Source organism: Engystomops pustulosus, chromosome 8 (genome assembly GCF_040894005.1).
Source record: "Engystomops pustulosus chromosome 8, aEngPut4.maternal, whole genome shotgun sequence".
Classification (NCBI taxonomy): domain Eukaryota; kingdom Metazoa; phylum Chordata; class Amphibia; order Anura; family Leptodactylidae; genus Engystomops; species Engystomops pustulosus.
This window is the reverse complement of record NC_092418.1, coordinates 16213417-16357595: the sequence shown is the minus strand read 5'-3', so window position 1 is coordinate 16357595 and position 144179 is coordinate 16213417. Positions and strand designations below refer to the sequence as shown.

Genomic DNA, 144179 nt, shown 5'->3' with positions numbered 1-144179 from the left:
TTATATTATAGCTCAGTGCTCTGTGTATATTATAGCTCAGTGCTCTGTGTATATTATAGCTCAGTGCTCTGTGTATAATATATTATAGCTCAGTGCTCTGTGTATATTATACTATAGCTCAGTGCTCTGTGTATATTATAGCTCAGTGCTCTGTGTATATTATATTATAGCTCAGTGCTCTGTGTATATTATAGCTCAGTGCTCTGTGTATAATATATTATAGCTCAGTGCTCTGTGTATATTATAGCTCAGTGCTCTGTGTATAATATATTATAGCTCAGTGCTCTGTGTATATTATAGCTCAGTGCTCTGTGTATATTATAGCTCAGTGCTCTGTGTATATTATATTATAGCTCAGTGCTCTGTGTATATTATAGCTCAGTGCTCTGTGTATATTATAGCTCAGTGCTCTGTGTATGTTATAGCTCAGTGCTCTTTGTATATTATAGCTCAGTACTCTGTGTATATTATAGCTCAGTGCTCTGTGTATGTTATAGCTCAGTGCTCTGTGTATATTATAGCTCAGTGCTCTGTGTATGTTATATTATAGCTCAGTGCTCTGTGTAAGTTAATTATAGCTCAGTGCTCTGTGTATATTATAGCTCAGTGCTCTGTGTAAGTTAATTATAGCTCAGTGCTCTGTGTATATTATAGCTCAGTGCTCTGTGTATAATATATTATAGCTCAGTGCTCTGTGTATATTATAGCTCAGTGCTCTGTGTATATTATAGCTCAGTGCTCTGTGTATATTATAGCTCAGTGCTCTGTGTATGTTATAGCTCAGTGCTCTGTGTATATTATATTATAGCTCAGTGCTCTGTGTATATTATATTACAGCTCAGTGCTCTTTGTATATTATAGCTCAGTGTTCTGTGTGTATTATAGCTCAGTGCTCTGTGTATATTATAGCTCAGTGTTCTGTGTATATTATAGCTCAGTGCTCTGTGTATATTATATTATAGCTCAGTGTTCTGTGTATATTATAGCTCAGTGCTCTGTGTATATTATATTATAGCTCAGTGCATAATATATTATAGCTCAGTGCTCTGTGTATAATATATTATAGCTCAGTGCTCTGTGTATAATATATTATAGCTCAGTGCTCTGTGTATGTTATATTATAGCTCAGTGCTCTGTGTATATTATAGCTCAGTGCTCTGTGTATATTATATTATAGCTCAGTGCTCTGTGTATATTATAGCTCAGTGCTCTGTGTATATTATAGCTCAGTGTTCTGTGTATGTTATATTATAGCTCAGTGCTCTGTGTATATTATATTATAGCTCAGTGCTCTGTGTATATTATATTATAGCTCAGTGTTCTGTGTATATTATAGCTCAGTGCTCTGTGTATATTATATTATAGCTCAGTGTTCTGTGTATATTATAGCTCAGGGCTCTGTGTATATTATAGCTCAGTGCTCTGTGTATATTATAGCTCAGTGCTCTATGTATATTATATTATAGCTCAGTGTTCTGTGTATATTATAGCTCAGTGCTTTGTGTATAATATAGCTCAGTGCTCTGTGTATGTTATATTATAGCTCAGTGTTCTGTGTATATTATAGCTCAGGGCTCTGTGTATATTATAGCTCAGTGCTCTGTGTATATTATAGCTCAGTGCTCTGTGTATATTATATTATAGCTCAGTGCTCTGTGTATATTATAGCTCAGTGCTCTGTGTATAATATAGCTCAGTGCTCTGTGTATGTTATATTATAGCTCAGTGCTCTGTGTATGTTATATTATAGCTCAGTGCTCTGTGTATATTATAGCTCAGTGCTCTGTGTATAATATATTATAGCTCAGTGCTCTGTGTATATTATAGCTCAGTGCTCTGTGTATATTATAGCTCAGTGCTCTGTGTATATTACATTATACCTCAGTGCTCTGTGTATATTATAGCTCAGTGCTCTGTGTATATTATATTATAGCTCAGTGTTCTGTGTATAATATATTATAGCTCAGTGCTCTGTGTATATTATAGCTCAGTGCTCTGTGTATATTATAGCTCAGTGCTCTGTGTATATTATAGCTCAGTGCTCTCTGTATATTATAGTTCAGTGCTCTCTGTATATTATAGCTCAGTGCTCTGTTTATATTATAGCTCAGTGCTCTGTGTATATTATAGCTCAGTGTTCTGTGTATATTATAGCTCAGGGCTCTCTGTATATTATAGCTCAGTGCTCTGTGTATATTATATTATAGCTCAGTCGTCTGTGTATAATATATTATAGCTCAGTGCTCTGTGTATGTTATATTATAGCTCAGGGCTCTCTGTATATTATAGCTCAGTGCTCTGTGTATATTATATTATAGCTCAGTGCTCTGTGTATATTATAGCTCAGTGCTCTGTGTATATTATAGCTCAGTGCTCTGTGTATATTATATTATAGCTCAGTGCTCTGTGTATATTATAGCTCAGTGCTCTGTGTATATTATATTATAGCTCAGTGCTCTGTGTATAATATATTATAGCTCAGTGCTCTGTATATATTATAGCTCAGTGCTCTGTGTATATTATATCTCAGTGCTCTGTGTATATTATAGCTCAGTTCTCTGTGTATATTATATTATAACTCAGTGCTCTGTGTATATTATAGCTCAGTGCTCTGTGTATATTATAGCTCAGTGCGCTGTGTATAATATATTATAGCTCAGTGCTCTGTTTATATTATAGCTCAGTGCTCTGTGTATAATATATTATAACTCAGTGCTCTGTGTATATTATAGCTCAGTGCTCTGTGTATATTATAGCTCAGTGCTCTGTGTATAATATATTATAGCTCAGTGCTCTGTTTATATTATAGCTCAGTGCTCTGTGTATATTATAGCTCAGTGCTCTGTGTATAATATATTATAACTCAGTGCTCTGTGTATATTATAGCTCAGTGCTCTGTGTATATTATAGCTCAGTGCTCTGTGTATAATATATTATAGCTCAGTGCTCTGTGTATGTTATATTATAGCTCAGTGCTCTGTGTATAATATATTATAGCTCAGTGATCTGTGTATAATATATTATAGCTCAGTGCTCTGTGTATGATATAGCTCAGTGCTCTGTGTATAATATATTATAGCTCAGTGCTCTGTGTATAATATATTATAGCTCAGTGTTCTGTGTATAATATATTATAGCTCAGTGCTCTGTGTATAATATATTATAGCTCACTGCTCTGTGTATATTATAGCTCAGTGCTCTGTGTATAATATATTATAGCTCAGTGCTCTGTGTATATTATAGCTCAGTGCTCTGTGTATAATATATTATAGCTCAGGGCTCTGTGTATAATATATTATAGCTCAGTGCTCTGTGTATATTATAGCTCAGTGCTCTGTGTATAATATAATATAGCTCAGTGCTCTGTGTATATTATAGCTCAGTGCTCTGTGTATATTATAGCTCAGTGCTCTGTGTATATTATAGCTCAGTGCTCTGTGTATAATATATTATAGCTCAGTGCTCTGTGTATAATATATTATAGCTCAGTGTTCTGTGTATAATATATTATAGCTCAGTGCTCTGTGTAAAATATATTATAGCTCAGTGCTCTGTGTAAAATATATTATAGCTCAGTGCTCTGTGTATATTATAGCTCAGTGCTCTGTGTATATTATAGCTCAGTGCTCTGTGTATATTACATTATAGCTCAGTGCTCTGTGTATATTATAGCTCAGTGCTCTGTGTATATTATATTATAGCTCAGTGCTCTGTGTATATTATAGCTCAGTGCTCTGTGTATATTATAGCTCAGTGCTCTGTGTATATTATAGCTCAGTGCTCTGTGTATATTATAGTTCAGTGCTCTCTGTATATTATAGCTCAGTGCTCTGTTTATATTATAGCTCAGTGCTCTGTGTATATTATAGCTCAGTGTTCTGTGTATATTATAGCTCAGGGCTCTGTGTATATTATAGCTCAGTGCTCTGTGTATATTATATTATAGCTCAGTCGTCTGTATATAATATATTATAGCTCAGTGCTCTGTGTATGTTATATTATAGCTCAGTGCTCTGTGTATATTATATTATAGCTCAGTGCTCTGTGTATATTATATTATAGCTCAGTGCTCTGTGTATATTATAGCTCAGTGCTCTGTGTATATTATAGCTCAGTGCTCTGTGTATAATATATTATAGCTCAGTGTTCTGTGTATAATATATTATAGCTCAGTGCTCTGTGTATATTATAGCTCAGTGCTCTCTGTATATTATAGTTCAGTGCTCTCTGTATATTATAGCTCAGTGCTCTGTTTATATTATAGCTCAGTGCTCTGTGTATATTATAGCTCAGTGTTCTGTGTATATTATAGCTCAGGGCTCTCTGTATATTATAGCTCAGTGCTCTGTGTATATTATATTATAGCTCAGTCGTCTGTGTATAATATATTATAGCTCAGTGCTCTGTGTATGTTATATTATAGCTCAGGGCTCTCTGTATATTATAGCTCAGTGCTCTGTGTATATTATATTATAGCTCAGTGCTCTGTGTATATTATAGCTCAGTGCTCTGTGTATATTATAGCTCAGTGCTCTGTGTATATTATATTATAGCTCAGTGCTCTGTGTATATTATAGCTCAGTGCTCTGTGTATATTATATTATAGCTCAGTGCTCTGTGTATAATATATTATAGCTCAGTGCTCTGTATATATTATAGCTCAGTGCTCTGTGTATATTATATCTCAGTGCTCTGTGTATATTATAGCTCAGTTCTCTGTGTATATTATATTATAACTCAGTGCTCTGTGTATATTATAGCTCAGTGCTCTGTGTATATTATAGCTCAGTGCGCTGTGTATAATATATTATAGCTCAGTGCTCTGTTTATATTATAGCTCAGTGCTCTGTGTATAATATATTATAACTCAGTGCTCTGTGTATATTATAGCTCAGTGCTCTGTGTATATTATAGCTCAGTGCTCTGTGTATAATATATTATAGCTCAGTGCTCTGTTTATATTATAGCTCAGTGCTCTGTGTATATTATAGCTCAGTGCTCTGTGTATAATATATTATAACTCAGTGCTCTGTGTATATTATAGCTCAGTGCTCTGTGTATATTATAGCTCAGTGCTCTGTGTATAATATATTATAGCTCAGTGCTCTGTGTATGTTATATTATAGCTCAGTGCTCTGTGTATAATATATTATAGCTCAGTGATCTGTGTATAATATATTATAGCTCAGTGCTCTGTGTATGATATAGCTCAGTGCTCTGTGTATAATATATTATAGCTCAGTGCTCTGTGTATAATATATTATAGCTCAGTGTTCTGTGTATAATATATTATAGCTCAGTGCTCTGTGTATAATATATTATAGCTCACTGCTCTGTGTATATTATAGCTCAGTGCTCTGTGTATAATATATTATAGCTCAGTGCTCTGTGTATATTATAGCTCAGTGCTCTGTGTATAATATATTATAGCTCAGGGCTCTGTGTATAATATATTATAGCTCAGTGCTCTGTGTATATTATAGCTCAGTGCTCTGTGTATAATATAATATAGCTCAGTGCTCTGTGTATATTATAGCTCAGTGCTCTGTGTATATTATAGCTCAGTGCTCTGTGTATATTATAGCTCAGTGCTCTGTGTATAATATATTATAGCTCAGTGCTCTGTGTATAATATATTATAGCTCAGTGTTCTGTGTATAATATATTATAGCTCAGTGCTCTGTGTAAAATATATTATAGCTCAGTGCTCTGTGTAAAATATATTATAGCTCAGTGCTCTGTGTATATTATAGCTCAGTGCTCTGTGTATATTATAGCTCAGTGCTCTGTGTATATTACATTATAGCTCAGTGCTCTGTGTATATTATAGCTCAGTGCTCTGTGTATATTATATTATAGCTCAGTGCTCTGTGTATATTATAGCTCAGTGCTCTGTGTATATTATAGCTCAGTGCTCTGTGTATATTATAGCTCAGTGCTCTGTGTATATTATAGTTCAGTGCTCTCTGTATATTATAGCTCAGTGCTCTGTTTATATTATAGCTCAGTGCTCTGTGTATATTATAGCTCAGTGTTCTGTGTATATTATAGCTCAGGGCTCTGTGTATATTATAGCTCAGTGCTCTGTGTATATTATATTATAGCTCAGTCGTCTGTATATAATATATTATAGCTCAGTGCTCTGTGTATGTTATATTATAGCTCAGTGCTCTGTGTATATTATATTATAGCTCAGTGCTCTGTGTATATTATATTATAGCTCAGTGCTCTGTGTATATTATAGCTCAGTGCTCTGTGTATATTATAGCTCAGTGCTCTGTGTATAATATATTATAGCTCAGTGTTCTGTGTATAATATATTATAGCTCAGTGCTCTGTGAATATTATAGCTCAGTGCTCTGTGTATAATATATTATAGCTCAGTGTTCTGTGTATGATATAGCTCAGTGCTCTGCGTATAATATATTATAGCTCAGTGCTCTGTGTATAATATAGCTCAGTGCTCTGTGTATGTTATATTATAGCTCAGTGCTCTGTGTATGTTATATTATAGCTCAGTGCTCTGTGTATATTATAGCTCAGTGCTCTGTGTATAATATATTATAGCTCAGTGCTCTGTGTATATTATATTATAGCTCAGTGCTCTGTGTATATTATAGCTCAGTGCTCTGTGTATATTATATTATAGCTCAGTGCTCTATGTATATTATAGCTCAGTGCTCTGTGTATATTATATTATAGCTCAGTGCTCTGTGTATATTATAGCTCAGGGCTCTGTGTATATTATAGCTCAGTGTTCTGTGTATATTATAGCTCAGTGCTCTATGTATATTATAGCTCAGTGTTCTGTGTATATTATAGCTCAGTGCTCTGTGTATATTATATTATAGCTCAGTGCTCTGTGTATATTATAGCTCAGTGATCTGTGTATAATATATTATAGCTCAGTGCTCTGTGTATATTATATTATAGCTGAGTGTTCTGTGTATATTATAGCTCAGTGTTCTGTGTATATTATAGCTCAGTGCTCTGTGTATAATATATTATAGCTCAGTGATCTGTGTATAATATATTATAGCTTAGTGCTCTGTGTATATTATAGCTCAGTGTTCTGTGTATATTATAGCTCAGTGCTCTGTGTATAATATATTATAGCTCAGTGCTCTGTGTGTAATATATTATAGCTCAGTGCTCTGTGTATATTATAGCTCAGTGCTCTGTGTATATTATAGCTCAGTGCTCTGTGTATAATATATTATAGCTCAGTGCTCTGTGTATAATATATTATAGCTCAGTGCTCTGTGTATGTTATATTATAGCTCAGTGCTCTGTGTATAATATATTATAGCTCAGTGTTCTGTGTATATTATAGCTCAGTGCTCTGTGTATGGTATATTAAAGCTCAGTGCTCTGTGTATATTATAGCTCAGTGCTCTGTGTATAATATATTATATCTCAGTGCTCTGTGTATATTATAGCTCAGTGCTCTGTGTATATTATAGCTCAGTGCTCTCTGTATATTATAGCTCAGTGCTCTGTGTATATTATAGCTCAGTGCTCTCTGTATATTATAGCTCAGTGCTCTCTGTATATTATAGCTCAGTGCTCTGTGTATAATATATTATAGCTCAGTGCTCTGTGTATATTATAGCTCAGTGCTCTGTGTATATTATATTATATTATAGCTCAGTGCTCTGTGTATAATATATTATAGCTCAGTGCTCTGTGTATAATATATTATAGCTCAGTGTTCTGTGTATAATATATTATAGCTCAGTGCTCTGTGTATAATATAGCTCAGTGTTCTGTGTATGTTATATTATAGCTCAGTGCTCTCTGTATATTATAGCTCAGTGCTCTCTGTATATTATAGCTCAGTGCTCTGTGTATAATATATTATAGCTCAGTGCTCTGTGTATATTATAGCTCAGTGCTCTGTGTATATTATATTATAGCTCAGTGCTCTGTGTATAATATATTATAGCTCAGTGCTCTGTGTATAATATATTATAGCTCAGTGTTCTGTGTATAATATATTATAGCTCAGTGCTCTGTGTATATTATATTATAGCTCAGTGCTCTGTGTATAATATATTATAGCTCTGTGCTCTGTGTATAATATATTATAGCTCAGTGCTCTGTGTATATTATTTTATAGCTCAGTGCTCTGTGTATATTATAGCTCAGTGCTCTGTGTATATTATAGCTCAGTGCTCTGTGTATAATATATTATAGCTCAGTGCTCTGTGTATAATATAGCTCAGTGCTCTGTGTATGTTATATTATAGCTCAGTGCTCTGTGTATAATATATTATAGCTCAGTGCTCTGTGTATATTATAGCTCAGTGCTCTGTGTATATTATATTATAGCTCAGTGCTCTGTGTATATTATAGCTCAGTGCTCTGTGTATATTATATTATAGCTCAGTGCTCTGTGTATAATATATTATAGCTCAGTGTTCTGTGTATAATATATTATAGCTCAGTGCTCTGTGTATAATATATTATAGCTCAGTGCTCTGTGTATAATATATTATAGCTCAGTGCTCTGTGTATATTATTTTATAGCTCAGTGCTCTGTGTATATTATATTATATATAGCTCAGTGCTCTGTGTATTTTATAGCTCAGTGCTCTGTGTATATTATAGCTCAGTGCTCTGTGTATATTATATTATATCTCAGTGCTCTGTGTATATTATAGCTCAGTTCTCTGTGTATGTTATAGCTCAGTGCTCTGTGTATATTATAGCTCAGTGCTCTGTGTATATTATAGCTCAGTGCTCTGTGTATATTATAGCTCAGTGCTCTGTGTATGTTATAGCTCAGTGCTCTGTGTATGTTATAGCTCATTGCTCTGTGTATATTATAGCTCAGTGCTCTGTGTATATTATAGCTCAGTGCTCTGTGTAAGTTAATTATAGCTCAGTGCTCTGTGTATATTATAGCTCAGTGCTCTGTGTATGTTATAGCTCAGTGCTCTGTGTATGTTATATTATAGCTCAGTGCTCTGTGTATATTATAGCTCAGTGCTCTGTGTATATTATATTATAGCTCAGTGCTCTGTGTATAATATAGCTCAGTGCTCTGTGTATAATATATTATAGCTCAGTGCTCTGTGTATAATATATTATAGCTCAGTGTTCTGTGTATAATATAGCTCAGTGCTCTGTGTATATTATAGCTCAGTGTTCTGTGTATATTATATTATAGCTCAGTGCTCTGTGTATATTATATTATAGCTCAGTGCTCTGTATATATTATAGCTCAGTGCTCTGTGTATGTTATATTATAGCTCAGTGTTCTGTGTATAATATATTATAGCTCAGTGCTCTGTGTATATTATATTATAGCTCAGTGCTCTGTGTATGTTATATTATAGCTCAGTGCTCTGTGTATATTATATTATAGCTCAGTGCTCTGTGTATATTATAGCTCAGTGCTCTGTGTATATTATATTATAGCTCAGTGCTCTATGTATATTATAGCTCAGTGCTCTGTGTATATTATAGCTCAGTGCTCTATGTATATTATAGCTCAGTGTTCTGTGTATATTATAGCTCAGTGCTCTGTGTATATTATATTATAGCTCAGTGCTCTGTGTATATTATAGCTCAGTGATCTGTGTATAATATATTATAGCTCAGTGCTCTGTGTATATTATATTATAGCTCAGTGTTCTGTGTATATTATAGCTCAGTGTTCTGTGTATATTATAGCTCAGTGCTCTGTGTATAATATATTATAGCTCAGTGATCTGTGTATATTATATATAGCTCAGTGCTCTGTGTATGTTATAGCTCAGTGCTCTGTGTATATTATAGCTCAGTGCTCTGTGTATATTATATTATATCTCAGTGCTCTGTGTATATTATAGCTCAGTGCTCTGTGTATGTTATAGCTCAGTGCTCTGTGTATATTATAGCTCAGTGCTCTGTGTATGTTATAGCTCAGTGCTCTGTGTATGTTATAGCTCAGTGCTCTGTGTATATTATAGCTCAGTGCTCTGTGTATATTATAGCTCAGTGCTCTGTGTAAGTTAATTATAGCTCAGTGCTCTGTGTATATTATAGCTCAGTGCTCTGTGTATGTTATAGCTCAGTGCTCTGTGTATATTATAGCTCAGTGCTCTGTGTATGTTATATTATAGCTCAGTGCTCTGTGTATATTATAGCTCAGTGCTCTGTGTATATTATATTATAGCTCAGTGCTCTGTGTATAATATAGCTCAGTGCTCTGTGTATAATATATTATAGCTCAGTGCTCTGTGTATATTATATTATAGCTCAGTGCTCTGTGTATAATATATTATAGCTCAGTGCTCTGTGTAAGTTAATTATAGCTCAGTGCTCTGTGTATATTATAGCTCAGTGCTCTGTGTATGTTATAGCTCAGTGCTCTGTGTATATTATAGCTCAGTGCTCTGTGTAAGTTAATTATAGCTCAGTGCTCTGTGTATATTATAGCTCAGTGCTCTGTGTATGTTATAGCTCAGTGCTCTGTGTATATTATAGCTCAGTGCTCTGTGTATGTTATATTATAGCTCAGTGCTCTGTGTATATTATAGCTCAGTGCTTTGTGTATATTATATTATAGCTCAGTGCTCTGTGTATAATATAGCTCAGTGCTCTGTGTATAATATATTATAGCTCAGTGCTCTGTGTATATTATATTATAGCTCAGTGCTCTGTGTATATTATATTATAGCTCAGTGCTCTGTGTATATTATAGCTCAGTGTTCTGTGTATATTATATTATAGCTCAGTGCTCTGTGTATATTATATTATAGCTCAGTGCTCTGTATATATTATAGCTCAGTGTTCTGTGTATGTTATATTATAGCTCAGTGTTCTGTGTATAATATATTATAGCTCAGTGCTCTGTGTATATTATAGCTCAGTGCTCTGTGTATATTATATTATAGCTCAGTGCTCTGTGTATGTTATATTATAGCTCAGTGCTCTGTGTATATTATATTATAGCTCAGTGCTCTGTGTATATTATAGCTCAGTGCTCTGTGTATATTATATTATAGCTCAGTGCTCTATGTATATTATAGCTCAGTGCTCTGTGTATATTATAGCTCAGTGCTCTATGTATATTATAGCTCAGTGTTCTGTGTATATTATAGCTCAGTGCTCTGTGTATATTATATTATAGCTCAGTGTTCTGTGTATATTATAGCTCAGTGCTCTGTGTATAATATATTATAGCTCAGTGATCTGTGTATAATATATTATAGCTCAGTGCTCTGTGTATATTATAGCTCAGTGTTCTGTGTATATTATAGCTCAGTGCTCTGTGTATAATATATTATAGCTCAGTGCTCTGTGTGTAATATATTATAGCTCAGTGCTCTGTGTATATTATAGCTCAGTGCTCTGTGTATATTATAGCTCAGTGCTCTGTGTATAATATATTATAGCTCAGTGCTCTGTGTGTAATATATTATAGCTCAGTGCTCTGTATATATTATAGCTCAGTGCTCTGTGTATATTATAGCTCAGTGCTCTGTGTATAATATATTATAGCTCAGTGCTCTGTGTATAATATATTATAGCTCAGTGCTCTGTGTATGATATAGCTCAGTGCTCTGTGTATGTTATATTATAGCTCAGTGTTCTGTGTATATTATAGCTCAGGGCTCTGTGTATATTATAGCTCAGTGCTCTGTGTATATTATAGCTCAGTGCTCTGTGTATATTATAGCTCAGTGTTCTGTGTATATTATAGCTCAGTGTTCTGTGTATGTTATATTATAGCTCAGTGCTCTGTGTATGGTATATTATAGCTCAGTGCTCTGTGTATAATATATTATAGCTCAGTGTTCTGTGTATAATATATTATAGCTCAGTGCTCTGTGTATGTTATATTAAAGCTCAGTGCTCTGTTTATGTTATATTATAGCTCAGTGCTCTGTGTATATTATAGCTCAGTGTTCTGTGAATATTATATTATAGCTCAGTGCTCTGTGTATATTATAGCTCAGTGCTCTGTGTATAATATATTATAGCTCAGTGCTCTGTGTATGTTATATTATAGCTTAGTGCTCTGTGTATAATATATTATAGCTCAGTGCTCTGTGTATGTTATATTATAGCTCAGTGTTCTGTGTATGTTATATTATAGCTCAGTGCTCTGTGTATATTATAGCTCAGTGCTCTGTGTATATTATAGCTCAGTGCTCTGTGTATAATATATTATAGCTCAGTGCTCTGTGTATAATATAGCTCAGTGCTCTGTGTATGTTATATTATAGCTCAGTGCTCTCTGTATATTATAGCTCAGTGCTCTGTGTATAATATATTATAGCTCAGTGCTCTGTGTATATTATAGCTCAGTGCTCTGTGTATATTATATTATAGCTCAGTGCTCTGTGTATAATATATTATAGCTCAGTGTTCTGTGTATAATATATTATAGCTCAGTGCTCTGTGTATAATATATTATAGCTCAGTGCTCTGTGTATAATATATTATAGCTCAGTGCTCTGTGTATATTATTTTATAGCTCAGTGCTCTGTGTATATTATATTATATATAGCTCAGTGCTCTGTGTATGTTATAGCTCAGTGCTCTGTGTATATTATAGCTCAGTGCTCTGTGTATATTATAGCTCAGTGCTCTGTGTATGTTATAGCTCAGTGCTCTGTGTATAATATAGCTCAGTGCTCTGTGTATATTATAGCTCAGTGCTCTGTGTATATTATAGCTCAGTGCTCTGTGTATGTTATAGCTCAGTGCTCTGTGTATGTTATAGCTCAGTGCTCTGTGTATATTATAGCTCAGTGCTCTGTGTATATTATAGCTCAGTGCTCTGTCTAAGTTAATTATAGCTCAGTGCTCTGTGTATATTATAGCTCAGTGCTCTGTGTATATTATAGCTCAGTGCTCTGTGTATGTTATAGCTCAGTGCTCTGTGTATATTATAGCTCAGTGCTCTGTGTATGTTATATTATAGCTCAGTGCTCTGTGTATAATATAGCTCAGTGCTCTGTGTATAATATAGCTCAGTGCTCTGTGTATAATATATTATAGCTCAGTGCTCTGTGTATAATATATTATAGCTCAGTGTTCTGTGTATAATATAGCTCAGTGCTCTGTGTATATTATAGCTCAGTGTTCTGTGTATATTATATTATAGCTCAGTGCTCTGTGTATATTATATTTTAGCTCAGTGCTCTGTATATATTATAGCTCAGTGCTCTGTGTATGTTATATTATAGCTCAGTGCTCTGTGTATATTATATTTTAGCTCAGTGCTCTGTGTATGTTATATTATAGCTCAGTGCTCTGTGTATATTATAGCTCAGTGCTCTGTGTATAATATAGCTCAGTGCTCTGTGTATATTATAGCTCAGTGCTCTGTGTATATTATAGCTCAGTGCTCTGTGTATGTTTTATTATAGCTCAGTGCTCTGTGTATATTATATTATAGCTCAGTGTTCTGTGTATATTATATTATAACTCAGTGCTCTGTGTATATTATAGCTCAGTGCTCTGTGTATAATATAGCTCAGTGCTCTGTGTATATTATATTATAGCTCAGTGTTCTGTGTATATTATATTATAACTCAGTGCTCTGTGTATATTATAGCTCCGTGCTCTGTGTATATTATAGCTCAGTGCTCTGTGTATATTATATTATAGCTCAGTGCTCTGTGTATATTATAGCTCAGTGCTCTGTGTATATTATAGCTCAGTGCTCTGTGTATGTTATAGCTCAGTGCTCTGTGTATATTATATTATAGCTCAGTGCTCTGTGTATATTATAGCTCAGTGCTCTGTGTATAATATATTATAGCTCAGTGCTCTGTGTATATTATATTATAGCTCAGTGCTCTGTGTATATTATATTATAGCTCAGTGCTCTGTGTATATTATAGCTCAGTGCTCTGTGTATGTTATATTATAGCTCAGTGCTCTGTGTATATTATAGCTCAGTGCTCTGTGTATATTATAGCTCAGTGCTCTGTGTATAATATATTATAGCTCAGTGCTCTGTGTATATTATACTATAGCTCAGTGCTCTGTGTATATTATAGCTCAGTGCTCTGTGTATATTATATTATAGCTCAGTGCTCTGTGTATATTATAGCTCAGTGCTCTGTGTATAATATATTATAGCTCAGTGCTCTGTGTATATTATAGCTCAGTGCTCTGTGTATATTATAGCTCAGTGCTCTGTGTATATTATATTATAGCTCAGTGCTCTGTGTATATTATAGCTCAGTGCTCTGTGTATATTATAGCTCAGTGCTCTGTGTATGTTATAGCTCAGTGCTCTTTGTATATTATAGCTCAGTACTCTGTGTATATTATAGCTCAGTGCTCTGTGTATGTTATAGCTCAGTGCTCTGTGTATATTATAGCTCAGTGCTCTGTGTATGTTATATTATAGCTCAGTGCTCTGTGTAAGTTAATTATAGCTCAGTGCTCTGTGTATATTATAGCTCAGTGCTCTGTGTAAGTTAATTATAGCTCAGTGCTCTGTGTATGTTATATTATAGCTCAGTGCACTGTGTATATTATAGCTCAGTGCTCTGTGTATAATATAGCTCAGTGCTCTGTGTATGTTATAGCTCAGTGCTCTGTGTATATTATAGCTCAGTGCTCTGTGTATAATATATTATAGCTCAGTGCTCTGTGTATATTATAGCTCAGTGCTCTGTGTATATTATAGCTCAGTGCTCTGTGTATATTATAGCTCAGTGCTCTGTGTATGTTATAGCTCAGTGCTCTGTGTATGTTATAGCTCAGTGCTCTGTGTATATTATAGCTCAGTGCTCTGTGTATATTATATTATAGCTCAGTGCTCTGTGTATAATATAGCTCAGTGCTCTGTGTATAATATATTATAGCTCAGTGCTCTGTGTATATTATATTATAGCTCAGTGCTCTGTGTATATTATATTACAGCTCAGTGCTCTGTGTATATTATAGCTCAGTGTTCTGTGTGTATTATAGCTCAGTGCTCTGTGTATATTATAGCTCAGTGTTCTGTGTATATTATAGCTCAGTGCTCTGTGTATATTATATTATAGCTCAGTGTTCTGTGTATATTATAGCTCAGTGCTCTGTGTATATTATATTATAGCTCAGTGCATAATATATTATAGCTCAGTGCTCTGTGTATATTATAGCTCAGTGCTCTGTGTATAATATATTATAGCTCAGTGCTCTGTGTATATTATAGCTCAGTGCTCTGTGTATATTATAGCTCAGTGCTCTGTGTATAATATATTATAGCTCAGGGCTCTGTGTATATTATAGCTCAGTGCTCTGTGTATATTATAGCTCAGTGCTCTGTGTATAATATATTATAGCTCAGTGCTCTGTGTATATTATAGCTCAGTGCTCTGTGTATATTATAGCTCAGTGCTCTGTGTATAATATATTATAGCTCAGTGCTCTGTGTATAATATATTATAGCTCAGTGCTCTGTGTATAATATATTATAGCTCAGTGCTCTGTGTATGTTATATTATAGCTCAGTGCTCTGTGTATATTATAGCTCAGTGCTCTGTGTATATTATATTATAGCTCAGTGCTCTGTGTATATTATAGCTCAGTGCTCTGTGTATATTATAGCTCAGTGTTCTGTGTATGTTATATTATAGCTCAGTGCTCTGTGTATATTATATTATAGCTCAGTGCTCTGTGTATGTTATAGCTCAGTGTTCTGTGTATATTATAGCTCAGTGCTCTGTGTATATTATATTATAGCTCAGTGTTCTGTGTATATTATAGCTCAGGGCTCTGTGTATATTATAGCTCAGTGCTCTGTGTATATTATAGCTCAGTGCTCTATGTATATTATATTATAGCTCAGTGTTCTGTGTATATTATAGCTCAGTGCTCTGTGTATAATATAGCTCAGTGCTCTGTGTATGTTATATTATAGCTCAGTGTTCTGTGTATATTATAGCTCAGGGCTCTGTGTATATTATAGCTCAGTGCTCTGTGTATATTATAGCTCAGTGCTCTGTGTATATTATATTATAGCTCAGTGCTCTGTGTATATTATAGCTCAGTGCTCTGTGTATAATATAGCTCAGTGCTCTCTGTATGTTATATTATAGCTCAGTGCTCTGTGTATGTTATATTATAGCTCATTGCTCTGTGTATATTATAGCTCAGTGCTCTGTGTATAATATATTATAGCTCAGTGCTCTGTGTATATTATAGCTCAGTGCTCTGTGTATATTATAGCTCAGTGCTCTGTGTATATTAGATTATACCTCAGTGCTCTGTGTATATTATAGCTCAGTGCTCTGTGTATATTATATTATAGCTCAGTGTTCTGTGTATAATATATTATAGCTCAGTGCTCTGTGTATATTATAGCTCAGTGCTCTGTGTATATTATAGCTCAGTGCTCTGTGTATATTATAGCTCAGTGCTCTCTGTATATTATAGTTCAGTGCTCTCTGTATATTATAGCTCAGTGCTCTGTTTATATTATAGCTCAGTGCTCTGTGTATATTATAGCTCAGTGTTCTGTGTATATTATAGCTCAGGGCTCTCTGTATATTATAGCTCAGTGCTCTGTGTATATTATATTATAGCTCAGTCGTCTGTGTAAAATATATTATAGCTCAGTGCTCTGTGTATGTTATATTATAGCTCAGGGCTCTCTGTATATTATAGCTCAGTGCTCTGTGTATATTATATTATAGCTCAGTCGTCTGTGTATAATATATTATAGCTCAGTGCTCTGTGTATATTATATTATAGCTCAGTGCTCTGTGTATATTATATTATAGCTCAGTGCTCTGTGCATATTATAGCTCAGTGCTCTGTGAATATTATATTATAGCTCAGTGCTCTGTGTATAATATATTATAGCTCAGTGCTCTGTATATATTATAGCTCAGTGCTCTGTGTATATTATATCTCAGTGCTCTGTGTATATTATAGCTCAGTTCTCTGTGTATATTATATTATAACTCAGTGCTCTGTGTATATTATAGCTCAGTGCTCTGTGTATATTATAGCTCAGTGCTCTGTGTATATTATATTATAGCTCAGTGCTCTGTGTATATTATAGCTCAGTGCTCTGTGTATATTATATTATAGCTCAGTGCTCTGTGTATAATATATTATAGCTCAGTGCTCTGTATATATTATAGCTCAGTGCTCTGTGTATATTATATCTCAGTGCTCTGTGTATATTATAGCTCAGTTCTCTGTGTATATTATATTATAACTCAGTGCTCTGTGTATATTATAGCTCAGTGCTCTGTGTATATTATAGCTCAGTGCTCTGTGTATAATATATTATAGCTCAGTGCTCTGTTTATATTATAGCTCAGTGCTCTGTGTATATTATATTATAACTCAGTGCTCTGTGTATATTATAGCTCAGTGCTCTGTGTATATTATAGCTCAGTGCTCTGTGTATAATATATTATAGCTCAGTGCTCTGTTTATATTATAGCTCAGTGTTCTGTGTATATTATAGCTCAGTGCTCTGTGTATATTATAGCTCAGTGCTCTGTGTATAATATATTATAGCTCAGTGCTCTGTGTATGTTATATTATAGCTCAGTGCTCTGTGTATAATATATTATAGCTCAGTGATCTGTGTATAATATATTATAGCTCAGTGCTCTGTGTATGATATAGCTCAGTGCTCTGTGTATAATATATTATAGCTCAGTGCTCTGTGTTTAATATATTATAGCTCAGTGTTCTGTGTATAATATATTATAGCTCAGTGCTCTGTGTATAATATATTATAGCTCAGTGCTCTGTGTATAATATATTATAGCTCAGTGCTCTGTGTATATTATAGCTCAGTGCTCTGTGTATAATATATTATAGCTCAGTGCTCTGTGTATATTATAGCTCAGTGCTCTGTGTATAATATATTATAGCTCAGGGCTCTGTGTATAATATATTATAGCTCAGTGCTCTGTGTATATTATAGCTCAGTGCTCTGTGTATATTATAGCTCAGTGCTCTGTGTATAATATAATATAGCTCAGTGCTCTGTGTATATTATAGCTCAGTGCTCTGTGTATATTATAGCTCAGTGCTCTGTGTATAATATATTATAGCTCAGTGTTCTGTGTATAATATATTATAGCTCAGTGCTCTGTGTATAATATATTATAGCTCAGTGCTCTGTGTAAAATATATTATAGCTCAGTGCTCTGTGTATATTATAGCTCAGTGCTCTGTGTATATTATAGCTCAGTGCTCTGTGTATATTATAGCTCAGTGCTCTGTGTATATTACATTATATCTCAATGCTCTGTGTATATTATAGCTCAGTGCTCTGTGTATATTATATTATAGCTCAGTGCTCTGTGTATATTATAGCTCAGTGCTCTGTGTATATTATAGCTCAGTGCTCTGTGTATATTATAGCTCAGTGCTCTGTGTATATTATAGTTCAGTGCTCTCTGTATATTATAGCTCAGTGCTCTGTTTATATTATAGCTCAGTGCTCTGTGTATATTATAGCTCAGTGTTCTGTGTATATTATAGCTCAGGGCTGTGTGTATATTATAGCTCAGTGCTCTGTGTATATTATATTATAGCTCAGTCGTCTGTGTATAATATATTATAGCACAGTGCTCTGTGTATGTTATATTATAGCTCAGTGCTCTGTGTATATTATATTATAGCTCAGTGCTCTGTGTATATTATATTATAGCTCAGTGCTCTGTGCATATTATAGCTCAGGGCTCTGTGTATATTATAGCTCAGTGCTCTGTGTATATTATAGCTCAGTGCTCTGTGTATAATATATTATAGCTCAGTGTTCTGTGTATAATATATTATAGCTCAGTGCTCTGTGAATATTATAGCTCAGTGCTCTGTGTATAATATATTATAGCTCAGTGCTCTGTGTATATTATAGCTCAGTGCTCTGTGTATAATATATTATAGCTCAGTGTTCTGTGTATGATATAGCTCAGTGCTCTGTGTATAATATATTATAGCTCAGTGCTCTGTGTATAATATAGCTCAGTGCTCTGTGTATGTTATATTATAGCTCAGTGCTCTGTGTATGTTATATTATAGCTCAGTGCTCTGTGTATATTATAGCTCAGTGCTCTGTGTATAATATATTATAGCTCAGTGCTCTGTGTATATTATATTATAGCTCAGTGCTCTATGTATATTATAGCTCAGTGCTCTGTGTATATTATACTATAGTTCAGTGCTCTGTGTATATTATAGCTCAGGGCTCTGTGTATATTATAGCTCAGTGTTCTGTGTATATTATAGCTCAGTGCTCTATGTATATTATAGCTCAGTGTTCTGTGTATATTATAGCTCAGTGCTCTGTGTATATTATATTATAGCGCAGTGCTCTGTGTATATTATAGCTCAGTGATCTGTGTATAATATATTATAGCTCAGTGCTCTGTGTGTATTATATTATAGCTGAGTGTTCTGTGTATATTATATCTCAGTGTTCTGTGTATATTATAGCTCAGTGCTCTGTGTATATTATAGCTCAGTGATCTGTGTATAATATATTATAGCTCAGTGATCTGTGTATAATATATTATAGCTCAGTGCTCTGTGTATATTATAGCTCAGTGTTCTGTGTATATTATAGCTCAGTGCTCTGTGTATAATATATTATAGCTCAGTGCTCTGTGTGTAATATATTATAGCTCAGTGCTCTGTGTATATTATAGCTCAGTGTTCTGTGTATATTATAGCTCAGTGCTCTGTGTATAATATATTATAGCTCAGTGCTCTGTGTGTAATATATTATAGCTCAGTGCTCTGTGTATATTATAGCTCAGTGCTCTGTGTATATTATAGCTCAGTGCTCTGTGTATAATATATTATAGCTCAGTGCTCTGTGTATAATATATTATAGCTCAGTGCTCTGTGTATGTTATATTATAGCTCAGTGCTCTGTGTATAATATATTATAGCTCAGTGTTCTGTGTATATTATAGCTCAGTGCTCTGTGTATGGTATATTAAAGCTCAGTGCTCTGTGTATAATATATTATAGCTCAGTGTTCTGTGTATAATATATTATAGCTCAGTGCTCTGTGTATGTTATAGCTCAGTGCTCTGTTTATGTTATATTATAGCTCAGTGTTCTGTGTATGTTATATTATAGCTCAGTGCTCTGTGTATATTATAGCTCAGTGTTCTGTGAATATTATATTATAGCTCAGTGCTCTGTGTATATTATAGCTCAGTGCTCTGTGTATAATATATTATAGCTCAGTGCTCTGTGTATGTTATATTATAGCTCAGTGCTCTGTGTATAATATATTATAGCTCAGTGCTCTGTGTATGTTATATTATAGCTCAGTGCTCTGTGTATGTTATATTATAGCTCAGTGCTCTGTGTATATTATAGCTCAGTGCTCTGTGTATATTATTGCTTAGTGCTCTGTGTATATTATAGCTCAGTGCTCTGTGTATAATATATTATAGCTCAGTGCTCTGTGTATAATATATTATAGCTCAGTGCTCTGTGTATAATATATTATAGCTCAGTGCTCTGTGTATGTTATATTATAGCTCAGTGCTCTGTGTATATTATAGCTCAGTGCTCTGTGTATGTTATATTATAGCTCAGTGCTCTGTGTATATTATAGCTCAGTGCTCTCTGTATATTATAGCTCAGTGCTCTGTGTATAATATATTATAGCTCAGTGCTCTGTGTATATTATAGCTCAGTGCTCTGTGTATATTATATTATAGCTCAGTGCTCTGTGTATAATATATTATAGCTCAGTGCTCTGTGTATAATATATTATAGCTCAGTGCTCTGTGTATAATATATTATAGCTCAGTGTTCTGTGTATAATATATTATAGCTCAGTGCTCTGTGTATAATATATTATAGCTCAGTGCTCTGTGTATAATATATTATAGCTCAGTGCTCTGTGTATAATATATTATAGCTCAGTGCTCTGTGTATATTATATTATATATAGCTCAGTGCTCTGTGTATGTTATAGCTCAGTGCTCTGTGTATATTATAGCTCAGTGCTCTGTGTATATTATAGCTCAGTGCTCTGTGTATATTATAGCTCAGTGCTCTGTGTATGTTATAGCTCAGTGCTCTGTGTATGTTATAGCTCAGTGCTCTGTGTATATTATAGCTTAGTGCTCTGTGTATATTATAGCTCAGTGCTCTGTGTAAGTTAATTATAGCTCAGTGCTCTGTGTATATTATAGCTCAGTGCTCTGTGTATGTTATAGCTCAGTGCTCTGTGTATATTATAGCTCAGTGCTCTGTGTATGTTATATTATAGCTCAGTGCTCTGTGTATAATATAGCTCAGTGCTCTGTGTATAATATAGCTCAGTGCTCTGTGTATAATATATTATAGCTCAGTGCTCTGTGTATAATATATTATAGCTCAGTGTTCTGTGTATAATATAGCTCAGTGCTCTGTGTATATTATAGCTCAGTGTTCTGTGTATATTATATTATAGCTCAGTGCTCTGTGTATATTATATTATAGGTCAGTGCTCTGTATATATTATAGCTCAGTGCTCTGTGTATATTATATTATAGCTCAGTGTTCTGTGTATATTATAGCTCAGTGTTCTGTGTATAATATAGCTCAGTGCTCTGTGTATGTTATATTATAGCTCAGTGTTCTGTGTATATTATATTATAGCTCAGTGCTCTGTGTATATTATATTATAGGTCAGTGCTCTGTATATATTATAGCTCAGTGCTCTGTGTATATTATATTATAGCTCAGTGTTCTGTGTATATTATAGCTCAGTGCTCTGTGTATAATATAGCTCAGTGCTCTGTGTATGTTATATTATAGCTCAGTGTTCTGTGTATAATATATTATAGCTCAGTGCTCTGTGTATATTATATTATAGCTCAGTGCTCTGTGTATGTTATATTATAGCTCAGTGCTCTGTGTATATTATATTATAGCTCAGTGCTCTGTGTATATTATAGCTCAGTGCTCTGTGTATATTATATTATAGCTCAGTGCTCTATGTATATTATAGCTCAGTGCTCTGTGTATATTATATTATAGCTCAGTGCTCTGTGTATATTATAGCTCAGTGCTCTGTGTATATTATATTATAGCTCAGTGCTCTATGTATATTATAGCTCAGTGCTCTATGTATATTATAGCTCAGTGCTCTATGTATATTATAGCTCAGTGTTCTGTGTATATTATAGCTCAGTGCTCTGTGTATATTATATTATAGCTCAGTGCTCTGTGTATATTATAGCTCAGTGATCTGTGTATAATATATTATAGCTCAGTGCTCTGTGTGTAATATATTATAGCTCAGTGCTCTGTGTATATTATAGCTCAGTGCTCTGTGTATGTTATATTATAGCTCAGTGTTCTGTGTATATTATAGCTCAGTGCTCTGTGTATGGTATATTATAGCTCAGTGCTCTGTGTATAATATATTATAGCTCAGTGTTCTGTGTATAATATATTATAGCTCAGTGCTCTGTGTATGTTATATTATAGCTCAGTGCTCTGTTTATGTTATATTATAGCTCAGTGCTCTGTGTATGTTATATTATAGCTCAGTGCTCTGTGTATATTATAGCTCAGTGTTCTGTGAATATTATATTATAGCTCAGTGCTCTGTGTATATTATAGCTCAGTGTTCTGTGTATAATATATTATAGCTCAGTGCTCTGTGTATGTTATATTATAGCTCAGTGCTCTGTGTATAATATATTATAGCTCAGTGCTCTGTGTATGTTATATTATAGCTCAGTGTTCTGTGTATGTTATATTATAGCTCAGTGCTCTGTGTATATTATAGCTCAGTGCTCTGTGTATATTATAGCTCAGTGCTCTGTGTATAATATATTATAGCTCAGTGCTCTGTTTATAATATATTATAGCTCAGTGCTCTGTGTATAATATAGCTCAGTGCTCTGTGTATGTTATATTATAGCTCAGTGCTCTCTGTATATTATAGCTCAGTGCTCTGTGTATAATATATTATAGCTCAGTGCTCTGTGTATATTATAGCTCAGTGCTCTGTGTATATTATATTATAGCTCAGTGCTCTGTGTATAATATATTATAGCTCAGTGTTCTGTGTATAATATATTATAGCTCAGTGCTCTGTGTATAATATATTATAGCTCAGTGCTCTGTGTATATTATTTTATAGCTCAGTGCTCTGTGTATATTATATTATATATAGCTCAGTGCTCTGTGTATGTTATAGCTCAGTGCTCTGTGTATATTATAGCTCAGTGCTCTGTGTATATTATAGCTCAGTGCTCTGTGTATATTATAGCTCAGTGCTCTGTGTATGTTATAGCTCAGTGCTCTGTGTATATTATAGCTCAGTGCTCTGTGTATATTATAGCTCAGTGCTCTGTGTATATTATATTATAGCTCAGTGCTCTGTGTATATTATATTATATATAGCTCAGTGCTCTGTGTATGTTATAGCTCAGTGCTCTGTGTATATTATAGCTCAGTGCTCTGTGTATATTATAGCTCAGTGCTCTGTGTATGTTATAGCTCAGTGCTCTGTGTATGTTATAGCTCAGTGCTCTGTGTATATTATAGCTCAGTGCTCTGTGTATATTATAGCTCAGTGCTCTGTGTAAGTTAATTATAGCTCAGTGCTCTGTGTATATTATAGCTCAGTGCTCTGTGTATGTTATAGCGCAGTGCTCTGTGTATTTTATAGCTCAGTGCTCTGTGTATGTTATATTATAGCTCAGTGCTCTGTGTATAATATAGCTCAGTGCTCTGTGTATAATATATTATAGCTCAGTGCTCTGTGTATATTATAGCTCAGTGCTCTGTGTATATTATAGCTCAGTGCTCTGTGTATATTATAGCTCAGTGTTCTGTGTATATTATATTATAGCTCAGTGCTCTGTGTATATTATATTATAGCTCAGTGCTCTGTATATATTATAGCTCAGTACTCTGTGTATGTTATATTATAGCTCAGTGTTCTGTGTATAATATATTATAGCTCAGTGCTCTGTGTATATTATATTATAGCTCAGTGCTCTGTGTATATTATATTATAGCTCAGTGCTCTGTATATATTATAGCTCAGTGCTCTGTGTATGTTATATTATAGCTCAGTGCTCTGTGTATATTATATTTTAGCTCAGTGCTCTGTGTATGTTATATTATAGCTCAGTGCTCTGTGTATATTATAGCTCAGTGCTCTGTGTATAATATAGCTCAGTGCTCTGTGTATATTATAGCTCAGTGCTCTGTGTATATTATAGCTCAGTGCTCTGTGTATGTTTTATTATAGCTCAGTGCTCTGTGTATATTATATTATAGCTCAGTGTTCTGTGTATATTATATTATAACTCAGTGCTCTGTGTATATTATAGCTCAGTGCTCTGTGTATAATATAGCTCAGTGCTCTGTGTATATTATATTATAGCTCAGTGTTCTGTGTATATTATATTATAACTCAGTGCTCTGTGTATATTATAGCTCAGTGCTCTGTGTATATTATAGCTCAGTGCTCTGTGTATGTTATAGCTCAGTGCTCTGTGTATATTATATTATAGCTCAGTGCTTTGTGTATATTATAGCTCAGTGCTCTGTGTATATTATAGCTCAGTGCTCTGTGTATATTATATTATAGCTCAGTGCTCTGTGTATATTATAGCTCAGTGCTCTGTATATATTATAGCTCAGTGCTCTGTGTATGTTATATTATAGCTCAGTGTTCTGTGTATAATATATTATAGCTCAGTGCTCTGTGTATGTTATATTATAGCTCAGTGCTCTGTGTATATTATATTTTAGCTCAGTGCTCTGTGTATGTTATATTATAGCTCAGTGCTCTGTGTATATTATAGCTCAGTGCTCTGTGTATAATATAGCTCAGTGCTCTGTGTATATTATAGCTCAGTGCTCTGTGTATATTATAGCTCAGTGCTCTGTGTATATTATAGCTCAGTGCTCTGTGTATATTATAGCTCAGTGCTCTGTGTATGTTTTATTATAGCTCAGTGCTCTGTGTATATTATATTATAGCTCAGTGTTCTGTGTATATTATATTATAACTCAGTGCTCTGTGTATATTATAGCTCAGTGCTCTGTGTATAATATAGCTCAGTGCGCTGTGTATATTATATTATAGCTCAGTGTTCTGTGTATATTATATTATAACTCAGTGCTCTGTGTATATTATAGCTCAGTGCTCTGTGTATATTATAGCTCAGTGCTCTGTGTATGTTATAGCTCAGTGCTCTGTGTATATTATATTATAGCTCAGTGCTCTGTGTATATTATAGCTCAGTGCTCTGTGTATATTATAGCTCAGTGCTCTGTGTATAATATATTATAGCTCAGTGCTCTGTGTATATTATATTATAGCTCAGTGCTCTGTGTATATTATATTATAGCTCAGTGCTCTGTGTATATTATAGCTCAGTGCTCTGTGTATGTTATATTATAGCTCAGTGCTCTGTGTATATTATAGCTCAGTGCTCTGTGTATATTATAGCTCAGTGCTCTGTGTATAATATATTATAGCTCAGTGCTCTGTGTATATTATACTATAGCTCAGTGCTCTGTGTATATTATAGCTCAGTGCTCTGTGTATATTATATTATAGCTCAGTGCTCTGTGTATATTATAGCTCAGTGCTCTGTGTATAATATATTATAGCTCAGTGCTCTGTGTATATTATACTATAGCTCAGTGCTCTGTGTATATTATAGCTCAGTGCTCTGTGTATATTATATTATAGCTCAGTGCTCTGTGTATATTATAGCTCAGTGCTCTGTGTATATTATAGCTCAGTGCTCTGTGTATGTTATAGCTCAGTGCTCTTTGTATATTATAGCTCAGTGCTCTGTGTATATTATAGCTCAGTGCTCTGTGTATGTTATAGCTCAGTGCTCTGTGTATATTATAGCTCAGTGCTCTGTGTATGTTATATTATAGCTCAGTGCTCTGTGTAAGTTAATTATAGCTCAGTGCTCTGTGTATATTATAGCTCAGTGCTCTGTGTAAGTTAATTATAGCTCAGTGCTCTGTGTATATTATAGCTCAGTGCTCTGTGTATAATATATTATAGCTCAGTGCTCTGTGTATATTATAGCTCAGTGCTCTGTGTATATTATAGCTCAGTGCTCTGTGTATATTATAGCTCAGTGCTCTGTGTATGTTACAGCTCAGTGCTCTGTGTATATTATATTATAGCTCAGTGCTCTGTGTATATTATATTACAGCTCAGTGCTCTGTGTATATTATAGCTCAGTGTTCTGTGTGTATTATAGCTCAGTGCTCTGTGTATATTATAGCTCAGTGTTCTGTGTATATTGTAGCTCAGTGCTCTGTGTATATTATATTATAGCTCAGTGTTCTGTGTATATTATAGCTCAGTGCTCTGTGTATATTATATTATAGCTCAGTGCATAATATATTATAGCTCAGTGCTCTGTGTATATTATAGCTCAGTGCTCTGTGTATAATATATTATAGCTCAGTGCTCTGTGTATATTATAGCTCAGTGCTCTGTGTATATTATAGCTCAGTGCTCTGTGTATCATATAGCTCAGTGCTCTGTGTATAATATATTATAGCTCAGTGCTCTGTGTATAATATATTATAGCTCAGTGCTCTGTGTATATTATAGCTCAGTGCTCTGTGTATATTATAGCTCAGTGCTCTGTGTATAATATATTATAGCTCAGTGCTCTGTGTATATTATAGCTCAGTGCTCTGTGTATATTATAGCTCAGTGCTCTGTGTATAATATATTATAGCTCAGTGCTCTGTGTATATTATATCTCAGTGCTCTGTGTATAATATATTATAGCTCAGTGCTCTGTGTATGTTATATTATAGCTCAGTGCTCTGTGTATATTATAGCTCAGTGCTCTGTGTATATTATATTATAGCTCAGTGATCTGTGTATATTATAGCTCAGTGCTCTGTGTATATTATAGCTCAGTGTTCTGTGTATGTTATATTATAGCTCAGTGCTCTGTGTATATTATATTATAGCTCAGTGCTCTGTGTATATTATATTATAGCTCAGTGTTCTGTGTATATTATAGCTCAGTGCTCTGTGTATATTATATTATAGCTCAGTGTTCTGTGTATATTATAGCTCAGGGCTCTGTGTATATTATAGCTCAGTGCTCTGTGTATATTATAGCTCAGTGCTCTATGTATATTATATTATAGCTCAGTGTTCTGTGTATATTATAGCTCAGTGCTCTGTGTATATTATAGCTCAGTGCTCTGTGTATAATATAGCTCAGTGCTCTGTGTATATTATAGCTCAGTGCTCTGTGTATAATATAGCTCAGTGCTCTGTGTATGTTATATTATAGCTCAGTGTTCTGTGTATATTATAGCTCAGGGCTCTGTGTATATTATAGTTCAGTGCTCTGTGTATATTATAGCTCAGTGCTCTGTGTATATTATATTATAGCTCAGTGCTCTGTGTATATTATAGCTCAGTGCTCTGTGTATAATATAGCTCAGTGCTCTGTGTATGTTATATTATAGCTCAGTGCTCTGTGTATGTTATATTATAGCTCAGTGCTCTGTGTATATTATAGCTCAGTGCTCTGTGTATAATATATTATAGCTCAGTGCTCTGTGTATATTATAGCTCAGTGCTCTGTGTATATTATAGCTCAGTGCTCTGTGTATATTACATTATACCTCAGTGCTCTGTGTATGTTATAGCTCAGTGCTCTGTGTATATTATATTATAGCTCAGTGTTCTGTGTATAATATATTATAGCTCAGTGCTCTGTGTATATTATAGCTCAGTGCTCTGTGTATATTATAGCTCAGTGCTCTGTGTATATTATAGCTCAGTGCTCTGTGTATATTATAGCTCAGTGCTCTCTGTATATTATAGTTCAGTGCTCTCTGTATATTATAGCTCAGTGCTCTGTTTATATTATAGCTCAGTGCTCTGTGTATATTATAGCTCAGTGTTCTGTGTATATTATAGCTCAGGGCTCTCTGTATATTATAGCTCAGTGCTCTGTGTATATTATATTATAGCTCAGTCGTCTGTGTATAATATATTATAGCTCAGTGCTCTGTGTATGTTATATTATAGCTCAGGGCTCTCTGTATATTATAGCTCAGTGCTCTGTGTATATTATATTATAGCTCAGTCGTCTGTGTATAATATATTATAGCTCAGTGCTCTGTGTATATTATATTATAGCTCAGTGCTCTGTGTATATTATATTATAGCTCAGTGCTCTGTGCATATTATAGCTCAGTGCTCTGTGAATATTATATTATAGCTCAGTGCTCTGTGTATAATATATTATAGCTCAGTGCTCTGTATATATTATAGCTCAGTGCTCTGTGTATATTATATCTCAGTGCTCTGTGTATATTATAGCTCAGTTCTCTGTGTATATTATATTATAACTCAGTGCTCTGTGTATATTATAGCTCAGTGCTCTGTGTATATTATAGCTCAGTGCTCTGTGTATATTATATTATAGCTCAGTGCTCTGTGTATATTATAGCTCAGTGCTCTGTGTATATTATATTATAGCTCAGTGCTCTGTGTATAATATATTATAGCTCAGTGCTCTGTATATATTATAGCTCAGTGCTCTGTGTATATTATAGCTCAGTTCTCTGTGTATATTATATTATAACTCAGTGCTCTGTGTATATTATAGCTCAGTGCTCTGTGTATATTATAGCTCAGTGCTCTGTGTATAATATATTATAGCTCAGTGCTCTGTTTATATTATAGCTCAGTGCTCTGTGTATAATATATTATAACTCAGTGCTCTGTGTATATTATAGCTCAGTGCTCTGTGTATATTATAGCTCAGTGCTCTGTGTATAATATATTATAGCTCAGTGCTCTGTTTATATTATAGCTCAGAGTTCTGTGTATATTATAGCTCAGTGCTCTGTGTATATTATAGCTCAGTGCTCTGTGTATAATATATTATAGCTCAGTGCTCTGTGTATGTTATATTATAGCTCAGTGCTCTGTGTATAATATATTATAGCTCAGTGATCTGTGTATAATATATTATAGCTCAGTGCTCTGTGTATGATATAGCTCAGTGCTCTGTGTATAATATATTATAGCTCAGTGCTCTGTGTATAATATATTATAGCTCAGTGTTCTGTGTATAATATATTATAGCTCAGTGCTCTGTGTATAATATATTATAGCTCACTGCTCTGTGTATATTATAGCTCAGTGCTCTGTGTATAATATATTATAGCTCAGTGCTCTGTGTATATTATAGCTCAGTGCTCTGTGTATAATATATTATAGCTCAGGGCTCTGTGTATAATATATTATAGCTCAGTGCTCTGTGTATATTATAGCTCAGTGCTCTGTGTATATTATAGCTCAGTGCTCTGTGTATAATATAATATAGCTCAGTGCTCTGTGTATATTATAGCTCAGTGCTCTGTGTATATTATAGCTCAGTGCTCTGTGTATAATATATTATAGCTCAGTGCTCTGTGTATAATATATTATAGCTCAGTGTTCTGTGTATAATATATTATAGCTCAGTGCTCTGTGTATAATATATTATAGCTCAGTGCTCTGTGTAAAATATATTATAGCTCAGTGCTCTGTGTATATTATAGCTCAGTGCTCTGTGTATATTATAGCTCAGTGCTCTGTGTATATTATAGCTCAGTGCTCTGTGTATATTACATTATAGCTCAGTGCTCTGTGTATATTATAGCTCAGTGCTCTGTGTATATTATATTATAGCTCAGTGCTCTGTGTATATTATAGCTCAGTGCTCTGTGTATATTATAGCTCAGTGCTCTGTGTATATTATAGCTCAGTGCTCTGTGTATATTATAGTTCAGTGCTCTCTGTATATTATAGCTCAGTGCTCTGTTTATATTATAGCTCAGTGCTCTGTGTATATTATAGCTCAGTGTTCTGTGTATATTATAGCTCAGGGCTCTGTGTATATTATAGCTCAGTGCTCTGTGTATATTATATTATAGCTCAGTCGTCTGTGTATAATATATTATAGCTCAGTGCTCTGTGTATGTTATATTATAGCTCAGTGCTCTGTGTATATTATATTATAGCTCAGTGCTCTGTGTATATTATATTATAGCTCAGTGCTCTGTGCATATTATAGCTCAGGGCTCTGTGTATATTATAGCTCAGTGCTCTGTGTATATTATAGCTCAGTGCTCTGTGTATAATATATTATAGCTCAGTGTTCTGTGTATAATATATTATAGCTCAGAGCTCTGTGAATATTATAGCTCAGTGCTCTGTGTATAATATATTATAGCTCAGTGTTCTGTGTATGATATAGCTCAGTGCTCTGTGTATAATATATTATAGCTCAGTGCTCTGTGTATAATATAGCTCAGTGCTCTGTGTATGTTATATTATAGCTCAGTGCTCTGTGTATGTTATATTATAGCTCAGTGCTCTGTGTATATTATAGCTCAGTGCTCTGTGTATAATATATTATAGCTCAGTGCTCTGTGTATATTATATTATAGCTCAGTGCTCTGTGTATATTATAGCTCAGTGCTCTGTGTATATTATATTATAGCTCAGTGCTCTATGTATATTATAGCTCAGTGCTCTGTGTATATTATATTATAGCTCAGTGCTCTGTGTATATTATAGCTCAGGGCTCTGTGTATATTATAGCTCAGTGTTCTGTGTATATTATAGCTCAGTGCTCTATGTATATTATAGCTCAGTGTTCTGTGTATATTATAGCTCAGTGCTCTGTGTATATTATATTATAGCTCAGTGCTCTGTGTATATTATAGCTCAGTGATCTGTGTATAATATATTATAGCTCAGTGCTCTGTGTATATTATATTATAGCTGAGTGTTCTGTGTATATTATAGCTCAGTGTTCTGTGTATATTATAGCTCAGTGCTCTGTGTATAATATATTATAGCTCAGTGATCTGTGTATAATATATTATAGCTTAGTGCTCTGTGTATATTATAGCTCAGTGTTCTGTGTATATTATAGCTCAGTGCTCTGTGTATAATATATTATAGCTCAGTGCTCTGTGTGTAATATATTATAGCTCAGTGCTCTGTGTATATTATAGCTCAGTGCTCTGTGTATATTATAGCTCAGTGCTCTGTGTATAATATATTATAGCTCAGTGCTCTGTGTATAATATATTATAGCTCAGTGCTCTGTGTATGTTATATTATAGCTCAGTGCTCTGTGTATAATATATTATAGCTCAGTGTTCTGTGTATATTATAGCTCAGTGCTCTGTGTATGGTATATTAAAGCTCAGTGCTCTGTGTATATTATAGCTCAGTGCTCTGTGTATAATATATTATATCTCAGTGCTCTGTGTATATTATAGCTCAGTGCTCTGTGTATATTATAGCTCAGTGCTCTCTGTATATTATAGCTCAGTGCTCTGTGTATATTATATTATATCTCAGTGCTCTGTGTATATTATAGCTCAGTGCTCTCTGTATATTATAGCTCAGTGCTCTCTGTATATTATAGCTCAGTGCTCTGTGTATAATATATTATAGCTCAGTGCTCTGTGTATATTATAGCTCAGTGCTCTGTGTATATTATATTATAGCTCAGTGCTCTGTGTATATTATATTATATCTCAGTGCTCTGTGTATATTATAGCTCAGTGCTCTCTGTATATTATAGCTCAGTGCTCTCTGTATATTATAGCTCAGTGCTCTGTGTATAATATATTATAGCTCAGTGCTCTGTGTATATTATAGCTCAGTGCTCTGTGTATATTATATTATAGCTCAGTGCTCTGTGTATAATATATTATAGCTCAGTGCTCTGTGTATGTTATATTATAGCTCAGTGCTCTGTGTATAATATATTATAGCTCAGTGTTCTGTGTATATTATAGCTCAGTGCTCTGTGTATGGTATATTAAAGCTCAGTGCTCTGTGTATATTATAGCTCAGTGCTCTGTGTATAATATATTATATCTCAGTGCTCTGTGTATATTATAGCTCAGTGCTCTGTGTATATTATAGCTCAGTGCTCTCTGTATATTATAGCTCAGTGCTCTGTGTATATTATATTATATCTCAGTGCTCTGTGTATATTATAGCTCAGTGCTCTCTGTATATTATAGCTCAGTGCTCTCTGTATATTATAGCTCAGTGCTCTGTGTATAATATATTATAGCTCAGTGCTCTGTGTATATTATAGCTCAGTGCTCTGTGTATATTATATTATAGCTCAGTGCTCTGTGTATAATATATTATAGCTCAGTGCTCTGTGTATAATATATTATAGCTCAGTGTTCTGTGTATAATATATTATAGCTCAGTGCTCTGTGTATAATATAGCTCAGTGTTCTGTGTATGTTATATTATAGCTCAGTGCTCTCTGTATATTATAGCTCAGTGCTCTCTGTATATTATAGCTCAGTGCTCTGTGTATAATATATTATAGCTCAGTGCTCTGTGTATATTATAGCTCAGTGCTCTGTGTATATTATATTATAGCTCAGTGCTCTGTGTATAATATATTATAGCTCAGTGCTCTGTGTATAATATATTATAGCTCAGTGCTCTGTGTATATTATAGCTCAGTGCTCTGTGTATATTATATTATAGCTCAGTGCTCTGTGTATAATATATTATAGCTCAGTGCTCTGTGTATAATATATTATAGCTCAGTGCTCTGTGTATAATATATTATAGCTCAGTGTTCTGTGTATAATATATTATAGCTCAGTGCTCTGTGTATAATATATTATAGCTCAGTGCTCTGTGTATATTATTTTAATAGCTCAGTGCTCTGTGTATATTATATTATATATAGCTCAGTGCTCTGTGTATGTTATAACTCAGTGCTCTGTGTATATTATAGCTCAGTGCTCTGTGTATATTATAGCTCAGTGCTCTGTGTATGTTATAGCTCAGTGCTCTGTGTATATTATAGCTCAGTGCTCTGTGTATATTATAGCTCAGTGCTATGTGTGTATTATAGCTCAGTGCTCTGTGTATGTTATAGCTCAGTGCTCTGTGTATGTTATAGCTCAGTGCTCTGTGTATATTATAGCTTAGTGCTCTGTGTATATTATAGCTCAGTGCTCTGTGTAAGTTAATTATAGCTCAGTGCTCTGTGTATATTATAGCTCAGTGCTCTGTGTATGTTATAGCTCAGTGCTCTGTGTATATTATAGCTCAGTGCTCTGTGTATGTTATATTATAGCTCAGTGCTCTGTGTATAATATAGCTCAGTGCTCTGTGTATAATATAGCTCAGTGCTCTGTGTATAATATATTATAGCTCAGTGCTCTGTGTATAATATATTATAGCTCAGTGTTCTGTGTATAATATAGCTCAGTGCTCTGTGTATATTATAGCTCAGTGTTCTGTGTATATTATATTATAGCTCAGTGCTCTGTGTATATTATATTATAGCTCAGTGCTCTGTATATATTATAGCTCAGTGCTCTGTGTATGTTATATTATAGCTCAGTGTTCTGTGTATAATATATTATAGCTCAGTGCTCTGTGTATATTATATTATAGCTCAGTGCTCTGTGTATGTTATATTATAGCTCAGTGCTCTGTGTATATTATATTATAGCTCAGTGCTCTGTGTATATTATAGCTCAGTGCTCTGTGTATATTATATTATAGCTCAGTGCTCTATGTATATTATAGCTCAGTGCTCTGTGTATATTATAGCTCAGTGCTCTATGTATATTATAGCTCAGTGTTCTGTGTATATTATAGCTCAGTGCTCTGTGTATATTATATTATAGCTCAGTGCTCTGTGTATATTATAGCTCAGTGATCTGTGTATAATATATTATAGCTCAGTGCTCTGTGTGTAATATATTATAGCTCAGTGCTCTGTGTATATTATAGCTCAGTGCTCTGTGTATATTATAGCTCAGTGCTCTGTGTATGTTATATTATAGCTCAGTGTTCTGTGTATATTATAGCTCAGTGCTCTGTGTATGGTATATTATAGCTCAGTGCTCTGTGTATAATATATTATAGCTCAGTGTTCTGTGTATAATATATTATAGCTCAGTGCTCTGTGTATGTTATATTATAGCTCAGTGCTCTGTTTATGTTATATTATAGCTCAGTGCTCTGTGTATGTTATATTATAGCTCAGTGTTCTGTGAATATTATATTATAGCTCAGTGGTCTGTGTATATTATAGCTCAGTGCTCTGTGTATAATATATTATAGCTCAGTGCTCTGTGTATGTTATATTATAGCTCAGTGCTCTGTGTATAATATATTATAGCTCAGTGCTCTGTGTATGTTATATTATAGCTCAGTGTTCTGTGTATGTTATATTATAGCTCAGTGCTCTGTGTATATTATAGCTCAGTGCTCTGTGTATATTATAGCTCAGTGCTCTGTGTATAATATATTATAGCTCAGTGCTCTGTTTATAATATATTATAGCTCAGTGCTCTGTGTATAATATAGCTCAGTGCTCTGTGTATGTTATATTATAGCTCAGTGCTCTCTGTATATTATAGCTCAGTGCTCTGTGTATATTATATTATAGCTCAGTGCTCTGTGTATAATATATTATAGCTCAGTGCTCTGTGTATATTATATTATAGCTCAGTGCTCTGTGTATAATATATTATAGCTCAGTGCTCTGTGTATGTTATATTATAGCTCAGTGTTCTGTGTATGTTATATTATAGCTCAGTGCTCTGTGTATATTATAGCTCAGTGCTCTGTGTATATTATAGCTCAGTGCTCTGTGTATAATATATTATAGCTCAGTGCTCTGTGTATAATATATTATAGCTCAGTGCTCTGTGTATATTATAGCTCAGTGCTCTGTGTATATTATATTATAGCTCAGTGCTCTGTGTATAATATATTATAGCTCAGTGCTCTGTGTATATTATTTTATAGCTCAGTGCTCTGTGTATATTATATTATATATAGCTCAGTGCTCTGTGTGTGTTATAGCTCAGTGCTCTGTGTATATTATAGCTCAGTGCTCTGTGTATATTATAGCTCAGTGCTCTGTGTATGTTATAGCTCAGTGCTCTGTGTATATTATAGCTCAGTGCTCTGTGTATATTATAGCTCAGTGCTCTGTGTATATTATATTATAGCTCAGTGCTCTGTGTATATTATATTATATATAGCTCAGTGCTCTGTGTATGTTATAGCTCAGTGCTCTGTGTATATTATAGCTCAGTGCTCTGTGTATATTATAGCTCAGTGCTCTGTGTATGTTATAGCTCAGTGCTCTGTGTATATTATAGCTCAGTGCTCTGTGTATATTATAGCTCAGTGCTCTGTGTAAGTTAATTATAGCTCAGTGCTCTGTGTATATTATAGCTCAGTGCTTTGTGTATGTTATAGCTCAGTGCTCTGTGTATATTATAGCTCAGTGCTCTGTGTATGTTATATTATAGCTCAGTGCTCTGTGTATAATATAGCTCAGTGCTCTGTGTATAATATATTATAGCTCAGTGCTCTGTGTATAATATATTATAGCTCAGTGTTCTGTGTATATTATAGCTCAGTGCTCTGTGTATATTATAGCTCAGTGCTCTGTGTATATTATAGCTCAGTGCTCTGTGTATATTATAGCTCAGTGCTCTGTGTATATTATAGCTCAGTGTTCTGTGTATATTATATTATAGCTCAGTGCTCTGTATATATTATAGCTCAGTGCTCTGTGTATGTTATATTATAGCTCAGTGTTCTGTGTATAATATATTATAGCTCAGTGCTCTGTGTATATTATATTATAGCTCAGTGCTCTGTGTATGTTATATTATAGCTCAGTGCTCTGTGTATATTATAGCTCAGTGCTCTGTGAATATTATAGCTCAGTGCTCTGTGTATAATATATTATAGCTCAGTGCTCTGTGTATATTATAGCTCAGTGCTCTGTGTATAATATAGCTCAGTGCTCTGTGTATATTATAGCTCAGTGCTCTGTGTATATTATAGCTCAGTGCTCTGTGTATGTTTTATTATAGCTCAGTGCTCTGTGTATATTATATTATAGCTCAGTGTTCTGTGTATATTATATTATAACTCAGTGCTCTGTGTATATTATAGCTCAGTGCTCTGTGTATAATATAGCTCAGTGCTCTGTGTATATTATAGCTCAGTGCTCTGTGTATAATATAGCTCAGTGCTCTGTGTATATTATATTATAGCTCAGTGTTCTGTGTATATTATATTATAACTCAGTGCTCTGTGTATATTATAGCTCAGTGCTCTGTGTATATTATAGCTCAGTGCTCTGTGTATGTTATAGCTCAGTGCTCTGTGTATATTATATTATAGCCCAGTGCTCTGTGTATAATATATTATAGCTCAGTGCTCTGTGTATATTATATTATAGCCCACTGCTCTGTGTATATTATAGCTCAGTGCTCTGTGTATATTATATTATAGCTCAGTGCTCTGTGTATATTATAGCTCAGTGCTCTGTGTATATTATAGCTCAGTGCTCTGTGTATGTTATAGCTCAGTGCTCTTTGTATATTATAGCTCAGTTCTCTGTGTATATTATAGCTCAGTGCTCTGTGTATGTTATAGCTCAGTGCTCTGTGTATATTATATTATAGCCCAGTGCTCTGTGTATAATATATTATAGCTCAGTGCTCTGTGTATATTATACTATAGCTCAGTGCTCTGTGTATATTATAGCTCAGTGCTCTGTGTATATTATATTATAGCTCAGTGCTCTGTGTATATTATAGCTCAGTGCTCTGTGTATATTATAGCTCAGTGCTCTGTGTATGTTATAGCTCAGTGCTCTTTGTATATTATAGCTCAGTTCTCTGTGTATATTATAGCTCAGCGTTCTGTGTATGTTATAGCTCAGTGCTCTGTGTATATTATAGCTCAGTGCTCTGTGTATGTTATATTATAGCTCAGTGCTCTGTGTAAGTTAATTATAGCTCAGTGCTCTGTGTATATTATAGCTCAGTGCTCTGTGTAAGTTAATTATAGCTCAGTGCTCTGTGTATATTATAGCTCAGTGCTCTGTGTATAATATATTATAGCTCAGTGCTCTGTGTATATTATAGCTCAGTGCTCTGTGTATATTATAGCTCAGTGCTCTGTGTATATTATAGCTCAGTGCTCTGTGTATGTTATAGCTCAGTGCTCTGTGTATATTATATTATAGCTCAGTGCTCTGTGTATATTATATTACAGCTCAGTGCTCTGTGTATATTATAGCTCAGTGTTCTATGTGTATTATAGCTCAGTGCTCTGTGTATATTATAGCTCAGTGTTCTGTGTATATTATAGCTCAGTGTTCTATGTGTATTATAGCTCAGTGCTCTGTGTATATTATAGCTCAGTGTTCTGTGTATAATATATTATAGCTCAGTGCTATGTGTATATTATAGCTCAGTGCTCTGTGTATAATATATTATAGCTCAGTGCTCTGTGTATATTATAGCTCAGTGCTCTGTGTATATTATAGCTCAGTGCTCTGTGTATAATATATTATAGCTCAGTGCTCTGTGTATATTATAGCTCAGTGCTCTGTGTATATTATAGCTCAGTGCTCTGTGTATAATATATTATAGCTCAGTGCTCTGTGTATATTATAGCTCAGTGCTCTGTGTATATTATAGCTCAGTGCTCTGTGTATAATATATTATAGCTCAGTGCTCTGTGTATAATATATTATAGCTCAGTGCTCTGTGTATATTATATCTCAGTGCTCTGTGTATAATATATTATATCTCAGTGCTCTGTGTATATTATAGCTCAGTGCTCTGTGTATATTATAGCTCAGTGCTCTCTGTATATTATAGCTCAGTGCTCTGTGTATATTATAGCTCAGTGCTCTGTGTATAATATATTATAGCTCAGTGCTCTGTGTATATTATAGCTCAGTGCTCTGTGTATATTATATTATAGCTCAGTGCTCTGTGTATAATATATTATAGCTCAGTGCTCTGTGTATAATATATTATAGCTCAGTGTTCTGTGTATAATATATTATAGCTCAGTGCTCTGTGTATAATATAGCTCAGTGTTCTGTGTATGTTATATTATAGCTCAGTGCTCTCTGTATATTATAGCTCAGTGCTCTCTGTATATTATAGCTCAGTGCTCTGTGTATAATATATTATAGCTCAGTGCTCTGTGTATATTATAGCTCAGTGCTCTGTGTATATTATATTATAGCTCAGTGCTCTGTGTATAATATATTATAGCTCAGTGCTCTGTGTATAATATATTATAGCTCAGTGCTCTGTGTATAATATATTATAGCTCAGTGTTCTGTGTATAATATATTATAGCTCAGTGCTCTGTGTATAATATATTATAGCTCAGTGCTCTGTGTATAATATATTATAGCTCAGTGCTCTGTGTATATTATTTTATAGCTCAGTGCTCTGTGTATATTATATTATATATAGCTCAGTGCTCTGTGTATGTTATAGCTCAGTGCTCTGTGTATATTATAGCTCAGTGCTCTGTGTATATTATAGCTCAGTGCTCTGTGTATGTTATAGCTCAGTGCTCTGTGTATATTATAGCTCAGTGCTCTGTGTATATTATAGCTCAGTGCTCTGTGTGTATTATAGCTCAGTGCTCTGTGTATGTTATAGCTCAGTGCTCTGTGTATGTTATAGCTCAGTGCTCTGTGTATATTATAGCTTAGTGCTCTGTGTATATTATAGCTCAGTGCTCTGTGTAAGTTAATTATAGCTCAGTGCTCTGTGTATATTATAGCTCAGTGCTCTGTGTATGTTATAGCTCAGTGCTCTGTGTATATTATAGCTCAGTGCTCTGTGTATGTTATATTATAGCTCAGTGCTCTGTGTATAATATAGCTCAGTGCTCTGTGTATAATATAGCTCAGTGCTCTGTGTATAATATATTATAGCTCAGTGCTCTGTGTATAATATATTATAGCTCAGTGTTCTGTGTATAATATAGCTCAGTGCTCTGTGTATATTATAGCTCAGTGTTCTGTGTATATTATATTATAGCTCAGTGCTCTGTGTATATTATATTATAGCTCAGTGCTCTGTATATATTATAGCTCAGTGCTCTGTGTATGTTATATTATAGCTCAGTGTTCTGTGTATAATATATTATAGCTCAGTGCTCTGTGTATATTATATTATAGCTCAGTGCTCTGTGTATGTTATATTATAGCTCAGTGCTCTGTGTATATTATATTATAGCTCAGTGCTCTGTGTATATTATAGCTCAGTGCTCTGTGTATATTATATTATAGCTCAGTGCTCTATGTATATTATAGCTCAGTGCTCTGTGTATATTATAGCTCAGTGCTCTATGTATATTATAGCTCAGTGTTCTGTGTATATTATAGCTCAGTGCTCTGTGTATATTATATTATAGCTCAGTGCTCTGTGTATATTATAGCTCAGTGATCTGTGTATAATATATTATAGCTCAGTGCTCTGTGTGTAATATATTATAGCTCAGTGCTCTGTGTATATTATAGCTCAGTGCTCTGTGTATATTATAGCTCAGTGCTCTGTGTATGTTATATTATAGCTCAGTGTTCTGTGTATATTATAGCTCAGTGCTCTGTGTATGGTATATTATAGCTCAGTGCTCTGTGTATAATATATTATAGCTCAGTGTTCTGTGTATAATATATTATAGCTCAGTGCTCTGTGTATGTTATATTATAGCTCAGTGCTCTGTTTATGTTATATTATAGCTCAGTGCTCTGTGTATGTTATATTATAGCTCAGTGTTCTGTGAATATTATATTATAGCTCAGTGCTCTGTGTATATTATAGCTCAGTGCTCTGTGTATAATATATTATAGCTCAGTGCTCTGTGTATGTTATATTATAGCTCAGTGCTCTGTGTATAATATATTATAGCTCAGTGCTCTGTGTATGTTATATTATAGCTCAGTGTTCTGTGTATGTTATATTATAGCTCAGTGCTCTGTGTATATTATAGCTCAGTGCTCTGTGTATATTATAGCTCAGTGCTCTGTGTATAATATATTATAGCTCAGTGCTCTGTTTATAATATATTATAGCTCAGGGCTCTGTGTATATTATAGCTCAGTGCTCTGTGTATATTATATTATAGCTCAGTGCTCTGTGTATAATATAGCTCAGTGCTCTGTGTATGTTATATTATAGCTCAGTGCTCTCTGTATATTATAGCTCAGTGCTCTGTGTATAATATATTATAGCTCAGTGCTCTGTGTATATTATAGCTCAGTGCTCTGTGTATATTATATTATAGCTCAGTGCTCTGTGTATAATATATTATAGCTCAGTGCTCTGTGTATATTATTTTATAGCTCAGTGCTCTGTGTATATTATATTATATATAGCTCAGTGCTCTGTGTATGTTATAGCTCAGTGCTCTGTGTATATTATAGCTCAGTGCTCTGTGTATATTATAGCTCAGTGCTCTGTGTATGTTATAGCTCAGTGCTCTGTGTATATTATAGCTCAGTGCTCTGTGTATATTATAGCTCAGTGCTCTGTGTATATTATATTATAGCTCAGTGCTCTGTGTATATTATATTATATATAGCTCAGTGCTCTGTGTATGTTATAGCTCAGTGCTCTGTGTATATTATAGCTCAGTGCTCTGTGTATATTATAGCTCAGTGCTCTGTGTATGTTATAGCTCAGTGCTCTGTGTATATTATAGCTCAGTGCTCTGTGTATATTATAGCTCAGTGCTCTGTGTAAGTTAATTATAGCTCAGTGCTCTGTGTATATTATAGCTCAGTGCTTTGTGTATGTTATAGCTCAGTGCTCTGTGTATATTATAGCTCAGTGCTATGTGTATGTTATATTATAGCTCAGTGCTCTGTGTATAATATAGCTCAGTGCTCTGTGTATAATATAGCTCAGTGCTCTGTGTATAATATATTATAGCTCAGTGCTCTGTGTATAATATATTATAGCTCAGTGTTCTGTGTATAATATAGCTCAGTGTTCTGTGTATGTTATATTATAGCTCAGTGCTCTGTGTATATTATAGCTCAGTGCTCTGTGTATAATATATTATAGCTCAGTGCTCTGTGTATATTATAGCTCAGTGCTCTGTGTATATTATAGCTCAGTGCTCTGTGTATATTATAGCTCAGTGCTCTGTGTATATTATAGCTCAGTGTTCTGTGTATATTATATTATAGCTCAGTGCTCTGTGTATATTATATTATAGCTCAGTGCTCTGTATATATTATAGCTCAGTGCTCTGTGTATGTTATATTATAGCTCAGTGTTCTGTGTATAATATATTATAGCTCAGTGCTCTGTGTATATTATATTATAGCTCAGTGCTCTGTGTATATTATATTATAGCTCAGTGCTCTGTGTATGTTATATTATAGCTCAGTGCTCTGTGTATATTATAGCTCAGTGCTCTGTGAATATTATAGCTCAGTGCTCTGTGTATATTATAGCTCAGTGCTCTGTGTATAATATACCTCAGTGCTCTGTGTATATTATAGCTCAGTGCTCTGTGTATATTATAGCTCAGTGCTCTGTGTATGTTTTATTATAGCTCAGTGCTCTGTGTATATTATATTATAGCTCAGTGTTCTGTGTATATTATATTATAACTCAGTGCTCTGTGTATATTATAGCTCAGTGCTCTGTGTATAATATAGCTCAGTGCTCTGTGTATATTATAGCTCAGTGCTCTGTGTATAATATAGCTCAGTGCACTGTGTATATTATATTATAGCTCAGTGTTCTGTGTATATTATATTATAACTCAGTGCTCTGTGTATATTATAGCTCAGTGCTCTGTGTATATTATAGCTCAGTGCTCTGTGTATGTTATAGCTCAGTGCTCTGTGTATATTATATTATAGCCCAGTGCTCTGTGTATAATATATTATAGCTCAGTGCTCTGTGTATATTATATTATAGCCCAGTGCTCTGTGTATATTATAGCTCAGTGCTCTGTGTATATTATATTATAGCTCAGTGCTCTGTGTATATTATAGCTCAGTGCTCTGTGTATATTATAGCTCAGTGCTCTGTGTATGTTATAGCTCAGTGCTCTGTGTATATTATAGCTCAGTGCTCTGTGTATATTATAGCTCAGTGCTCTGTGTATATTATATTATAGCTCAGTGCTCTGTGTATATTATATTATATATAGCTCAGTGCTCTGTGTATGTTATAGCTCAGTGCTCTGTGTATATTATAGCTCAGTGCTCTGTGTATATTATAGCTCAGTGCTCTGTGTATGTTATAGCTCAGTGCTCTGTGTATATTATAGCTCAGTGCTCTGTGTATAATATAGCTCAGTGCACTGTGTATATTATATTATAGCTCAGTGTTCTGTGTATATTATATTATAACTCAGTGCTCTGTGTATATTATAGCTCAGTGCTCTGTGTATATTATAGCTCAGTGCTCTGTGTATGTTATAGCTCAGTGCTCTGTGTATATTATATTATAGCCCAGTGCTCTGTGTATAATATATTATAGCTCAGTGCTCTGTGTATATTATATTATAGCCCAGTGCTCTGTGTATATTATAGCTCAGTGCTCTGTGTATATTATATTATAGCTCAGTGCTCTGTGTATATTATAGCTCAGTGCTCTGTGTATATTATAGCTCAGTGCTCTGTGTATGTTATAGCTCAGTGCTCTGTGTATATTATAGCTCAGTGCTCTGTGTATATTATAGCTCAGTGCTCTGTGTATATTATATTATAGCTCAGTGCTCTGTGTATATTATATTATATATAGCTCAGTGCTCTGTGTATGTTATAGCTCAGTGCTCTGTGTATATTATAGCTCAGTGCTCTGTGTATATTATAGCTCAGTGCTCTGTGTATGTTATAGCTCAGTGCTCTGTGTATATTATAGCTCAGTGCTCTGTGTATATTATAGCTCAGTGCTCTGTGTAAGTTAATTATAGCTCAGTGCTCTGTGTATATTATAGCTCAGTGCTTTGTGTATGTTATAGCTCAGTGCTCTGTGTATATTATAGCTCAGTGCTCTGTGTATGTTATATTATAGCTCAGTGCTCTTTGTATAATATAGCTCAGTGCTCTGTGTATAATATAGCTCAGTGCTCTGTGTATAATATATTATAGCTCAGTGCTCTGTGTATAATATATTATAGCTCAGTGTTCTGTGTATAATATAGCTCAGTGCTCTGTGTATATTATAGCTCAGTGCTCTGTGTATATTATAGCTCAGTGCTCTGTGTATATTATAGCTCAGTGCTCTGTGTATATTATAGCTCAGTGTTCTGTGTATATTATATTATAGCTCAGTGCTCTGTGTATATTATATTATAGCTCAGTGCTCTGTATATATTATAGCTCAGTGCTCTGTGTATGTTATATTATAGCTCAGTGTTCTGTGTATAATATATTATAGCTCAGTGCTCTGTGTATATTATATTATAGCTCAGTGCTCTGTGTATGTTATATTATAGCTCAGTGCTCTGTGTATATTATAGCTCAGTGCTCTGTGAATATTATAGCTCAGTGCTCTGTGTATATTATAGCTCAGTGCTCTGTGTATAATATAGCTCAGTGCTCTGTGTATATTATAGCTCAGTGCTCTGTGTATATTATAGCTCAGTGCTCTGTGTATGTTTTATTATAGCTCAGTGCTCTGTGTATATTATATTATAGCTCAGTGTTCTGTGTATATTATATTATAACTCAGTGCTCTGTGTATATTATAGCTCAGTGCTCTGTGTATAATATAGCTCAGTGCTCTGTGTATATTATAGCTCAGTGCTCTGTGTATAATATAGCTCAGTGCTCTGTGTATATTATATTATAGCTCAGTGTTCTGTGTATATTATATTATAACTCAGTGCTCTGTGTATATTATAGCTCAGTGCTCTGTGTATATTATAGCTCAGTGCTCTGTGTATGTTATAGCTCAGTGCTCTGTGTATATTATATTATAGCCCAGTGCTCTGTGTATAATATAATATAGCTCAGTGCTCTGTGTATATTATATTATAGCCCAGTGCTCTGTGTATATTATAGCTCAGTGCTCTGTGTATATTATATTATAGCTCAGTGCTCTGTGTATATTATAGCTCAGTGCTCTGTGTATATTATATTATAGCTCAGTGCTCTGTGTATATTATAGCTCAGTGCTCTGTGTATATTATAGCTCAGTGCTCTGTGTATATTATAGCTCAGTGCTCTGTGTATATTATAGCTCAGTGCTCTGTGTATATTATAGCTCAGTGCTCTGTGTATGTTATAGCTCAGTGCTCTGTGTATGTTATAGCTCAGTGCTCTTTGTATATTATAGCTCAGTTCTCTGTGTATATTATAGCTCAGTGCTCTGTGTATGTTATAGCTCAGTGCTCTGTGTATATTATATTATAGCCCAGTGCTCTGTGTATAATATATTATAGCTCAGTGCTCTGTGTATATTATACTATAGCTCAGTGCTCTGTGTATATTATAGCTCAGTGCTCTGTGTATATTATATTATAGCTCAGTGCTCTGTGTATATTATAGCTCAGTGCTCTGTGTATATTATAGCTCAGTGCTCTGTGTATGTTATAGCTCAGTGCTCTTTGTATATTATAGCTCAGTTCTCTGTGTATATTATAGCTCAGCGTTCTGTGTATGTTATAGCTCAGTGCTCTGTGTATATTATAGCTCAGTGCTCTGTGTATGTTATATTATAGCTCAGTGCTCTGTGTAAGTTAATTATAGCTCAGTGCTCTGTGTATATTATAGCTCAGTGCTCTGTGTAAGTTAATTATAGCTCAGTGCTCTGTGTATATTATAGCTCAGTGCTCTGTGTATAATATATTATAGCTCAGTGCTCTGTGTATATTATAGCTCAGTGCTCTGTGTATATTATAGCTCAGTGCTCTGTGTATATTATAGCTCAGTGCTCTGTGTATGTTATAGCTCAGTGCTCTGTGTATATTATATTATAGCTCAGTGCTCTGTGTATATTATATTACAGCTCAGTGCTCTGTGTATATTATAGCTCAGTGTTCTATGTGTATTATAGCTCAGTGCTCTGTGTATATTATAGCTCAGTGTTCTGTGTATATTATAGCTCAGTGCTCTGTGTATATTATATTATAGCTCAGTGTTCTGTGTATATTATAGCTCAGTGCTCTGTGTATATTATATTATAGCTCAGTGCATAATATATTATAGCTCAGTGCTATGTGTATATTATAGCTCAGTGCTCTGTGTATAATATATTATAGCTCAGTGCTCTATGTATATTATAGCTCAGTGTTCTGTGTATATTATAGCTCAGTGCTCTGTGTATATTATATTATAGCTCAGTGCTCTGTGTATATTATAGCTCAGTGCTCTGTGTATATTATAGCTCAGTGCTCTGTGTATAATATATTATAGCTCAGTGCTCTGTGTATATTATAGCTCAGTGCTCTGTGTATATTATAGCTCAGTGCTCTGTGTATATTATAGCTCAGTGCTCTGTGTATATTATAGCTCAGTGCTCTGTGTATATTATAGCTCAGTGCTCTGTGTATAATATATTATAGCTCAGTGCTCTGTGTATAATATATTATAGCTCAGTGCTCTGTGTATATTATATCTCAGTGCTCTGTGTATAATATATTATAGCTCAGTGCTCTGTGTATGTTATATTATAGCTCAGTGCTCTGTGTATATTATAGCTCAGTGCTCTGTGTATGTTATATTATAGCTTAGTGCTCTGTGTATATTATAGCTCAGTGCTCTGTGTATATTATAGCTCAGTGTTCTGTGTATGTTATATTATAGCTCAGTGCTCTGTGTATATTATATTATAGCTCAGTGCTCTGTGTATATTATATTATAGCTCAGTGTTCTGTGTATATTATAGCTCAGTGCTCTGTGTATATTATATTATAGCTCAGTGTTCTGTGTATATTATAGCTCAGGGCTCTGTGTATATTATAGCTCAGTGTTCTGTGTATATTATAGCTCAGTGCTCTGTGTATAATATAGCTCAGTGCTCTGTGTATGTTATATTATAGCTCAGTGTTCTGTGTATATTATAGCTCAGGGCTCTGTGTATATTATAGCTCAGTGCTCTGTGTATATTATATTATAGCTCAGTGTTCTGTGTATATTATAGCTCAGTGCTCTGTGTATATTATAGCTCAGTGCTCTGTGTATAATATAGCTCAGTGCTCTGTGTATGTTATATTATAGCTCAGTGCTCTGTGTATATTATAGCTCAGTGCTCTGTGTATAATATATTATAGCTCAGTGCTCTGTGTATATTATAGCTCAGTGCTCTGTGTATATTATAGCTCAGTGCTCTGTGTATAATATATTATAGCTCAGTGCTCTGTGTATATTATAGCTCAGTGCTCTGTGTATATTATAGCTCAGTGCTCTGTGTATATTACATTATAGCTCAGTGCTCTGTGTATATTATAGCTCAGTGCTCTGTGTATATTATATTATAGCTCAGTGTTCTGTGTATAATATATTATAGCTCAGTGCTCTGTGTATATTATAGCTCAGTGCTCTGTGTATATTATAGTTCAGTGCTCTGTGTATATTATAGCTCAGTGCTCTGTGTATATTATAGCTCAGTGCTCTCTGTATATTATAGTTCAGTGCTCTCTGTATATTATAGCTCAGTGCTCTGTTTATATTATAGCTCAGTGCTCTGTGTATATTATAGCTCAGTGTTCTGTGTATATTATAGCTCAGGGCTCTCTGTATATTATAGCTCAGTGCTCTGTGTATATTATATTATAGCTCAGTCGTCTGTGTTTAATATATTATAGCTCAGTGCTCTGTGTATATTATATTATAGCTCAGTGCTCTGTGTATATTATATTATAGCTCAGTGCTCTGTGCATATTGTAGCTCAGTGCTCTGTGTATATTATATTATAGCTCAGTGCTCTGTGTATAATATATTATAGCTCAGTGCTCTGTATATATTATAGCTCAGTGCTCTGTGTATATTATATCTCAGTGCTCTGTGTATATTATAGCTCAGTTCTCTGTGTATATTATATTATAACTCAGTGCTCTGTGTATATTATAGCTCAGTGCTCTGTGTATATTATAGCTCAGTGCTCTGTGTATATTATATTATAGCTCAGTGCTCTGTGTATATTATAGCTCAGTGCTCTGTGTATATTATATTATAGCTCAGTGCTCTGTGTATAATATATTATAGCTCAGTGCTCTGTATATATTATAGCTCAGTGCTCTGTGTATATTATATCTCAGTGCTCTGTGTATATTATAGCTCAGTGCTCTGTGTATATTATAGCTCAGTGCTCTGTGTATATTATAGCTCAGTGCTCTGTGTATAATATATTATAGCTCAGTGCTCTGTTTATATTATAGCTCAGTGCTCTGTGTATATTATATTATAACTCAGTGCTCTGTGTATATTATAGCTCAGTGCTCTGTGTATATTATAGCTCAGTGCTCTGTGTATAATATATTATAGCTCAGTGCTCTGTTTATATTATAGCTCAGTGTTCTGTGTATATTATAGCTCAGTGCTCTGTGTATATTATAGCTCAGTGCTCTGTGTATAATATATTATAGCTCAGTGCTCTGTGTATGTTATATTATAGCTCAGTGCTCTGTGTATAATATATTATAGCTCAGTGATCTGTGTATAATATATTATAGCTCAGTGCTCTGTGTATGATATAGCTCAGTGCTCTGTGTATAATATATTATAGCTCAGTGCTCTGTGTATAATATATTATAGCTCAGTGTTCTGTGTATAATATATTATAGCTCAGTGCTCTGTGTATAATATATTATAGCTCAGTGCTCTGTGTATAACATATTATAGCTCAGTGCTCTGTGTATATTATAGCTCAGTGCTCTGTGTATAATATATTATAGCTCAGTGTTCTGTGTATAATATATTATAGCTCAGTGCTCTGTGTATATTATAGCTCAGTGCTCTGTGTATATTATAGCTCAGTGCTCTGTGTATATTATAGCTCAGTGCTCTGTGTATAATATATTATAGCTCAGTGCTCTGTGTATATTATAGCTCAGTGCTCTGTGTATAATATATTATAGCTCAGTGTTCTGTGTATAATATATTATAGCTCAGTGCTCTGTGTATAATATATTATAGCTCAGTGCTCTGTGTAAAATATATTATAGCTCAGTGCTCTGTGTATATTATAGCTCAGTGCTCTGTGTATATTATAGCTCAGTGCTCTGTGTATATTATAGCTCAGTGCTCTGTGTATATTACATTATAGCTCAGTGCTCTGTGTATATTATAGCTCAGTGCTCTGTGTATATTATATTATAGCTCAGTGCTCTGTGTATATTATAGCTCAGTGCTCTGTGTATATTATAGCTCAGTGCTCTGTGTATATTATAGCTCAGTGCTCTGTGTATATTATAGTTCAGTGCTCTCTGTATATTATAGCTCAGTGCTATGTGTATATTATAGCTCAGTGCTCTGTTTATATTATAGCTCAGTGCTCTGTGTATATTATAGCTCAGTGTTCTGTGTATATTATAGCTCAGGGCTCTGTGTATATTATAGCTCAGTGCTCTGTGTATATTATATTATAGCTCAGTCGTCTGTGTATAATATATTATAGCTCAGTGCTCTGTGTATGTTATATTATAGCTCAGTGCTCTGTGTATATTATATTATAGCTCAGTGCTCTGTGTATATTATATTATAGCTCAGTGCTCTGTGCATATTATAGCTCAGGGCTCTGTGTATATTATAGCTCAGTGCTCTGTGTATATTATAGCTCAGTGCTCTGTGTATAATATATTATAGCTCAGTGTTCTGTGTATAATATATTATAGCTCAGTGCTCTGTGTATAATATATTATAGCTCAGTGCTCTGTGTATAATATATTATAGCTCAGTGCTCTCTGTATATTATAGCTCAGTGCTCTGTGTATAATATATTATAGCTCAGTGCTCTGTGTGTTATATACTATATCTCAGTGCTCTGTGTATAATATATTATAGCTTTGGCTCTGTATATTATACAATACCTCTGTGCTCTGTATATAATACCATAGGTCTGTGCTCTGTTTATATTATGTCTCTGGCTCTGTATATTAGACAATACCTCTGTGCTCTGTGTATATTATGTCTCTGGCTCTGTATATTAGACAATACCTCTGTGCTCTGTGTATATTATATTATGTCTCTGGCTCTGTATATTATACAATACCTCTGTGCTCTGTGTATATTATATTATGTCTCTGGCTCTGTATATTAGACAATACCTCTGTGCTCTGTGTATATTATATTATGTCTCTGGCTCTGTATATTAGACAATACCTCTGTGCTCTGTGTATATTATGTCTCTGGCACAGTATATTATACTACAGCTCAGTGTATTATATTATGTCTCTGGCTCTGTATATTATACTCTGTGCTCTGTGCTCGGGGTTATGTGCTCTGTATATTATACTCTGTGCTCGGGGTTATGTGCTCTGTATATTATACTCTGTGCTCTGTGCTCGGCGTTATGTGCTCTGTATATTATACTCTGTGCACTGTGCTCGGGGTTATGTGCTCTGTATATTATACTCTGTGCTCGGGGTTATGTGCTCTGTATATTATACTCTGTGCTCGGGGTTATGTGCTCTGTATATTATACTCTGTGCTCGGCGTTATGTGCTCTGTATATTATACTCTGTGCACTGTGCTCGGGGTTATGTGAGGTGAAGACTTTCCGCTTTGAGTCTCTTTGTTCTTCTGTCACTCCTGTCATGATGCAGGTTATGAAACCCAAGCGCGGGAAATGTGCCGTCCTCTGATTGGTCGGCGTGTAGAAGTGGCCACCAATAATCGCCTGCCCTGCCTCTTCATGATTGGATGTTAGCGAGTGAGTGACTGTCTGTGATTGGTTGGGCGGGGTGCCGGGTATTACGGTAAGGAGTGCGTCCTGCATGAGACCCGGGGCGGCTGCCGGAGAGTGAGAGACCCGGCGGGAAGGAGGTAAGAACCAGGGTCCCGGGGTTATAGGTCACTGGGTGTCAGGTGAGGCCGCCCCTCCCCTGTGTCTGGGCTGTTTCGTCTCGGTGACCTTTGATCCCTGGCGAGACACTTTCTCTCCCCATGTTCTGCCCTTGAAAAGTTAATATATAAAGTTTGTTTTTTGTGCTGTCTGATCCGTCAGAGTCTGCTCCCTGCTTATTACAGGACACTTACCTCTGAGGACACCGCAGGAGATACCTACCTCTGAGGACACTGCAGGGGAGACCTACCTCTGAGGTAAGTCACTTTCTCACTATTTCCCGAGCTCCTTTCTTTATAGTTTGCTACATTGTATCAGTAAAGGTACAACCACTAGACTGGATACAGAGGTCTATGAACTGACAGCAAGCAGAGATTGTAGATTCTTAATATTTTATAAATATTCTAGTTTTGCAGGACGATGGCGCACTCCCTAATGACTAACGGCGGGCACAGCGACCTGTGGGCATCTCATAACAAGATGGTACTGGAGCCCCTGGAGACCAATGACCCCGAGGTAAGAATTGGGACCATGTAACCCTTTCATAACCAAGGGTCATTGGTGCCTGACTGTCCAGATCTTCTTCTTGGAGTTCTTTAACTTTTACCTGATCCAGCTACAGATGCCGAGGGTGCATGTAGGAGGAACTTCTTTACTATGGCACCTAGACACACAGTTCTGAAGTCATATTAAAGAGGAGAATCTCTCCTTTAATTTTCTTCCGGTGTCACAATAAAAAGAAAACCCCCTTCAAAATTGTGCCACAGAATCAGAGATATCCACTATTAATGTTGGGAATGTGAGTTGTATATACTGTATCGCTGGCTGCACAGTGGATACAGTATCTCCGGTTCTGTATCCCATTGGTGTAATATTGAAGTGGGTTTTCTCCTATTTAATTTGACACTAGAATGTATGGGCAATTAGAACCTTGGTCAACATCTGCAAAGAGTTTGTATGTTCTCTCCGTGTTTGTGTGGGTTTCCTCCGGGTCCTCCGGTTTCCTCCCACACTCCAAAACATACTGGTAGGTTGATTAGATTGTGAGTCCCATTGGGGACAGGGACTGAGTTGGCAAGTTCTGTGCAGCGCTGCGTAATCTGTGTTCTATATATAAATAAAGGAATTATTATTAACCTATTCTAGGTAGCAGATTGTGCAATATGAGGCAAAAATCCATACAGACAGTCTCAAGGTTAAATATACCTGGAGACATGTACGTATACCCCAGGTATAGGTTCTGTGGGTTTGTGTATGTGAGTTTGTATGAACAGGTATATTTACTAAGTAGGCTGAGAGGTCCGTCTGTAACTAGGGAGTCATCTGTAAGTTGGGGACCGCCTGTACTTTCTTTTTGTGAAGACCCAGCATAGCTTGACGTTCCTTTCATTGTGCATGTGACCAGTCCCTGGTCTTGTTAGTCACTTCAGATCATTTGTGGACTGAATGTCACACAATGACTTCTGGCCCTGTAGGACTAGCAGCACGCGGGGCTGAGAATTGCCAGTGGGCCCTACCGTTGGGTAAGAGTGTAACCGACCTCATTGAAATCAAGTAACATTACCTCCATTCATCACGTGTCTAATTTGCAACTCTGTTTCATTTGATAAATAAGGCTGAGCTGCAATACCAATTACAGCCACTATGCAATGTATGGCACTGATATATAATGAATAAAAGATCTGAGAATACCCCTTTAAGGCCAGTGCACTGCTATGCAGAGACATGCAGATATGACCTGCTGGGATGTCCTGCTCACCCAGGAATGGTTAATGGGACTGTGTTTACAGGATTTGGTATGTTTTGCATTGAATATTAATGTTCTTTATTTATTTCCCAGGTATACGACATCATCCGCAAGGAGAAGCACCGGCAGCGCTACGGTCTGGAGCTCATCGCTTCTGAGAACTTTGCCAGCTGCGCAGTGCTGCAGGCGCTAGGGTCTTGTCTGAACAACAAGTATTCAGAGGGTTACCCTGGACAGAGGTGAGAGGTGTCCTCATAGGGGGCGGGGCTGCTCCTACGTCATATGCAGCGTGTCAGCTTTCACACAGAAATAGCTAGTCCCTTAAAGGGAATGCTAACTATATTTTACGTGGAGCTATAAAAGGAAGCCTGTATAATGGAATAGGCAATCGGATTTCTGCTGCTCACTTTGCAAAATAGTTTTACAGGTGCAGAGGGCCCCACGCCTTATATTGTACATAGAATACGAACTCCAGACACACTGTTGCAGTGAGATTGTATGTTGTGGTCAGCAAATCAACCTTCATCAGACTCAGTTTGCAGTGGAAAGACCTGAAAGAATTGCTTATAGCATTGAGAAACGCTACAGTGAAGGAAATGGCGGAACGCTTCTTCCACAAGTGCCGCGTTCCGCCATTCCCTTGATACCAGTAGTTTTCGATACCATAAACAATCACTTTATTGGATAAATAAGGAAATGGGCATTTGGAAAAGTCATAATGGCCTATCCAGAGGGCCAGAACAAATGCTAAGCCGGTCACCAGGTGCCATATGTCACCCCACCCCCACATTTCAGCTGCTATACAGAGGACGCATGTTGAAGTAGATGACTCTGTCCGTAATAAAGCAGCTGTGCAGGCCCTGTCCTATTCACTTTAAGGACGCTGTTTGCAAACGCAGACAAAACCGCGCCCACCGGGCCGGTCCGATCGCATCAGCGTTTCTATGGAAACGCCTGCGATCGGGAACGAGCCACCGGTGTTTTGCATTAATTTAACACAAAACACCGGCGGCTCGTACCCGATCGCATGCATTTCCATAGAAACGCTGATGCGATCGGACCGCCCCGGTGGGCGCGGTTTTGTCTGCGTCTGCAAACGCAACGTGGGACAGCGCCCTAAAGGAAAAGCCTAAAACTGCACCACACCTGTCAACGGGTTGTGTTTGGTATCGCATCTCAGCTTCTTTAAGTGCACCACAATGCAAACACCTGAAGACAGGGCTCAGCCTGATCACATCTGGAAAAGCATATGCTATTGGGATGAGCCTCTCCCCTTGAAACGCAACGCAAACGCCACATGTGCCTGCACCCTCAGTTTCACTGAATCATTCTCTTCTCTGTCCATTTGTTTTGTTTTTTTCACTGGTCCGTGGACACCTATGTTATTTCCCCCTTCTCTGAGCTTTTTTTTTTTTTTATTTTGTGGTTGTTTCTCGCACATCCTTTGTCATTTCATAATTTGTTGTTTTGGCTCTTTGTCAAATGCAGGGTTTTTGTGCACCTTTTTAAATCACACCATTGCCTTTCCTAAGCATGGTCAGGATTGGCGTGTTATTGTGCTATTATTTGCGCCCATATAGGCGCAATTGTATAATCGGGCGCAAAGATCTTTAAAGAGGAGCAATGTAATGACAAATAGAAGACACTCAGTCTTCTAGTGTCTTAAAAGTCCCTCCCTGTAATGTGTATACAGCCTCCATGTAGCCTTTGTGTCTCTCTATGCTTACAGGCTACAAATACATCTTGTGTAGTCTGGTCTCTTCTATACATTGTAGTGGATTTTGATGTGACCTCCTATGTGTTACCTGGCAGGTACTATGGCGGCACAGAGCATGTGGATGAGCTGGAGAGGCTGTGTCAGAAGAGAGCTCTGGAGGCGTACAGTTTGGACACCCAGAAATGGGGCGTGAACGTTCAGCCGTATTCGGGTGAGTGGCCATGAAGGGATAACATGCAGTCACTAAGTGTTTGTGGTTGTTTTTGGAATTGACACCAACCTGATTTTTTTCCCCCTCCAACTTTGCAGCAAATCTCTGTGCTCAAGGCCTATTGTCCATGAGTATCATAAGCTCGTCTGAATGCTTAAAGACCGGAACTGAACTCGGGCATGTCAGTTCAGTTCTGGTCTGAGTGTTCGGGCCATATATTTAGGGGAGCTTATGAGTGTGATGCAGGTAAATTGTATTACACTCATTTTTGGACAATAGGCCTAACCCAAAGGTTTACAGGATAAAAAAAAAACATATTTCTTTTTGGTGCCAGGTTCCCCTGCAAATTTTGCAGTTTACACTGCCCTGGTGGAACCTCATGGAAGGATCATGGGCCTGGACCTGCCTGACGGAGGGCACCTTACCCACGGCTTCATGACTGATAAGAAGAAAATCTCAGCAACATCTATCTTTTTTGAATCTATGCCATACAAGGTGAGTAGGGTGAAAGTGGAAAGGGATTGCATGAGATTGGAAAGATTCAGAGGCTTTGTTTCAGAAACAGCACCACACCTGTCCACTGGTTTTTTCTGGTATTGCAGCTCGACTATTGAATGGGCTGCAACCTCATTTAAACTTAAGGACAGGTAAGGCACTATTTAGGCACACACACAATGGCTATATCTATGTACATGAGGAGCTGAAGTATATAATTATAATAGTGACCTGTCCATTTAGTGAGCTGCATGTGAGGAGGAAAACGGCATTTCAGTTTACGTTGCTTTATCCCATGTACAGGTGAATCCAGACACTGGTTACATAGATTACAACAGACTGGAGGAAAACGCTCGATTATTTCATCCCAAACTCATCATCGCTGGTGAATACTACAACCCCCATTATCATTACTAATTTTTTCAAGAAAGTTTCTTTTGTGTAACAAAATCTTTTTGTACCCTAAGGTGTTAGCTGTTACTCCCGGAATCTAGATTACGCCCGGATGAGGTCCATTGCGGATGAAAACAACGCTATCCTAATGGCTGACATGGCGCACATTAGCGGGCTAGTGGCGGCCGGTGTGGTGCCTTCTCCTTTTGAACACTGTGATATCGTCACCACTACTACACACAAGACCCTGCGCGGCTGCCGGGCTGGCATGATCTTCTACCGGAAGGGTAAGTTGTCTAACTTGGAGACTTGGGTTCATACTTCCTGAACTGACGCGATTTCTTCTTCAGGAGTCCGTAGTGTGGATCCAAAGACGGGGAAGGAAGTCTTGTACAATTACGAGAGTCTTATTAATCAAGCTGTGTTTCCTGGCCTACAAGGCGGACCCCATAATCACGCTATAGCAGGTGAGGGACCTGTGCACACTGAGCCATGGTCATCTATGATACTAGGAGTCCCTGCTAGGACTACTGCCCCTTATTGTAATGATGCTGTCAGTATGGGAGGCAGTTACTCTTAGCATCTTTGATGACCGTAATGATGGTAGTCAAGGTTAGGGCCAGCTAATTTGCCTGACCGTGGCTGTCGGGCCATTTATATACATGACATGTGTGATCTATTGCAGGTATTGCTGTGGCCCTAAAGCAAGCCATGAGCCCAGAGTTCAAGTTATACCAGGCACAGGTTGTCTCCAATTGCAAGGCATTGGCGAAAGCACTGGAAGAAGTGGGTTATCACATCGTCACTGGTGAGGAAAGCAAATGAATATGTAATTTATAAAACAATCTACTAGGAAGGAAGTTGACACTGAGCCAACTATTCTGGTTGTCAAAAGTGGAGAAATGTTTTCATGCTGGGGATGCACAGTTTGAAGACTCTGCTAGTGTTATCTCATGCAAATTCAGCAGCGTGTTAGATGCCATGGGAAAAAATAGAACATTGAAAATTGGGCGGTATGTGCTACAAATGAGCTATAAGAAGTCCTCTGCAGCTTTCAAACTTTGCATTACATTGGGAATTGAACAGGTTGGCTGTCTTTTTATCCCATTTACAGTGAAATATGTAGATATTACTAAAAACTTCTGGTTTGTCTCTACACAGGAGGTTCTGACAATCATCTAATTCTTGTTGACCTGAGGAACAAGAAGACGGATGGAGGAAGAGCGGAGAAGGTCCTTGAAGCCTGCGCTATCGCTTGTAACAAGAACACCTGCCCAGGTGAGCGCCCGGCATGGAGACGGAGATAGAGAATCCTTATATAAACCTTTAACCTGGAGCTGTTCCTCTATAGCAGTGATGGCGAACCTATGACACGCGTGTCAGCACTGACACGCGTAGTCATTTTTGCTGACACGCGGCCGCCCAGCGCCCGCTGTCCACCCCCCTCCATGTGTAATGTGCTACCCCTATGTTAATGTCCCGCCCCCATGTTAATGTCCCGCCCCCGTCCTTGTGTTTCTGTCCCTGTGCAATGTGCTCCCCCTGTGTTAATGCCCCTGTGTAATGTGCTGCCCCTGTGGTAATGTCCCGCCCCCGTCCCTGTGTTTCTGCCCCCTGCTTACCTGTCCGGCGCCGCGTTGGTCCGCCCACCTTCTGCAACTCCTCCGGCTCCTCCAGGCTGCAATGCGCGCTGCTCGTCACGTGACTGAGGCGACCTGACGTCAGGTCACGTCAGTCACGTCAGTCACGTGACCCGAGGCGCGCGGTGCAACCTGGAGGAGCCGAGCCGCCTGCAGTAAAGCTACAGGGAAGAAGACATCACTGGGTAAGTATATAAGTTTATTATTATATTATATTTAAAGGGAAGGTGCTAGGGGTAATTTAGTAGTAAATGGAGGGTGCTAGGGGTAATTTAGTAGTAAATGGAGGCCGCTAGGGGTATTTTAGTAGTAAAGGGAGGCCGCTAGGGGTAATTTAGTAGTAAATGGAGGGTGCTAGGGGTAATTTAGTAGTAAATGGAGGCCGCTAGGGGTATTTTAGTAGTAAAGGGAGGCCGCTAGGGGTATTTTAGTAGTAAAGGGAGGCCGCTAGGGGTATTTTAGTAGTAAAGGAAGGCCGCTAGGGGTATTTTAGTAGTAAAGGGAGGCCGCTAGGGGTATTTTAGTAGTAAAGGGAGGCCGCTAGGGGTATTTTAGTAGTAAAGGGAGGCCGCTAGGGGTATTTTAGTAGTAAAGGGAGGCCGCTAGGGGTATTTTAGTAGTAAAGGGAGGCCGCTGCTGGACATGTTATTACAAAATTAGGTTTTGCACCCGAGTTATGCTCGTTTTTTTTGGCAAATTTTGACACACCTAGCTCAAAAGGTTGCCCATCACTGCTCTATAGTAATGAGTCAGGCAATGAGCGCCTTTAGTGTGATTACACAATAAGGACTCGTTCACATCTCTGCTGGGTCTTCAGAGCCAAAACCATGAATGGTCCAGCACACACAACAGCTGCAAGTCTTTCCATTATCCCCTATGTGTTCAACCTGGTTTTGTCTCCAAATAACTGGAGAACTAAAGGATATGTTTATTGTGTGAACTAAAAGAACAATCTCTTTCGGTATGTGCATTAAAATAGGTGTAATCCCAGAACAATGAGTTAAATGATGTGAGTAGTTAGCGCTGACTACCTGCCGGAATGTTTTGAGCAGTATCTATTATCTGCACTCTGGGTGATACACGGTTGTTGTCAGCCAATCATCCAACCACGTAGGCATCTCAGGGCATTATCTTTTCTACATCTGATTATACAGTCTGTGGACCCTCAAGAGAGAGAATGTGTTAGCCATATGCTGTATTTATGTCTGTTGAGGGTCCAGATGTTAAGGGGGCGTCCCTATCACTTCCCTATATTATGGTACAGGGCCTTCTTTAGGTGATGAGTAAGTGTCTTGTCACCTAGCAAGTTATACTCAATGGGCCACATTTTATTAAAGCCCCTGCACCAGTTTTCTGTCTGACTGCACATTGTTTATAGTGCAAACTGCTTGCACAGGTATTAAGTGTCTAATTCTGCAGTGAAAGGGGCGTTCTGGTGCACAGTCGGGTCGTGCGCCTCATTTCTCATGCAGTGTCCAACAGAATTGTATTGCATGCTCTATGTTTAAAGGTGCACCAAAAAAAAAATAAAAGTTGGTGCACTCTGCTGGATCGGTGCCCGGGGGGGCGCCAGATTCATGAATGGGCACCACAATTCCAGAATCTGGCACCCCTGCACACAACACAGGCAACTGCAGATGGTACACACTGCACTGTTTTGGTAAATGTTGGCGACTCTGTGAGTTTGGCTTAAATAATTCTTTATCTGCACCCGCCGCAGGTGACAAAAGTGCCCTTCGTCCTAGTGGCCTTCGATTTGGCACCCCTGCCCTTACTTCTCGAGGATTCAGAGAAGAGGACTTTAAAAAGGTTGCGCACTTCATTCACCAAGGTCAGTGGTTGTTCTTATATCTTGTATTTCATAAGATTCCTCATGTTTACATCTCTACTTAGTCACGTGTTAATGAGGAAAGACTAAGATCTGTCAACTGCAACAATCCAGCTTGTTGATGGTTTCCATGTAATCTCAGGTGGTCACTGTCACTACTGTTTTTTTTAGGCATCTTGCTGACTCTGGAGATCCAGAGTGACATGAACCCCAAGGCGACCCTAAAGGAGTTTAAGGACAAGTTATTATCGGATGATAAATATAAGGAGAAGATCTCTTCCTTGAAGGAGGAAGTAGAGCAATTCTCCAGCGGTTTCCCTATCCCCGGCCTGCCGGACCTGTGAATGCTCCGATAATAATGGAGGAGGAAGGGTTGTAGCATGTGATGAACCACACAGCTATCTTGCACTACTTTGGAAATAGATCCCTACACTGGATAAGGCTTAGGAAATGCGGCTATTAATAGGAAATGTGATTTCATTCTGTCCCAGCACAGTCACACGTTGTCCTCTACAAGGACAACATCTCAAGAATCGGGATTTTGAGCCATTTTAATTCATTTAATGGAGATCTCTGCTGTTGTAGACGTCTATATTTCTCCTCCATTGCCTCTAGAATGTAGAATAACTTTGCAAATGGATCAGTATCCGTCTGTGGCCGCTGCAAATGAGCCAAACCTAATGAAGCTGTGGTTATATATTGAGGTACTGCACTACTGCTGCTGTGGCGTTAGGTTATTGATCTCAATTGTTCTGCTGCTGCCTTCTGTACGTGGAGATGTAGAATTGTGATCACAAGGTGGATGGATAAAGATAATAAATCAGTCTGTGTGTTTTATTTTAATCACAAATATGCTAAATTACTCAATGGGATAGTAGTGACACAACACCATGGACTCTGGAATTATGGCCGATATACAGTCATTATCCGGATTTTGAAAAAAAAGTCTCATTTACATTATCCCAAGATGATTCTGATCAGTACAGGATAAGTAATGTCATGTATGTACACAGTGACTGCACCAGCAGCAGAATAGTGAGTGCAGCTCTGGAGTATAATACAGGATGTAACTCAGGATCAGTACAGGATAAGTAATGTCATGTATGTACACAGTGACTGCGCCAGCAGCAGAATAGTGAGTGCAGCTCTGGGGTATAATACAGGATGTAACTCAGGATCAGTACAGGATAAGTAATGTCATATATGTACACAGTGACTGCACCAGCAGCAGAATAGTGAGTGCAGCTCTGGAGTATAATACAGGATGTAACTCAGGATCAGTACAGGATAAGTAATGTCATGTATGTGCACAGTGACTGCCCCAGCAGCAGGATAGTGAGTGCAGCTCTGGGGTATAATACAGGATGTAACTCAGGATCAGTACAGGATAAGTAATGTCATGTATGTACACAGTGACTGCACCAGCAGCAGAATAGTGAGTGCAGCTCTGGAGTATAATACAGGATGTAACTCAGGATCAGTACAGGATAAGTAATGTCATGTATGTACACAGTGACTGCACCAGCAGCAGAATAGTGAGTGCAGCTCTGGGGTATAATACAGGATGTAACTCAGGATCAGTACAGTATAAGTAATGTCATGTATGTACACAGTGACTGCACCAGCAGCAGAATAGTGAGTGCAGCTCTGGGTATAATACAGGATGTAACTCAGGATCAGTACAGTATAAGTAATGTCATGTATGTACACAGTGACTGCACCAGCAGCAGAATAGGGAGTGCAGCCCTGGAGTATAATACAGTCCGTCTTTATTGTCCTATCCTGCCGTTATGATAATTTGGTGGGGTCTCTTCACTCCCCCCCCCCTTTTCCTCACTGGCCTACAGCCTCCTAAGAACATGACTCTAGTACGGAGCTACTATATTAGATACGTTGGTGCAGGGGGTAGAGGAATGTCTGTGACATTGATCAGGCTCTGTTCCCTAAGCTGTTGGTGCTTGTTCCGTGTGTGATTGTAACCATGGAGAGAAATAATTCCAGGAGACGCAGATATAACTCCATCATTTATTGATGTGAATTTACGAAGTGACAACAGAATTTTTTTTTTTGACAACACAAAATCTGGGTTCATGCAGCGGTCTGTGAGCACAGATGGGTCCTCGCATGCACCGGTATATCCAGCAAATCTTTGGTACACCAGCTGCTCTACACTATAACTCCCATCATCCTGTAGTTGGCGTAACAAAGGTTTACATGAATCCTTCATAGATCCGTCACCGCAGGACGGAAGAGGTGGATGTCCTGGAAAGGTTTGTATTGCTGAAGAGCTTGGAGCTGCGGTCGTGGACCGAACCCTGAGTGTGATGATGTTTCCGAGTAGAAGGCACTGGAGGAGTTGGGGTACCTTGCAGTAAGGTCCTGGCGCCAGGCCCGAGCCCCCCAGTGTGCTTTGGCTGAAGGACACTAGAAAGAAAATCACGTCCGGACTTCTTTATACAAGCTCATGAGTTATATATCGTATATCATCGATGTCCAAAGCAACAGATTCACAGTTTTATAAAGAAGTCGGATATACATATACTTCACATTGTGTCCATTTACAGAGATGATACATAGGATGAAACTGTAACGAAGCACCAGCAGTGCAAAGTCAGTGCTATGGAGGATCCAGTTATGACATATACCTGTATAGATGCGCCCATAACCCCCATTACAGGGAGCATCTGCAGTACCAAACACTTTCCTACCGTGTTACTGGGCTTGCTGAGGCTTGTAGTTCCACAAAAATCACAAACTGGCTTACAATATGGCAGATTCCGGATTTGTATTGACCTTCTCCTCCCATCACAGTGTTATCGCCTCACAATGGGGTCATTGTCACACAAATATCAGATCACTGGAGACAATGGGGCCTTGTCAGCTCGGCAGCATCAGCTTGTGCTCTGCAGAGATCACGTCCAGCCCTTATCTCATGACGGGAAACCTATGGCTCCGCGTTACTGAGCAATTACAAGCCTTAAAGGGGCAGAACACACGTGAGGGTATGCATGTCTGTGCTATAAGTCACCTTGATACATTGTATAACTAATGACATGGATATCATAGCTATAGATATGGAGTGTAAAGGTCATATAATCCAATATCGGGTCACGTATAGTGCAGGCCTGAGGGGGGCGGAGCATGACAATGCTATACATCCTGGTAATGCTCCGCCCCCCCTTACAGGTCCATATCGATAAAAGGTGAGAGATCACTATAATGAATCATCATAGAAGAACCCTCTCATTATCCCCGGCCTGGATCTCATCACATCCACCCGTTGCTTAAAGGGATTGTCTGGAGGTTGGAAAACATAGCTCCTCTTAGGACTATGGGGAGTGAGTGGTAAGACCAGTACCAACCATGATCAGGTGCGGCGCTGGAAAAAAGCTGCCATGTTTTACAAGCTCCGGACAATCCCTTTAAAAAGGGATTTCTTTTAGTTACCCAAAATGCTATCTGCATTGTACGGAGGACATACTGAGGGTATACAGGAGGAGGAGTGGAAACATTCAGGGAGCGATGGAAGATGTAACATACAAAAATCCATATGTGAACGTTCCTAGCCTCAAGATCGCAAGTGCCAAAGGGGGCGACTCCTCCATGTGTAGCCCCTCGGGGTCTCTGAACTTTAGATTTTGAACGGGGACACAATGGCGCTATCTCCTATGGCCCAAAATGTGGATATTAGTAGTGTGTGTGTGTATACCAGGGGGGACCCAACATAAACAATTCTCAACAATTTAGTGTTTCAATTCTACACAGAACCTGTCACTATTTTCACTCACTGACAGCAAGCGGAGGTTTTATCTGCTTCCCTTTTCGTTCCATGTTGGTTCCGGCCTCCACCAATCTGATCATAAGAACAAATTCTTTGATTAATCTGCCTGAAGGAGAAGCGACAGCAAGCAGAGATCTTGAGGACAATGACAAACAGAAGCTGCAGAACTTCATTGAAAAATTATTTCTTAATAACAAATTTGCTTTTATAACGGGGGAGGGGTGTTTGATGTGCGGCCCTGGCAGAGGACATGGCAGTAAATTCTCTCTGTGGGACCTTGTGACCCCAGCGACAGACAGGAAACGGGTTTGATGTCATTTCGCGGCGGCCAGACCTTTCCGCGTCACAAGACGAACACACATGATCCTCACACGTCTTCTCAATTAGTGCAAATAATGAGATGGAAAGAAACGAGGAGCCGCAGGAGGAGGAGGAGAAGGAGGAGGAATCCAAAACTAACAAATCATAAGAAATTACAACAACAGAGTGCAAATGCTAAATAATACTGAGCATGCAGGGGGTGGCCGCAGGCCACAGTAAAAGGAACACGAATCCTAAACTTGTGGCTCTCCAAAGCTGTGACACAAAAACAGCGCCACATCTGTTCACAGGACGTCATAGGTATTACAGCTCAACCCCACTCACTGCAATGGAGCTGCACTGCAGGGTTTATGGCAGGAAGGGTCAGTGTGCTACATGTTATCCTGGTCTATAACATAAACCTGATACCTGACCTCTCTATATAAGAGATGGGGTTGTTATACAGAGGATCCAGATGTGACTGACAGGACAGGGGGGGCAGCAGCAAAACATAACCAATGGAAACCCACCAATCACTGTCATTGGGGATCATCAGGAGATCCCAATTTTAGTAGCTGTCGTGGCTGATAACAGCGGACAATAGGCTGCATTCACCAGCAGAACCAAGAGATCAAAACTACAACTCCCCACAGCAAATCTCTCTCCGGATACGCTGAGAATTGTAGTTTGAAAGTAGTGAGCGCCACAAGTCTAGGTCCTCAGTAGTAGAAACAGGTCGAGACAATCACATGACAGATCACATAAACAAAGGACAAACAGAAAAGGCAAAAAAGTAAGTGAACCCTCACAATTGGGCGGAGGCGGTGCAGGCCTTCTATGCCTCATACATCCACAAGTGTCTATGGAGAGGGGAGGGGGGACAGCTCATGACGTCAAATCTTGTATAAAACGCTGGGGATATAGTCAAATCTGAGCACAGGAAGCAGCGGCGTCCCCGATTCCCTTAGATAATGCATTTTGAGGAGCTCGGAGAGGTATTCTATGATCTTACTGTCCTCCTGGGAGAGGCCGAGGAGCTGCTGGAGGAAGGCGGTGCGCCGCTGCGTTATGGACTCCTCGCTCTCCTTCTCTCGGATGGGGAGGTGGACGTGGTGGCAGAAGGTGAAGAGGAAGGCCTTGGCGCTGAGCTGGGTCAGGACGCTTTGCACGTGCATGTAGTAGGTGCTGCCCTTCCTGATCTGTGTGCGGTGGTCTGCCAGCCTGGGGAGGAGGTTGCCCCTGTACACCGGGCACCGCAGCGTCTTGTTATCCGCATCCAGGATACTGGCGTAACGGCTGTACCGGCTCAGGGAGTGGAGGGTGTTGCATCCGGATGGAGTGACTCCCCTAAAAGACAAAAGAAAAAGTAAGAACTAGTGATGTTGTAAAATTGTATAATATAGTCAGAAATGTATACAATCTAAAATGGGGTGACAGATCTGTAGCCTGAGAGGGGATTAGACAACCATCAGACTTCAGATTCTCTCAGACTCCACAAAAAATTGCATTAACACAAGTCACGGAGCAACTTTTCTTTATAGAATGGAATAAGGTCAGACACCTGCTCTTTAGAATTGTTTCATTAGACTTAGACCCCACCAGGGGCTCAGACATCCGCAGCGTCCCCCATTCTTCACACTGCAGCTCTGCTTCTACAGGTGTACACAGACAGGTAACTACAGCCCATTCCATACTACAAGGACCCAGGGGGGCACACAGACACCCCCCCCCCCCCACTCTCTATAAAGTGACTGCGGCTTCTACAGATTCCCAACAAATGGAGGAAGATGCACAACAGATTTTAAAGAGGAGGAAGAGACGTCTCAGCTTTAAGTGGAGCCATCTGGTAGGAATAATTCACATCTAATCTAATACTCGGATGAGGGAAATTATTCTATTTGCTATAATTCAAGTCCAGTTTATGCCTCCGGGGGTAAATTATCTAGAGAATTAAGATACTGAAGAACTACCCAGCACATTGGGTTTCTTAAAGGAAATCTACCATCAGTGTCAAGTATGATCAACCAAACTTACTCCTAGACCTGGGCACCAGGAATGTATCTGTATTCATGGCCTCCTTCCTTCTAAAATCAACTCTAATAAGCCGGAGGGGCTCCCCCAGCTCTTCTGTGATTTGACTTTACAAAATATTACACTTTGTCTCACCCTCTCCACTGCTCACAAGTGCTGAGGGAGCTCTAGTGTACCCCCGTGCCCTTTTGGATTTCCTTTAAAGGTGTCTTGAAGGGTCAGTGTCAGGTCACATCTATACAGAACGAAACCCAAATTCTGCCCATAAAGGGGAACAGTGAGCAAAACCAATAAGGGTCTGATGCCTTGTGCAGGGCCTGGAGCGTCACACTTCACCTCAGGTCCTGAACCCCACATGGCACAGTATCCTATAGTCCAGGGTGTTTTTCTACATGGAAACACAAAGCAGAAGCCCCTAGAAAGTCCCTGGACCTTAACACTATTAAACTAACTAGAGGAAGTGAAAATTCCCTCATGCTGAATCCTCAGAAGACACTGGGGGTGTCCTCCACTCACCACTGTACTCACACATCACCATTCTATATGTGGGTTGCACCATTATGGACACGTTCTTCTAATCACTGGGGATCCCAGCAATCACTTACCTCTGCCGTAAGGATAACAGCTAAAACCCAGGTATGGAATGGAGCACATGCACCTCAACCATCCATTCTGTACAGGACACCTCCGCTCACCTGTTCTACCAATCTCTTGGGTCCCAGCGGTTCTACCCTTATTCATCGGGATAACTGTATACTATGACACAACCCCTTAAATTGGACATCCCCTTTAAGTATTTAGGCATATTAAATTAAAAGCAGTTACCTCTGAAGTCCAATCAGCTTCCACTTCTGGAAATCCATGATGTGCAGCGGGGAGGTCACCCATGGCTTGATTGGTTTGGCCACATGTCCATTATTGGGGACAAATACGGACAAGGCCGTCACTAGTTTCTTGACAAAGGCTTCCTCTTCACCCAGCACAACAAGGGTCCTCCCACTGAGGAGGGAATAAATGGCAGGGTGGGAGAAGGGGTACTGCCTGATGAACATCAGGGCGTTTTGGCCGGCTCTTCTCTTTTGTCGTTCAGTCAGGGTGGTGACGGGGGGAGGGGAAGGTGTCCTATCGGAGCAGGTGGAGGCGCTGCTCCGGAAACTGGTGGAGTCCTCATCCAGAGTCAGTTTCTCAGCATCCCTGCTGCTTAGCAAGTAGTGGGACTCTGGAGGAGAGGAGGCCTCCTCTGTTGGGTTGTCTACCTGCTCTACTGAGAGCTTCACCTGTCCAAACGTCTGACTGACATGTTCACCAGGTTGTGGGGGGACACTAACTACGACACCATCTCCTGGCACAACATCTCCACCCAAATCTTCAAGGTGTGGGCTCTCCACCCTTATACAACAGGCAGGGTCCACCATCACATCCCCCTCGTTTGCTATTGGATCGTCCTGAATATTATTGGCACTTTCTTCTCCTTCTGGGGAGGTCTCCTCTTCGTTAATGGCTAATTGGAAAGTGGCTCGAAAATCTTCAGGGATCACAGTTTCAGAAGTACAAGTGCTGAGAACTTCAATGCTGTCCTCGCTGATGGTCCTCCGGCTTCCCACCTTCCTCCTTGGCTGAGGGCTAGGATGGAGCCTCAAGCAGGGTTGGCTCTCAGAGTGAATCAGTAGAGTCGACTTCTCAGTCCTTAAGACCTCGATGCTCTCTCCACTACTTAAACTCCCTTTGGTTTCCGCTTCAAGGAATTCAGAATTGCCTGAGGGGTCACCAAGACCTGCCACGTCTTGGTCATCATTGAACATCTCTTGTTCGATTTTAATAGGGACGGACTCCACGCTGGACTTGTAGGACTCCATACTAAGCGAAGGCTTCAGGTTCGCACCTTCTGAATCTTCGACAAACTTGGAGCTTGGCACGTTCTGCTGGGTCCCCAAATTGCCCGGATATTGTCGATCAATCATTTTAGGAGCCCAGGTGGAGACGTCCTCGAAGAGAAAGTTGGCGATGGCTTGTTGCCCCAATAAAGTCCTGTCCAGGTGCCTCATGATTAAGTAACTGACGTCACCCCGATAGCGCTTCTCTATGGCGGTCAGCAGGTCTATAGTCTGTGTGAAGAAATAGACGTCCACCAGTTCCTCCAACGTCTTCAGTTTCTTATCAAAACACTTGGAAGACTTGGCTTTTATGAACTTAGGGGTATAGGAGGACCTGGGGGGATAGACTTCGGTTTCATCATTCCCGTTTTGGTTGGCTGTATCAGAATCGGCCTCATCTTGAGGAGTCTCTGGCACGTATGGCTGATAGTCGTCCCCCTTTAGGTGCCTATAGGGGTAAGACTGGATCTGTTTCAGGAGGTCCTGGTGCTCGATGATGGACTTCTCCACGTTGGCGAGTTCGTTGGCCTTCTCGATGGCCTGGGTGGTGTAGAAGCCCTTGTCGTCAGTCTTCTGCTGGTCCTCCATCTCGTTCAGCAGGACGGTCCGTGTGTAGTCCAGGTCCTTCAGCTTCTTCTCTAGCTCGTTGGCGAACGCTTTGCGGTTTCCGGTCTTCAGGCATTCGGAGGCTTTAGAGAAGTCGCCGGAGAGCTCCAGGAACTGCGCCATGATCTTGTCTTCGTCCGTAGAGATGTAGGCCATGCAGAAGGGGCGCACAAAGCCTCGCGCCTCCAGGTCGTACAGGGTCAGGTGGTGCACGTAGGCGAACGCCCCTTCCTTTGAGTCCCCCAGGACCACCTTGGAGTCCTCCACAAAGTTCAGCTTGGGGTAAGAGGAACCTGGGGGGTGACCCACGAAGGAGGCCTGGTAATCCACAGACATGATGCGCAGCGAGAAGTAGTTGAGGTCGAAGGCGCCGCGGACGCGGGGGTCGTCCGGGAAGGTGAGCAGAGGCTGAGGACCCACCTGCTCCGAGAACTCGCTGATCAGGATGAAGTCCCGGCTGAATTTGGCCCCCGAGAGCCGGGACCAGGGGCTGCTCTCCGCCTCCGAGTACGGGAAGAGCGGCACCGAGTACTCCTCCGGCAGCCCCGGGCAGCTCTGCAGGGGGGAGTCATACTCCTCATCCCGGGTAAACGCCACCAGATCCGGCGACCCGATCATCGTCGCCCTCCTCTGCGCTCCGAGCTTCTCCTCACAAACACCTCACAGGGAGGAAGCCATCTTGGATTGGGAACCACATGACCTAGCTCTGACGTCACGGATTCCCGGGGAAAACCAGCACGACACATCCCTGGAAAAGCCTCACAATAAACGGAAACATTCCTACACCCAATCACCGCCCTCCGCTACCACCGATAACACGGGAAAAAGCGGAGAACAACGTTAAGGGGAATGCCGGGATTTGTAGTTTCCGCACGATCACGTGATCAGTTTCCTCGTCCGTGATTTGTACGGAGGCGGCGCGGGGCCATTTCGATCACGTGACCGCCAAGTGACGTCAACTCGCTGACGAACTTCGCTGTAGTGTTAAATTTTAAAAACCACTCACCCCACAATTAGATTGCAGGTCCCGCGGATATCGATGCCGGTTGCAGTTATAATAAATGAGTGAATTAGAACGAAGGGACACAAAAAGCTAATGAACACTGGGAATTGTAGTCCGGATGTGATCACGTGGCTACGGGGAGAGCGGAGGGTCATTCCGCAGCAGGGAAACGATTCGGCGCGCGGGAAAAGACGTAAAGTGTAAATTGTTATGTGACATGGGGGTATTATAGTAGAAGAGACGTGTGGGGTGACTGATCTGTGAGGTAGTCGTTGATTTGGAGGGGGGTGAGGATATAGGTGACCTTAGGGGTCAGAGTCTCTAGATATACCACACGTGGGGTATGTAGATATGTGTGCACAGCCGTGTAGTCATGATTTCTGGGGGTTGTAGTCCCCTGACAGCTCAGCGGTGCAATATAAAACTCATTAATAGGTCATCAATTTATTGGGGGCTTGACCTCATGACCCCTATGAACCAAATCTGGCATCAAATGTACAACCCCCACTACACAGACCGCTGACTACTGGGGGTTCTGAGTGCTGGACCCCGGAACTGATAGTGATGACTTTATTCTCTACCATTAGATCTAGTAGAGCTGCTACTGGAAGATCCTAACAATAGAAAGAGGAATCTGCAACATATGTTGTGTGTATCTATACCTCACCAGGGTTATTCTACTTACCAGGACTCCCATCATCACCAGAACAGGCTTCCTTGTTAGGGCTAGTTCCCATCTGCAATTAGGTTCTTGTTTAAAAACAGATTTTTTTTTTTCGCCTTTGATTTCAACTGTGAATACGACTTGTAATGGTGTCCATTGTACACCTTCCGTTATGTGAATGGATAGTTGTGATAAATAAAATGGATGTCTACAAAATAATGAAAAACTGAAAACAAACACTAACGCAAAGCAAAGTATCTGTTTTTTTAAACTTTTCTGTTAAAAACCTGTTAATGTATCCGTTCATACGTCCGATTTAAAAAACCTGCAAAATGGAAGCCAAAATTAAGATGGAAACTTGCCCTTAGTTGATGCTGAGTGGTATAGACCACATTACAACCTAGCAATGTGTATCCCTTTAAGAATAATAAAACACATGTGTATACAGAGGATATAGGGTTACCTTGTGTGGCATAAATAATCTTTCTATGCATAATCATTCAGTGTAATTGGGTATTTACTGGTATAATGACCATAAAAAGTAGTGAAGGAAGCAGTGGATAAGATGGGTACAGTCCCGTAGAGATGATCAGGTAGGAAAGTTAAGGTGTGTTGCGCATCCCAGAGCTGTAATATATGTGGTGGGGAGAGTCGGTGCTGGATTATAAACTGAGCACAGGAAGGTGACAGCAGCCGACTCATAAGGAATATTTATGTGCTGGCTCATCATCTTAATAATAATTAAATAATAATTATTTTATTTATATTGCGCACACAGATTATACAGCGCTGCACAGTGTTTGCCAAATCAGTCCCTGTCCCCAATGGGGCTCACAATCTAATCACCTACCAGTATGTTTTTTTGGATTGTGGGAGGAAACCGGAGGACTCGGATGAAACCCACGCAAACACGGAGAGAACATGCAAACTCTCTGCAGACGTTGACCCTGGGATGTGAAACCAGGACCCCAGCGCTGCAAGGCTGTAGTGCTAATCACTAAACCACCCATAATCTTATCCTACACATTAACCCCCTCAAAGCTTGAACTGTTGCAAAAGGGACTTTCCTTTCTGTCCCACATCTTCCTGTCACACCTCTAAACTTGAACAGGAACTGCTATGTTCTAGCAAACCCTCAGACTTAAAGGGGTTGTCCGGAGGTTCAAAAAACATGGCTGCTTTCTTCCACAAGCAGTACCATGGATAGAGAGACGAATGGAGCTTAAAGGTGTTGCCCAGAGGTTAAAAACATGGCGGCTGTTTTCCAAAAACAGTGCCACACATGACCATGGTTTGTGCCAGTATTGCAATACCGACATAAACCATTGCTAGGCACCATTTTTTTTAAAGAAAGCAGCCATGAATTCCAACCTCTGAACAACCCCTTTCAGGCACACTTTAGTAACATACACACACACACTACAGTGGTAATATGCACTAGTGTACAGCACATCCTCCTTAACATTCCTCTCTGACGTCATCTAAGCCGAAACGTTCACCCACAAATAATCTCATTGGAATGGGGATAAGTTGTGGTAGTGGACAAACCCTTTAAATTCATGGATACAGAATGAGAATGGTGGTGATGAGAGCAGGGGCTGTGTATTTGCATTTGCTCATGGTAAGCCAGTCGGCTGCTAAAAATGGCGTCCTATCAATATTAAAGGAACATCTTTCTCATTTTTTTCTTACAGGGATTTTTTGACCCCATCGTCTTTCCGTAGCGGCCAGACATGACTGCCGTCGGCCCCAGCAACTTCCTCCTCCTCCCGTTATGACCTTCCAGAGAAGCCTCTTCTCATTCAGCAGCAGACTGACACGTCTCGCCGTCCGTTTTTGTTCTCAAAGCTATGACAATATGTCACGTAGCGTCCAAATCCAGAAAGTCCTATGCGTGGCCGAGAAGAATGACGCCGCCAAGGGGATCGCGGATATCATGTCCAGCGGGAGGATGCGGAGGGTGAGATCACACACCAATCTCTGTACCTCTATCCGGAGAAGTCCCATATACTGTTAGTAATAGTCTTATGGTTATTTTAAGTTAATTTTATCCATTTTTATTCTACAGAGAGAAGGATTCTCAAAGTTTAACAAGATTTATGAGTATGAATATCATCTTTTTGGAAGGGTAAGTGATGAGAAGGAGACGGCGATGATCATTGTTCACAAACTGAAGCTAAACAAAGAAAGAGAGATGTGATACACTGTAACGAGGTCTGCAGCTTTACAGGGAAGCTTTAGAGTAACTAGAAAACCCCTTGTTGGAAGTGGGAATGTTGGATTAAAAAATAAATATTACCCACCTCCTGCCCTCTTACTGTTGATAGATGGGGGGGTCATTTCTGCCTTGTTCCCCGCAGGACGTCTCCGTCTTCATGACTTCGGTGTCTGGACATTTGTTGGCGCTGGATTTCCAAGGTCACCTGAAGTCCTGGTTAGTATCAAGATTTATATCCTCTATTACGTTATTCTAATACTGAGCCCCTGGATCCACATATCCGAGTCCTGGAGGGGACACAAGGTCCGTGTATTTGTCCTGTTTACCAAACCATGACGCATCATGGAAGTGCAGTTCAGTTAAGCCTCAGATACAACTGATGCATAGACCTTGTGTTCTGACTGTAACCCATCCATCTGACCACCGATGTTGCAGAGTTTTCACTTGTATCATTGAAATCTGTGGAGCGTTCATTCGATTGTCCTATAAACATTTGACAATTCTAATCAGATATCTCACAAAATAATTGTTCCTGTGGGGAGCACCTGTTTCGTAACAGTAACAAGTCCTGGTATTGTATTGCAGGCACAGCTGTAACCCCGTGTCCCTCTTTGACGCAGAGGTGGAGAAGTTTTGTCCAAATGATTTTCTGAACATTAAGGTAAATTTTGAGTTGTGCAAAAGCCACCCACTAGTATCTTTATTATAATAAGGATGACTCCAGCAGGAGAGGACAGGAGAAGCATGGCACCGGAAATGATGACATGTAACATTCTTCATATTGAGCTGAATCTGATTAGTGATGCAGGACTGGACTGGACCTAGATGCAGAAATGCACCGTTATTGAAGAGTTTATGTGTCTCCTTCATGTAGCTGGCGGTCCTGCTGCTTGTGAAATAAATCTCTAGGTTTATGTATTGATTCCACATGCTGCTTGTCACATAAAATTGCTTAACTACTGTATCTCATTCACATAGCTGGTTATCCTGCCGCTTGTGATATATATTGTAGAATTTATGTGTCTTCTTCACATAGCTGGCTATCTTGTTTGTGATTATATATTGTAGAGCGTATGTATCTCCTTCACATGCCTGGCTATCCTGCAGCTTGTGATATATATTGTAGAGTGTATGTATCTCCTTCACATGCCTGGTTATCCTGCAGCTTGTGATATATATTGTAGAGTTTCTGCGTCTTCTTCACATAGCTGGCTATCTTGTTTGTTATTATATATTGTAGAGCGTATGTATCTCCTTCACATGCCTGGCTATCCTGCAGCTTGTGATATATATTGTAGAGTGTATGTATTTCCTTTACATGCCGGGCTATCCTGCAGGTTGTGATATATATTGTAGAATTTATGTGTCTTCTTCACATAGCTGGCTATCTTGTTTGTGATTATATATTGTAGAGCGTATGTATCTCCTTCACATGCCTGGCTATCCTGCAGCTTGTGATATATATTGTAGAGTTTCTGCGTCTTCTTCACATAGCTGGCTATCTTGTTTGTGATATATATTGTAGAGTGTATGTAACTTCTTCACATAGCTGGTATCCCGCCACTTGTGATATATATTGTAGAGCATATGTATCTCCTTCACATAGCTGGCTATCTTGCTGCTTGTGACATCTATTGTAGAATGTATGTATCTCCTTTATACAGCTGGCTGTCCTGCTTGTGATGCAGATCAGAAATTGTGTGTATCTCCTACACATTTCTGGCTAAACTTCTGTGTCTGTAATTGCAGAAAACTCTGGAGCGGGAGGTGCGGCAGTGCCAGGCTCTCATCATATGGACAGATTGTGATCGAGAAGGAGAGAATATCGGCTTTGAGATTATCCAAGTCTGCAAAGCAGGTAGATACAGGCATCTTTATACTGAGATCTGTGGAGATGTCCCTTAACCCCATCATGACCTTCCTCGTTGTACAACAGTGAAGCCTAATCTGCAGGTGTACAGAGCTCGCTTCTCCGAAATCACCCCCCGATCCATCCGAGCGGCCTGCGAGAACCTCACCCCTCCGGACCAGAACACCAGCGACGCTGTGGACGTACGGATGGAGCTGGACCTTCGGATAGGTGGGTGGTAGGTTTTAGGGAGGGGTAGGAGTGTGTATATACTCTGATACGCTGATTCATACTGTTGCTTCCTCTAGGCGCGGCGTTCACCCGCTTCCAGACCCTGCGCCTCCAAAAGATCTTCCCCTCGGTTCTGTCCAGTCAGCTCATCAGCTACGGGAGCTGCCAGTTCCCCACACTGGGGTTTGTAGTGGAGAGATTCAAAGCCATCCAGGCCTTCATTCCGGAGACCTTCTACAAAATCAAAGGTGTGAATGTCTATAGTTTTCTCCTTACTTACAGGCTCCTTAAAGGGATTGTCCCAAATCTAAGACTCGCGTCTAGTAAAGAAATGCTCCTTTTCTTGCTGATACTTGTATTGTATCATGTTTTTTGCACCCAGTGACTCACGAACATGAAGACGGAAACGTGGAGTTCAACTGGAAGAGAAATCGTCTTTTCAACCACACGGCCTGCCTGGTGCTCTACCAGATGTGTATGGAGGTAGGTCCTTGCTACGTGTACATTGACGGTCTTGGTCCTTAAAGGAAATCTACCATCAAAATCCATCCTGATAAACCAGGGGCACTTACACATCGATCCAGGCACTGGGACTGTTCTTATATTTCTTATTCATGGCCTCCTTCCTTCTAAAATCAACTTGTAATATTATGCTAATGAGTCAGGAGTACTATGTGAGTGTTCCTAGATCCCCTCCATGCTGTTACACTGTCCCCTACTCACTCAGCCCCCCCTCCCCCTTCCTCTGCCTGCTGTAATCTCACACAGTGGATGGGGAGACATTGTAACAGCCTGTGAAGTTACAGCACTGAGGGGCTCTGGTAACACCCCCACAGAGCCCTTCTGGCTAATTAGCAAAATAATAAAAGTAGATTTTTGAAGGAAGGATGTCATGGATAACAAATATAAGAAGATACCACAGTCCCGGTTCCTGGATCTATTAGTAAGTGTCAGTGTTTATCATGATAGATTTTGATGGTAGATTTCATTTAGCAGAAGGTGGCAGAACCTGGATACAGATCCACACCTTGCTATATACTTGTGTATAGAAATGAGAATGAAACCATGTTTAGAGAAATTAATTCTTTGTTTTTTTTAGGATCCTACAGCTACAGTTGTTCAAGTTGGGAGTAAACCTAAGAGCAAATGGAGGCCTGTAGCGCTGGACACTGTGGTACGTTCAGGATGGACGGGGGGGATTGGTCTAGTCATCTACACTATTACAATGTACAGTATTTTTGGGCCTTTCAGGCCACCATACAAAATTGCTGTAGTTTCCTACCATTAGCTACTGCTGACGCCATTTGTACGCTGACGTTATGACAGATAAATGACTCCGATTGTCTCCACTTTGTAATTTCTTTCTTTTTAACTTTCTGCAGGAGATGGAAAAACTGGTTTCTAGAAAACTGAAAATCGGAGCCAAAGAAACCATGAAGATTGCGGAGAAGCTCTACACACAAGGGTAAGTGAAGAGAGAGAAGTGAGCCTTTAACACGGCCAATTCACAGGAGCAGAGCAGTAATATCGAGCGCAGCCACTGTACAATGTATGGCGCTAGTGAACACTTGTATGTACACGGCAGACTCTTCAGCAGATCGGAGAGTGTCTTGGGTATCGGACCTTTACCGATCACCGATCCTTAGGACAATACATATCAGAATAATTCCCCTTCATTGTTCTCAGAATCCTTTGCATACAATGTTTCCTGGTTTTCCCCTATAGATTTATCAGCTATCCCCGCACAGAAACCAATATTTTTCCCAAGGACCTAAACCTCACTACGCTGGTGGAGCAGCAGACGCACGATCCACAGTGGGGGGGATTCGCCCAGCGGATCCTGGAGAGGGGTGGGCCGACTCCAAGAAATGGAAGCAAGACAGATCAGGCCCATCCCCCCATTCACCCCACTAAGTATACCAACAGCCTGCAGGTGAGCGTAAGGAACCCCAACGAACAGGAATAAATCCTTTGAAAATAAAGTGAACCTGTCAGCAGGTGTGACCTTACAGACTACAGCCAGTGTTATGTGTTATCCGTGGAGAGTGTAATGTGTAATCAGACCTTTGTGTATGATGTTAGTAGCAGCAGGACTGTGATATATTGATTTATATTCTCGGACTGTAGCACTGGGGGCGTGTCCTCTCACTGCTGTGCTCTGTGCTCTCTGCATTGAATTGTTCCTGAAATACCTTTCCATATAGTGAAACATATGGCAGCTGATCACATTACTTGTCTCTGCACACAGGGCAACGAGCAGCGCCTCTACGAGTTTATTGTGCGCCACTTTCTGGCCTGCTGCTCCCAGGATGCCCAGGGCCAGGAGACCACCGTGGAGATTGACATTGCCGCTGAGAGATTCTTCGCTCATGGACTGATGATCATTGCCAGGAACTATCTGGATGTCTACCCCTATGATAAATGGAACACTAAGGTAAGGAAAGGGGGGATTTTTAAAGGGGGTTTCCAACTTCTTGGTCTTGATGACTGACCCATGGTACAGCTCATCAGTATCAGAATGATTGGGTTCCATGGCCGTACTGTGTTCCCATTTCAGTGTCAGACGCTCCCTGATCGGATATTGATGACTTATCCAATGGATAGGCCTTCAATATCAGTAAGCTGGGAGCCCCTTTAAATATAGCACCCAGAAGTACTGAAGCAGTAACGGGTAGTGCCCCCCAGTGGATACGTTTCACTGTTTCTGGCTACTCCTTCAGGTTATCCCAGTCTATGAGATGAGCTCGAGGTTTCAGCCCACCACGGTGGAGATGGTGGATGGAGAGACCAGTCCTCCGCAGCTTCTTACAGAGGCAGATCTCATCTCCTTGATGGAAAAACATGGAATCGGTAAGATCCCGGAATATCCTGCCCCTGCGCGTGATATCTGCCATTATAAACCCTTTAACCCTTCTATGTCCTTATCGTCTCCTGCAGGGACAGACGCCACTCACGCCGAGCACATAGAAACCATTAAATCCCGCATGTATGTGGGTCTCACGCCGGAGCAGAGGTTCCTCCCAGGAGAGCTGGGGATGGGGCTGGTGGAAGGTGAGGAACCTGTGTAGGTATCTCAGTGCCATGGTCTTGATTTTTGGATGCATTTCTGATCCTATGAGGCCGTCCCTACAGGGTACGACTCTATGGGCTTTGAGATGTCCAAGCCTGACCTTCGTGCTGAACTAGAGGCCGACCTCAAACTGATCTGCGAAGGCAGAAAGGACAAGTTCACCGTCTTGAGACAGCAGGTGCAGAAATACAAGCAGGTCTTCATAGAAGCGGCAGCCAAGGCCACCAAGTGAGTAGTCCTCTATTCGCCACCATATGTATAACAGGGGTAAGGATACTCGTCACTTATTCATGACGTGTCGCCCTCTGCAGGCTGGACGAGGCGCTGTCTCAGTATTTCGGACAGGCTGCACAACCAGTGGATGCACAGGAGATTTACGCGGAAACGCCGCTGCCTGTACGGAAATGTCCCCAATGCAACCGGGATATGGTCCTGAAAACTAAGAGAGATGGAGGGTACGTTACTCTGTTATAGTGGTATCTCACGTGATATTATAAGTGGGGCTCGGCTTCTAAAACGGAGAGACAGCACTGATAAAGTTGATTGCTGTGCCCCCTGTACTTTCCTTGCCTAGTGAGTGGCTCAGTGTTGTAGTATTTCTCTTCCTCCTGCAGGCCCAAACCTCCTCTTTCCTGCATATGAATCGTTGAGTTATGAAGGATTGAGCTGTTGTCGTAGTCATAGAGGAAGGGGAGCAGTTGCCTCCTCTTCATTGGTTCTATGCATGTACGGAAGTGGGCTGGGGAGAACTAGAATGGATCTGATTGGCTCAGATTTAGATATATGACCCCACAAAGAGCCCCCCACCTAGATAGGATCCGCAGATATAAGGATTCCTGGTGTGCAGCATCTTCCACAGCAGGGACAGCACATACACCTTCACCTGCCTGAACTATAACTGCATTTCTCTCCATTCAGGTTCTACATTTCGTGCTTGGGGTACCCCAGCTGTAAAACGTCAATCTGGTTCCCTAGTTCGGTCTTGGAGGTGTCACGGGACGAGAGCGTGTGTGACGTCTGCAGACCCCATCCTGTGCACAAGTGAGCTGCCCCATTTTATGCATTATACAGCTATATTTGACCTTACACACCTGAATTTTGTTACAGTGTATCAGTGTTGGGATTACAGGCTCATATGTAATCCTTCTTCTTTAGGCTCAAGTTCAAGTTTAAGCGCGGCAGCGTGCCCCCACTGATGCCTCTAGAGTTTGTGGGGTGCATCGGGGGCTGTGATGAGACCCTTCGAGAAGTGCTGGATCTCAAGTACCTGCAAGGAGGCAACAGGGCGGCCCCTCAATCCGGGCCCAGGGAGGGGAACCACCTGCATGTAAACCAATCCAACAACCGTATGGGCAACTCCAGAGGCGGGCAAAGCCGCCAGCCCCCGGCAAAGAAGGAGAAGGCCCCAAAACTTGTGACTCCTGCTGTCCCGGTACCCAGAGCGGCCAGCTCTGAGAATAATGAGGTGGTCTGCAATTGCGGCACCAACGCCGTGCAGCTGACTGTACGCAAGGAGGGGCCCAACCAGGGGCGCCCCTTTTATAAATGCAACGGAGGAAATTGCAACTTCTTTTTGTGGGCGGATCAGGAGGGTGGAGCTAGCGACAGTGCCCCGCCCCTGCAGAACTCTGGAGGACGACCATCTAATTCATTCACTAATCCACGGGAATCTGTAGGGTTCAGGACTGGAAGCGGAGACATGGGGGCTGAAGGTCAAGCCACTTGTATGTGCAACCAGCCCGCCGTCACACGTACGGTGCAGAAGGATGGCGCCAATAAGGGACGACAGTTTCACACGTGCTCCAAACCCCGGGAGCAGCAATGCGGCTTCTTCCAATGGGCAGATGAGAACATACCACCAGGTAAGGGAGTGCGGGGGATATGCTAATCTAAGGGCGGTCCAGCGAGGGACTGTCTAACCTGCTCTTAGCTCCGCCTCTGAGTGTACAGATAGCAGGATGGGACAATTCTATACAGGCTTCTCCTTTTAACCTCTTGCGTTTCTCTTCCAGGAGGATCCGGTGACTTTCCAACCTCATTTGGAGGAGGCCCCACAGCGCAACGTGGTCCCGGCACAAAAAGCAAACGATCCGACTATAACTCTTCAGACCGAGGACCAACAGCCAAAAAGCAGCGGACTTGTGGTATCTGTCACCAGCCCGGACACAACAGGACCAGCTGCCCCCAGAACAGATGAGGATGTCCCTGTCCTGACTGCCTCCTTTTATATCTGTTATATAGATGTTACACAGAAAGTCCGCAGTGTACTGGGGGGTGTATCCTCACACTGCTGTGCTTCCAGCTCTCTGCATTCCGCAGCTCCACAGCCCCTGACCCCTGCTTTGCGTAAAAGCTCCAGCCAAAAGACTACTACAGCTTTTAGGCGGAGCAATGCAGAGAGCTAAGAGCACAGCAGTGTGAGGACCGTAAAGTAAATCCAGTCCTGCTGCTGCTAAAAATCATACACAAAACTCTGATTCCACATCTCTCCAGGGACGATACCGAACACTGGCTGCAGAGAGCACAGAGCACAGCAGTGTGAGGTCTGATTACACATCTCTCCAGGGACAATACCAAACACTGGCTGTAGTCTGTATGGCCATTACTGCTGACAGGTTCCCTTTATGGTCTATAGAGAGAGAAAGTGATGTACAGGCTTATAAAAAGTCTCTGATCACTTCTGGACCATTATTTTTAGGAATTAATGGATGCCATAGTACTTGGACCCCACTGACTGACATGTGGAAAGTCTCCAAAAGTAACCAACACCCTCGATAACAGGGGTAAAGAGAGAGTAAAACCTGTTGTGCGAGCCCTTGTCCATTCTCTGCTGTCACATACCCTGACAGCTTCCTCTCGTGTTATTGGAGGAGATCACACACTGCGATCCCCAGTGATCAAGTAGAATCTTGGAAAACCTGGAATGTTTTATTTCTCTACAGCACCCCCCATAGGGGAAATGTAGTATTACACAGCGTCTGTACATATCAGGGGGCACAGGTCCTCCCAAGCAAGAGATAAGCGGCGCGGGCAGCCGAACCCGACCATCGGGTCCGCTCATCTCTAGTCCTGAACAATGGACGCCCATTTATTAACCCCTTAATAGGACTTCACTTACAAAGGGTTATTCATATCATCCATTTATAAGTACAAGTCTAACAATACTCCTCTAATAGCACTAGCACACATTCTGTTTATCCATTTCTCCGTTCTGATTGGGGGGGAAAGATGGGTGACTATCAATATGGCTGCCAGTATAGGTGTTGGTTCCCATTGCTGTTCCCACCCAGCTTTCCAGAATACTTGAATAGCATTCCTACCTATATTAGAAATATCCATGTCACCACCCAGCTTTCCAGAATTCCTGAATAGCATTCCTACCTATATGAGAAATATCCACATGTCACCACCCAGCTTTCCTTACAATAGTAAAGCCTTTAAGGCAGACATGTTGGTAATCACCCAACTTTCCGAGAAACAGATAGAACAGAGAAACAACCAAACATTACAAAGAAACTTGTTTTATTATTTTAATACATTTTATTTAGCCGCTTCACCTCCCCCTGTCATCTTCAGTCCACGTTGAAGGCGGAGTTATCACCATACACCGCTTTTTGCGCGGCTTTTGTTCGGTATATTGTTTAAATAAAACTCAGAAAAATTATCTGGATTGTGTTTATGTTTCAAGAAGTTCTGCAAGTGGTCAATATAACTGCTTGCAGTGAGTGAATAAAAACAATTCTGTTCTGATCTGGGTTAGCTGACACACTGTAACGAGTGCTGCTCCCATAGCAGAGTTGCGCTACAGTATCAGGCGATGACGGACTCTGCTCATACAGTGATTGTGTTGCTTTAATGTAAATGGATACACAGTTTGTGGAATTCTAGATTTCCTAGTATAGTTGTATAGCAGTCACAGCTGTTTTCTGATACAGAGCTCCAAATCCTCTGCTTAGACGAGTAATTTATAAAAAAAATATGTCTCCTAGTACAGTCACCACTAGGGCAGTTCACTCCACACTTCATCAGACTATACTGTCTTTGGTAAACTCCTGAGCTCCCTCTAGTGGTGGCTGCAAATCACAGTTTTCCATGACGGCCCACCTGGAGGATTACCCCTTGACCTCTGCAGGGACAGGAAGAAGAGAGGTTAAATGTCCCTCCCCCTGCATCCCTCGCCAGTGTTCTTCCTGTCCCTACACAGGCAGGGGGAAGAGAGGGTCTCTCTCCTTCTCATCTCCTTAGGGGGGTGGGAGTGGAGGGGGATGCCTTTAAGAGGCGCGGTACCTGGTACTAAGATCCTCTCCTCCCCGGGCCTCGATCGATCTCCTTCCTGGCTGTCATCATGGGGAGGTATTTGGTGCAATCCCTGCGGTCCTGCGACGATCTACGGCAGCACCACATGTTCCGGCTCCCGGGTGAAACGCGGCTGCGTTCCACCAACCCGATGACGACTTCCGGTTTTGTGATGACGACTTCCGGTTTTGCGTTCCACTGGGCTGGATGACGACTTCCGGTCCGCGCGTCGCACCGGAAGTGACGCGACCCTTTCACGTCATTGGCGTTCGGGAGTCAGGAGCGTGGAGCGGTGAGTTTAAAAGGCAGAGAGTCTACTAGAGACCTCTCTTGCTTCTGAGACGATTGCAGGTGGTTTTTTTGCAAATCTGAGTGTGTCACAGGCGCAGGTTAGTGAAACGCATGATGGCAGATTGTTTATTCTTATCACCGCTCCACTTACACCTCTACCTCCTCCCTTATCCACAGGCAGTATGGACCCAGTCCCCCTTCCTCAGACATCTGTAAGTAAGGGGGTCTGGAGGGTGGAACGTGGAGGGGGGGCCCTGTATATATATATACATCCCCTATGCTTCCTCGTGTCTTTTCTTCTCACTCTCAGGAGAGGAAAGATAAAGAAAAGAAAGAGGATAAAAAAGAGGAAAAGAAGGAAGACAAGTCAAAGACTAAGACCCTTCCATCTCGTAGATGCAACATGTGTTTTAATAAACTCCCAGAATCTTATAAAAAACCGCTATGCAGAGACTGCCTTGACAGCATAATGCGGGAGGAAAAAGCGTCCTTCATGGACGAGATGAGATCCATGTTCAAATCTGAAGTAAAGAGTACAGTTGCATCCCTCTTTTCTGAAGGAATTCCTCCTAAAAGGTTCAAACCCTCTGAACCTAATCTGGAGGAGATGGATTCAGACCCTGACAGGGCTTCCTGTTCCTACCAAGGCGGTGAGGAAGAACAGCAAGACAGCCAGGAACAAAAAAAATGACACTAGATTCCTTTTCTCTATGGATAACCTGGACACCTTACTAAAGGCGGTCCGAGAAACACTAAACATTGAAGATCCGGTGGAAATAAAGTCCGTACAGGACGAACTCTTTGGTTGCTTAAAAGCAAAAAAGAAGAGGGTTTTTCCAGTCAATAATGTGCTGGAGGACCTTATCCGGGAAGAGTGGAAAGATCCAGAAAAACGACTATCAGTGGCCAGAGATTTCAGGAATAGGCTCGTGTTCGACGAGGAGAAATCAAAATACTGGAATTCAATCCCAAAAGTGGATATCCAGGTTACAAAGATGGTTAAAAAGACCGACCTCCCCTTCGAGGATGCGACCCAACTTAAAGACCCCATGGATCGCAAATCTGATAGTGTCTTAAAGAAAACCTGGGAGTCGGCAATGCTAAACTTGAAGGCAAATGTTGCAACTACATCTATCGCCAGAACAATGACCTGCTGGCTAAACGGGTTAGAGAACCAGATTATTAGCGGAACCTCGAGAGAGAAGCTTCTGGAGTCTCTCCCACTGCTAAAATTAGCAACCACCTTCATCGCGGACGCATCAGGGGAATGCGTCAGATTTTCTGCCAAAGAAGGAGCGCTCTCTAACGTTGCCCGTAGAGCCCTCTGGCTCAAGCAGTGGTCAGGAGACTTCCGATCTAAATCTAACTTATGTGGCATACCCTTTACCGGCGAGTTCTTATTTGGTCCAGAACTGGACACAATCTTGGAGAAAGCCGCAGATAGGAAAAAAGGCTTTCCAGAACCTAGACAGAAGAGGCATTCCTTTCGTGATTCCCGCGACAAAGTTCCATCCTATCGTGGGAAAGGAAAACAAGGTAGATGGAGCTACACAAAAGGAGGTAGAGGTAGAGGTTATAGTTCCTTCCAGACTACCCAGCCCAACCCTGCCAGAAAACAATGACGCCAGAAGACTAGCTCTTTTCCCCTCTCAATGGGAGCAAAGCATAAAAAATACCTGGATTCTACAAGTCATTCGCGACGGCTACAAGATCGAGTTGGATACCCCGCCCCCTCAAACATTTGTGACAAAGACATCCTCTCAACAAATGCTTCTGCTCATGTGGGAAGAGGTTCAATCTCTTCTACTCAAAAATGTCATTTCTCCTGTACCTCCCCACCATCAAAGGAAAGGGTTCTACTCTCCCCTCTTCTTAGTTCAGAAACCGAACGGAGCCTACAGGATGATCATAAATTTAAGGAATCTAAATACCCATATCAGATACAGAAGATTCAAGATGGAGTCCCTAAAATCCACAACACCATTAATTCCCAAGGGGGCAGCTCTATGCACTATAGACTTAAAAGACGCGTATTACCACGTCCCAATCCATCCCATCTCTCAAAGATTCCTGAGGTTTGCCATCCGGTCCCCAGAAAACCAGGTAAGACACTTCCAATTCAGAGCTCTACCATTCGGGATCTCCTCAGCTCCCAGACTGTTCACAAAAATTATGGCAGAGGTGGTAGCAGTACTAAGACAAAAGAACATACTACTGATTCCCTACTTAGACGATCTTCTTCTAGTCTCCAGCTCAGAAGAAATTCTGTTATCCCAGAGAGACACGACATTAGCAATCCTAAAAAACCTAGGTTGGATTATAAATTTCGAAAAATCAAATCTCCAACCAAGTACCAAGCAAAAATTTCTGGGAATATTGCTGGACTCAGTACATCAACACTCTCTTCTTCCAGAAGAGAAGATCAAGAATCTTACCTTACAGGTATCACTGTTCCAAAGCAGACAGAAGTGCTCAATCCGAGAGGCTATGAAACTCCTGGGCCTTCTCACGTCCTGTATAGCTGGTGTTCCCTGGGCTCAGAATCACACGAGAGATCTTCAGAATTGGATTCTTTCATCCTGGGACAAGAATCTAAACCATCTAGAAAGGAAAACCAACATTCCCCTATGGGTAAAAAATTCGCTAAATTGGTGGAAAGCAGTGGAAAATCTCTCCAGGGGCCTAAAATGGAGCAATTGGCCAGTAACATCCATCTTAACAGATGCAAGCAAGACAGGTTGGGGAGCAAAGCTTCCAGGAAAACTGGTTCAAGGTCAGTGGTCCCAGTCAGAGATAAACAGATCATCAAATTACAAAGAACTGAAGGCAGTCTGGGAAACCCTGAAGGCCTGCTCGGATCAACTACAAGGCAAAAACCTAAAAATATTATCAGACAACACGACCACAGTCGCCTATCTAAAACGCCAGGGGGGCACACAGTCCGCATCTCTCCAGAGAATATCAAAAAAGATCTTTCTCTGGGCAGAAGAAAATGTCCTCTCTCTGACGGCAGTCCATCTGAAGGGGTCAGAAAACAAAGAGGCAGATTTCCTGAGCCGATACACCCTGGATCCCCACGAGTGGTGCCTAAACAAGGAACTTTTCTCCCATCTAACCCAAAAATGGGGAATACCACAAATAGATCTATTTGCCACCAGAGAAAACAAGAAAGCAGACCATTACTTCTCCCTACAGAAGAATACCCCAGACTACCTTCTAGATGCCTTCTGCCACAGTTGGCACTCAAGACTAGCCTATGCCTTCCCTCCACTTCCTCTGATCTCAAGGACGGTGCAAAAAATAAGACAAGAAGACCTCAAGATTATCTTGATGGTTCCCTTCTGGCCAAAAAGAAGCTGGTTCCCAGCACTGAAGAATTTGGCACTGGAAGAACCAGTTATTCTCCCTCAAAGGAAGGATCTCCTATATCAGGGGTCTGTTCATCATCCCAATCCAGAATCACTCCATCTATCAGCCTGGATCCTGAGAAACAGATGCTGAAGGCTAAAGGTCTCTCAGAAGAAGTCATTGCAACATTACAGGCAAGTAGGAAGCCGGTTACTTCAGCAATCTACCATAAAATCTGGAAAAGATTTGTATCCTTTTGCCATCCTGAAATTCCTAATCTGTCTTCCCCTAACATACAGCAGATACTAGAGTTTCTTCAAGCCGGGTTGACCAAAGGCCTAAAGACCAGCACGCTAAAGGTCCAAGTCTCAGCCCTCTGCGTCTTTTTCGATGTCTCTCTGGCTGACCATAGGTGGGTAAGACGGTTCCTTAAAGCATCCACTAGACTAAGTCCTAAATGTCCTGTCAGGACCCCTCCCTGGGACTTATCAATAGTCCTGAATGGCCTTATACAGGGCCCTTTCGAGCCTCTAGAGGACGCAAGCATAAAAAATATCACCTAAAAAACCGCCTTCCTTGTTGCCATAACAACAGCCAGAAGGTTAGGAGAAATCCAAGCACTCTCCATTAATGAACCTTACCTAAAAATTACAGACGATAGAATATCCTTGATGCTTGATCCAAATTTCCTGCCCAAAGTAACAACAGATTTCCATCGTAACCAGGAAATTATTCTCCCCTCCTTTTGCCAAAAACCAAAAACTTCGGGAGAAGCTAGATGGCATACCTTAGATGTGAGAAGAATAGTGCTACACTATCTCGAAATAACTAATAACTGGCGGAAAGACTCAAACTTGTTTCTTCAGTTCCAGGGCAAGAACAGAGGGAAAAAGGCGTCAAAGATCACCATCGCCCGCTGGATTAAACAGACTATCAGGGACTGTTATACTATCCAGAACTTAGAAGCTCCTACGATCCTCAAGGCCCATTCTACCAGGGCAGTAGCCACTTCCTGGGCAGAGCGAGCAGGAGCCTCCCTGGACCAAATCTGTAAAGCCGCAACCTGGTCCAGTTCCACAACCTTTGCGAAGCACTACAGACTGGACTTACATTCTGCCAAGGACTTGGCATTCGGTAGAAAAGTTCTACAAACAGTAGTCCCTCCCTAAAAAATTCCTTTTTTGTTATCTGGTACATCTCCAGGTGGGCCGTCATGGAAAGCGAGAATTAGACTCACCGGTAATTCGTTTTCCATCTAGTCCACCATGACGGCCTGGAATTTTTTCCCAACCCTTACAAATGTTATTATATGGTTTTTATTGTATGTGGAGTAACATGCTAATAAAACCTCTTGCATCCTTCCATTGGTGTAATTATTTGGTAGAACACTGGCGAGGGATGCAGGGGGAGGGACATTTAACCTCTCTTCTTCCTGTCCCTGCAGAGGTCAAGGGGTAATCCTCCAGGTGGGCCGTCATGGTGGACTAGATGGAAAACGAATTACCGGTGAGTCTAATTCTCGCTTTATTGTTTAATGTTACATCCCTGCAGGGGATTTGGAGCTCTGTATCAGATACGAATCCCCACTGTACTTTGAACATAAATCTTTCATCATTCTAGAATAGTTCTCCTGGTGCGCGATTACAAAGAACACTGAACATTCTCAGCCGATGGACAAATATAGAGATTTTAGATGTTTGTACAATGTTGTGGAGACCGGACGCTGCCCAGATCTTGGCTGAAGTGGCGCGAGTTGGAAGGCTGCCAGCATCAGATCTGCCCGGAGATCCCACTGTTGTTCTACAGTCTGAATCCTAAAATAACTTTATTCTGGGCCAGTTGTTCATCACCCCACCCTTCTCCCCACCACAGTCTAAGCTCTTGTCACAATATAAAATATAGCATTTCGAGCTGTGATTCTGTTTTTAACCAGTTTTTTTTTTCTATTAGAAGCTCAGAGTGTACATACATGTGTATATTGAATATAATAAGGAACCTGTACACACTGTGTGCACTAAGCTCCCCCTAGTGGTGGCTGCAGGAAAACAAAGATTGAAGCTTAATAGGTGTGTGAAATTGCAATAACTAATATTCCTCTTGTAAAGTCATATTCAGAAATCTACAATGTATCTGTAATACTGATGTAAATTTCCACCCGACTCTTTGTCCCAACTGTGGTCAGATAACTTACAGCACTGCAGCTAGGACAGAGTTTGCAGCTGTGATATGGCTGGATTATATATTATTATAGTGTAATATATATATATATATATTACACACACACACACTATACAGCCAAAAATCCTGGCCCCACTACAGAACCCGAAGCACCTGCGCCGGCTATAAGTCTCATATAATGAAAACTGATGTAATGTGGGCGACAGAATGCACCAAAATGTGTGGCCACGCCCACAGTGCACCTAAATACTGATTCCAAGCCTTTTCTTCCCCAGAGCTGAGGATCTGTCAGTCTCCTTGAGTCCTGCAGCTGCGCTCCTATCTATAGCGGCGCTATTCCTGTACACAATAGACACACAGAACCTTTACACTGATACATTGTATCCTTCCATGTATTCACAAATCCTCCACACACTGGAATCCAGAAAGAATCTTTATTATCACAATTTCCATTTAAAAATAGGATTTTAAGCAGCAAAATTCACAATTATCGAAAGCAGCAACAGAGGCGTCATTACCCCCCAGTGGGGAGGTCACCCCAGTACACACACACAGGTGTTATCTATAGAAGGTAAGTGCAAAGTAATATGGCGGCACCCACATGATCACCACCTCTTATATACAATAAGTAGCATTTTTTTTTACCCCAAATTTAAAAATAAAGATCCCCCATGAATCCTCGCTGTATACTTATCTGCCAAGCAGATTCTGCTCCTGGAGAAGGCGGGTGACAACCAATATGGCCGTCATTTAAAGGGCCATTCTGCAGCTACTCCCATTCGAGTGAGTGGATCTCAGCTGTAATACCAAGGACGGCCACCATACAATGTACGTCTCTGTATATGGTATGAAGGGAAGAGACCGCAGCAATCACCTGAATGCAAGACTGTGTAAGAACCCTGCAGATCTGATACAGATAGAAGGGTAGAGAATATACTGGAGAACCCCTTTAACTTTGTAGCGGAAGGTCAGATAGAAATGGCACTTAAGCGACCATACTGGTAATCACCCAGCTTTCCCAGAAACAAGAGGATGACAAGGGATTTCCTTAACTTTTAGGGGACAATACTCCAAGTTTGGCACACAGGATGCAAATAAATGGAATGAAATTCGGGAACTGAAATTAGTTTTAACTAGAGAGTTCAGGTAGAGCCTCCAGCCTTGATGTAACTACAACTCCTCACACGTTACGATGGGTAGAAACCTGCTTTAACCCATGCGGCTATAACATATAGTCTCCAAACCCATCGCAATAATTCTGATGTTTTCCTCTATTCACATCCAAAGCTGCATTCAGAATTCTCTCACTTTCTATTTACAATCAGATCTATATAAAACAGAGCGACAAGAAAATCTGCAGCTTTGGATGTGACTAGAGGATAGAGGTGAAGCTTTGCAGCTCTGGATCGGAGTTGTGTATACAATGCATGATATAGATCAGTATAATCTGAAATACTGCTGCTCCATTGATATAAACAGGGACCTCAGGGGTTAATCTATACAGAGGGGGCATAAAAAAAAAATAAAAAAAAATTTAAAGAAGTGCCATAGTCTGTACATGTACCCCCGCTATACTCCATACCGCGTGCAAGTTCATGTGCTTAGTGCATAGTCAGTGCTGGGAGTAGTAGTGCAGGGCAGCTGGAGATCAACTATTATAAAGAAATCTGATTACTACAGCAGCCAGAGGTAAAGAGAATCCTAAGACCCAAGAAATCTATCACAGATTCACCGATATCCTCCTCTTATTCGGCTTTATAAATCAGGTTTTTCTAGACTGTAGACTCTTTTTAATATGGAATGCAAGTCTATAGATCAATCCATTGTTGATCGGCCAATAATGAATACTGAGTAGACGAGACCGTTATAATATATGGCTTATAATAACTGTGCAACTTCATATCCTGCACCCACAGGGCGGCCGTATTGTGAGCTTATCCAGTACAGGGTGACCCCTTTAACCCAAAACTAGTCCCCGTATTCCAGTGATAGGTCAGTTTCCAGCAAAGCAGAGTGACATCCAACATGGCCGCCAACGCCAAACCCTCACGGATAATCCCACAATCCTTAAAAACGTAAAGAAGATATCAGACAGTGCCAAATATTTTGGAAACAGCAAGGGCAGCCATATTGGTTGTCACCCAGCTTTCCCAGAGAGAAAGCAATGTGATGTGAATTAGTAAAGAAACCAGTAAACCCCTCTGTACCCCGGATTAGTGCAAAACACATAGGAAATAATATTTTTATGCAAATTTAAAAAAAAATCCATGTAAGAGATGATCAGCGGCGCCCCCAGTGGTGGCCTCTCACCTCTGGGTCTAGTAATATATCACTATATTAGGATTTTCAACACACTATAGCAGCAATTACCTATATACACACACATCACGTCATGTTAGGACTACAATTCCCAGCAGGCATTGCCTGACAGGCTGAGTAATCGCACGCCGATCAGAATTTTAAAGGTACAGCACCATTTATAGTCTTACTGCAATTCCTTATACACTGTGGTAAGATGAGCGTCCATGTGCGCAGCTCCGCTCCCTACTGATCCGGTTTCCTATAACTCTGGCACAGGAGATGAATGGAAAGGCAGCAGGTAGAGGAGTTGGAGATCTGCATATGCAGGTAAAGCTTAAATCACAGTATAATAGAAAATTCTGCTTTCAGAAAACGGAACAAAATGTCCTGTTCATGTTCCGTCCTATGGTTATTTGTTACAATGTATCAGAGCAGGACAGGTTTTCTTCCATTGATGATTCCATTCACAAACAGCAAGCAGAGATCTCATAGAACTTATGCCGTTCAGCAGGACATTCTCCCGACTCCGTGGTGCACGTCTTAAAGTCACAGTGACCTCACTTTACCAGCAAGGATTTAGGATCGGAAAAGATCTGATACAATGCGTATCCGACCTGATCGATCTCCTCCTCCGTCAGGTGAGAGAATAAGTTGACTTTTCCGTTAAAATAGCAGGGGAGGGTCCCGATAGCCAGATATCCGATGACTGACTCTATGAGCTGCAGGAAACGGTCGCCTACGGCGGACTCGGACCAATCGGATTCCTCGTTAGTGAGGTGTAGGAGGACGTGTCGTAAGTGGGTTGGTGATAAGTGGCTGAGTCCGGGTCGCTGGCGGCAGATGCTTTTTAGGATGTGTAGACACTTCTGCCGGACTCCAGAATCAGCGCTGTCCAGGTCCTGGAGACGGAGGACCTCCTCACGGTAGTAGCTCCGCCTCCAGAGGTTTTCGGCTGGGGCGGTGGAGTCGGGATACGCCAGCAGGACGGCGTCGTTGGCCTTGGCCACCAGGAGGACGTTGATGGTCAGGGTGAAGTCCTGGTGGATGACCTCCAGTCTGAGGTCATCGGGGGCAATAACCGGCCGAATGCTGCACTCCAGGACGGTCCCGATGGCCGGCCAGTTGATAGACGCTGTGATGGTCTTGTGTAAGGACTCCACCACCATCCTGGTAGAGAGGTAGCCCCCCAACATGAAGCGGTCCCAGGGGCTGCTCCCCCGCGCTGTGTACTCCAGATTATCCCTCTTAATCATCCAAAACTGAGGGTCACTAAGAATCGTCTCCTCCCCCGGCACAAAGGTCCAGAGATGCGGCTCCAGAATCAAGGGCAGTAATGCATAAGCAGTGTCCAAACTGGTAACGGGAAGCCCCCCGCCCAGGGAGCCCCCCAACTGAAGGGCACAGAAAGGCATTTGGGGGTGTTTGGCCTTCAGAAAGTCCTGCAGCTCCGCCATGATGTCCAGTACCAGCTGCTTCACCACCTGCACCTCGGCATCGGGCACCACTGCTTCCTGGGAGTAGTAGTGTAGCAGCGTCTCCTGCAGGGTCCTGCACAGGGGGGGCTTCTCACTAGGGGGCTCCTCGGGGGTCCTGCTCGACTCTGCAACATCTGTGAGCGGGAGAATAAAAATATAACAAGTTCATGACACTCAGCACCTTCGAGAATTTACTCCCCCCCCCCAGCTTCATTATTACGTTACCGATTATCTACTCTAATCACATCTAAAGCTGCGAGAACAACAGAGCTTTGGATGTGATTGGAGTTGAAATGATCAGACATCATGTGATAATGTGGCCTCCTGTGCTGACCTGTGAGCAGCCGGGGCTCGGGGGCCGGGAGCGCGGTGCTCAGGTCGGAGCGTTTTGCTTTTCGCACAAGTTTCGGGGAGGCCTTCAGCAGAACGGCTTCCTTCCAGCTTTCTTCGAGGGATTTCTGCTCTACTTTCCCGTCCGCGTCCTTCTCGTCTGGAGGCGCCGCTGCTCGGTCAATGAGCTACAAAACAGCAGGAACAGAATATGTCACAACCACGAGCTGTGTCCTAAAAGGGCCCCTGACACATTTGGGTGACACAATCTACTTATAATGATGGAGTTATAGTTAGTCTTACGCTCCGGTCACACATAAAGCTGCAACTGAAAAAGCACCTTCCAACACTGTGCAATGAATAAAGTCCCTGATCCTCACCCGTTTCACTGCCAGGGTAGCAATGCCCAGCATAGCCGCTCCCCCGACACCCAGCACCAGCCTGGCATTGGCCAATAGGAAATCCACCACACTGCCGATACCATTGTCCGACTTCTTCCCCTTTTTCTGAAGCTGCATTTCAGCCATAATAACCCTGCGAGAGGGAAGAGAGGACACATCACATCCACAATATATCCAGCGTCCTGATGTCATCACTACGTACTGACCCCGTCCCCTATAGTACAGTAACATCACAGTACAGGGGATAAGACACACAGCGATGTCACAGTACAGGGGATAAGACACACAGCGATGTCACAGTAGAGGGATAAGACACACAGCGATGTCACAGTAGAGGGATAAGACACACAGCGATGTCACAGTAGAGGGATAAGACACACAGCGATGTCACAGTAGAGGGATAAGACACACAGCGATGTCACAGTAGAGGGATAAGACACACAGCGATGTCACAGTAGAGGGATAAGACACACAGCGATGTCACAGTAGAGGGATAAGACACACAGCGATGTCACAGTAGAGGGATAAGACACACAGCGATGTCACAGTAGAGGGATAAGACACACAGCGATGTCACAGTAGAGGGATAAGACACACAGCGATGTCACAGTAGAGGGATAAGACACACAGCGATGTCACAGTAGAGGGATAAGACACACAGCGATGTCACAGTAGAGGGATAAGACACACAGCGATGTCACAGTAGAGGGATAAGACACACAGCGATGTCACAGTAGAGGGATAAGACACACAGCGATGTCACAGTAGAGGGATAAGACACACAGCGATGTCACAGTAGAGGGATAAGACACACAGCGATGTCACAGTAGAGGGATAAGACACACAGCGATGTCACAGTAGAGGGATAAGACACACAGCGATGTCACAGTAGAGGGATAAGACACACAGCGATGTCACAGTAGAGGGATAAGACACACAGCGATGTCACAGTAGAGGGATAAGACACACAGCGATGTCACAGTAGAGGGATAAGACACACAGCGATGTCACAGTAGAGGGATAAGACACACAGCGATGTCACAGTAGAGGGATAAGACACACAGCGATGTCACAGTAGAGGGATAAGACACACAGCGATGTCACAGTACAGGGATAAGACACACAGCGATGTCACAGTACAGGGATAAGACACACAGCGATGTCACAGTACAGGGATAAGACACACAGCGATGTCACAGTACAGGGATAAGACACACAGCGATGTCACAGTACAGGGATAAGACACACAGCGATGTCACAGTACAGGGATAATACACACAGCAATGTCACAGTACAGGGATAAGACACACAGCGATGTCACAGTACAGGGATAAGACACACAGCGATGTCACAGTACAGGGATAAGACACACAGCGATGTCACAGTACAGGGATAAGACACACAGCGATGTCACAGTACAGGGATAAGACACACAGCGATGTCACAGTACAGGGATAAGACACATAGCGATGTCACAGTACAGGGATAAGACACATAGTGATGTCACAGTACAGGGATAAGACACATAGTGATGTCACAGTACAGGGATAAGACACATAGTGATGTCTCGGAGCAATGCCACATTCTTCACTGTGTAGTGATGCAATATGAGTAGGGGGTCAGTTCCTGGGAAAGCTGGGTGACTGGTGATACACATTCCAATAAATACTCAACCACTTTTCCACACTCCAGTTTATATACAAGAGGCCCAGGGTATGTATTACAAGGCAGATCTACTTATCAGGGCTCTGGGAAAGCTGGGTGACAATCCCTGTACTGGAGGCTGCACAAACTGTTATACACATGAAAACCTGTTCTAATCTTATACTTCTCACAGCTGAGGGTTTGTTACATTTGTATCCGGTACAGACAAACCTCTGGGATACATTATAACATATCTACCAAATAGACGGAGACTGGATGCGTTTGTCTCATACCGTCCTTGATTCCAGTGTAACAAACTCTCAGCTGTGAGAAGTATCCGCATAAGACAAGCTATAGAGATTATACAGTAAGTATAAAACTACAAGTCCCAGCATGCTCAGCCTACCGGACTCTATAGTAGACAGTTACAAGGCATGCTGGGGCTTGTAGTTCTACAGTAATCAGAGATTTTTGCAGGTGACCTCTAGAGAGCCCCGCGCCCCGGTGCTGCCCCCAGTCCCCGGAGACCCCTGTGACCTAGCGGAATTCTCACCGGCCCTTCCCGCGGCCTTTGCTGCTCCCTCTGCGAGCAACGTCCGGGTGCCCGTTCGCAGAACGCTCTGACCAATCACACGCCTCCATCCTACCTGCCTCCCAATCACAAGTGACAGTACGGGGCCTCCTTACCAATCATAGCTAAAGGTGAAGATCTACAACGAATCAAAGGGGAGGTGCGTAAAAACAACCAATCACTGAAGACACAGGAATAATCAACCAATCCGTGCCCCATTTATTAAAAACAACTTCTAAAAAAATTACTGCGTCTCAAAATAGAATTTTCTATTGTCCAATCGGTGTTCTTTGTTCTGAGGACGTCATTAGTTGTCATGTCGGGTTTGTATTTTTGTGTAACACTTTATTGATGAGAAATGGGGCAGATCTGAGTGTCAATAATTGACACTGGCGCTTCCTATTGGCTCATTGATGTGTCAATCGTCCAATGACTGACGGCGGGTGACAGTGATTGATAGCGGGCGGGGGCGGAGCCGGAATGCGGCCGGGTTAGGGTGTGTCCAGGCAGTGACAGGGTTGTGTGAGCGGAGGGGGCGGGGTTTGTGCGCTTCCTGCTGCTCTCTCCAGACAGACCCTCCCTGGACCCGGGACATGGCGGCCACCGGGGTGCTGCCCTTCATCCGAGGGGTGGACCTGAGCGGCAATGACTTCAAGGTGAGCTCGGGGGCTCACGGAGGGGCTCTCTGGGGGCCACCATCAGCTCCTTGTACGGGAGTAGACAGAGGCGGGGGCACAGCTGTGTATATCACATATATTACTCTCCTGTTCTAATAGTATACTAATATTCTCCGCTCAACATTGAGTTACAGCTTTGTCACCTGACTGTCATGGCGGTCATTACGGGGGTCCCATGACTCATGTGGCGGCCACTACGATGGTCACATGACTGACATGGCGGTCGTTACTGGGGTCACATGACTGACGCGGCGGCCACTACGAGGGTCACATGACTGACGCGGCGGCCACTACGAGGGTCACATGACTGACGCGGCGGCCACTACGAGGGTCACATGACTGACGCGGCGGCCACTACGAGGGTCACATGACTGACGCGGCGGCCACTACGAGGGTCACATGACTGACGCGGCGGCCACTACGAGGGTCACATGACTGACGCGGCGGCCACTACGAGGGTCACATGACTGACGCGGCGGCCACTACGAGGGTCACATGACTGACGCGGCGGCCACTACGAGGGTCACATGACTGACGCGGCGGCCACTACGAGGGTCACATGACTGACGCGGCGGCCACTACGAGGGTCACATGACTGACGCGGCGGCCACTACGAGGGTCACATGACTGACGCGGCGGCCACTACGAGGGTCACATGACTGACGCGGCGGCCACTACGAGGGTCACATGACTGACGCGGCGGCCACTACGAGGGTCACATGACTGACGCGGCGGCCACTACGAGGGTCACATGACTGACGCGGCGGCCACTACGAGGGTCACATGACTGACGCGGCGGCCACTACGAGGGTCACATGACTGACGCGGCGGCCACTACGAGGGTCACATGACTGACGCGGCGGCCACTACGAGGGTCACATGACTGACGCGGCGGCCACTACGAGGGTCACATGACTGACGCGGCGGCCACTACGAGGGTCACATGACTCATGTGGCGGTCATTACAGGGGGGTCACGTGACTGAAGTGGTGGTAACATGATTTGTATTTGTCGCTGTCTATGGAGCGGATGAGATCCTACGAGATGTTTGATGTAAAACGGGGCCAGCGATTTAAAAAAAAAAAAAACCTTCCAGAAAACTTACATCTGCCCCTTTATGTCTTCCCCTCCTACAATATTGTGATAGAGGGGGGTGCGCAGGGTCAGGTGATGCTTGAATTATGATCTTTTGCTTGTGAATTAAGTTACAATTTTTGTAAAATTCAAAACACCAACCAAGAAAGTGCAATCTAAGGGCGCATAGCACGGGGGTCTCATCAGGGGTGTTTGTGGTGTGTGTACAGTAACGAGGGTAAAAACTGGTGTGTATGTAACATATATACTATCACATTTATAGACAAATACCTCATAGAGATAACATTCATACACACAGACCCATACGGCGTCTCCTATACATCATACATGGACAATCTTACATACATGGACATACACATAGATACATATATAGCTTGTGTATATAGAAACCTATACACAGGAGATCTCCTATACATGACACATGGACAATCTTACATACATGTACATAGATACATATATAACTTGTGTATATAGAAACCTATACACAGGAGATCTCCTATACATCATACATGGACAATCTTACATACATGTACCGACACATAGATACATATATAACTTGTGTATATAGAAACCTATACACAGGAGATCTCCTATACATCATACATGGACAATCTTACATACATGTACCGACACATAGATACATATATAACTTGTGTATACAGAAACCTATACACAGGAGATCATCTATACATCATACATGGACAATCTGACATACATGTACATAGATACATATATAACTTGTGTATATAGAAACCTATACACAGGAGATCTCCTATACATCATACATGGACAATCTTACATACATGGACATACACATCGATACATATATAACTTGTGTATATAGAAACCTATACACAGGAGATCATCTATACATCATACATGGACAATCTTACATACATGGACATACACATCGATACATATATAACTTGTGTATATAGAAACCTATACACAGGAGATCATCTATACATCATACATGGACAATCTTACATACACAGATCCAGACAGAAGTGATACATTCACACTGATACACAGTTACAGATATAGTCATACATTCTCCTGGATATATAAGTGATGCATGTACAGTATATATCATGTATTTGGGGTTATTTCGGGTCCTCTCCTTCCTCCTCCGGTGACGTGCAATCGCTTCCTCTTGCTGTCAGACATTATATTTAGCCCCTTGTACACCCCGGGGAGACGGAGGGCAGCAGCTGGTGACCACAGGGTATGCATGAGGGGCCTCACTCTGCTCTAATCATATGAACAAGGATGACTTGCTCATGGATGCAGTGTCGTTGCAGTGTCACAGTTTGGGTTTCCTCCCTTTCACATACTTGAGATATTTTTCTTCTTTTGAAATTTTTCCTAAGTGCTTGTGATGAGGAGATTAGATTGTGAGCCCTGGGACAAGGACTGGGAGGGATCTTGTCATTCTCCAAAATTGGATCCCATCCCCCTTGTACTCAGCTTGTATTCAGTGGCCTCTTTCATCTGGGTCACCCCTTTAAGGCTCAGGTCACACCTGACATAAATTACTTGTATCCCTGTAGTGTGAACAGTCCCAATATACTCAATATGTGGAGAGCAAACAGAGCGCCGTATACTGTTACAAGCCCAATTTTCACACTTCAAAGGAAGATCCGGTGAGAACTAATATAACGTTATATTGAGGAGCATGACACAAGGACAAGGTTTAAAAACCGTGCTTCGATGTAGGTTACTACGTCCCTTTAAGAGTGAGCCAAGTGGGAATCTGGAGAACTGAAACACTGTAACGCAGCATTCCTGTACAGTCATGGATACACAGCACCTGTCGTGTGCACATAATGGAGGCAGCGTCAGGTGTCACAGGGATCAGTTTATAGTGTCTGCGCTCGTTCAGCTCTGCTTCATCCTACTGTCATGTAATGAGCGACTCCACTACTCCGAGGAGTGTCCGTCCAGCTCCGGTGACTCACATCCTACAGGCGCCTATATACTGTGTTGTAGATGGTTTAGGATTCAGATTGGTTGCAATGGGCACCAGTGTCTCATGCAGGGCATGATGGGAGTTGTAGTTTTACCACAGCTGAGAAGCTCTGCCTTACACCTCTCATACTCTGCTTTCCTTGGCGTGTCTCCCTGTCATCTGTAATGTTTTTCCAAGCTGTTATTAGCTCCTCAATAAAACCTCACACCCATCTGAGACACGAGGCGTGTGCAAACCTCACAATTTACATGGGGCGGCTCTAAAACCTCCGCTTGCTGACAGTGAATGGGGCTATTCTAATCTCGGCACATCTTCCATGTTGTTTCTTTGCAGGGTGGATATTTTCCTGAACATGTGAAGTCTATGTCGAGCCTGCGATGGCTGAAACTGAACAGGACCGGGTTATGCTACCTGCCCGAGGAGCTGTCCTCCCTGCACAAACTGGTAAGGAGTAGCCGGAGCCACAAAGACTCATCAAGAGGGATGGTCCCGTGTCTTCGTTACTTTACCCCCTATCAAGACTAATTCATGAGGATGAGGGTCCCTAAGTGCCCCTGGGGTCTATGTGGATGGAGCGGTGCTGCACATGTGATCACTACCATTCACAACCCCATAGAAAGGAATAGAGAAGCAGCCAAGTATCAGGGGCATCTGCCTTTACTACTAACAACCTCTCCATAGTCATTAGTAGTTTATTGTCATCTATGGACAATGTACTGGATTGTCTCTACCTGGAATTATCCATAGGTGATTGCACGTTACACTGCATCAGATATATGCCTTTACCTACAAAATGTAAAAAAACTGTGGATCTGACTGCAAAGGATTTGTTTGTAGTCTGTTTCCATGGAGGCGCAGAGTTGTTTTGGAGCAACTGGTTGGGTCTAAATCTTTTGTGTTGATCTTGTACAGGAGCATCTGTCTGTAAGTCACAACAGCCTAACCACGTTACATGGGGAGCTGTCATCGCTACCCTGCCTGCGGGTAAGTAGTCAGAGGGGGTTTGTGATACGGCGCAGGTACACAGCGCTGTACATGATTGATCTCTGCCTTCCTCTGTTCCCAGGCTATTGTGGCTCGGGCCAACAGCCTGAAGAATTCTGGGATCCCGGATGACATCTTTCAGCTGGATGACCTGTCCGTACTGGTGGGTATTAGAGCCGGGCACAACCCCCTGATGCAGAGTGCTGGAGGAGTGCCCCCTAGTGCCCCTTATGAGGCCAAGTAGCCAGTTTAGTGCTGCTAAAGGCAAGGAAATGCCTTTTGGCTGGAAGGTGCACAAGATTGGAAGTTTTAAAGCACCTGATGGCAGTTTTCCAGTACATTTATAGGCACCATGATGCCAACAAGTCCTCCATTTATTATATAATATTGCTAAAATTATTTTTTTTATCGGTTCTTTATCAGTCCAGGAGAATAATTGCTGTCAGACTGTTCTTAACTATAAGCTTCTCCTTGCAGGATCTCAGCTATAACCAGCTGACAGAGTGTCCACGAGAGCTGGAAAATGCAAAGAACATGCTGGTCCTCAACCTCAGCCATAACAGGTGAGATGTCTCCATATATCACTTAAAAGGATTCTCCAGTTAAATTGAACCTACCACCACGAGCCTTCCTATAAAGGTAGAACAGGTGATAGGTGCATGTATTGGATGTGAGGATAGCCCTATTTAGAGCTAATCTTCACATCCCGCTATCTTTTTAAAATCTTTATTGCCCTAATATATACATTTTCTAAAGAGGCTACTGGGGTGCCTCTTTGTTCCTCTTACATCTGACATCTCCTCGTAGCTAGGCGTCTCTGTTCGAGAAGCTGGAGTTTTGCGCATGCGCAGTGGCTCCAGAGCAGTGGCCATGCAGCCGCGGGCCTGCGTTCTGCACGTGCGCAGAAAGCAGGCTCCACGGACGAGGGCGCTCAGATATGAGGAGCTGCGCGTCAAAGATGTCAGGGTAGGAGGAACATAGAAAATTTACATATTAGGGCAATAAAGATTTTAAAAAGATAGCGGGGCATGAGGATTAGCTGTAAAAAGGGCTATCCTCACGTTCCATACATGCACCTACCACCCGTTCTACCTTTATAAGTAGATTCGTGGTGTTCGGTTCCCTTTAAAGCTCATCACTCGACGTCCTATCACATCTCTCCTTACTCCTCCGCAGCATTGACAACATTCCCAATCAGCTCTTCATTAATCTGACGGATCTGCTGTACCTGGATCTTAGTGACAACAAGCTGGACAGTCTTCCCCCACAGATGCGGAGGCTGGTGCACCTGCAGACCCTCATCCTTAATAACAACGCCCTGATGCACGCCCAGCTGAGGTCAGGATGCCAGCCACTGCCCTGGAACTCAGACCAAGGACCCAGTGACATCATGTAATGGCCACTACTCTATCCTTCTATTAACAGGCAGCTCCCCGCAATGGTCGCCCTGCAGACGCTGCATCTGAAGAACACACAACGAACACAGAGCAATCTACCTACATCCCTGGAAGGCCTTGCTAATCTCGCAGGTAAGTTGCACTTCACAATAGGCATGGGCTGATGTCTAGGGCATACACATAGCATCTAGGACAGATATGTGATGTCTCTTCGGCTGATTTGTAAAACTTTCAATCCCTTCCAGATGTCGACCTGTCCATGAATGACCTGACCCGGGTCCCTGAGTGCCTGTACACACTTGCCAACTTGAAACGCCTGAACCTCAGCAGCAACCAAATCTCTGAACTGTCCCTATGCATCGACCAGTGGACTCAGCTCGAGACTCTCAACCTCTCTCGCAACCAGCTGACCTCACTCCCGGTGTGTACCTTGTGAGAAGTGTCAAATAGTGTATTAGGTCGGCCATAACTTATTGTCAGACAACTCCTGTCCCTTTTATTTGGGCCCCCTGCTTCCAGCAGTAGCTCTCCATTGCTTCTTGTCCCATCAGATAGTGATGTGTACATGTTCATATCATGGTTCATCCAGTCCCTGGATTGAGCGGTAAGGTCCTGCACATTCTCATGTGAACTCTCTGACATCATAACTTCTATTCAGGCTGGACTGGAGACCTTAGCTGGAACCACTGTGGCCCCCAGAATAGTTAAATATCCATGTTATTTCTTTGTCTAAGCAAAAACTCCCCCTCTAATTTTCCCCACTCTAAGAAGACCCCGTTATTGCTTGTCACTAGCTTACTTACTCGCTGCTTGTGCTCTGGTTACAGTCTGCCATCTGCAAGTTATCCAAGCTGAAGAAACTCTACCTGAACTCCAACAAGCTGGACTTTGATGGGATCCCATCCGGAATTGGCAAACTCTGCAATCTGGAGGAATTTATGGCATCAAACAACAACCTGGAGCTGATCCCTGAGAGTCTGTGCAGGTAACGCAGCTACCGATGAGGAACTCGCGACCCTCCTCATAGAGAGAGCCATAAATCCACAATATTAACTACTTGTTCTATTCAGATCAAGCAAATTGCGGAAACTGGTCCTGAATAAAAACCGTTTGGTGACATTGCCGGAGGCTGTCCACTTCCTGCCGGATTTAGAGGTAGGTATCACAGCTATAAGCATAAGGTATCACAGACCTCAGCATACCATGCTACTTGCTCTTGGTCCGTCTTATTTATATATATTATATCGTTTATAACATCTTCCAGTCTTTTTAGTCTTCATTTAATAATGTAGACTCCACCCATAAACCTTCATGCTTTATGTCATTCCAGGTTCTGGATGTAAGGGAGAACCCCAGCCTTGTGATGCCCCCCAAGCCAGCGGACCGCACCTCTGAGTTCTACAATATTGACTTCTCCTTGCAGAACCAATTACGCCTGGCGGGGGCATCCCCGGCCTCTGCCGCTGCTGCTGCCGCCGCTGCTGGGGGTAGGTGGTCCTCTTAAGGGTTTTATCTTAGTTTTACAGACCTTTTTTAGGGGTGTGAATGGGGTACAGGGGTAAAGTATTCATTAATGTCTAAACTTATAGCTGCAAGTGCAACAAAGGATCCATCAGCAAGGAGGATGCGTCTGAGACGACTCAAGGACTCGGGCAAAGACTCCACCAATGATGACCAGGCCAAGCAGGTGTTAAAGGGGATGTCAGATGTGGCTCAAGAGAAGAACAAGAAGATACAGGTGAGCTGAGGTTATTGCTTCACCCAATCTGCAAGGTATAAGTGTAGATGTATGTAAATCCTGCACCTGTAATATGGGGCGATAGTATAGCAGAACATTGTGCCTATGGCTTCCCACCTGTGCGGCCATATATTATGTCTATATCTGGGTAATTATTTGCTTCCCTCCCAATGTATGGTCATTGCTGCAGGAGAATGGGGATGTAAAATACACGGATCTGAAGACCCGGCGCTGGGATCAGGGACTGGAGAAGCCACAGTTGGATTATTCTGAGTTTTTCACAGAAGACGTAGGACAGATCCCAGGAGTCACTGTCTGGCAGATTGAAAACTTTATTCCCATCATGGTGGACGAGGCTTTCCATGGGAAGTTTTATGAAGCGGACTGCTACATTGTGCTGAAGGTGAGGTTATACTGTGGTATATACATTGTTATAGAGACTTATCCCTTATTTTGTGTATAGGGGATAAGTGTCTGATCGCTGGGGGGTTCTTCTGCTAAGACCCCCAGTGATCACAAAAACAGGGGATGGAAAATGCCCTGAAGTGCCCCAATGTTAATGGTGCATGCACTCATCCTGAGGTCCATTCACTTCTGTATCCCTTAGCCCATAGAGTGAATGGTGCAGAGGTTGTTGATGTGCACCTGTACTTCTTCCACTTGGACGTTTTCCACCACCCTGTTACCATTATCCGGCCCTCATTTTATCAGTCCCCATTTTCTCAGACACTAAGGGTGCGATCAGTACAACCCCTTTAAGTAAATCTTAGGGTTATTCTGTGTTTTAGAAATTGATTACCTAAACTAAAATACCATGCACAGCCACACTACACAGCGCGGCGCTGTGCTCACTAGGAACAAATTTTAGCTTGGCTCTTTCTTCAATATCCTGACCTGGTTTGGTAGGTAGAGGGCGTCACAGGTCACATAGACCCCTGATGCTATTTGATATCTTTCATCTTTACAATCTTTATCTTCACAATAAATGCAGTGAGCTGCTTTCTGTCCCGCAGACTTTCCTGGATGACAATGGTGGCCTACACTGGGAGATCTATTACTGGATCGGCCAGGAGACCTCGCTGGATAAGAAGGCTTGTTCTGCCATCCACGCCGTCAATCTGCGCAACTACCTGGGAGCCGAGTGTCGCACCATCCGGGAGGAGATGGGGGATGAGAGCGAGGAGTTCAGTCAGGTGAGAGGCGACGACATTATTATCCTATCATGTGATAGATGACGCAGGAGCTCGTCCTAACCGGCCCTTTTATCCTGTCTGCAGGTGTTTGAGAATGAGATTTCTTACATAGAAGGAGGATCGGCCAGCGGCTTCTATACGGTGGAGGATTCCCAGTACATCACCAGGTGAGGGCAGTATATAGCTCCATAGCCCTGTCCATGTACATATGTTGTCTTGCGCAGCCCCTGGGGCTCGGCTGCGAGGTCCCGTGCAGCCCATGTGTAGTTGTAATTTTATGTCTCTTCTCCAGACTCTACAGAATTTATGGCAAGAAGAATATCCGCCTGGAGCCGGTGCCTTTAAAGGGATCTTGTCTGGATCCAAGGTAAGTGCCTCTAAGTTGGGGAGAGTATTGTTATCCATGGAAAGGTGGGCGCTCACTCCTCTGATGTTGTGTGTTGCAGGTATGTGTTCCTCCTGGACCATGGGCTGGAAATCTACATCTGGAGAGGATCCCGGGCCACGCTCAGTAACACTACCAAAGCCAGGTCAGTGCCTAATGGGATTTATAAGGTAGGGGGGCACTTATAGGGAGGACCTCAAAAAACCGGACCTATGTGTACATGTGATAATGTGGTGATTTCTCCAGCAGGGGGCGCACATCTGTACTGGAGCCTTCTTCTTCCTTTTCCTCCTCTTCTGATTTTATTCTTATTCATTTGTAGGCTGTTTGCTGAGAAGATCAACAAGAACGAGAGGAAAGGGAAGGCGGAAATCTTAACCCTTACAGAGGAGCAGGAGACCCCAGAGTTCTGGGAAGTGTTGGGAGGACAGCCAGACGAGATCAAACCATGGGTACCTGAGGACTTCCAGCCGCCTCGCCCCAAACTTTATAAGGTATCTGCACCGCACATGGATCATTGGTGAAGTAATTCTGGGCCTTGTGTTATAGGAGCAGGTGCTGTGCTCTGCCTCTTATAAGGGTCTGTGTTGTCCCCTGTAGGTCGGACTGGGTCTAGGATATCTGGAGCTGCCACAGATTAACTACAAGATATGTGTAGAACATAAAAAGAGACCGAAGATTGACCTTATACCAGAGCTAAGGCTGGTGAGAACTTTATACTACACCACACAGGAGACACATCCTCTATATACTACACCACACAGGAGACGCGTCCTCTATATACTACACCACACAGGAGACGCGTCCTCTATATAATACACCACACAGGAGACGCGTCCTCTATATAATACACCACACAGGAGACGCGTCCTCTATATACTACACCACACAGGAGACGCGTCCTCTATATACTACACCACACAGGAGACGCGTCCTCTATATACTACACCACACAGGAGACGCGTCCTCTATATAATACACCACACAGGAGACGCGTCCTCTATATACTACACCACACAGGAGACGCGTCCTCTATATACTACACCACACAGGAGACGCGTCCTCTATATACTACACCACACAGGAGACGCGTCCTCTATATACTACACCACACAGGAGACGCGTCCTCTATATACTACACCACACAGGAGACGCGTCCTCTATATACTACACCACACAGGAGACGCGTCCTCTATATACTACACCACACAGGAGACGCGTCCTCTATATACTACACCACACAGGAGACGCGTCCTCTATATACTACACCACACAGGAGACGCGTCCTCTATATACTACACCACACAGGAGACGCGTCCTCTATATACTACACCACACAGGAGACGCGTCCTCTATATACTACACCACACAGGAGACGCGTCCTCTATATACTACACCACACAGGAGACGCGTCCTCTATATACTACACCACACAGGAGACGCGTCCTCTATATACTACACCACACAGGAGACGCGTCCTCTATATACTACACCACACAGGAGACGCGTCCTCTATATACTACACCACACAGGAGACGCGTCCTCTATATACTACACCACACAGGAGACGCGTCCTCTATATACTACACCACACAGGAGACGCGTCCTCTATATACTACACCACACAGGAGACGCGTCCTCTATATACTACACCACACAGGAGACGCGTCCTCTATATACTACACCACACAGGAGACGCGTCCTCTATATACTACACCACACAGGAGACGCGTCCTCTATATACTACACCACACAGGAGACGCGTCCTCTATATACTACACCACACAGGAGACGCGTCCTCTATATACTACACCACACAGGAGACGCGTCCTCTATATACTACACCACACAGGAGACGCGTCCTCTATATACTACACCACACAGGAGACGCGTCCTCTATATACTACACCACACAGGAGACGCGTCCTCTATATACTACACCACACAGGAGACGCGTCCTCTATATACTACACCACACAGGAGACGCGTCCTCTATATAATACACCACACAGGAGACGCGTCCTCTATATACTACACCACACAGGAGACGCGTCCTCTATATACTACACCACACAGGAGACGCGTCCTCTATATACTACACCACACAGGAGACGCGTCCTCTATATACTACACCACACAGGAGACGCGTCCTCTATATACTACACCACACAGGAGACGCGTCCTCTATATACTACACCACACAGGAGACGCGTCCTCTATATACTACACCACACAGGAGACGCGTCCTCTATATACTACACCACACAGGAGACGCGTCCTCTATATACTACACCACACAGGAGACGCGTCCTCTATATACTACACCACACAGGAGACGCGTCCTCTATATACTACACCACACAGGAGACGCGTCCTCTATATACTACACCACACAGGAGACGCGTCCTCTATATACTACACCACACAGGAGACGCGTCCTCTATATACTACACCACACAGGAGACGCGTCCTCTATATACTACACCACACAGGAGACGCGTCCTCTATATACTACACCACACAGGAGACGCGTCCTCTATATACTACACCACACAGGAGACGCGTCCTCTATATACTACACCACACAGGAGACGCGTCCTCTATATACTACACCACACAGGAGACGCGTCCTCTATATACTACACCACACAGGAGACGCGTCCTCTATATACTACACCACACAGGAGACGCGTCCTCTATATACTACACCACACAGGAGACGCGTCCTCTATATACTACACCACACAGGAGACGCGTCCTCTATATACTACACCACACAGGAGACGCGTCCTCTATATACTACACCACACAGGAGACGCGTCCTCTATATACTACACCACACAGGAGACGCGTCCTCTATATACTACACCACACAGGAGACGCGTCCTCTATATACTACACCACACAGGAGACGCGTCCTCTATATACTACACCACACAGGAGACGCGTCCTCTATATACTACACCACACAGGAGACGCGTCCTCTATATACTACACCACACAGGAGACGCGTCCTCTATATACTACACCACACAGGAGACGCGTCCTCTATATACTACACCACACAGGAGACGCGTCCTCTATATACTACACCACACAGGAGACGCGTCCTCTATATACTACACCACACAGGAGACGCGTCCTCTATATACTACACCACACAGGAGACGCGTCCTCTATATACTACACCACACAGGAGACGCGTCCTCTATATACTACACCACACAGGAGACGCGTCCTCTATATACTACACCACACAGGAGACGCGTCCTCTATATACTACACCACACAGGAGACGCGTCCTCTATATACTACACCACACAGGAGACGCGTCCTCTATATACTACACCACACAGGAGACGCGTCCTCTATATACTACACCACACAGGAGACGCGTCCTCTATATACTACACCACACAGGAGACGCGTCCTCTATATACTACACCACACAGGAGACGCGTCCTCTATATACTACACCACACAGGAGACGCGTCCTCTATATACTACACCACACAGGAGACGCGTCCTCTATATACTACACCACACAGGAGACGCGTCCTCTATATACTACACCACACAGGAGACGCGTCCTCTATATACTACACCACACAGGAGACGCGTCCTCTATATACTACACCACACAGGAGACGCGTCCTCTATATACTACACCACACAGGAGACGCGTCCTCTATATACTACACCACACAGGAGACGCGTCCTCTATATACTACACCACACAGGAGACGCGTCCTCTATATACTACACCACACAGGAGACGCGTCCTCTATATACTACACCACACAGGAGACGCGTCCTCTATATACTACACCACACAGGAGACGCGTCCTCTATATACTACACCACACAGGAGACGCGTCCTCTATATACTACACCACACAGGAGACGCGTCCTCTATATACTACACCACACAGGAGACGCGTCCTCTATATACTACACCACACAGGAGACGCGTCCTCTATATACTACACCACACAGGAGACGCGTCCTCTATATACTACACCACACAGGAGACGCGTCCTCTATATACTACACCACACAGGAGACGCGTCCTCTATATACTACACCACACAGGAGACGCGTCCTCTATATACTACACCACACAGGAGACGCGTCCTCTATATACTACACCACACAGGAGACGCGTCCTCTATATACTACACCACACAGGAGACGCGTCCTCTATATACTACACCACACAGGAGACGCGTCCTCTATATACTACACCACACAGGAGACGCGTCCTCTATATACTACACCACACAGGAGACGCGTCCTCTATATACTACACCACACAGGAGACGCGTCCTCTATATACTACACCACACAGGAGACGCGTCCTCTATATACTACACCACACAGGAGACGCGTCCTCTATATACTACACCACACAGGAGACGCGTCCTCTATATACTACACCACACAGGAGACGCGTCCTCTATATACTACACCACACAGGAGACGCGTCCTCTATATACTACACCACACAGGAGACGCGTCCTCTATATACTACACCACACAGGAGACGCGTCCTCTATATACTACACCACACAGGAGACGCGTCCTCTATATACTACACCACACAGGAGACGCGTCCTCTATATACTACACCACACAGGAGACGCGTCCTCTATATACTACACCACACAGGAGACGCGTCCTCTATATACTACACCACACAGGAGACGCGTCCTCTATATACTACACCACACAGGAGACGCGTCCTCTATATACTACACCACACAGGAGACGCGTCCTCTATATACTACACCACACAGGAGACGCGTCCTCTATATACTACACCACACAGGAGACGCGTCCTCTATATACTACACCACACAGGAGACGCGTCCTCTATATACTACACCACACAGGAGACGCGTCCTCTATATACTACACCACACAGGAGACGCGTCCTCTATATACTACACCACACAGGAGACGCGTCCTCTATATACTACACCACACAGGAGACGCGTCCTCTATATACTACACCACACAGGAGACGCGTCCTCTATATAAGAGCTGTATCTCTGTACATGTAGATATGACGATAATGATTTCATATTCTGCAGCTTCAGAGTTTGCTGGACACCAAGTCTGTCTACATCCTGGACTGTCTCACCGATCTGTTCATCTGGATTGGAAGGAAGTCTTCTCGCTTGGTCAGAGCGGCCGCTTTGAAGCTCGGACAAGAACTGTGCGGTATGCTGCACCGACCCAAACACGCCATGGTGATCCGCAACCTGGAGGGCACTGAGTGCCAGGTATAGAGACCAACATGGCTCCAGATGAGCAGCAATGTCCTGCTCCGGAGAGAGCTTCATCTGTTTTCTGCTTTTAGGTGTTTAAGTCCAAGTTTAAGAACTGGGATGACGTCCTGAAGGTGGATTATACCCGGAACGCAGAGAGCGTGGTGCAGACCGATGGGCTCCAGGGCAAAGTGAAGAAAGATGCGGAAAAGAAGGACCAGATGAAAGCCGACCTCACCGCGCTCTTCCTGCCACGCCAACCCCCCATGCCAGCTGCAGAGGTGAGCCCCCGGGGCAGTAATTGTGGGACTACAACTCCCAGCAGGCTGGAGAGCCTCAGGATGCAGATGAGTGATGCTCTGCCTTGTCTCGCAGGCTGAGCAGCTCACCGAGGAGTGGAATGAAGACCTGGACGGGATGGAGGGATTCGTCCTGGAGGGGAAGAAGTTTGCGCGTCTTCCTGAAGAAGAGTTTGGCCACTTCCACACGGAGGATTGTTACGTCTTCCTATGCAGGTAACCAGAATATTAACAATCCCCTTTCCATCTCTTGGCCGCGTCACCGCAGCAGGGCCTCATCCACAATATATTCCATTAGGTACTGGGTTCCAGTAGAGCACGAAGAAGAAGAAGAGCAGCAGCAGAGCAAGAAGAGGAAGATCAATAACGATGGAGACGAAGAGGACGATGAAGACGACGATGAGGAGAAGCAGCCAGAAGAAGACTTCCAGTGTGTGGTGTACTTCTGGCAGGGCAGAGAGGCCTCCAACATGGGCTGGCTCACCTTCACCTTCAGCCTGCAGAAGAAGTTTGAGAGTCTATTCCCTGGGAAGCTGGAGGTAAGCTCTCCCCCTTCCCCCCCCCCCATGCCGACCCGCAGCTTCACGTCTCGTCTTCTCCACTCTCATCCCTCTGTCCTGCTCCTTCAGGTCGTCCGGATGACGCAGCAACAAGAAAACGCCAAGTTCCTCTCTCACTTCAAGAGAAAGTTCATCATTCATAAAGGGAAACGGAAGATGAGGGACGTGGGGCTGCAGCCGAACCTCTACCAAATGAGGACGAACGGGAGCTCGCTGTGCACCAGGTATGGAGGAGGGAAAGGGTCAAAAGGCAGAGGGATAAGTACATGTCCTGGTGACCCCATATCATCCTCCTCTGCACCCCCAGGGTCATCCAGATCAACACGGACTGCAGCCTGTTGAATTCCGAATTCTGCTTCCTCCTGAAGGTGAGTTACTGCGGCAGCCATGACGCCCCCTGCAGTCTGACCCCCAACTCTCCCTCCTGAACCCCCTCTCCATGTCTTTCAGGTCCCCTTTGAGAGCACAGACAACCAGGGCATTGTGTACACCTGGGTGGGCAGAGCCGCGGACCCCGAGGAGGCCAAACTCGCCGAGGACATCATGAACGCCATGTTTGACGATACGTATAGTAAACAGGTGCGAGGCTCGGAGGGGAGAAGACTCCGGGGGTCTTCTAATGAGGAAGGGAATTACAATTTTTCCATTTTCCAGGTGATAAATGAAGGAGAAGAACCAGAGAATTTCTTCTGGGTCGGCATCGGAGGCCAGAAACCGTATGATGAAGACGCGGAGTATATGAAGTTCTCCCGGTTATTCAGGTAAGTGATCGGACTATGTCTTTCTCTTCTCTGGCCACCAGGTGGCACTTAGGATTCCTGGCCCCACATTGCACTATGTATGTTCTGTCTGGCTGCCTGCCATTAGGGGGCGCTAGTGGCCTACAGCATCTGGGCCACCATTACCAATAATATCCAGATTTTGTGCTGATTCTCTCCCCCCCCCCCCCTTCTTTAACCCTTTCACGCAGATGCTCCAATGAGAAGGGATATTTCTCCGTCTCTGAGAAATGCTCGGACTTCTGTCAGGACGATCTCGCCGATGATGACATCATGCTGCTAGACAACGGCAAAGAGGTGAGGGGGTGCAGCACATCACACAGTAAGGGGGTCCTGGTTATTGGGGAACCCAGATGATTTATCCTGGTTTATTTCCAGGTCTACATGTGGGTCGGCAGTCAGACCAGCCAGGTGGAAATCAAGCTCAGCTTAAAGGCATGTCAGGTAAGTGGCCTTCAACCTCCAGTACAAAACATATAGAACTTTTACTGCTCCGATTAAAGGGGTTTTCTAGGACGCTGCCCTTTTCATAGGTATCAAGTTATTGGGGGTCTGTAGTGTCGTCACAGCATCATCATTGTATAGTGGTTGTACTTGGTATTGCAGCTCCTACTGGTTAATCCATTGTAGACACATCCACCCTCTATCCCTGTCATGTTCATATAACCTGCCCCCTAGACCTACAGGATAAGAGGTGGCAGAGTAGTGTAAGCGTTACCTTACTTCTCCCTCCAGGTTTACATCCAGCACATGAGAGCCAAGGACCCCGATCGTCCTCGGAAGCTGCGCCTGGTCCGTAAGGGAAATGAGCCTCACGCCTTCACCCGCTGCTTCCACGCCTGGGGCGCCTTCCGCAAGCCGCCAGCTTAGGCCCCGTGCACCTTGGATCATCCACCAGGGCGGCAGTGGCTGCTTACCGCACCGGCCCTTGCACAGAGGATATTAATATATTTAACCCTTCCTTGGCCCCCTGATGGCCGACTCTTTACTGTATAGCAGCTGGGGCAGAACCCTGGCCTTACCGCGATCTTCAGTGACTCCATTTCTACAGTGTTAAGGGTTAATAAGAGCGGGAAAGGGTTTTGCACACTAAGGGGAACGTCTAGATGCATCTTCCAGAACTGTAAACAAAGCTGCAGTCCCCACCATGGTGTCCGGGTCCTTTCCTGCCCTGTGGCGCCCCCTATAGGCTCACAGGCTTAGCTATGGGGCCCTCTAATATAAGTGCCTGCTAGGAAGGAGTATTGTCACCCAGGTCAGACTTATTTAAAGGGAAATTGTCAGCATATCTGGCCAGTGTACAGACCACTGTGTATGGGGTTAGTAGCAGCAGGACTGTGATAGATGGATGTATATTCCAGGATTGTGCACTGGTGGGGCAGATGGCTCTTGCATCTTTCAGCTCCCTTTGTCTGTAAGTGCCATCACTGGCTATACCAAGCACCCAGCTAGCTATGACGCAGCTGCTGCCCCATCAATTACAATATATAAGATCCCATTTTGGAGATTTTTAGGGGTCCCAGAAATCAAACTTCCACCAGTCAGATTGTTATCCCCCCATCCTGGGGAGCAGCTACTCTTCACAAGTCATAGCCAGGTGCACATCCTGGGGTGACCTCTGCCCCGCTCTTCCTGGAGAAGGCTCAGCAGCGCTTATAGGGGCCGGGGGGCCATTTGCACTGGAAGATGTGCACCCACTATGGGGGAGGGGGAGACTTTACTGTATGAGCTTTATATTTTAATAAAATTTGCACTTCACTTTCACACCGTGTGACAGGTCGTTACTGTACCCACATTAGGGCCTTAAAGTGAACCTACATGAAACAGCACCACATAGTCACAGGCCAAGTGTGGTACTGCAGATCCACCTCTATCAGTAAGGAGCGACGCACTACCAGACGCAGCCAGTGGTGGCGCTGCATTTTCCAAACCTTTGTTTAAAATTTACCCTGTGGATAGAGAGTAAGACTTGGGGTGTAGGATTCTGTGGGGGTCCCATTCCCCATTACAGCTCTATGGGACAAGTGGAATTTGCTGAGCTCCACACTTGTTATCAGGTGCCATAGATGGACAAGACTGGTCCTACTCCGTCCAATAGCAGAAACAGGACCCCCACCCTTTCATGTAATTGGTGGTCCCAGTGATAGGAATATTATCCCCTACTTTCAGTAAAGAAACAAAATTGGGAATGATATTTTTATACAGTTCTGGTGCAGATCTATGTGTATCCATAGTTACAGACTACACAAACCATGTGGCTTCTAGGAAAATTGTACGTAAAAATTCTCCTCTGATCAACAGATTTGGGTCTCATTTACACCCAGGAATATTAGCATTATGTAACAGCACAATAGGAAAACAATGTCACAGCTTGAGACATCCCCTTTAAATTTAAAGGGAGGTACCACTTAGCAATTCACACGACTGCTAAAGGTTCTCCATAAAAGTAACAACTAGCAGCGGCCAAACACAACATAATAGCACGTCACGGGTCAGCTGCGGGTGCATGGAGAGGGCTCACGCGGTAAGTCTTTGCTGCATATCACCTCGATCGCCGCCGCCGTGACGTCATCGGGGAGCGGCGATCCGTCGCCATGGTAAACCTCGGGTCTCACGAAGACCCGAGGCTACTTCGGGTTAACCCATGCATTACAATGTGCTATCAGCACATTGTAATGTATGAGTAGTAAAATCCCCATATACTGCCATACTGTAGTATGGCAGTATAAGATAGGATCGTGCAGACAACCTAGGGTTAAAGTACCCTAGGGAGTCTGAAAAGTACTAAGTAAAAAAATTATAATAAAAAACCCTAAAAGTTCAAATCACCCCCCTTTCCCTAGAACTGATATAAATATAAATAAACAGTAAAAATCATAAACACATTAGGTATCGCCGCGTCCGAAAATGCCAGATCTATCAAAATATGATAATGTTTTTTCACTGCGTTTAATCCCGTAACGGAAAATCGCGCCCAAAGTTGAAAATGGCACTTTTTTTGTCATTTAAAAAAAATGAAAAAATTCTATAAAAAGTGATCACAAGGTCGAACAGTCCTAAAATTGATAACATTGTAAACGTCATCAAAATCCGCAAAAAACGACACCACCCACAGCTCCGTACACCAAAGTATAAAAAAAAGTTATTAGCGCCAGAAGATGGCAAAATCCCCCAAAAAATTTTTGTACAGGAGGTTAATTTTTTTTAAATGTATGAAAACATTATAAAACCTATATAAATTTGGTATCCCTGTAATCGCACAGACCCAAAGAATAAAGTAGACATGTCATTTGGGGCGCACAGTGAAATCCGTAAGATCCAAGCCCACAAGAAGACGGCACAAATGCGTTTTTTTACCAATTTCACTGCATTTGGAATTTTTTTCCCGCTTCCTAGTACACGGCATGGAATATTCAATACCATCTCTATGAAATGCAATTTGTTATGCAGAAAATAAGCCGTCACACAGCTCTGGACATGGAAAAATAAAAAAGTTATGGATTTTTGATCATGGGGAGTAAAAAATGAAAAAACAAAAGAGGGCCAGGTCCTGAAAGGGTTAAATTACTGTTGACATTAGAGCTCCCCCTAGTGGTCGTTGTTGGCAGACTAAATTCTATCCATTAGCCACAACCTTGTTACACCTGGTATCGCATCAAATGGATCTGAGATCCGAGACCCAGTGGTGAGTAAACTTGTCTACAAACCTGGTGTCCGGCTGATTAAGAAACACTTAATATTCTTTATTATTTTAATAAAAACTGTTTTGTATCTAACAAAAAAAAAAAACTAAACAAAAATAAGATTACATCCTAACCACAAAAATAAAATCCATGTAAACTGGATAATTCTTCAAAGAATCTTGTCAAAGACAATAAGGTTAGCAAAATAACCCCCCTCCTACTATAAGATCCCCCCCCCCTTCATGGCTCAGGACCACACCCAATCCAGCTCTCCACCGCCCCTTTAATTACAAATCCTAAAAGGTTCACAGAAAAGTGGTACCAAAAAATAGCCTCAGAAATGGAGGGCGTAGAAAAATAGATCTAAAAATCGCGTAATGGTCATGGGGGGGGGAAAAAAAAAAATGAAACATTAACCCCTGAAATGCTGCAGGGGTCCAAAGCTCACAGTCATGTACAAGTCTTAGTCCTCATTCACATTAATGTCGCAGCCAGGAGGATTGTTTGGTCACGGATAAGCAGGGGGCGATAGCGAGCTCCGCTTCCATGCCTGGTTATATAGCGGGCTGGGTATTGCTGGGGTACAGGGGGGGGTTCTACTGCTGCAATTATTGTGCAAGATGCTGAACGAGTCCATAGAAAGGAATGGTGGACACATCACATGACCCAGATCCCGAGATTGGGGACACATCACACAGTCCTTAATGGTCCACGTAGCAGAGTCTATAGGGATTCCGGAATCCTGGATAGAATCTGAATGGAGCCGTATGGAATGAGGCACGAGGCGGTGATCATCCACTGATACTGAAGGCAACGTCATGGAGCGTGGGGGGCACCAGGGGGCGCTGGTGGCATCAGGACCGGGCGATGTAATGATGAAGATGTAAACCGGATCAGAGCTGCAGACAGCCCGGTCCTGCAAGAGATAGAACACATGTACACCGCTGGAAGACCCCAAACTACAACAGAGTCCACCTGGATCGGGCACCAACCTCATTTGATCAGTATCTCCGGGGGCCGCGTCTCATCTGAGGAATTCTTCATGTTTTTCTCGGACTCTTCATTGGATCTAGAGAGAAAAGTTGTTGGGTCAAACTTCTGCAGTACAAGGGGCAGAACATGAATAAAAGGGGGAAAGGCACAGAAGCTTCACAGAGTTAACTAACAAGAACAGGGGTGCAGTACCAACAACTGCCACACAGACATTGATGGAGCAGTGAATGGGTCAGGATCCAGATTAGCGCTCTGTGTAATGCGGACTCACCCCAGCATATCCCTCACATCCTCCACTGTGATGTCCCCGGTGGTGTCCAGGGTGGTGTCCGTACTGTTTAAGGGCGAGTCCAGGGGCGAGGGCGACAACGTGCTGTGCTCACAGGAATTCGCTGAACACAATAAACAGATGTCAAAATGATCCAAAAAAAAAAATCTAATAATCTGTTAAAGGGGCTGTCCACTTTCAGCAAATAATTGGTATTGTTTGTGTAATGAAAATATATACTTTCAGTCCTCACATTTTTCTAGATCTTTGCTTGTTGTGATTCTATAGGAAGCTTCAGTTTTATTCCCGGTGGATAAAAACCGGTCCATGGTCATGTGATGTTACACAGGTGCACAACTTATCACATGACTGGGGAGGTAAAAATGTCACAGGTGCAGGGCTCCAAATATCCCTGGTCATGTGATGTCACAGGTGCAGGGCTTGCTATACCTCTCCAGTCCTTCTTTAGGAAGCTTCATTGTTTACTTCCTGTGGGTTAATGCAGGTGCACGGCTCGTTATAACGCAGAGCTCTGATTACTATGATATAACAAGCTGTGCACCTGTGTGACATCACATTACCAGGGATATGAGCCATGCACCTGTGAGATATCACATGACTGGGGACCTATAACAAGTTGTGCACCTGTGCGACATCACACAGGTGCACAGCGCACATCCCTGGTCATGTGACGTTACACAGGTGCACAGCTCATATCCCTGGTCATGTGATGTCACACAGGTGCACCGCTTGTTATATCATAGTAATCAGCTGTGTGTTATAACGAGCCGTGCACCTGCATTATCCCACAGGAAGTAAACAATGAAGCTTCCTATAGAAGGACAGCAAGCAGAGATCTAGAAAACGGAGAAATTGTAGTGGAATATTGTATAACTTTTCAATACACAAATAATATAAAATGATTTGATTAAAGTCGATGACCCCTTTAATTCGGTCACTTACCTTCAGGCAGGAGCGCGGGTCCGTCGCACTCCCGGACTATGTGCGTGCCGTTCGCTTGGTGGTTTTTGGGGGACAAAGTTTCTTTATTACTGAAAGCAAAAGAATCGGAAGGAGAGAAGTTTTATAGCGTATTCTACCTCATGTCCGTGTGGTGACAACAGGCGCGTGGCCCATTCGTGGCTTCTCACCTGAGATACACTGGGTCGTGGGGGCGGTCAAACTCCACCAGACACAGCGGCTCCGTGATATTCTTGGCACTGAGAGAAAAACGTTCAAATTCTGAGGGAGAAATCAGGTAAAATCCTGAAGGGGGAGAAAAAAAATAAAATGTAAACATCTTGACGACGACTCAGCTTTCCCAGTCTCCGAAAACATAATGCCGGAAATAAAGACATGTCGGACCTTGGCCGTACTTGGTGAACACGCAGGACGCGATCCCGCTGATGTCCTCCTTGCGGATGCAGTCGTAGCGCACCTGAGGCCGCAGCCCCGGGACGCTGAAGACGTGGATGTCTCCCAGGTTGGTCAGACACGTCAGGCAGTTCTCCGAGTAATCCTCGGACGCCGTGCTCGAGAAGCTCGCCAGGGACACCTTCCGCACCCGGCAGCCCTCATGAGCCGTCAGCTTGAATTTCGTTTTGGCACTGACTTTGGGCAAAGTGAAGACCTGGAGAGGAGGAGACAGAACGTGCTCAATGCCAGGCTGCAGCGTAAAGCTCTGGATTGAACAGGCACAACACTGCTCACCTTAAACTGCTCCTCCGAAGCGATGAGTACGGAGTGCGTCCCCTGCATGTCCGGGGCTTTTGCCAGGTCACGAGACACCTCAAAGGGTTCTGGGAGAGGATTCCCGCGCCCGTCCAGGACCGCAATGGAGACGACTGGCGCTCGATGCATGAGCTGAATCTCCTTCCCCAGGACGGCCTCTGCAGAGCGATCCGAGAGCTTCTCCCGCGACGGGACCTCCAGCGCGTAAGCGAATACCGAGCCAGAATTGGTGCCAGCCCACAGAGTAGGACCATGGTGCACAGCTGTAGAGTAGCACAGACACAGGGAAGGATAGTACATAGGGGGCAGTATTATAGTAGTTATATTCTTGTACATAGGGGGCAGTATTATAGTAGTTATATTCTTGTACATAGGGGGCAGTATTATAGTAGTTATATTCTTGTACATAGGGGGCAGTATTATAGTAGTTATATTCCTGTACATAGGGGGCAGTATTATAGTAGTTATATTCTTGTACATAGGGGGCAGTATTATAGTAGTTATATTCTTGTACATAGGGGGCAGTATTATAGTAGTTATATTACTGTACATAGGGGCCAGTATTATAGTAGTTATATTCCTGTACATAGGGGCAGTATTATAGTAGTTATATTCTTGTACATAGGGGGCAGTATTATAGTAGTTATATTCTTGTACATAGGGGGCAGTATTATAGTAGTTATATTCTTGTACATAGGGGGCAGTATTATAGTAGTTATATTCCTGTACATAGGGGGCAGTATTATAGTAGTTATATTCCTGTACATAGGGGGCAGTATTATAGTAGTTATATTCTTGTACATTAGGGGGCAGTATTATAGTAGTTATATTCTTGTACATAGGGGGGCAGTATTATAGTAGTTATATTCTTGTACATGGGGGCAGTATTATAGTAGTTATTCTTGTACATAGGGGGCAGTATTATAGTAGTTATATTCTTGTACATAGGGGGCAGTATTATAGTAGTTATATTCTTGTACATAGGGGGCAGTATTATAGTAGTTATATTCTTGTACATAGGGGGCAGTATTATAGTAGTTATATTCTTGTACATAGGGGGCAGTATTATAGTAGTTATATTACTGTACATAGGGGGCAGTATTATAGTAGTTATATTACTGTACATAGGGGCCAGTATTATAGTAGTTATATTCCTGTACATAGGGGGCAGTATTATAGTAGTTATATACTTGTACATAGGGGGCAGTATTATAGTAGTTATATACTTGTACATAGGGGCAGTATTATAGTAGTTATATTCCTGTACATAGGGGCAGTATTATAGTAGTTATATTCCTGTACATAGGGGGCAGTATTATAGTAGTTATATTCCTGTACATAGGGGCAGTATTATAGTAGTTATATTCCTGTACATAGGGGGCAGTATTATAGTAGTTATATTCCTGTACATAGGGGCAGTATTATAGTAGTTATATTCTTGTACATAGGGGGCAGTATTATAGTTGTATATTCCTGTACATAGGGGGCAGTATTATAGTAGTTATATTCTTGTACATAGGGGGCAGTATTATAGTAGTTATATTCTTGTACATAGGGGGCAGTATTATAGTAGTTATATTCTTGTACATAGGGGGCAGTATTATAGTAGTTATATTCTTGTACATAGGGGGCAGTATTATAGTAGTTATATTCTTGTACATAGGGGGCAGTATTATAGTAGTTATATTCCTGTACATAGGGGCAGTATTATAGTAGTTATATTCTTGTACATAGGGGGCAGTATTATAGTTGTATATTCCTGTACACAGGGGGCAGTATTATAGTAGTTATATTCTTGTACATAGGGGGCAGTATTATAGTAGTTATATTCCTGTACATAGGGGGCAGTATTATAGTAGTTATATTCTTGTACATAGGTGGCAGTATTATAGTAGTTATATACCTGTACATAGGGGGTAGTATTATAGTAGTTATATTCCTGTACATAGGGGGCAGTATTATAGTAGTTATATTCTTGTACATAGGGGGCAGTATTATAGTAGTTATATTCCTGTACATAGGGACAGTATTATAGTAGTTATATTCCTGTACATAGGGGGCAGTATTATAGTAGTTATATTCTTGAGCCATCATCTTACCATCTCGCAGGAAGGTGTCAGCAAAATACAGACACCTCACTACACCAGAGAGGGAGTCATCGGCAGATCGTGGCTCTATCCGCCGCTGCACTGGGGCCATTTCCAGATCATGGGGCCCCGGTTGTTCTGCCAGATGTGCATTTGCTTCCTGGAGCTGAAAAAAGAAAAAAAAAAAAAAACAAGATTGGCATAAGGGAAGTCATTCTGGGCTTGGGGAAAGCTGGGTGACAGCCAGATCATCACCTACCCGGCTGTTGGGGCTCGTAGTGTTCAGCCTCTTCTTCCCAGACACTCTGCTCTTCCTTATTCTTCGGAATGACTGTCGGAGAGACTTCTTCAGAGATTTGACCCGGGATAGGGGCCCCTCCATTGCTAGGGAGTCATTGGGGTGTAAGGTGCACCTGTGGGGATATAATGGATCTCTATCACATTCGGCAGTAGACAGGATCCTCCCAGGGGATCGGCACCGCCACAACAAGCAGCGCTGGCAGGACACATAATACCGCAGCCTCTAACAAACCGCTCGAGTCTAAAGATCTTCCACTATAAATCACTTTATGTATCAAAATACAAGACGTCTCCGCGTTCCCAGGACCAACACTGGCACTGAGACAGCGCGGTGCATTATTAATGAGAGGGGGAGGGGAGAAGCCGCAGCGGGAAAGATGGCGAGAGCAGGACAAGCACATCGATATGCCAGACGTGGATTCTGGGAAAGCTGGGTGATCACTGCTATACTCCGAATCCTGGTATTATTACCCAGCTTTTCCACATTCAGATATAAGGAACCACTATCCAGTGACCAAATTTCCCAGGTTTTCTATCAATTTAAGAAGAAGCGTCCTAGAGATTACCTGGCCAGGACTGGGCTCCTCTTGTGGTAGTCAAAGAGCCCAAAGCCATGGCTGGTACCGAACGCCACCAGATTCCACTCCGAGTGTAAGGAGACTGCAGTGACGGCGGCCGGGGGCACACACTGGATCAGCAGGGAGGTCTGGAAACCGGGAGGGAAAACCAAGGAGCCATTTCTTGGGGTCAGCCGATCGTGGCCCTTCCACGTGAAGCCCTCGCGGTCTTGCAGGAGGTCGATGGTGGCGACGCTGACGAGCTGATCAGATTTGTCATCGTTCAGGTCCATGACCAGAACCTGGAGGAGAGGAGAAGTCAGTGCTGAATGGACCCCTATAGAGCAGCTTGTGGTGGGCTGGCACCACTCTAGTGTGCAGTCCCCCATCCCCCCCATTACCTGTCCTGCCGTCCCTGCCACCACCAGTTTGCTGCTGTACTTGCAGAGGGCGATCTTCTGGATGCCCAACCGGGGGTCATCACTGTAGGGATCAAAGCAGCCGACCTGCAAATAAAGCCCTCAATGTTATATCCATCACATACAAAATGTCTGGGGCTGTTATGTTTCCTGACTGCAGGGGGCGCTGCTAATAGATCACCCCCAACCCTACTGGTGGCACAGAACCAGGCCCACGTCAATGGCCACCTTCAAGAGGTTGGTAAAGGAGAATATTAGAGGTTCTCAGCCTGTGTATGCCATTCACGTTTTCAGGTTTTGGGTGTGCAGACCTTGCGGAAGGGCGGCCAGTCCTCTTCCCCGCTCTGGTTCAGGCTCTCGTTGTGGTCGCAGTCTGTCTGGAAGATACCGGCTGTGGAGAGTCTGTAGAGCGGCCGCAGCGCCACACCGGAGGCGTCCCAGAAGCGCACCGTGCCGTCCTCATGCCTTAAAGATACAACATTTCCATTAAGGAATCTTATTATTCAAGGGTAGAAATGAGCCGAGAGCTTCGTATCATACCAAATGATGTGCAGAGGACATGGAGCAGCCTCCGCGCCTCTCCCCCGCACATCTGGACTTGTGCTGACCCCGACCCTACACTCCCGGCTCCTGGGGTTTTGCTCCAGGCCCAGTTATTATTCCGAGCCAGAAACTAAAGGAGCGGCCCAGAGCCCACACACATCAGTGCGTCCCCCCACTGCGGCTCCAGATATCACAGGAAGCCTCCCTCATGCAAGACTTAACCCCGTAACACAGCTGCTACATGCCAGAGCGCACTATTTTTATTTTAAAGGATTTGTAGTCCATTGTTTCCAGTTACGAGCCAGAACAATTGCTCGCCAAAGGATGACACATATGGCGCCATCTTGCCCTTACCCTGTAAGCAGCAGTCCCCTCTGGGCAGGCTCCTCGGCCAGACTCTTCCCACCGTCTATGGGCCAGCTCTGGAAATAAACACAGATTAATGATCCAGGGTGCGGACGGACTTTATCTACCAATTAAAAACATGCATACATCCAGGACTGAGGAGCTGGTGACCGTTTTGGTGGAGTCGGAGTCATGAAAAAAAAAAATGGACCGACTGACTCCACAAAGACATAACATACTATAAAGATTTTGACATTTCCTTCAAAGGTCTGTTCTATTCCTGATCTAAGGATTAAGGCCAGGGGTGAGCAACATCTATTGGTCCTAGAGCCACAATATCATATTGCACCGCACGCTGCACCTTCTCCTCTGCTCCCTACAGCTGCTCTGTGTCCTGTGCTGGTTGTATGCAGCAGCATCAGGACCCGGAGCAGGAGAGGCCCGGGGTACAGAACAATACAGCCGACTAGTACAGGTCCTCTCCCGTGGCTGTTGTACTCTGGGTCCTGACCATTACACATACAACCAGTGTTAGAGCAATGAGGCAGGAGAGGACCTGGGAGCAGTGAGGACTTCTCAGCTGTACGCACTGCTATCCAGCCTCCTGCACCAATGACCAGCCATCAGTTATGTTACATCACTCATGGAAGTTTTCATTGGTGCAGACGCAACTCATGTCTTGACAGGCTGCATGTGACCTGTTGGCACGGCTTGTGAACCCCTGATCCCCATTTTAGTTGAGATGAACATGCTGCACTTTAGGTACATGCTCAGCAGTGAAGCTCCTCTGCTATAAATGAATAAGGAATAAGGCCCCGGGAAGGAACGTCCGCATTTATCTCAGCACTTCGAGGGACCAGGAACACAGGACTGTCAGGTCTGTGACCATTTTGGTTGAGCTGGAGTCAGAGCTGAAGTTCGGGAAATTAAGGAATTGGAGTCAGAGGTTTGGCTTACAGACTACACCGCCCTGCAAAAAACACTTGAAATGAAGATGTCCTCCTCCCCCCCCCCCTCAATGCTCACCATCGATGAGAAGTGCGGGTTCTGCTGCTCTCCCGCCAGGATGATCCGCTCCCACAGCTTCAGGGTGACATTGGAGATGTGATAGGAGCAGGTGATGGCGGAGGAGTGGAGCGGGGCCAGATAGGGGGCAGGGATGGTGGGCCAGTCCGGGGTCTGAAGGTCAATCACCACCAGCTCTTCTTCCACCAGGACCACCAGGGCAGTGGGGTTGTCATAACCTGGAGGAAAGACATTCACATTATTTCTGATGCTAACTTATAAATATGTAATGTGAACAAGGTTTTACAACTGAGGATTTCTAAAAGATTCCTATATGACAAGTCAAACCCTTCTATGGACACCGGTTCAAAACACCCATCACAGATCAGGACCCCCTTCCCCTTACTGTTGGGTTGTAGCAATATTAATAATCCATCCTATACATGGGTCATCCTTAAAAAGTGCATTGTGGGAGCACAGATCTCAGGGCACAGTCGTGGAGTCCTCCCTACCATCCTCACTCTTGATGGGACACACAGTGAAGAAGTCTATGACCCGAGAGGTGAAGTCCAAGGTGACCAGATTCTTCCCCTGCATGATGGTGACGCAGTGGCGGTCCCCATAGCTGGCCCGAGGCATCCCCCCGCTGAAGAGGATGAAGTGATTCCTGAGGAAGGAAGGAAATGTTAAGAAATGGAAGGACGTGTATGGTCAGGACAAGATTGAGACAGCTGCAACCCCATGAGACCGGAACACAGCAGGTGCCCAAAGTATAAACCTACAAAATCAGAGCCCCCTCCCACCCCCCAGAACTCTGAGACACTCACCCACAGCTGCTGGACTGCCACTGGATTTTATTGATCGCTTTGCAGGGAAACGGACCTAAAAAATAAATACATGTGAAATCAAAATAAAAAAATAATTATTTTAAATTAGTAATCAATAATTATTCAAAAAAAAAAAAAACGAAGGTATTTTCTTTTTTGAAGGTTTTTGGCTGCCACTTCTCTCGGTGTGACAATTTGGGGTGGGGGTGGGCGTCTAAGTTTGCAGACACCTCCCTATAGAAGCCCTTAAAGGGGTTTCCCAGAAATGGCAAGTTAGGTCCGTTCCACAAGGTCTAATTCGCTGATCGGTGGGGGTCTCAGTGATGGGAGCCCCACAGATCTTGAGATTGGGAGTACGTTGTATCCCTGTTGTGCTCGAGTTCACCGCAGCAGCCAGTCAATCATGCGCCAGTTGCTCTATTCACATCTATGGTGCCGAAGCAGATTGCGGAGCTCAGTTATCTTTAAGTCAGCGCCATAGAGATGAACGGAGCAGTCAGTTCATGAACAGCTGGCTTATCCGGTCACCTCTAACATAACAGGTACAACAGACCCCCAATCTCAAGATCTGTGAGGTCCCATCACTGTGACCCCCACCCATCAGCAAATTTAACCAGCAGGAAAAACCACTGGATAAACGCTGCACCCACCGTACGGTACAGTAGAGGTGACGGGTGACAACGTAGTGGAGGAGTTGCTGCTCTCGGCCCACACCATGTATCCGCCATCACTGTGGGAGCTGATGAAGGACGACCCCGCGCTCTCCCAGTACAGGCTCTCCAGTTGCTGAAGAAACAAATTAAATGTGGAACATGATACCAAACATTCTGTGTCATCCTCTACCCCTCAGGCACTATAGGGTTAATATATAGTCACCTGGTTCCCCAAAAAGTGATGCTCCACTTTCCTGGACTCTCGGTCCCATAAGGTCACAAGTCCACGGCTATATCCAATCATCATCTTATTTGGCTGCTGCGGGTGCTGCTGCAGAGACTCCACCGGCCCCAGGGTCTTCCCACATCGGTATTCATCAGGAAGGCTGACGAGGAAAAGAAGATGGAAAAATCCCGATTATAATAAAATCCAATCTGCAGCCACCACTAGGGGGCGCATTATGTATACGGTTAATACACTGGGCGGCCCTCACCTCTGTAAGATCTCATCCTGCAGCAGGGTCTGCTCCTCAAGGAGTTTCAGGCTTGGGATCTGGACAAAATAGACTCCGCCTCCTTCCGTCCCCAGAGCCACCACATCGCAGGAAGTAGTCACCAAGATCACCGTCACCCGGGTGACACTGGGAGAGGAGCTGGGGAAAGACGGCGACAATCATGATCCGCACAACCACCTCCCTCCATATAGAAGGCCTGGCTTTCATTTTCAGATTGGTTGCTTTAAGCAGCAGCTCCAATCAGATTCCAGCTTTCATTATTTTGGATATTCTTCAGAAAACGTAAGCAAGGCGATTAGAGAAACTACGCCACAACTTCTTATGCCATGACCGTCCCTGCCGCCTAATATTAGCACCGTGCAAGCCATGTTAACCAATTCTGGAGATCCCCTTTAATTAATGGGGATGGGAAACAGCCAGCACCCTGCACCAGGGACACCACAAAACTTCCACCAAAGTGACCGTCTGCCCTCCTCACGCTTGTATACTGCTCCGATGATGGTCCTGGTGCCAGACGGGAATAGTCACACGATTTGAACCATCATTGGTCATATGACAGGGATAAACACGGGGTGGGGAGGAATTTTTGGATCACAGATAGAGGGAACCAATCAGCAGCGTCTGATCCACACGCAATGCATTGTGGGGAAATAACTACTATATGAGATACATTGGACAACCCTTCCCACATTCAATTCATATCTGCAGATCATGTCTTCCCCCATCAGGAGCAAGACTACAACTCCCATCATGCCCTTCTCCCTGAGACAAGCGTGAGAGTAATGAGGGGGGTGTGAGTACTTAGCACAGTCGAACCCTGGTCGTCCTGGGAGGAGGAAGCTGCGGGTTTCTTCTAGGTAGGAGCAGCCGTCCTTCTGCTGCAGCTCCCACAGGTGGAGGGTGTTCTCATCCAGCAACGTAAGGAGACGACCCTAGAGGAGACAGCGAGGAGACATCAGCTACAACCTACCACCGGATGGCGCTACAGGCGTATATACAAGTGCATCAGACAGAGAGGAAGCACCTACCTGACCGGGTAAGAAGTGCATTTGGGTCACGGTGGCAGTCTCCTTGTGCAGACCAGTAAACTCCACGCCGGGCGCCCCATATCTGCAGAAGGTCAGGGGTCAAGGAGATGAACTCATCCATAGTCACAGCATGGAGGACGACATATACCAGCAGCCGAGTATCTGCAGTATCCAGCGTCTCCTCTCACCCCAAATCCAAGCACATGTCACCTACTAAACAGGATGTCACTGCCACCACATATAGAAGAATCTAACTACTATAATACTGCCCCCTATGTACAAGAATATAACTGCTATAATACTGCCCCCTATGTACAAGAGTATAACTACTATAATACTGCCCCCTATGTACAGGAATATAACTACTATAATACTGCCCCCTATGTACAGGAGTATAACTACTATAATACTGCCCCCTATGTACAGGAATATAACTACTATAATACTGCCCCCTATGTACAAGAATATAACTACTATAATACTGCCCCCTATGTACAGAGATATAACTACTATAATACTGCCCCCTATGTACAAGAATATAACTATTATAATACTGCCCCCTATGTACAAGAATATAACTACTATAATACTGCCCCCTATGTACAGGAATATAACTACTATAATACTGCCCCCTATGTACAAGAATATAACTACTATAATACTGCCCCCTATGTACAAGAATATAACTACTATAATACTGCCCCCTATGTACAAGAATATAACTACTATAATACTGCCCCCTATGTACAAGAATATAACTACTATAATACTGCCCCCTATGTACAAGAATATAACTACTATAATACTGCCCCCTATGTACAAGAATATAACTACTATAATACTGCCCCCTATGTACAGGAATATAACTACTATAATACTGCCCCCTATGTACAGGAATATAACTACTATAATACTGCCCCCTATGTACAGGAATATAACTACTATAATACTGCCCCCTATGTACAGGAATATAACTACTTTAATGCTGCCCCCTATGTACAGGAATATAACTACTATAATACTGCCCCCTATGTACAGGAATATAACTACTATAATACTGTCCCCTATGTACAAGTATATAACTACTATAATACTGTCCCCTATGTACAAGAAAATAACTACTATAATACTGTCCCCTATGTACAAGAAAATAACTACTATAATACTGCCCCCTATGTACAGGAATATAACTACTATAATACTGCCCCCTATGTACAGGAATATAACTACTATAATACTGCCCCCTATGTATGAGAATATAACTACTATAATACTGCCCCCTATGTACAAGAATATAACTACTATAATACTGCAGGAGATGGGGAGAGGGTTTTGCAGTAGATTTTGTGCTGCTGGTTTCTATGACAACAGAAATGTGCAGGTTACAGAGGAGGAGGCGATGCTGGTTCTGGTTCCTCCTGTGTTCAGTATTCGGGACAGATGATTTCTGCAGTTCCATATTTTGCATTATATTTAATAGACGAAATCTCGAATTTTAGATACTTTTCTATATACTATGTAATATCAGCTGCAGGTTAACAATATGTATTCGTATAAAAGCATTCAGTATTAAAGACCATCAAAGTTATGATCGTGAAATCTGAGGGGAGGGACTGGAGCAACTGAACACACAGCAGTGCCCCGGTAAAATACTGGAATATAAATCCATATATCACAGTCCTGCTGCTACCAACATCATAAAGGTCTGATTACACATCTTCCCAGGGACAATACATACCAGTGACTGCAGTTTACATGGTCACACCCACCTGACACTTGTCCCCCTCCCATAGATCCCATTTAAGGTCTTCCGGATTTGAGGTCTATGACCCTGAAACGGGAGAATAAATCCCTGTATGGACACATATGCAGTGACCAGGCCAGACATGATGGCATCACCGGCTGTCAGAGACCCCCGGCCCTGTCCGTCAGGCCCAGCTGCAGACACACAATTGTCCTTTGTGCGGGAGAATAAGCGGCTCTGTGCAGGACGGGTAATGGTCTCTGTGACCTGGATATTCCCAATCGCCGCCAGCTGTGTAAATACATCCCTTTAATGATGGGGTGATATATACACGAGACCAGAAGTGGGGCGACACCACATCATTAAGTCACATATGTGGAGACCCTAGACCAGGGCAAGGACCGGGTAACCAAGTTCCCTGTGGCCGAAGCAAAAGTTCACAAAAAGTTTTGAAAAACTTTTTAACAAGTTTTCAAAGTTTTGGTTGTATTTTGTGTAGTTTCTGTCTAGCCATGGCTCCAGATTGGATGTAGGATCAGTGACTTGTCCTGTAGGGGGTGCAAGAGAAGGCTCCCCTAGGAGTCAATGGTTTTGCAATTGGAGGGCTACACACAAACACACAAGAACCCCCCTCCCTTATGGAGCACCCAGAAACGATGCGGCTAGCAGACACCATGCCCACTACAGTGGGTTAAACCCAGATTGTGCCCCTTCTCTTCGGGGCACATCTTTGGCATCTCCATGGCACCAGTCGCTTTGAGGTCTGGAACAGGGAGGAGAGGGGGCCACGTTCCATCCCATGTGCCCGGGCAGAGGCGACCTATTCATGGGGAACGTTGCTTAGCGACTCTCACCTAGCTTCACCCCCTCCCCTCGCCTTCATCAGAGCGGTCACCCAGAATGAAGCCAGGGGGCTTCACACAAGAAGAACTACAGCAGGGGCAAAGCAGAGATGAGATAAAACCCCACTGCTGCAGTGCAACAAACATGCCGTTCTGTATGCTGGGAAAGCTGGGTGATGACAATGGTGGCCATACTGCTCATCATCCAGCTTTGCCAGTTGCACATAGAAGGTGCTAGAATCGCCTGCTCTAGAGAACTTTGGGGGGGGGGGGGGGGGGGGGGGAGACTTTTTTCAGTTCTAGTAATGATGTGGAGAAAGCAAACAAACAGATGCAAGTCACCATACAAGGACCCCCTCATTGTCTCCCCTCCCAAAACGATAAAATTACCTGTGAAAATAAAGATCAAGCTGCAGTTCTGGTACAGTAATCCTCATCTATTGTACTCTGTTATCAGCCATATGATGCTGGGGAACGGAGGACTATAGTGTATTTCAAGGTGGAGGGTTCGCAACAACAGCTGGGACCCCTCCGCCCCAATGTATGGGGTAAATGAGCCGGTAACAGTGCCCCAGAAGAGCCAATCACATATATAGATGGCCAATGCCAACATGTGAAGCCTGTGAGTCTGCAGCTCTAGAAGGTCCACAGTGGGCGACTGTGTAGTGTGCTGTGTATTCTGTATATCACATTAGCTGCTCTAGTGGGGGGGCAGATATTATGGTGGTGGGGGCTTCGTACATGTAGGCTACATACCAATGGAAGGGTCAAGCAAATGAAGAATCATAAAAGGATACATTTTAACCGCTCCGGATTTCGCACCAATTGCCATAATCCGCAGGATGGGGTCGAAGGCGAGAGAGCTGGGCTGGTTGGGGAACCCATGCTCGACTGTCTGGAGGGAGAAAAGACAAACCAAATGTAAGAAACACAAGTACAAAAGATATATATACAGACCTCCATTCATCAGCTGGCCCCCCTCTCCTAAAGTAACGAGATAAGCGGCTGCTAAAGTACGGATGATGGCGCTGATCCACAAAAGGTGTTACAATCCCTCCATCAAGTCAAAAAATGTCCCCCAAAATTAAAGCAACTGAGGTCTGTTTCCTAAATTTCCGATTTCTTAAAGGTATTTCTGACATTAAGCAAACACATGAGGGGACAGCGGTTCCAGCTGCTAATCTCCAGAGATGGATTCCTGCGGGAGTGGAGGGGGATGACAGCACATACATGTGTTGTCCAGATGTGAGTGACTATCAAGACCGGCAACTGGCTCGGTGGTCACGAGTACAACATATGTGACTTCATTACCTCCCGCCCGGCAGAACGGGAACCAGAGACCGAAGAGCAGATACAGGCCCCTCCGGAGAGGAGCGAATGCTAGTAAATACTGTGATGGCTACTACCCGTGGTCTGTCTGGATCTATGGGGAGCAATTTACCAAAATTTACCCCCTACTCCTCTCAGTCCTATGAGGTGACCCCCATGTGACCTGAGACACGTCCAGCATTCACCAATCTCTCACCCCCCCTCTTTCTAATAAGGCAGTTTCCCACACCTACAATCACTGACACTCAGTTTTACACAATCCAGGTGTGAAAGTTTGATGCCTTTACTTCCTAAACGTCAATATGCAAGTGCTCTGGGGGCGGTCCCAGGACAAGCATGTTCCCAATATCTCCCTACTACACCCATTCCCGCAGTGTACATGTTCTACATGCCTAGAAACTAAACCCACACATAGGAGTTGTTCTTCAATTCTAAAGAAAATTTTACCAAAAAACAAAAACACAGCAATGTGAAGGCGTGTTATTTATTTTATTATTTCGAGAAGATCCTGGCACCGACTCAAGACGAGCCCCATCTGCTCCTTATTACAGAGTAAGCACACGTCACCCCCGGCTTCAAGTCCATGTTATCTCCGGGAGGCACCCTCACCTCCGCAGGGCAGTCCTCACCCCATGCCCGCTAATTGGCACCTCAGCCCTGACCGCCGCCGCCGGAGGACAACACCTGGACACGGGAGGGGATCATTAAAGCCCAATCCTTCTCCTTCCTTGTACTGTGACCTCCGATGAGGGATCTGGGCGGCTTCCAGCCATGCAAGAAGCACGGCCAACAAACATGAGGAGATGCAGAGTAAGGAAAGATGAAAATTAAGAAAATAACCTCCCCCCCACCAATGCACCCGGCCAAGGGAGGGAAGCACAATCCTTCAAGGAGCAGGTTGAGATCACATCCAGCTGCATCCGCTATGAATCCATTATCTCCACAACAATCTGATTCTAATTATGAGAGTGTGAGATGTCCCTCCTCCCCCTCCATAGTGTCTCAGCATAGACAGGTCATGGAGGAGAACGGCAGGGACTGGTCTCTGCAGTAGGTGGTCACCCTGAGGGTAGTCCTAGTTATAACCTACATACAAAAATCTCTTCCACCATCTCTTCCAGATGTCTTGTAGGAAAACTAGAATCTGCCATGTAGCTGCAGGTGTTCTAAGGACGTATCCTCACACTGCTGTGCTCTCAGCTCTCTACATCAAGCTTCCCCCCCACCTCAATCTTAGCCGGTAGGGAGATCAGCTGGATTCTGAATGAATACTACATAAGTCGTTCAGAGAAGAGGAATGAGACTGGAATAAATCAACAGGCTAGGAGCACAGCAGTGTGAGGATCGGCTCCTGCTGTAAGCGAGAAGCTAGGATACTGAAATACAATACATTTACATACTAAAGACTTTAATCACAGAATTGTGTATGTTGTTTGTAGGCCCAGGACTGAATAACGTTTCCTAGTTTGCAGCTTCTCAAGTGCACAGGTCCTCACACTGCTGTGCACACAATTGAATTAAGATTCATGACCCAGCTCTAAGTGAAAGCAGTTATCCTTACACATACTCACACTGCTGTGCAATAGTAAGGGAGAAGCCTCCTATAGCTTTCACCTGGGGTAAAGAAGGGGGGGTGCACTTTGAAGAAAACAAACAAGAGCACAGCAGTGTGAGCACACAACCCCAGCGCATTTGATAGAACCAAGACTGAAAGGAGGATAACTGGGGAATCCCATGATAAGTGGAGCGGATATGTGCCAGACACCTTTATATAGTGATAGTTGGGGGCTTGACCACTGGGGTTGAGGGGAAGTGTACACAGAAAGAAGTTCCCTTTTAGGGTGGTGGCACACGTGGCATTTTGGACTCGTTTTTAGTCATGCGTTTTCAGTTCGTTTTGGAAAACTCGTGCGTTTTTGTCCGGTTTTCTCAATTATCTTAATTTAAAACGGATGTGGTTTCAAAAACGCATGCGTTTATTAACGAACTGAAAATGCACGACTAAAAACTGGTTCAAAACGCCACGTGTGCCACCATCCCAAGGGTCAAATCAGACTCCTCCACAATGTGGCTGAAAATTGATGCCAACACAGGGTCACGTAACCTGTAAAACTAAAGTTTATCTCCATGACATCAAGTGTACTATATCAAGGAGGCCGATATATGACCAATGACAGTGCAGCTTTCATTTCACGTATGGCTTCAGAAACATGAAAGCTGCGCTGGGATTGGTCTACTGCCCATAACAAATCATAGCCCAGCTTTCACTACATACTAATCTACAAAATGAAAGCTGCCCTGTGATTTGCTGCTGCCGATAGTGACCAATAAGAGCGCATCTGTTATTTCTCAGAGGTACAAAATGAATTAAAAGCTGCACAGCGATTGGTCGCTCTGTCAGGAATGGTGATAAAAAGGAAGAGAATAACAATACTCTGCCATGACACTCACTCCCTGTCCTGGACTGTTGTGGAGTCGCCTTGTATGGGGGGGTCACGCTATAAGGAGCCAGAACCTGGATGAAAACACAGACACGTGCGCTGACGCCATATTGAGGAGATTACCGATAACAGACGTCTGTCACAACCATCCCCAGACAACGCTGTGAGTAAACATGAGGTAATGGAGAGATAGTCTGCACTGGTGAGAGAGCCTGCAGGCCATAACCGCCACTCTGTGAGGAGAAAGCATATGTCCCACTCACCAGTGCTGAATACAATGCGAGAGATGCAGTATAGACTGACACAGGATGTCACAACACTCCTACATTGCTAGAGTTATAAACTGATGCCTTTAAGGGAAAGGGGGGCACATCCCTTTAAAAAGACGAACACACACATTTGTAAATAAATGAAGTCGCCCTATGGGACCGATTTGTAGAAATCATCCCATTACAGTCACAGGACCCCACCACAGCCAGCAACAGGGGGTCCCAAAGGGAACAGGAATTTGTCAGGAATTTCCTAGGAAGTTTATCCGTACAATGCCGACTGTAGATCATGGGGAGAGGTGGGGAGAAGGACGTATATAGGACATGTACGAGGGAAGTGTACGAGATATGCAACATCTATGAAGAGCAGCGGAAGTTTCCATAAAAAGCAACATACCCCCCACCCCCCTCCCGAAATATACAACAGAGGAGGGGGGGGGGGGGGGGGGAGGGGGAGAAGTTTAGGGACGACTATTGTTCCCATGGAGCATCTAATCCCGGGATGGAGAAAAATGGGGCTTTTGTCTACTATAGAGAAAGTGCACAATACCCCAAAGAGGGGGGTGGGAGGTGGTGGGGTCCTGCTCCAGCCACAGAAAGGAGATCAGAGAGACCGGACCACAATGCCACCCCGGGAAGAGGGGCCCCTGCTCAATGACCGGAGGTAGTCGGCCAAGGATTAACCCCTAATGTGCCAACAATGCAATGTAATCAGCTATGAGATGTGAAGGGGCGTCAGCAGCGTCATAGAAGGGGTTAAGAGTCAGAATACAAACGTGCGCATTGATAAGAATAAGGGGAAGGAGGAGGAAGAAGACCACCAAAACATGGAGACACAGAACCTCAGGAAGGTGTGGAATAATCAGCTATCCCTTTAAGACCTTAAACTATGAATACAATCACATCCCCACCCCCCTCTCTCACCTCCCAAATACACATGATAAACTTTATTTAAAGTTAAAGAGGCCCAAGTCATCTGCACCGAGCAAAGACAGCGATAATATCCAGATACAGAATGTACAACTGCCAGCAAAGAAGTCATACATATATAATGCAGAGAGGAGCGCAACACCTTTAATAATTCACAACTCCTCATAGAATGCTGAGACGATGCAGAGCAACCAGGGAGCGGAAGTATTATAGCAGTTCTATTCTTGTACATAGGGAGCAGTATTATAGTAGTTATATTCCTGTACATAGGGGGCAGTATTATAGCAGTTATATTACTGTACATAGGGGATAGTATTATAGTAGTTATATTCCTGTACATAGGGGGTAGTATTATAGTAGTTATATTCCTGTACATAGGGGGCAGTATTATAGTAATGATATTCCTGTACATAGGGGGCATTATTATAGTAGTTATATTCTTGTACATAGGGGGTGGGCAGTATTATAGTAGTTATATTCTTGTACATAGGGGGGGGCAGTATTATAGTAGTTATATTCTTGTACATAGGGGGGGGGGCAGTATTATAGTAGTTATATTCTTGTACATAGGGGGCAGTATTATAGTAGTTATATTCCTGTACATAGGGGGCAGTATTATAGTAGTTATATTCCTGTACATAGGGGGCAGTATTATAGCAGTTCTATTACTGTACATAGGGGGTAGTATTATAGTAGTTATATTCCTGTACATAGGGGGCAGTATTATAGTAGTTATATTCCTGTACATAGGGGGCAGTATTATAGTAGTTATATTCTTGTACATAGGGGGCAGTATTATAGTAGTTATATTCTTGTACATAGGGGGCAGTATTATAGTAGTCATATTCTTGTACATAGGGGGGGTAGTATTATAGTAGTTATATCCCTGTACTTAGGGGCAGTATTATAGTAATGATATTCCTGTACATAGGGGGCATTATTATAGTAATTATATTCCTGTACATAGGGGGCATTATTATAGTAGTTATATTCCTGTACATAGGGGGCAGTATTATAGTAGTTATATTCTTGTACATAGGGGGCAGTATTATAGTAGTTATATTCTTGTACATAGGGGGCAGTATTATAGTAGTTATATCCCTGTACATAGGGTCAGTATTATAGTAATTATATTCCTGTACATAGGGACAGTATTATAGTAGTTATATTCCTGTACATAGGGGGCAGTATTATAGTAATGATATTCCTGTACATAGGGGGCATTATTATAGTAATTATATTCCTGTACATAGGGGGCATTATTATAGTAGTTATATTCCTGTACATAGGGGGCAGTATTATAGTAGTTATATTCTTGTACATAGGGGGGGGGGGGCAGTATTATAGTAGTTATATTCTTGTACATAGGGGGGGGGGGGCAGTATTATAGTAGTTATATTCTTGTACATAGGGGGGGGGCAGTATTATAGTAGTTATATTCTTGTACATAGGGGGGGCAGTATTATAGTAGTTATATTCTTGTACATAGGGGGGGGCAGTATTATAGTAGTTATATTCTTGTACATAGGGGACAGTATTATAGTAGTTATATTCTTGTACATAGGGGGCAGTATTATAGTAGTTATATTATTGTACATAGGGGCAGTATTATAGTAGCTATATCACTGTACATAGGGGGCAGTATTATAGTAGTTATATTCCTGTACATAGGGGCAGTATTATAGTAGTTATATTCCTGTATATAGGGGGCAGTATTATAGTAGTTATATTCTTGTACATAGGGGGCAGTATTATAGTAGTTATATTCTTGTACATAGGGGGCAGTATTATAGTACTTATATTCTTGTACATATGGGGGCAGTATTATAGTACTTATATCCCTGTACATAGGGAGCAGTATTATAGTAGTTATATCCCTGTACATAGGGTCAGTATTATAGTAATTATATTCCTGTACATAGGGGCAGTATTATAGTAGTTATATTCTTGTACATAGGGAGCAGTATTATAGTAGTTATATTCTTGTACATAGGGAGCAGTATTATAGTAGTTATATTCTTGTACATAGGGGGTAGTATTATAGTAGTTATATTCTTGTACATAGGAGGCAGTATTATAGTAGTTATATTCCTGTACATAGGGGGCAGTATTATAGTAGTTATATTCCTGTACATAGGGGGCAGTATTATAGTAGTCAGTATATTGGTAGTGGTACCAATACCATGTCATTTAGGAATTATAAATCCATAGCAGGAGGTAGATACAGGCTGTGACTAGAATTGCCCTATAAGACATTTCGGGAGGAGGAGGCTTTGTTTACGACTTCATTGTATAGGACATCGGCCTCCCAGCTGTCTGACAAGATCCATTACAACACAAGAGTCTACTCTGAGTCAGGGTAGTGGCACTCAGCTGAGTGTGTAGGAGGGATCCAGCTGCTGCACCCAGGACTATAGGAAGGAGCAAGGAGGGAAAAGAGGGATTTTAATAAGGGGCGAGGAAGAAACAAAGCAGGAGGCAGTCATCTCCTTGCCAGGGCTTGGGGCCCAGTGCTCTGTCCCTGGGGGCCACCTCTGGCAGTGTACAAGTTAATCATAGTATCAGTGATGCATTTCTGTAATGCAGGGATCTGACATGATTTGCTGTTTTATGGACTTCTCAGAGTTAATGCCTTACAGCTGTGGAGTCACAGGACGGACAGGGAAAACGTCCACATTGAGCCCCTCCATCTGCACTGACTCAGTCACACTCCAGGTCCCTGGTCCCCATCTATTGCCAAACTACAACTCCCAGCATGTGGTTGTCTAGGTAAAACTAGGAATATCTGACACTCAGGAGCCAAGAACTACATGGATGATTCCACAGCAATCATCACATAGTAAGAGCACATCTTTTTACTTTAGAAATATTCTATAATAACCCCCACCCAACACATCCAACACTCTGCCTGCCCCAGATCCAGGGCTGCGCCAGTGTCAGCGTTCATTAGTAACACAATAAGATGATACAGGACTAAATCCCCAACAAAATAGGATGCCATACGGTGCCAGGGGGGAGCTAAACATCCCCAGACATTAGAAGCAGCCATAAAATACACAAAATATAATAGAAGAAGAATCACTGCTGCATCCTGTATTATACCCCAGAGCTGCACTCACTATTCTGCTGCTGGTGCAGTCACTGTGTACATACATGACATTACTTATCCTGTATTGATCCTGTGTTACATCCTGTATTATACTCCAGAGCTGCACTCACTATTCCGCTGGTGCAGTCCCTGTGTACATACATGACATTACTTATCCTGTACTGATCCTGAGTTACATCCTGTATTATACTCCAGAGCTGCACTCACTATTCTGCTGCAGGTGCAGTCACTGTGTACATACATGACATTACTTATCCTGTACTGATCCTGAGTTACATCCTGTATTATACTCCAGAGCTGCACTCACTATTCTGCTGCTGGTGCAGTCACTGTGTACATACATGACAATACTTATCCTGTACTGATCCGAAGTTACATCCTGTATTATACCCCAGAGCTGCACTCACTATTCTGCTGCTGGTACAGTCACTGTGTACATACATGACATTACTTATCCTGTACTGATCCTGAGTTACATCCTGTATTATACTCCAGAGCTTCACTCACTATTCTGCTGGTAGAGGATTAGTAATGTTAGACCTCAGTACAGGTGAATACTTGTAGTATTAGATTACAGTAGTTGGGCCACAAAGTAGGGGGTTTGTGGTCCGTTGGTGTGAAATGCTGCAAGGAGGGCATTTGCCACCTATAGTGTGATGTAAGGTAGAGTAGAATGCAGGTTATGTAGGTGCCCCTGTAACTCAGGATCAGTACAGGATAAGTAATGTCATGTATGTACACAGTGACTGCTCCAGCAGAATAGTGAGTGCAGCTCTGGAGCACACATGCACCATCAGCTTCCATGGGTACAATGCCCTTGTGCCTAGAGGTGGTGGAGATAATTTTTGGTCTTCTCTCCACCAGGACACATCAGCCACCACATAATAATAATAATAATCTTGGGGGTGACTTTCCAGTTAAGAGCCTGCCCCCTTGTGCACAGTGATGCAGCTGATGGATGTGGAAACCCCCTTTAACCATCAGCACATATGAAGAGGTTAGATTTTGTTATGCCTTCATATAATGGGGTACTGCAGACACATTAGTGGACCCCTCTAGTTATCAGCGCCCCCTACACTGACTGAGGGGTGCCCTGCCATCACTGTCCTGGATTGATGGGGCGCAGTCCCTCCTACCACAAGCGGCGCCCCCTAGCTCCTGCAGAGGGGGCACACAATCAGCTCCCCCAGTACTATCCCCCGGGGCCCCCACCCACACTCCGGCCCCGCACCTTGTTGAAGGAGAACAGCTCCTGCTTGATCTTCTCCCTCTGGGGGTCGTGCCCCTGCCGCCGGAAGCGAAACTTCATCATCTTTCCCGGCTCCCGGAGCTCACGCCGCCGCCTCCACTCTCCGCAGCCAGCGCTCACACTCACGGGCAACTTGATCCAGCCCGGGTTGTGACTGACGTGCGGCTCAGCCAATCACAGGCGCCGGATCCGGACTCCCCTGTGGCAGCCGCAGCTCAGCTTCACAGATTCAGCCCCACTTGAGCGCGCATGCGCGGCTGGGCGCGGGGAATTGTGGGAGATGTAGTTTCAATGATTGGAGTTTTGTTTAGTTTTCGATCATCAACATCCTAGTGGCGCCTCCCCCATCATGTACCCGCACTGCGGGGCACCGCTTACTGTACAGCCGCGGGGAGAAGCTGCGAGATTGTGTGCAATGATATCATATCAATAAAGTTATTTGAAAATGTGAATATCCAAATATCGCTGCTTAGTAGTGAGTGAATAGAAATATTCTTCGTGATTCTGCAATCCTGTCAGCAGGTGTTATGCATTGTCCCTGCAAAGATGTGTAATCAGACCTTTATATATGGTGTTAGTAGCAGCAGGACTGTGATATATGGATTTATATTTCAGAATTGTAGCTCTAGAGGGGGGTGTCCTCACACTGCTGTGCTCTGTGCAATAAACTTCTCCGTATCTGCGTCTCTCGCTACTACTAACAACATACACAAAGGTAAGATTACACATCTCTCCAGAGACGATACATAACACTGGCTGCACAGAGCACAGCAGTGTGAGGACACACCAACAGTGCTATAGTCCTGGAATATAAATCCATATATCACAGTCCTGCAGCTACTAACAACATACACAAAAGTCCTACTACACATCTTTCCAGGGAGATTACTTAACACTGGCTGCAGAGAGCACAGAGCACAGCAGTGTGAGGACACATCCCCAGTACAATCCCGGAATATAAATCCATATATCACAGTCCTGCAGCTACTAACAACATACACAAAGGTATGATAACGCATCTTTCCATGGTGAATACGTAACCCTGGCTGCATAGAGCACAGCAGTGTGAGGACAGATCCCCATCAGTGCTATAATCCTAGAATATAAATCCATATATCACAGTCCTGCTGCTACAATTCTTGAGACTACAGAAAGGTCCGATTACATATTTCTCCAGGGACAGTACCTAACACTGGCTGTAGTCTGTGTGGTCACAACTGCTGACTGGTTCCCTTTAGATGAGTATTTTGTGCTGGTGATAACAGAGAACAATAGCTCTTACAAATACACAGTAAACTGAGTAAAGATCGGCTATAAATCCTGATAATCCGTGGTCTCCAGGTCCCTTTATGTAAATAAGGATTATCCTCATATGTAAATCAAGCCCTATCTATAACCACAACATCCAGGATCCCTTTAAAATGGGATTTTACTGATGTAACTTGGTTCCTCTTTCAGACCCCAACCCGACAATTAGGAAAATATGACCCCATTTCCACTTCACAGATTCACAAGAAGCAGAACATAGAGGATGTCCATAGAATTAAAGGGGCGTTTCACCAGGGCCCTAAATGTGCTCCATGTCCTGTCCCTAATGTGTGGGGATCAGTCATTTGGGATTAAGCAACTTTCTTAAAAATAAACCAATGACAGAGCAGCTTACATTTCCCACACTACTTCCTTAAAATGAAAGCTGTTCTCTGATTGGTTGCTATGGGCAGCACAGACTGCTCTGTGGCAACTAATATGGAGGCCGCGATAATGTTTACAGAGATTGTCACCCAGATTTCTAAATTGTCAGGACGCAGGTGACACCATCCAATATGGCTCCTAGAGGGGCAGTCACCCAGCTTTCCCAGAAAGGCAAATGTAGTTTTTGTGTAATTTATACTCCGATGCCTCACAATTCAAAGTATATGTTCATTTTGGAAACTCTCCTTTTCCCTAGTTCAGCAGACGGTGGTCACCAGTGGTACTGCAGATCTGGTTACTACACATAGCGCCCCCTGTGATGTATTAGGGTATTGCAGGATTTGGGATAGAAATCTCAGATAATTTCAGACAATACAACATCCTGTTTTTCGCCCCTTTATTTGTGTCGCCCTCCTGTAAACATGTGACGGAAGCGATCGATGCTGACACATCCCCTGCGCTGTCACACGTCTATCAGAACTTACAAGGCACAAACCCGAGAACGGAACAATCGTCTTGTGATTTCCTTCCACGTGAATCACATACATGTCCTGTCTGCTGAGGAGACGAAATAAAGGGACCTGACAGCCATAAACATTTCCTCACAGAGGAAACTGCACAATATACAAATTATACATGTTCTGTCACTACTATACAATATCCAACAGCTCTGCATGCTGTCAGTGAACGGAGACAGGAGGTGCAGATACTGATGACTACTGCGGACATGACTATCTGCACAATCCTCGTACTGTGACATCACTGTGTGTATTATCCCTGTACTGTGACATCACTGTGTGTATTATCCCTGTACTGTGACATCACTGTGTGTATTATCCCTGTACTGTGACATCACTGTGTGTATTATCCCTGTACTGTGACATCACTGTGTGTATTATCCCTGTACTGTGACATCGCTGTGTGTATTATCCCTGTACTGTGACATCACTGTGTGTATTATCTCTGTACTGTGACATCACTGTGTGTATTATCCCTGTACTGTGACATCACTGTGTGTATTATCTCTGTACTGTGACATCACTGTGTGTATTATCCCTGTACTGTGACATCACTGTGTGCATTATCCCCTGTACTGTGACATCACTGTGTGTATTATCTCTGTACTGTGACATCACTGTGTGTATTATCCCTGTACTGTGACATCACTGTGTGTATTATCCCTGTACTGTGACATCACTGTGTGTATTATCCCTGTACTGTGACATCGCTGTGTATATTATCTCTGTACTGTGACATCACTGTATTATCCTGTACTGTGACATCACTGTGTGTATTATCCCTGTACTGTGACATCGCTGTGTATATTATCTCTATACTGTGACATCACTGTGTGTATTATCCTGTACTGTGACATCGCTGCGTATATTATCCCTGTACTGTGACATCACTGTGTGTATTATCCCTGTACTGTGACATCACTGTGTGTATTATCTCTGTACTGTGACATCACTGTGTGTATTATCCCTGTACTGTGACATCACTGTGTGTATTATCCCTGTACTGTGACATCACTGTGTGTATTATCCCTGTAATGTGACATCGCTGTGTGTATTATCCCTGTACTGTGACATCACTGTGTGTATTATCTCTGTACTGTGACATCACTGTGTGTATTATCCCTGTACTGTGACATCGCTGTGTGTATTATCCCTGTACTGTGACATCGCTGTGTATATTATCTCTATACTGTGACATCACCGTGTGTATTATTCCTGTACTGTGACATCACTGTGTGTATTATCCCTGTACTGTGACATCGCTGCGTATATTATCCCTGTACTGTGACATCACTATGTGTATTATCCCTGTACTGTGACATCGCTGTGTGTATTATCCTGTACTGTGACATCGCTGCGTATATTATCCCTGTACTGTGACATCACTATGTGTATTATCCCTGTACTGTGACATCGCTGTGTGTATTATCCCTGTACTGTGACATCACTGTGTGTATTATCCCTGTACTGTGACATCACTGTGTGTATTATCCCCTGTACTGTGACATCACTGTGTGTATTATCCCTGTACTGTGACATCGCTGTGTGTATTATCCCTGTACTGTGACATCACTGTGTGTATTATCCCTGTACTGTGACATCACTGTGTGTATTATCCCCTGTACTGTGACATCACTGTGTGTATTATCCCTGTACTGTGACATCGCTGTGTGTATTATCCCTGTACTGTGACATCACTGTGTGTATTATCTCTGTACTGTGACATCACTGTGTGTATTATCCCTGTACTGTGACATCACTGTGTGTATTATCTCTGTACTGTGACATCACTGTGTGTATTATCCCTGTACTGTGACATCGCTGTGTGTATTATCCCTGTACTGTGACATCACTGTGTGTATTATCCCTGTACTGTGACATCACTGTGTGTATTATCCCTGTACTGTGACATCACTGTGTGTATTATCTCTGTACTGTGACATCACTGTGTGTATTATCTCCTGTACTGTGACATTATTGTGTGCATTATCCCTGTACTGTGACATCACTGTGTGTTTTATCCCTGTACTGTGACATCCCTGTGTGTATTATCCCTGTACTGTGACATCACTGTGTATATTATCTCTGTACTGTGACATCGCTGTGTGTATTATCCCTGTACTGTGACATCACTGTGTGTATTATCTCTGTACTGTGACATCGCTGTGTGTATTATCCCTGTACTGTGACATTACTGTGTGTAGTATCCCTGTACTGTGACATCACTGTGTGTACTATCCCTGTACTGTGACATCACTGTGTGTATTATCCCTGTACTGTGACATCACTGTGTGTATTATTTCTGTACTGTGACATCACTGTGTGTATTATCTCTGTACTGTGACATCACTGTGTGTATTATCCTTGTACTGTGACATCGCTGTGTGTATTATCGCTGTACTGTGACATCGCTGTGTGTATCATCTCTGTACTGTGACATCACTGTGTGTATTATCCCTGTACTGTGACATCACTGTGTGTATTATCCATGTACTGTGACATCACTATCTGCACAATCCCTGTACTGTGACATCACTGTGTATATTATCCATGTACTGTGACATCACTGTGTGTATTATCCCTGCACTGTGACATCACTGTGTGTATTATCCCTGCACTGTGACATCACTGTGTGTATTATCCCCTGTACTGTGACATCACTGTGTATATTATCCATGTACTGTGACATCACTGTGTGTATTATCTCTGTACTGTGACATCACTGTGTGTATTATCCCTGTACTGTGACATCACTGTGTGTATTATCTCTGTACTGTGACATCACTGTGTGTATTCTCCCTGTACTGTGACATCACTGTGTGTATTATCCCTGTACTGTGACATCACTGTGTGTATTATCCCTGTACTGTGACATCGCTGTGTGTATTATCCCTGTACTGTGACATCACTGTATGTAATATCCCTGTACTGTGACATCACTGTGTGTATTATCTCTGTACTGTGACATCACTGTGTGTATTATCCCTGTACTGTGACATCACTATGTGTATTATCCATGTGCTGTGACATCACTGTGTGTAGTATCCCTGTCCTGTGACATCACTGTGTGTATTATCCCTGTACTGTGACATCACTGTGTATATTATCCATGTACTGTGACATCACTGTGTGTATTATCCCTGCACTGTGACATCACTGTGTGTATTATCCCCTGTACTGTGACATCACTGTGTATATTATCCATGTACTGTGACATCACTGTGTGTATTATCTCTGTACTGTGACATCACTGTGTGTATTATCCATGTACTGTGACATCACTGTGTGTATTATCTCTGTACTGTGACATCACTGTGTGTATTATCCCTGTACTGTGACATCACTGTGTGTATTATCTCTGTACTGTGACATCACTGTTTGTATTACCCCTGTACTGTGACATACCTGTGTGTATTATCCCTGTACTGTGACATCACTGTGTGTATTATCCCTGTACTGTGACATCGCTGTGTGTATTATCCCTGTACTGTGACATAACTGTATGTAATATCCCTGTACTGTGACATCACTGTGTGTATTATCTCTGTACTGTGACATCACTGTGTGTATTATCCCTGTACTGTGACATCACTGTGTGTATTATCCCTGTACTGTGACATCACTGTGTGTATTATCTCTGTACTGTGACATCACTGTGTGTATTATCCCTGTACTGTGACATCACTATGTGTATTATCCATGTACTGTGACATCACTGTGTGTATTATCCCTGTACTGTGACATCACTGTGTGTATTATCCCTGTACTGTGACATCACTGTGTGTAGTATCTCTGTACTGTGGCATCACTGTGTGTATTATCCCTGTACTGTGACATCACTGTGTGCATTATCTCTGTACTGTGACATCACTGTGTGTATTATCTCTGTACTGTGACATCACTGTGTGTATTATCCCTGTACTGTGACATCACTGTGTGTATTATCCCTGTACTGTGACATCACTGTGTGTAGTATCTCTGTACTGTGACATCACTGTGTGTATTATCCCTGTACTGTGACATCACTGTGTGTGTTATCTCTGTACTGTGACATCACTGTGTGTATTATCCCTGTAGTGTGACATCACTGTGTGTATTATCCCCTGTACTGTGACATCACTGTGTGTATTATCCCTGTACTGTGACATCACTGTGTGTATTATCCCCTGTACTGTGACATCACTGTGTGTATTATCCCCTGTACTGTGACATCACTGTGTGTATTATCCCTGTACTGTGACATCACTGTGTGTATTATCCCCTGTACTGTGACATCACTGTGTGTATTATCTCTGGACTGTGACATCACTGTGTGTATTATCCCTGTACTGTGACATCACTGTGTGTATTATCCCCTGTACTGTGACATCTCTGTGTGTATTATCCCTGTACTGTGACATCACTGTGTGTAGTATCTCTGTACTGTGGCATCACTGTGTGTATTATCCCTGTACTGTGACATCACTGTGTGTATTATCCCTGTACTGTGACATCATTATGTGTATTATCCTTGTACTGTGACATCACTGTGTGTATTATCCTGTACTGTGACATCACTGTGTGTAGTATCTCTGTACTGTGACATCACTGTGTGTATTATCCCTGTACTGTGACATCACTGTGTGTGTTATCTCTGTACTGTGACATCACTGTGTGTATTATCCCTGTAGTGTGACATCACTGTGTGTATTATCCCCTGTACTGTGACATCACTGTGTGTATTATCCCTGTACTGTGACATCACTGTGTGTATTATCCCTGTACTGTGACATCATTATGTGTATTATCCTGTACTGTGACATCACTGTGTGTATTATCTCTTTACTGTGACATCACTGTGTGTATTATCTCTGTACTGTGACATCGCTGTGTGTATTATCCCTGTACTGTGACATCACTGTGTGTATTATCCCTGTACTGTGACATCACTGTGTGTATTATCCCTGTACTGTGACATCACTGTGTGTATTATCCCTGTACTGTGACACCACTGTGTGTAGTATCTCTGTACTGTGGCATCACTGTGTGTATTATCCCTGTACTGTGACATCACTGTGTGCATTATCCCTGTACTGTGACATCATTATGTGTATTATCCTTGTACTGTGACATCACTGTGTGTATTATCCCTGTCCTGTGACATCACTGTTGGGCACATATTTCTGCTCATGTAGTACATGTCTCCTATAAGTAGATGTATACAGGGTGTATTAGGAGGCAGCTGTTGTGGAGACATTAGATTGTCAGCTCTTTAGCCCGGGGCAGGTACCTGGCAGTATACTGTGATGTTTCTGTGCATGGTTCCTCCTCCTTCCTGTCCTCGTCCCTCGTGAGCTTCACATCTGCAGCTGATTATGTGATTGTTCGAGAAGCAAGAGAATAAGATAACGCTCCGAAAATTCTTTGTGGTTTCAATTCATTTCCAGCCGGGTTATTACAAGGAAGATTTCCAATTATTGACATATTTGTTAATGTGACTTTTCTTCAACACAGTTTTATCTGTTTCACGGAAAGTTGGGTGATATGAAAATCATTCAAGCACCAGGCCCCCGACTCCTGAGTGGTGAGAGCACAGGAACATGAGGAGGATGTACCTGTCATGTTACAGATATGGTATAGCCAACCTCTGCTTGCTGCCACTGAATGGAAACTAGAAAAAGCAGATGTGACGCAGCTGCAGTGCTCGTTACACTGTATCAGGGGTGTTTCTGTATGGGGTACAGAAGGGGCCGTCACATCAGGGCCCACAGGGGAGTTTTCATTCACCGACAGCAAGCAGAGATCTTAAAAAATGAAGAAAATCACTCGGTGATACAGATCAGGTCAGTTTTGACCCAAATCCGCAGATATGGTATAGGCAACCTCTGCTTGCTGCCACTGAATGGAAACTAGAAAAAGCAGATGTGATGCAGCTGCAGTGCTCGTTACATTGTATCAGGGGTGTTTCTGTATGGGGTACAGAAGGGGCAGTCACATCAGGGCCCACAGGGGAGTTTTCATTCACCGACAGCAAGCAGAGATCTTAAAAAATGAAGAAAATCACTCGGTGATACGGATCAGGTCAGTTCTGACCCAAATCCGTAATCTAGGCGGTAATTAGCGCTAATGACTTGTGATTAGGGCATCGGGTGCATCTGCCATCAAATGTCTCTGAGATTATAATTAGTTCAGGATGAAGCAGCGAGGTCCAGTGTCACGGATTAACCCCGCGGATTATCAGCACCTGAATTTAGATTAGGCCTAAATTCTTCTTTAAGAAGACGACTCCTCAGTGCAGTTTTGGGTGGTCGTCTCCAAGAGGTTTTACTGTGGAGACCCCACTACAAGTCCCTTCCTCAACAATCCCCCCAATCGTGCAAACCCCCACCGTATATGCAGATCCCAAAGCAGAACGCAACCTTTTTCAGGGCATTCCATCTTACACAAGGGCTGATCACCCAGCTTTCCCAGATTCCTGATTATGCTCTCTACGTAG

The 144179-nt window shown here is 42.4% G+C and overlaps 6 protein-coding genes across 13 annotated transcripts; 3 read left to right on the top strand and 3 right to left on the bottom strand.

The window, feature by feature from the left end:
* The first annotated feature begins 49647 nt into the window (after window positions 1-49647).
* Window positions 49648-58643, top strand: SHMT1 (serine hydroxymethyltransferase 1). Of its 3 annotated transcripts, none has more exons than XM_072119900.1 (13): window positions 49648-49769; window positions 49974-50045; window positions 50205-50304; window positions 51629-51774; window positions 53348-53463; window positions 53798-53958; window positions 54262-54343; window positions 54426-54638; window positions 54702-54818; window positions 55037-55159; window positions 55513-55629; window positions 57712-57822; window positions 57991-58643. In XM_072119900.1, exons 3-13 carry the CDS (start codon window positions 50209-50211, stop codon window positions 58161-58163), a joined length of 1455 nt encoding a protein of 484 aa, XP_071976001.1. In that variant the 5' UTR covers window positions 49648-49769; window positions 49974-50045; window positions 50205-50208; the 3' UTR covers window positions 58164-58643. The 3 variants fall into 3 exon arrangements, with proteins under 3 accessions (XP_071976001.1, XP_071976000.1, XP_071975999.1); XM_072119899.1 differs by having other exon boundaries at window positions 50197-50304; XM_072119898.1 differs by lacking the exon at window positions 49648-49769 and having other exon boundaries at window positions 49821-50045; window positions 50197-50304.
* A 1187-nt stretch (window positions 58644-59830) lies between these two features.
* SMCR8 (SMCR8-C9orf72 complex subunit) lies at window positions 59831-67307 on the bottom strand. The gene is made up of 2 exons (XM_072119897.1): window positions 64757-67307; window positions 59831-63247 (listed from the first exon to the last, which is right to left on the bottom strand). Exons 1-2 carry the CDS (start codon window positions 67027-67029, stop codon window positions 62794-62796), a joined length of 2727 nt encoding a protein of 908 aa, XP_071975998.1. The 5' UTR covers window positions 67030-67307; the 3' UTR covers window positions 59831-62793.
* Window positions 67308-67489: 182 nt separating this feature from the next.
* Window positions 67490-79110, top strand: TOP3A (DNA topoisomerase III alpha). 3 transcript variants are annotated; one of them, XM_072119894.1, is made up of 20 exons: window positions 67490-67614; window positions 69773-70038; window positions 70147-70206; window positions 70439-70512; window positions 70882-70957; window positions 72046-72154; window positions 72233-72376; window positions 72454-72624; window positions 72759-72859; window positions 73476-73550; window positions 73759-73841; window positions 74102-74309; window positions 74625-74810; window positions 75097-75226; window positions 75314-75427; window positions 75509-75674; window positions 75758-75901; window positions 76365-76487; window positions 76602-77308; window positions 77459-79110. In XM_072119894.1, exons 2-20 carry the CDS (start codon window positions 69853-69855, stop codon window positions 77641-77643), a joined length of 3042 nt encoding a protein of 1013 aa, XP_071975995.1. In that variant the 5' UTR covers window positions 67490-67614; window positions 69773-69852; the 3' UTR covers window positions 77644-79110. The 3 variants fall into 3 exon arrangements, with proteins under 3 accessions (XP_071975995.1, XP_071975996.1, XP_071975997.1); XM_072119895.1 differs by having other exon boundaries at window positions 67493-67607; XM_072119896.1 differs by lacking the exon at window positions 67490-67614 and adding an exon at window positions 67661-67679.
* A 6874-nt stretch (window positions 79111-85984) lies between these two features.
* Window positions 85985-92412, bottom strand: MIEF2 (mitochondrial elongation factor 2). 3 transcript variants are annotated; one of them, XM_072119890.1, is made up of 4 exons: window positions 92264-92412; window positions 90046-90199; window positions 89670-89853; window positions 85985-89469 (listed from the first exon to the last, which is right to left on the bottom strand). In XM_072119890.1, the coding sequence occupies exons 1-4, from the start codon at window positions 92350-92352 to the stop codon at window positions 88418-88420; spliced, it is 1479 nt and encodes a 492-aa protein (XP_071975991.1). In that variant the 5' UTR covers window positions 92353-92412; the 3' UTR covers window positions 85985-88417. The 3 variants fall into 3 exon arrangements, with proteins under 3 accessions (XP_071975991.1, XP_071975992.1, XP_071975993.1); XM_072119891.1 differs by having other exon boundaries at window positions 92358-92385; XM_072119892.1 differs by lacking the exon at window positions 92264-92412 and adding an exon at window positions 92117-92225.
* A 366-nt stretch (window positions 92413-92778) lies between these two features.
* FLII (FLII actin remodeling protein) lies at window positions 92779-110391 on the top strand. Its single transcript, XM_072119889.1, has 30 exons — window positions 92779-92937; window positions 96356-96466; window positions 96935-97006; window positions 97089-97169; window positions 97484-97569; window positions 98183-98344; window positions 98432-98535; window positions 98649-98824; window positions 99231-99388; window positions 99474-99558; window positions 99734-99890; window positions 99993-100141; window positions 100332-100544; window positions 101155-101334; window positions 101419-101501; window positions 101627-101701; window positions 101781-101864; window positions 102042-102213; window positions 102320-102424; window positions 106813-107004; window positions 107082-107270; window positions 107365-107504; window positions 107587-107827; window positions 107918-108072; window positions 108156-108216; window positions 108299-108427; window positions 108503-108609; window positions 108819-108924; window positions 109006-109071; window positions 109363-110391. Exons 1-30 carry the CDS (start codon window positions 92875-92877, stop codon window positions 109495-109497), a joined length of 3837 nt encoding a protein of 1278 aa, XP_071975990.1. The 5' UTR covers window positions 92779-92874; the 3' UTR covers window positions 109498-110391.
* A 2036-nt stretch (window positions 110392-112427) lies between these two features.
* Window positions 112428-135723, bottom strand: LLGL1 (LLGL scribble cell polarity complex component 1). Of its 2 annotated transcripts, none has more exons than XM_072119887.1 (23): window positions 135477-135723; window positions 126965-127062; window positions 123582-123663; window positions 123355-123485; window positions 122533-122691; window positions 122262-122424; window positions 122036-122171; window positions 121386-121440; window positions 121071-121225; window positions 120580-120797; window positions 119563-119630; window positions 118977-119130; window positions 118648-118752; window positions 118256-118548; window positions 117649-117802; window positions 117402-117555; window positions 115282-115565; window positions 114937-115201; window positions 114723-114837; window positions 114535-114623; window positions 113575-113695; window positions 113303-113379; window positions 112428-113226 (listed from the first exon to the last, which is right to left on the bottom strand). In XM_072119887.1, exons 1-22 carry the CDS (start codon window positions 135555-135557, stop codon window positions 113304-113306), a joined length of 3156 nt encoding a protein of 1051 aa, XP_071975988.1. In that variant the 5' UTR covers window positions 135558-135723; the 3' UTR covers window positions 112428-113226; window position 113303. The 2 variants fall into 2 exon arrangements, with proteins under 2 accessions (XP_071975988.1, XP_071975989.1); XM_072119888.1 differs by having other exon boundaries at window positions 123370-123485.
* Window positions 135724-144179: the final 8456 nt, after the last annotated feature.

Bases quoted from the DNA above. Each gene is read 5' to 3' on its own strand.
- SHMT1 (XM_072119900.1), top strand. From the start codon at position 50,209: ATGGCGCACTCCCTAATGACTAACGGCGGGCACAGCGACCTGTGGGCA. The intron at 54,344-54,425 runs GTGAATACTACA...TTGTACCCTAAG, and splicing joins TCCCAAACTCATCATCGCTG to GTGTTAGCTGTTACTCCCGG. The intron at 54,639-54,701 runs GTAAGTTGTCTA...TTTCTTCTTCAG, and splicing joins CATGATCTTCTACCGGAAGG to GAGTCCGTAGTGTGGATCCA.
- SMCR8 (XM_072119897.1), bottom strand. From the start codon at position 67,029: ATGATCGGGTCGCCGGATCTGGTGGCGTTTACCCGGGATGAGGAGTAT. The intron at 63,248-64,756 runs GTAACTGCTTTT...TTTGTCTTTTAG, and splicing joins AAGCTGATTGGACTTCAGAG to GGGAGTCACTCCATCCGGAT.
- TOP3A (XM_072119894.1), top strand. From the start codon at position 69,853: ATGACCTTCCAGAGAAGCCTCTTCTCATTCAGCAGCAGACTGACACGT. The intron at 70,207-70,438 runs GTAAGTGATGAG...TGTTCCCCGCAG, and splicing joins AATATCATCTTTTTGGAAGG to GACGTCTCCGTCTTCATGAC. The intron at 72,377-72,453 runs GTGGGTGGTAGG...TGCTTCCTCTAG, and splicing joins GGAGCTGGACCTTCGGATAG to GCGCGGCGTTCACCCGCTTC.
- MIEF2 (XM_072119890.1), bottom strand. From the start codon at position 92,352: ATGGAGGCGTGTGATTGGTCAGAGCGTTCTGCGAACGGGCACCCGGAC. The intron at 89,854-90,045 runs GTGAGGATCAGG...GCTGTTTTGTAG, and splicing joins CTACCCTGGCAGTGAAACGG to CTCATTGACCGAGCAGCGGC. The intron at 89,470-89,669 runs GTCAGCACAGGA...TCCCGCTCACAG, and splicing joins CGAGCCCCGGCTGCTCACAG to ATGTTGCAGAGTCGAGCAGG.
- FLII (XM_072119889.1), top strand. From the start codon at position 92,875: ATGGCGGCCACCGGGGTGCTGCCCTTCATCCGAGGGGTGGACCTGAGC. The intron at 98,536-98,648 runs GTAAGTTGCACT...AATCCCTTCCAG, and splicing joins AGGCCTTGCTAATCTCGCAG to ATGTCGACCTGTCCATGAAT. The intron at 98,825-99,230 runs GTGTGTACCTTG...CTCTGGTTACAG, and splicing joins ACCAGCTGACCTCACTCCCG to TCTGCCATCTGCAAGTTATC.
- LLGL1 (XM_072119887.1), bottom strand. From the start codon at position 135,557: ATGATGAAGTTTCGCTTCCGGCGGCAGGGGCACGACCCCCAGAGGGAG. The intron at 113,696-114,534 runs GTAAGTGACCGA...TATTGTGTTCAG, and splicing joins ACCCGCGCTCCTGCCTGAAG to CGAATTCCTGTGAGCACAGC. The intron at 113,380-113,574 runs GTGAGTCCGCAT...TTTTCTCTCTAG, and splicing joins GATGTGAGGGATATGCTGGG to ATCCAATGAAGAGTCCGAGA.